Consider the following 103386-nt stretch of genomic DNA (forward strand, 5'->3'; position numbering starts at 1 on the left):
GCTAATCATGGTGGAATTTAATTAAAGTACATTAAAGGGAAAATTCCCTACCTTATTTCTTGGCAGAAGAAAACGACTCCAACTGAATTCATTTTGTGATGAAGTTCACTTGTTCAGGTAGTATATGCAGACTTAAATGAGAGAAAGAAAAAGGGAAAAAAAGGATAAGCTTAAGCATTTTAAACTCTTTCTTTCCTCAATCCCTATAGATGGAGAAGGTACATCTTTAGTCATTCGAGCCCTGTAGTTTCTGGTGCCAAAATTCCACTCCTCCTTCCTCCTACTCTTCTTGACATATATTTAAAACAGCCAAATGCAAAAGGAACTCACCATATCTTCACGAGGGGAGGAAGCTGTGCATTCCCTTTACTGTATCCTGGGATATTTTTAGCACCTTTAAAGAACAGATTTTGACAATAGCAAAATAGGGCTGTTTGAGAACTAGTTATTTAAACCCCTGCTGAATGTATCCTGACAAAAATTAGAGAGTTTTATTAATTAGATAGCCTGAGGAGAGAATTAAAATCTTGAATCACCACCCCGTGTGCCAAAATAAGTTGAAATCTTCAAACTTAGCCTTGTAATTAGAAGGTCCCAGCGAGAGAGCCAGAGTATTCACTATTCATATTGGAGAACCTGACTGGCAGCAGGCGTTAGTGAGAGAAACTGCAGCAGCCAGTTCAGAAGGACAAAGAAAAAAAAAATGGGTGTCATTGAAAATCTGTGTGCCTGACTTCAATCTCCAAGAAACCAGAACAGGGAGTTGGAATTTACGGCTTTGAAAAACAGGAGACTGTGACATTGTCTTCCCAATTTACACTGAAGCCTTGGTGCCATTATCTACACGAAGGGTAAAAAAGGCAAAGTTTAACTGCCCCACTGCTTTCTTAAGGATAAAAAGGTGGGGATGAGAAATCAATGAAATTCTTTCCCAAGCCCCAGCAGGCAAGATTTTTGTCTAATAATTTGTACTGGAGCTCTAGTGATTTTCATGCAACTTCAAATATTCTCAAGAATAATGTACCATGTTGTAGCTCCCATAAATGAGAATACTTACTTTTCAAAAATATGACACTTTTCAAATCATTTGCATTTTAAAGGTCTAAGGAATTTTAATCACTGATCAGTTTTAACCCACGTTTCCTGAATGCGAACATGAGAATACACCCTCGGCTTTGCCATCCTCATAAAAATTCTCTCTTAAGCTCTTGCTTTCATGTGTTTTTAAAATGGCTCAGCTCCCCTGCAGTTCTCATTGGCCTGCTTTCCCAAGTGGTCCCTCTGCTTGGAAGATAAAAGACCCTGTTCACCTCAGCCAGGGCTCCGGCTTCCGGCTTCCACTTACACACTAGTGGAAAATAACTTAAAGATGGAACAGGAATGGCGTATCCAGGCTGACCTTGAGCTGGTGCAATGCATTTCCTCACAGGGGCTTTTCAGTTCTCCTGTGGTCTTTATTCCCATTGGGAAAAGCCACCTGATACACAAATTTCTTTAATTAAAATAAATTCTACAGCTTCATATCTACCCAGTCGTTATAGAATATAAGAAGCCCACTTATTTCATGGCATAATAGTTTTGGATTCTGGAGTCAGGCTGCCTACATTCAAATCCCACCTCTCTCTCTTATTAGCTGTGCAATCTTGAGGAAGTTACTTAACCATTCTGTGTCCTATTTCCTTATGAAAAATATGGCTTCTATAAAATGGGAATATTATCTATTTCAAAGGTTGTCGTAAATATTAAGTAAGTAAATATGCATAAAATATTCTATAAGCATAAGCTATGATTATTTTATATATCCCTTTTACTAACATAGTAAGATAAGTAAGATTAAGATATACAGTTAGGGCTGTTAATGACATTTAATTCCTCTAGGATTAAAACCACATAAAAGTTCTGTGATATCTACTGGCTCATTGGTATTGACCAATTGCTATGGTCTGAATATTTTTGTCCCTCCAGTCCCAATTTATATATTGAAATCTTAATCCCCAAAGTTGATGGTATTAGGAAGGTAGTGCCTTTGGGAGGTGAGTAGTAGTTCATAGGGTTAGAGCCCTCATAAAGACAGTTAATGCATTATAAAAGAGACCCCACAAAGATCCCTAGACTCTCCTGCCATGTGAAGACCCAGCAAAAGGTCAGCAGTCAGAAACCTGAAAGGGGGCTCTCATCTGACCATGCTGACATTCTGATCTTGGATTTCCAGCCTCCAAAACTGTGAGAAATACATTTCTGTGGTTTATAAGCCATCCAGTCTGTGGTATTTTATTATAGAAGCCTGAAAGAATTAAGGCAACCATTTTGACAGTTACTAAACACTTGTCATGTCCACAGCAAATGTTCAATAGACTCCATTTCTGGCCATCCATTAGCTGGTGTTCAGGGCTGCAAGGCTAGTTTCCTTATGAATGAAGATCTGATGTTCTTGCCAAATAAGAGCCAGACAATACATCTCTCAAGTAATATGCAGTCAATAATATTTAAGTGATTCTCAAGGAATTATGTGCCATTACCACTAATAAGCTTTTATTGGGTGATGATTGTGTGCTGGGCATGGAGCCAGATGCTGAGGACACAAAGAGCCACGACATGGTCCTTTACAATAGGTTTAAGATTTGGTTGGAAAGATAGGATATAGTCATCAAGAGATAAATAAAAACAAATGGCAGCATAAGGTCAGTACAAAGTAAGTGGAGCAGATAATCATCCTCTAGCAATTCTAAAGCAGCAAGAGGTTATTATGGGTTTGGGGAGCTGAAAAAAAATCTCCCTACATAAAAAAATCAGAATTCAGGCAAAATCTTGAAGCTGAAGCAGAACTTTAAACAAGTAGGAAAAAGAGGGGAGAAGGCATTTCAGCAGCCAAAGAATTAGAAATGTTTATGGCACAACTGGGAAATGAACTGGCTAGTTTAGGTGAATCAGGGTGTCATAACCCTTCACCAATGGTGATTCCCCAATTTCATGGAATATATATTTTTAAATGCAATTTGAATTTAAATTCACTGAAAAATTCCATATTTCCTCATGCAGGGCACTGTCTCTCACATCTACATAGTTAACCAGTGTAAAGGAGCAGTTTCCTAGCATGCTATATTTAACCTCTGCAACTATTTTTTCATTTGTCAGTACATCCAATCAGATGAATGTTTGGGAAAGTTGGAAGAGAGAATTAATTCAGTAATAGGACTACCTTAAAAGTTTTCTTGAAAGGGGCTAAGAAAGTAAAAAAGATGAAAGGAAAATTAATAGAATATACATTTCTTTTGCCCATGCTACTCTGTACCTGATCAGAAAAGTAGAACATTTAGAAGTAAAGAAAGTATAGCGACTATTTGTATATCCCTCTTTACAATGAAGAGACAGTGATATATTCATGAGGGAATAAGTGTGCATAGTAATTATGGGCAAAATCAGGACTAGAACTCCAGACTGGAAGTCAGAACCTGATCTCCTGGCTATCTGGCACACCAGGCTGGTGGGGAGAACCTGGCGGATGAAGATTGGCCATAGGAACCCGGAGGAAGTCAATGGGCAGGTGACTGTGAGATGGCCTCTGGTGTTAAAAGAGAAGTTGAGAGAGTAGGAGATTCTGGAAGAGTGAACAAGCCATGATATTGGGGCCAGACAAAAAAAAGAGCACCAAGATCAGAATCTTTGAGAAGTGGTACTCTCTGAGTCTGAGGTCCCTTGATGTGACTTAGGGATCTGAGACTAGAATGGAGGTGCATGGCACCCCCTATGAATTCTAATTCAAACTGTGAAATGAATTATACTTTTGGTGATCAGAAATGGACCTCAAGGAGTATTTCCTTGAATATCAAAGACACTAATAAATTTTTTGATACTTTATTTAAGGTTCTTGTTTTTCTTGTCAACTGATTCTACAATTATCACTATTAGGATCTCTAACCAATAGGATATAGGAAGATTCCAGCATGCAAAATGCAATAGTAGATTACACAAAAACATGATTGATATGATAGTCATTGAGATTCATCCTGATAATCAGGAAATCAATGTTTATTGTAATGGTTATTTTTAGTTGGTAGATGACTTCTGCAAACTTTATTTTACTTTCCAGCTTAATTGTAGCATTTAAAAAACTTTTTTCTTCAGGTCTATTTCTCCCTTCAGAGAAAATCTGAATGCTCAACTCAGCAAAACTGACACACAAATAATATTGGTGTCGAGAGCTGTCTTATTAAATATTTTATAAATGGTAATGATGAGGGAATGGGAGCACAGTGCCATTTGTAAGCCTAAAGATAAAAGTCATGTTGTAGATAATTGAATTCTATGCAGATATAAATTCCAATGAGATATATAAAGGTAAAGAAACAAAATAGTTTTGATATGGAAAAAATGTTAAGAATATTAATGAAGTAACAAATAAAACTTCAAGTTGTAAGGTTTATAAATTATGATTTGCAAGGTCAGTTTGATTAATGTCTTATGAGAAAAATTATTCAAAGTGAATTGAAGGCTATTGATTGTAATCATACAAGTTGACAACCAACAAGGCCAAGATATGGGTATAGTAAGGATAAATAGTGGACATAAAATGTTATCAATCCCTTGTACGCAAAATGTTATAGCCTCGCCTGAATTGCTTCATGCACTTCTTGTCATTGTACCTCCAGAAGAAGAGAGTCAATTTGGAAAAGGCTTGCAATCTTACTCATCATTGTTCCCCCAAAGTTCTTGGCACATAATAGGTTTTAAAAAGTATTTTGTAAAATGAACCATTAGGAGACCTGGTATGATCATTTAGAACAATGGGATGGTGTAAGCAAAGGTGTAGTTGCAGATTTGAAAAAGATAAGTCTAAAAGTTAGAGGCTGAAGAGCATTTAGAATAAAACTAACAAAATGGATGGAACCCCTCCCAACTCGATAAAAAATTCAGTATATAATAAATATGAGGCATCTTGTGACATTTAAGAGATAAATATAAGTCAAATAAAAAGGGATTTGCAAAGCACACAGTAAATGTACATATCTCATTACTTCACAAGGTACACATGCTGAAAATGTGTACGAGCTTTTTAAAAAGGGTTTAACATAAAAATATATATTCAAGGAAGCAGGAATGTTTAAGTGTCCTAAATTTTTGAGACTGATACAATGGGAAGAAACTATGCTCTAACCCCCTCAAGGCATAAATTGTGTATAGTGTGAAAAACACTAACTTTGAAATCAGAATAGCTGTACTCAATTTTATTCTGCTACCTACTAGCTCTATGACCTTGCACAAGTCACAATTCCTCTAAATCTCATTTTGTCATCTGTGAAATGGGGATAGTAAGATCTCCCCTGAATAATAAATACAATGATTTAGTTGAATGTACATTCAGCACAAATGGATATATCATATACAAGGTATGAAATAATTCCTTGGAATCACTAAGATATAGACTATTAGGATGACCCAAGGTGACACTGATAGTTTGAGAATTCAATATCCAAAGTTTCCGTTTATCAAATTTTCAATTGACATTCTGCTGGGAATATACTAATTTTATGACAGTAGTTACCTCTGCCATGGGTACTTAGTACAAACACCTACCATTTATTCTTAGAATGCAGGGCTAGATGGGAAGGTAGGTACAGAAAGGAGGGGATTCTAATGGCCTTTTATTCTTCTTTGAAAGTTTATTTATTTATTTTGAGAGAGAGAGAGAGAGAGAGAGAATCCCAATCAGGCTCTGTGCCAGGCCCAACGTGGGGTTCGAACCCACAAATCAAACTGTGAGATCATGACCTGAATCAGAATCAAGAGTCAGAGGCTTAACCAACTGAGACACCCAGGCGCCCCCTGATGGCCTTTTAAAAAATGCCTGAGGAGATTACAAGTTCTAAAACCTGGCAACCTTCACCATTTCCCTGGCATGAGCAAATACAAGGGATGGTATAAAGATTACCGAGTAAGGGACGCCTGGGTGGCTCAGTCGATTAAGCCTCTCTGACTCTTGATTTCCACCCAGGTCATGATCTTGCGTTTCATGTGTTCGACCCCCGCACTGGGTTCTGCATTAACAGCGCAGAGCCTGCTTCAGATCCTGTGTCTCCCTCTGCCCCTCCCCTGTGTGTGTGCTCTCTCTCAAAAATAAATAAACATTAAAAAAAAAAATAGGGGTGTCTGGGTGGCTCAGTTGGTTGGGCGTCCCTTCGGCTCAGGTCACGATCTCACAGTGTATGAGTTCAAGCCCCACGTCAGGCTCTGCGCTGACAGCTCAGAGCCTGGAGCCTACTTCAGATTCTGTCTCCCCATCTCTCTACCCGCCCCCCCACTCCCCCACTCACACACTGTCTCTTTCTCTCAAAAATAAAATAAAAACAGTAAAAAAAAAAAAAGATTACTGAATAAGAACTTCATTTTCAAAGCTAAGGCAGATCTATCAGGATCTCAGTGCCTGAGTGGCAGCTCCTCAGAAATCCTGGCTTCTGGAGAGAGGTAACACAGCAGTAGGTTTTTCTCCCTTGAAGATTACATTAAAACTATAATATTAAATGATAAAAAGGAGTAGCCCAGATTTTAATGAAGTCAGAATTACTGGCCTCCATGGCACCCCAAATAGCCACAACGGTCTCCAGGAGTCTGGCTCAGTAAAACACAAACAAACAAATAAAAACTGACCTGCTGTACTACTCACCGGTTCCCAGAGAGAGCATGCAAACTGATTTCTGATAATATCTTGTCTCTTCAAACGCCTTTAGTGTACTAGTTTACCACGTTGGCTAACAAAAGAATCACCTGGGAAGCTTTCAAAAGTCCTGAAGCTTAGGCTGTATTCTAGAACAACTAAATTAGAATCTTAGGGGGTGGGATCCAGGCATTGGTATTTTTAAGGCTCCCCAGATGATTCCAATGGTGGCTCAGGTTGAGAACCACAACTATAATAGGTTTGCATTGCCAGCTGAATCAAATCCATTCTCCTTAGCTTGGTGCTGAATTCCTGCCACACCTTGGGTCCCATTTATGTTTCAGGCTTATTTCTTGTACTCCCAATGCACTAGCTTTATCAGTCTGTTATGTTCTTGCATGGTTTACCTGCAGATAAAGATCCCTGTGTTTACTTCCACTTATATTACCTTCGCTTATTCAAATTACATTCATCTTTCAATACCCAGCTCCAATGGTAGTATTTCCACGAAGTGTTCCCTGATTCTCCAGTGTGGTTTTTAACATTTATTTATTTTTGAGAGTGCAAGCGGGTAAGGGACAGAGAGAGAGGGGGGCAGAAGAGCTCAAGTGGGCTCTGTGCTGACAGCAGCAAGCCCAATGCGGGGCTCAAACTCAAACTGTGAGATCAAAGTCGGACACTCAACCGACTGAGACACCTAGGTGCCCTTCCAGTGTGGTGTTTTTAGAACATGCCCACAAATTGTTGGACTCTTTTCCCACAAAAGGTAGAGTATAATTCCTTTCCCTTTAAATACAGGCTAGCCCTAGTGAATTGATTCCAACAAACAATGTGGTAGAAGTGACTTTTAAGTAAGACTGGGTTAGAAAAAGCCATACAGCCACCTGCTGCTCTCTTTCAACATGCAGCCCAAGATAGAGAGACCAGGTAGAGGGACCACAAAAAGACAGAGTGAGATGCCTGAGAAGCTCAACTATCCCAGCAGACCAGCTTTTTGAGTCTAGGTAGCATCAACTGCCAGACATGCAAACAAATGACCCTTCGGATGATTCCAACCCCTAAGCTTCAAGTCATCCAACTGAGGTCCCAGACATCATGAAGTAGAGACAATTTATCCCTGATATTCCCTGTCTTATTTCCCAAACCGTAGAATAAATGGGTATTTAACAACACTAAGTCTCAGGATAACTTGTTACACAGCCATAATAATGGAAACTCACTTCTCTCATTTTATCTCTATATGGTCACATATGGTACTTAACATATTCTTTCACTATTTTTATTACTAAACTTGCTGTGTCTCCCACCCTAGATTGCTAGGTACTTGATGGCAGAACTCCTAGTTTATTGATTTTTGTATCTTCTGCAATGACTTGTCTTAAAATGTATTCAAAATTGGTAACTTCCAGCACAGACAAGAAATAGCCTTCCTAAGGCATGTTTCTGCTTTTGCTTGGTTCCAAATTCCTGGCCCTAATTGTCATTTATCTTCACCTTGCTTAATGAAATTAAAGACCTTATATTCCATCGACAATACGAAGACAACAAAATGTTGAGAACTGAATGTACAAGAATGAATGTAGCAACATGTGGAATGTAACTAATAAAATACAATAATATATATGAATGTAATATAAATACAAACAATATGCATTATGGGTCTGGTGTTAACCTTTCTAATCTTCACTTTAGGGAACTGATGGATTCTTAGCTGTGTGGCTAAAGGGAATGTTTCTGACCTTGTCTGGTCTGTATGCTCTCCTCTTCTTGAACTGGTTATGTATTCCATGCAAGGTGTTTTATGTCCCACGTCACATGTGCTGGATGTTGGTTCCTTTAAAGGATTGTCAAATGTAAAGAGTTGTCTATTTTAAAAGACAGCACAGAATGGTAGGAAAAGCCTGGACATACAGGGTTGAAATCCTGGGTGGAAGTTGCGGTTGGCTGATCTGCCTCCAGCAAACACTTTCACATTGATGATACTCAATCTCCTTAACTGAAAGAAGAGGAGGGAGACACTTACCTTATAGGATTGTCAAAAACAAGTGACATTAAATACTAACAGTGAATAGGCAGTGATTGGTACATAGTTAGCATTCAAAATCATTAGGTATCTTATCAATTCCCTTAAATTTTCAAGGCAAATTTACTTAGGTTTAGAACTTTTGTGATCTTTATGTATAAAGAAGTTCACTTTTCTCCAACAGGCTCTACAACAGGCTGGAGCTGTGACTTGAAAAATTCTTCGGTCTTTCTGTCTCTGTCTCTCTGTTTCTCTCTTTTGAGCAAGCTCCTTTCCTTTCTCCCTTTCTGGTCTGCTAGACACATGCTAACCTAAACTAAGAGTGCTATTTCAGTCTCTGATATGTTGCCATAAAGAGAGAAGTTTTGAGGTATAATGTAATCAAAAAAGTGCTACCCTACTGAGCAGATATCTTTGATTCCATAATATTTTCTATGTTATAATTCTAAGCGTTCCCCTGGCTGTGGTTTTCAGAGCAGAGATTAGCTATATAACAATTTTATTACTTCTATGAATAGATTTCAAATCAATTTTTTTAAAGTACAGGCCCAAGAGATCAGTACCAGCTCTCTCTCCAACCCTTTTTCTTCACTTAGAGATACTACATCTGTTTATTATCCTTCCCTCTCATCCATTAGCTCACCAAATCTGGTTGATTGTTCCAGTGAAATACCTCTCAAATCTTCCCATTCTTCTTAACCCTGCTACCACTAACATAATTAAGTTTAGATAAGTGCATCTCAAACTTTAATATGTATTGGAATCACTGAGTGAACTTATTATAATGAAATGCAGTCTCTGACTCAATCTTGGTGTGCCCCAAGATTCTGCACTTATAACAAGCTCCTGAGTTATGTAGACGATGCTGTTGGTCCAGGACCACATTCTGGGTTACTAAGATCTATATTATAGCAACAGCTTCATTCCTGGGCTCCCTGCCCTCACTCTTGCCTGTGTCAATCTTGATGATAAGACCAAAGTGAGAAATTTAAAATACAGGTCTGATCATATCTATTCTGTACCCCTACTCTCAGCCCCATCATCCTAACATTCTTTTCAATGGTCTCCCATAATTGTCAAGGTGAAGTCCAAACTCCTTCGCATAACTTAAAAGGCTTCTTAAGGGGCACGTGGGTGGCTCTGTAGGTTGAGCATCAAACTCTTAATTTCACAGTCATAAGATCAAGCCCCACATTGGGCTCTGTGTTAAGTGTAGAGCCTGCTTGCGATTCTCTCTCTCCCTCTCTCAAAATAAATTTATAAATAAACATTAAAAAAAACTTCATCCCTCCTTGCTTCTACAGCATTATTTCTCTCTACTCTTTCATTCAGCATATATTTGATAAATGCTACTATGACACAGTTCCTGGCCATAGCCAAGAGCTTGCAATGCCCTTGGCACATCTTTCTTCCTTCTAAAACTTTTTAGATGCTGCTCCCTCTGCTGTGAACATAATAATCCCTCCTTGTTTCTCTGCCTCCAACTTCCCTGGTTAGAGCCTCTTCATCATTCAGGACCAAACTTGGGATCATCTCTTCTGGAAGACTTCCCCTTCCCCCATTAGGTATTCCTCCTATATGGCAATCTATTTGTAACATCTGCCTTGCACAGTGCTGGGACAGAGTAGGAACCCAGAGACTACCTGAATGAATAAATAGCATTATTTTGTTGTATTTTAATGGATTGTTTGACTATTTCCCCATAGTAAAGTTTTTGAGGGCAGGAACCATTATTCATCTTTTATCTCTAGTGATGCCAAGGCAACTCAGTAAATATTTGTTGAACACGTGAATGAACGAATGCATAAAAGAATAAATTAAAAGGTGGCCCAAGATCTCCAAGTCAGAGATATAAGCAAAGTTATGAATGGATTAAAATGTTACAGCTGAAGAAAGTAATAAATGTCAGACTCAGATATGGGCTGGGGACAAGCAGGAAAGATCAATGCTCAGGTTTCTAGGGTTCTGTGAGGAATAAGAGTACTACGGGTAAAATTCCCGAACAATCAGGTTTGACAGAAGTTGGATGCAAGTGTAATTGTATAGAAAAAAAAAAAAACAACAAAAAAACCAAACACTGGAAAAAAACGAAGAGAAGTTCAGCCAAAATCAGTTTTCACAGCTCCCAGATGTTCTGCTAAACTCTTAAAAATTCTCCAGTTTTTAAGTAGTAACTACCTAGTAGAGTGGCTAAGCAAATGTGTTACCAATTAGGGAGTATTTCAAAGGGAGGACCAAAGAGAGATAATTGGAGCACATCTTTTATTGAGCCACGATTATACCCATATGTTCACAAGAAGAAACACCATATAAGACAGTGAACATATATTTTGTACTTTCCTCTCACTCTTGACCTAGTATGTCTTGAGAATTCTCATGCTCAGGATTCTACATTGGAGAGAAGATTATTTTCCGGTGAACGCATGCCATTCAAACAAAACAGAGCCGTCCCTGACCTCCTGGTGGTTTAAATTAACAACAGACGTGGCAAACCAGACAACAAGCAGAGCCATTGTGCTGGGATCAGGGTAAAGACAAGCAGTGGTGAAGCACAGGGGAGGCCTTTGCATCAGATGGGGCCTTGGGAACGCTTCCTGAAGTCCTGGCAACAAAATAAAATAAAACAACTCTTTAAAAAAAAAAAAAATCAAACAAAACAAATCAACAAACACACAAAAATCCAAACTAACAAACCAATCAGACAAAAAACCCAAAGGCTGTTAACAAAAAAAAGTCCTCAAAGTTATCAAACAAGAGGCAGGCTCATCTGAAATCTGAGGAAGATATCTGGAAGCAGCGTGTTTCCAACTCCTCTCCTTTCTCCTCTGCTCTCCCTCCTTAGCTTTCTCATCCCCTTGCCCTTCTGTCTTCCCTCCTCCCGCCTCCTCCAGTCTAATTCCTATAGTATCTCCCATTGCTGGGGGTGTGGATGAAGGCAAGTTAGATCCTGCTTGGAGGGTGGGGTGGGTGAGAGGCAGATCCAAGAGCCAGAGCTGAAGTCCCAGCTCAGAGTCCCTGGGATCCTGATGGGAACAGGAATTCCAACCTGATCCCTGCAGGTGATCCCTGCCACCCCGGCTAGGTGGCATTCTTGCCCTCCTCAGCTCACATTCAGGGCCCCTGGTACTTGAAAGATAAACTGGTCCAGTTTTGACAGAAATCACACAGGGAATAGAAGGTGGGAAGATCTAGGAGAATCCCATCCCATGAATTACCAAAGACCCAGGCACCAAATGACTATCTTGGCCATCTGTGTAAGCAGATTGGAAAAGTCTAGCCCCACCCACCTCTAGGTTATCCACTGAGCTTCTACTATTTTTATACATTTATATTTTTACATGTTCTATAAAAGTTGTGTCAATTTTAGCACTTTAAGTGCGTTAAATCTTTAATTTCAATGATGAAAAAAATTAGATGAATTCTGAGTTTTAAAAATCACATTTTCACTTAAATTAAGACCAAAATGTCAATGCCATGTTGTTGTGCTACAGTACATCTCTGAGAGTAACTTGTTTACTCAGGTTGGCAGGTCATCCATCATGATGGAGAGAGTTCTTTATTCTCTCTGAACTCAGTCACAGCAGAGTCAAACAAGGGTAAGTAAAATGATTTCTGGGAAAATATAAATAAGACTACTGTAGAATTTTCATATCATAGAATACCATAAAGAGGGCTATTTCATTTCCAGTTTCTCTTATAACCATGGGCTGTTAGTGTAAGGACTATTCTTTGGAAAACTTTTTTTCTTTTCTTTTCATATAGCATTCTTATAGAATATGGGTAATAGTTGAATCCATGAAGTAAACCAAACTCCGAAGACAGAGTATTTAGAGGGAGAAGGCAAAGAGGTGCCAAGACTAAAACCATGGGGAATGCACTGATGTGGGTTCTGACAAGGAAAAAGTAGACATAGCTAACAGGAGTGGTCAGGCAGGTAGGAAAGAACCAGAAACTAATTGTGTAGATCAGGGAGAAGAGACTTTTTTTTGTTTTTTGTCTTTTTAATATGAAATTTATTGTCAAATTGGTTTCCGTACAACACCCAGTGCTCATCCCAACAGGTGCCCTCCTCAGTGCCCATCATCCACTTTCCCCTCCCTCCCACCCCCCATCAACGCTCAGTTTATTCACAGTTTTTAAGAGCCTCTTATGGTTTGGCTCCTTCCCTCTCTAACTTTTTTTTTTATTCCCTTCCCCTCCTCCGTGGTCTTCTGTCAAGTTTCTCAGGATCCACATAAAAGTGAAAACATATGGTATCTCTCTTTCTCTACATGACTTATTTCACTCCGCATAACACTCTCCAGTTCCATCAATGTTGCTACAAAAGGCCATATTTCATTCTTTCTCATTGCCAAGTAGTATTCCATTGTGTATATAAACCACAATTTCTTTATCCCAGGGAGAAGAGAGTTTTAAGAAAGGTGAACATAATGGCCTCTAATTCTGCATTTTCAAAATGTTAGTCCTTGAAATTACCTTATAAAATTCACTGCTTGGAATTCAAGGATTGTTTACACAAGAGTGACTCTCTAAAATTTAAAAATGTTTTAAGTCTAGGCTTTTATTTTTAAAGTTGTAATAGTTAAATAGAAATAAAGGAAACAGGGCAAATTGTTTAATTAATGGGAGTTTCTCTCTTATTAATACAACTCAGCTGTGGCATATAACCCAGTCCTTCTCCTTGTCAAGGTTTTATGTTAAATCACCAGCCACTTTCTCCTTAAAGTTTCTTTGAATCTCCTCCAAATAAAGGAGCTCCTCAGAGCCTCCTGAGCCCGGTGTCTAGAAAGCAGGCCAGAGGACCCCTCAACTGGCTGCACAGGCTAGAGGAGAGCGACAGCAGGCAAAAAGAACCAATGGTGCCACATGCCTTTTCCCTTTGGATCTGGTCCCTTTTCTTCACCCACAATTACTCTCCCTTGAGACTTCGATGCTGATGGGTTTTTACCATACTACCTTATACTAAGAAAGATTTTTTTTTAAGCTTTGCTTTTGGTCAATTTTATTTTTAAATCTCTCAGTCTGTTTCTTTTTGAGCAGCTAATTTAATCAATTTCATGAACCTGACTCGGTCAATTCTGAGAAAAGTTCACTGAAACCAACTGGGTGACTGGTTAGAAAAGAAAAAGAAAGAAAAGTGCCCACCTTTGTGACTAAATTGATTGTCATCTTTCTATTGATAATACAGGTGGAAGAGTTATAATCGATCACCTGTGGGCCAGAATGTGTCTGTACCCCACCCCCATCCACATCACCCAGCCATATTCAACAAATTGATCTTGTTTGATTCTTCTTATTTTTAATGTTTATTTATTTTTGAGAGAGAGAGAGAGAGAGCAGGGGAGGGGCAGAGAGAGAGGGAGACACAGCATCTAAAGCAGACTCCAGGCTCTGAGCTGTCAGCACAGAGCCTGACACGGGGCTCGAACCCACAAGCCATGAGATCATGACCTAAGCCAACGTCAGATGTTTAACTGACTGAGCCACCAGGCACCCCGATCTTGTTTGATTCTTGATCCCAAAGTCCTTTTCGGGGATCATCATACTGCTACTGCTACTGCAACTGAGATATTGCTTTATTTTTCTCTCAATGAAGCTCAGGTATTAGATTAGGGGGAAGTGAAGAATTTATCCTAATGGCTTATTATCTCTGCAGGCAACATTAACCTGAACACAATTCTGCTAGCTATGCAACACTGCTCAATCATTGGGTAACTCGTTTACATATATTGATGTAAGTCTCTGTACACATTTAGTTTCCATTATCACCATCAAGGGAATTAGCTAAGCTTTTATCACAGCATGTGCTGGCCAGTGTTGAAACTACTTGTGATATGGAATTATATTTTTTAAATTTTGGACACGTAAAACAATAACCTTTTAATTTTTTCATTTCAGGTTCACTCATACCATATATCATTACTCCAAATGAGCAAAGTCTGTATTTTGTCTCATGGAACCTTTGAACACCCTGCATTTATTTCCATGTGACAGCTCCTGCAATTATTAAAACCAGACACTGCCCAGGATCCTCATGGAGATAAGTCCTTATGGATAGCTAAATTTTCCAGTTAGAGGAAGCTTTATTATTTTAAGCAAAGAACTTTATTCTTAGTTGGAAGCTTTGGAAAATAAGATTCATATTCTGTTTTCCTAAACAAAAGGTCATATGATCATTTAGGAACAACATTATAACCAGTAAAATCCTGGTGACATACCTGGGTCCACTTGCCCCGGTACTAACTGGGCCTAGACTGACATGTTTTAATATTATTAAACGTGATTAGCACTGCTTTTCTGTACTTTACTTGTTATCATCAGCCCTTTTCTCCCTTTTCTATTTTGCTACCCCAAATCAATCATGAGTTTGGAAATAAGTTTACAAATCTTAATAGAATTGTGTATATTAAATGTAAATAGATATTGTATAAAAAAGATTTTGAAAAAAATTTTAATGTTGTTTATTTTTAAGACAGAGAGAGAGAGAGAGACAGAGACAGAGCACAAATAGGGAGAGGCAGAAAGAGAGGGAGACACAGAATCCAAAGCAGGCTCCAGGCTCTGAGCTGTCAGCACAGAGCCCGATGTGGGGCTCAAACTCATGAACCACAAGATCATGACCTGAGCTGAAGTGGGATGCTTAGCTGACTGAGCCACCCAGGTGCCCCCAAAAGCTGATTTTTTAAATAAACATGGCATACCTTTCCTTTTATTTAGTTCTATTCCTTTTTTTCTTTTTCATTTTTATTTAAATGCCAGTTAGTTACCATACAGTATAATATTAGTTTCAGTGTACAATTTAGTGATTCAATACTTACATTCAACAGCTGGAAAAACTGATTTTTTTTTAAAAAAATACACAAGCTTTGCTGCAGTGTAGAATTCAGGCTGGTTACTCAGAGGCCTTTTTGCTTTCCTCCTGTGCCCTTTGCAGGTGTTTTCAGCTCGCTTCCCTGGTCGGGGTGGGGAGACAGAGGAGTGACTTTGAGGATAAATAGCATCTGAATGAATCAGTTATCACTGAAGGCAGAGCTCTAAGGATCTGATATGTGACATTCCTTGGAACATTTCAGAGTCTCAAATGCCACTAAGAAGCATTGATGTAGAATAAGGTGGTCCAGATATGAGGGACAGGGCAGAATTAACAGGGTATTAAAGAAAAATCACTCCAGTTTTATGTAAGTTTAGTTACTACTATGCTAGAGTGGCTCAAAGATTGTCACATCTGTGATATCCTATTGTATTTAGATGCTCCCTGGAAACTGTATGTCTGAAGGAAACAGAGACAGAGGAGACAAGACAGAGACAAAATCATGCCATCAGTGAAAATTATAAAACATACATTCTCAATAGAGGTGAAAACTGGCTTTCAGGAGGAGAAAATCCTATTTTTATATAAAAAGTGCAGATAAGCATATACAGTAGATAAACACATACACAGCATACCTGTGGTATTAAAGTTTCATAGGGAGTGGTGTCAGAAAAAAAATGTTTAAGTAGACTTGGGTGGAGTGACAATATGAAAAAAAGGTTGAGAAACACTGCTCTAAGACATGAAATCTGAGACCAGCCCCTCTGAATGAAGGAGGAAGGATGGGGTGTTGGCAGATGCAGTGGGCCTACAGGCACCACTGTTAGTATGTCAACAGATGGCCCTGTCTTCCTCTAGCTCCTTTCTCTCATTCACCCATGCTGCACTTTTTACCCCAATGGAACCACCTGCATTTCTCCAAGGTGGCATTCTATTTCTTGATGCTGAGCCTTTGCACATGCTGTTCCTTTGGCCTGGGATTCTCTTCTCCCTCTTTCTTACCTGCTATCTCATCCTTCAACATACAACTCAAGCATCACCTTGTCCAGGAAGGTTTCCAGATATGTGCAAAACAACAACAAAACTGACTATACAAACTATAGAAAGCAGGATAAACTGACAACAGGGATGTTGTGCCATTGAAGAATGCTGACTCTGGACGAAAACCTGAATGCAGTAAGAGAGAGTGCCATATGACTATTTGTAGGAAAAGTGTTCTGGGTAGAAACAAATACCCTGAAGTGAAAGCAGGTCGTCAGACTCACGGAAGGTCTCCCACAACAGAGAAGGGAAGTCACAGGAAATTAGGTGGGAGATGTGATGGGGAGTCATATCGTATGGGGCATTGTAGTGTTAGGGCTTTGAATTTTCTACCAAGTATTATGGCAAATTACTAGATCATTGACAGCAGGGTGTACCATGAGTTGACTGATGGATTTAAGGCCTCTCCGTAGGCTGTTGTGTGGATAATTAATGGTCGAGGTACAAAGAGCAAAGGCAAGGAGTCCAGGTAGAAGGCTAGCAGGAGAGTGTAGGGGAAATGGAAGTTGCTTGGCCTAGTGTGTTAGCGACTAAGTAGGTGAGAAATGGCCCAGAGTCCTGTGCCCCTTCCATTTTTCTAGACACGTGGAAAACTCCTCCCCACACTGCAAACCTCAGGCCAAGCACCCAAACATCTGGAAACCTTCCCCAGCCACCCCAGGTTCATGGGAGTCTCCCTTGTCAGGACTCTCACAGCTCTTTGTATATTCTTCTAATTCTACACTTCATTTATTTCTTTGTAATACTTACTTATATATCAGTCTTTTGTACCTCACTGCAAACTCTAATGGTTAATTTTATGTGTCAACATGAGTGGGCCATAGAGTATCCAGATATTGGGTTAAACATTATTCCTGGGTATGCCCGTGAGGGTGTTTCTGGATGAGATCAACATTTGAATCTGTAGACAAAGTAAAGCAGATCACCCTCCCCAGGGAAGGTGGGCCTAATCCAATTCATTGAAGGCCTGAGTAGAATAAAGGGCTGAATAAGAAAGAATCCCTTCTCTCTACCTGACTGACTCCGAGCTGGGCCTTTGGTCTTCTTATCTTTTGCCTCAGCTTCAGATCAGAACTTATGCCATTGTATCTCCTGGGTCTCCAGCTTGCTGATGACTGTAGGTCTTAAACTTCTCGGCTTCCTTCTCAGATTTTTTTTTATAGTAAATCTCTCTATATCTAGAGTAAATCTCTTTCTATCTATACCAGTTTCTTACAGTAAATCTGAATCTATATTTATATCTAGGTACTCTAGTGAGTCACCACTTAGAGGAGCTTTACTCCTTAACAGATTTCATTGGCATAGTTTTGGTGCGAGCATCCAGTTTTTAAAAAAAATGTGCTCAGACAGGAAGGCCAAGTCTATGTGGCGGTGGCAAAGTTATACTGTGGTTTCATGTTAGTCACCTTATAATTACTGCCACTGTAATTAGTGCCACTTAATGTATGCTACCGAAACTAAAGATATTTATCCCAGACTGGAAAAAGTGTCTTAGCTTTTAAAAAATGTCTGATGGAAAAAAAAAAAAAAAAGAATCTTTACCTCCATATGCTATTGGTTCCGTTTCTCTGGAGATCCCAGACTAATACAAGCTCCTTGAGGGCAGATTATTTAATCATCTTGTGCTATAGACTAAATATTTGTATCTCCCTCCCTCCCCCCAGTTCATATGTTAAATCTTAATCCCTAATGTGATAGTATTTGGAGGTAAGACCTCTGGGAGGTGATTAGGTCATGATCATGGAAGCCTCATAAATGGGATAAGTGACCTTTTATTTTATTTTTTTAAATTTTTTTAATGTTTATTTATTTCTGAGACAGAGAGAGACAGAGCACGAGTGGGGGAGAGGCAGAGAGAGAGGGAGACACAGAATCTGAAGCAGGCTCCAGGTTCTGAGCTGTCAGCACAGAGCCCGACACGGAGGTCAAACTCACAAACCATGAGATCATGACCTGAGCCGAAGTCAGTTACTCAACCGACTGAGCCCCCAGGCACCCCTATAAGTGACCTTTTAAAGGGACCTCATAGAGTTCCTCACTCCTCTGCTGTGTGAGGACACAGTGCCTATGAATCAGGAAGCAGTTTCTCACCAGACATCGAATCTGCTGGCACTGTGATCTTAAGAGTTCTCAGCCTCCAGAACTGAGAGAAATAAATTTCTGTTGTTTATAATCCGCTCAGTTGATGGCCTTTTGTTATAGCAGTCCAAATGGACTAAGATATCTTCGCATCTGAAAGGCCTAAGTTGCCAACATCAACAAACTTTCACATTGTGCCTAAGCATTTTACAAGTGTTATTTCATTTGATACAACAAGATGATGAGGTAGGTGTTATTATTACCCCATTTTCAAATATGGAAACTAAGGCACTGACAGTTTAAGGGACTTGTCCAAACCCATAGCACTGGCTACAGAACTAGCTAGAAAGTGGTTGCAGTAATCCTCAAACCCATCTCTCTAAACACAGAGATTTCACTTTTAGCCATTTTGCAACTCTGCCATAATAAATGTTTTGTTCTTGAACCTTGGAGAGAAACCAAATTGGTTTGAGATTAAAATGAGATGGAATGAAATGATCAGTAATTATGTAAACATCTTGTTCAATCTCTAGTGACATCTCAGCACTTCTATGCTATAGTTTATCTGATAAAAGAAGCATTGGTTTGGGCCAAACTTCTCTGAGACTGAGGATCACAGGAATGCACTTCTGGGTCTACCAGAGGCATGGCAGTTGAGTTTGTCAGCCTCAATGGGCCTTCATGATCCTTTGGGGCATATATGCTGTTGATCATTTTTATCTAAAATTGTCCTACCATCATCTACCGCTGAAATGGCTGCAGACCTATTGTTAGTTTAACGATTAAAAAAAACAAACATTCTGGCATGTTTTCCTAGTTATGGTAATAAATCTGTACTCTTCTATTCATACAGGTACCCTTTGAAATGATCACTTGTGCTTTTACTAACTGACTAAATATGATCAATGCACAAAGCACAATGAGCTATTGGACACTGTCACCTCAAAGCATTTTTAGAACAAAGCCAAGTATAAATGAATACACAAACATGTAACTAACTAAACCCACAACTTTAGCTTAACAATCACAATGTGCTTAGTTTAGCAAACACAAATGTGAAAACATTTTCCTGAGAGACACACATGGGAAGAACCTGATGATTCGCTAAACAGGTAGCCTCATGTAGTTAAAATTATTTAGCAGAATTTCCACCTTCACTCTTTTCTCCTGCAAAAGACATGATGTTTTTTGTCTTCATCCCTTTGTTCTTTTCCTTTGCTGACACTGGGTGTTGAGCTGCTATAGAAAACTAGAGGCTTCCGCTGTGTTACATGGACAGCCTTGCTCTCATCACCTCCTACCTCCCACCCGCTCCTCACCTGTGATTGCAGAAAGCCTACTGTCTTTATGTAAATCTAATGGCGCCTTAGTGAATTATTCCCAAGTACCATGACAAACATTAAGAATACAAAATATTAGCAGAGAGGCTGTGACTTTTAGACTGTGGTTTTTCTCAGAATCAGTGGGCTTGTTTTTCCAGTCTTTGTTGTCCTTTCAGCACACACCAAAGAAGTCTCTGGCCCTAAAGAGAATGCTGTGTTTACAGATCAGAGGTAGAGAGGTTCATAGAGTTCTTCTTAAAATGAAGGAAAGCTCCCTTTCCAAGGCTGTTGCACCACAGATGTTTATAGTGTTCCTTGACAAGTGGGATCTTGTGGGATCTCATAACCTGTAACTTTTTTCTAATGGTCAGGGTATTTTTTGGCCAGGGACACACAAAAGGTGGCATAGGGGAGGACAGAAGAAAGTACAGAATCTGAGCTGGAGATGTACCTACTCATGGAGGGCTGGCCCTGGCCAATGTTGGGAAGTTAGCAGAAGAATGGGCCCTCAGCTCTATTAGCCTCTCCTAAAAGATGCCCTCCCTCATCCTCACCATTTGAGACATGTCTCCTTCCCATTCCTCAGGTTTTCTCCAGCCTCCCTACAAAAGCCTCTTTATGGAGTCAATAGAAAATGTGACAATGTGAAATACTAGAAACAGTACCCAATATATCCTCAGCTAAGTCCTGGTCCCAACATCACCATATACTACTGGTTTGATTTAGGGCAAATGGTTCAACTCTGATCCCCTGTTTCTTCATCTATGAAATGGGGATCTCTTCCCAGTTCACCTCACAAACCTATTTTTAGGATCAAGTAAGAAAAAACATGTAGGCATGCTCTACAAAATCTAAGTACTGTGCAAATATAAGACACAATCGATTTCTACTTGATTATCTTGCACATGGTGCTCGGTGGATACTCTGAGTGATTGCTAAATGAATACACTGTCTCATTTGACAAATGTTATCATTCTGAGAGATATTTGCAATTCCACAGGGGTAAATCTGGCATAATTGGGAAGGGAAACTTAACCACTAAAGTCATTCGTTTTCAATCAAATTGAATAATCAAGTTGAATAATTAAATTGCATTGTTAAAATCACTTATTAGGTACCATGGGGCTGGTACACTGTTAGTAACCTCAAACTGTAGACCAATCTGGTCATCCTAACAGGGATGATGCTGTAGCCACTTATGGTTCCATTATCAAATAGTTTCAACCCTATATAAGTTCCATTATATATCAGAGAAGCTGGGAAGTAAAACAAAACAACAAATGACATTTCTAACATTGCCTTGAAACCATGAGAAGCATGTAACTTATCTGCCAATCAGTTGAACCCACAGTGAGGTTTGGACACAGAGCTGACTATATAAAGTAATGCACAGGGGTACCTGGGTGGCTCAGTCAGTTGAGCATCCGGCTCTTGATTTTGGCTGAGGTCATGATCTCATGATTATGAGATTGAACCCCACAGCTGGCTCCATGCTGACAACGTAGAGCCTGCTTGGGATTCTCTCTCTCTCATTCTGCCTCTCTCTGCCTCTCCTGCTCTCTCTCTCAAAAATAAATAAATATTAAAAAAAATTAAAAAATAAAGTAATGCGCATGTGCCTTGTGGCAAGCACAGTAGTGAAGGCATCTGGTGTTGCAGGGTCAACAGTATGGTAGAATTCCAGCATCCAACATCTCGATTTGCTTGACTGAGAAATCACTGCCTTTGACAGAGTCTACTTAGAAATGACTAAATTATTTCTTCTTCTATCAGGGATGATGGGGAATAAGAGTCAGATATTACAGCCATTAAGGACAAAACTGTTCACCAGAAGCCTTACAGATAACATACAGTCAATTAACACATATTTTTGTATATTATATGTATTATACACTATATTTTGACAACAAAATAAGGTAAAGAAAAGAAAATGTTATTAAGAAAATCATAAGAAAGAAAATGCATTTACTGGACTGTGTTTTTGGAAAAAAATGTGCATAAATGGACCCATGTGGGGTCAAAGCTATGCTGCTCAAGGGTCAACTGTATTTTTGTAAAACAAAGCTTGTGACAATGAAAAATCCTACTTGCTATGTCATCTGTCTTGAAAATGGCTCCATATCAATACATGCAGATTGATCACAATTTTTTACCTTGCTTTTAAGATATACTGTTTTTTTCCTACTTAGGTACCTCCATATATCATTGAAAACTTGGAAAGAAGTGTTTTTAGTAGCTGCATAAGGTTTCATTGTATGTGTACACCACGATTTATAGATCCACGGATTCATTTTTACACATTTCTGTAACACATTTTGCTATGCTAAAAACTCCATGCTAAAAATTCTTTTGACATTTTGAATTATTTCCTACAAAATATCCATAATCAAGTTTTATGTTAATACTCTTGGTCATTTCCATATTCTATAAACTTAAATTTAAAAAAAGAAAAGCATTCCAAAGAATATTCCTTACACTAACAGTCCTCATTTTTAAGAGACACTGGAAATGAAGTATTCCTCTTTTATAGCATCCTACAATATGGAAATTCTATTATTGTTTTTATTTATATTTGTCAAGAAAACATTTTGTTTGCCTTTTGTTGGACTCTGCTATAGATGAGTTGAGAGAAAAGAGAAAACCAATAAATTTTCTCCACGCCTGCTGCCAGGAGTCAGGAGTCCTCTCCCTATGGGCCTCCGAGGCTCATGGAGTCTGAGCTTAAGCTCCTGCTTCTGAGGCTGCCTCTTTCCCACCCCACCCTCCCTCCATAACCCAACCTATCCTCACCCTCACACTTCCGCCCCTTGGGAGCCTGGCCCCACAGGAACATATCATACCTGGAAGGCCAATGATGTCACAGGCCAGGGTGCCAAGTCATTGTGTGAACTTCTGGAGAAACTCTATACTGACAAAGTCATCGAAATGGACAATCTGACCATCAAGCTGGTTATCAACGTCCTTCTGGAAGTGGTTTGGTCATGTGGCAAAAACACTGGACTGGCTGTCATGAGGTAAGATCATCTCCTCAAGATTTAAAATCCCTGAGACATGGAGAAATCCATTCTTGAAACTGAAACTGAAAATAAAGAAAATGAAAAGAGGAAACAAAAGAAAGCATCATGGTGAATAAAATCCTGCTTGTAGCAATTTTAGAATTCACATCATAGATGATTCTCAAAATGACTGCCAGCATTTCCATTCCATTTACCCATACTGTCCAAGTGTCCTACAATAAACTTCAATGTTTTTTAATTTAAAAAAAAAATTAGAATTAGAGAGTGGAGGGTGGGAGCATTCTGCAGGGGAGAGAGGACAAAATAGGGAGAATGAGGAGACAGGAGAGAAAATAATGATAGGAGGGTAAATGGGGAGGAGAAAGGACAAAAGGGGAGGAGTTAAGCAACTCTTAGTACCCAGGTGTCCTCCCCCGACTTCTTTAAATAACCTTTTTTTGTTTGATAATTTCGAGGAGTTTTGAAAACAACAACAACAACAACAACAACAACAACAACTTTTGGAGTTTCTTGACTGTTTATTTGGTTGATTGGCTTCATTTTGTTGTTTGGGTTTTTTTTTTTTAATTTTAAGGGTTATTCTCTTATTTCCTTTTGTTGCAAAGGCTACAAGCTTTCTATGGAGAACAGACTATAGTTTTTCTTTCAGATAAAGCATGTCTACTCCTCTTCATCTTCTTTTGTTTCCCCATGGCAGGTGCGGGGATCACAGCGCTGGTGGTATTGATGTCAAGGCAGAATCCACTCGTTAGGCAAGCGTCTGACTGGACAGAGAAGCATTCTGGCACACAGCTCCACCCCACCATAGTGCAGAGGCTACCTAGCTCCCAGGGAAGATTTCAAATGTAGAGTATTATTGGAAGGTCCTTCTGTCTTCTACCTTCCTACTTGGAGCCTTCCTCTGACTCTATCTTCTGTCAAAGTTTCCATATTGATGGCAAATAAATCTACAACTTCTGTCCTGACCTCTGTTCCTGGCTTCAGTCACTCTCCCCTGCTGTCTAGATGTTATGCGTCTATAAAGTCATGGGACTCTTCTAAGTCTTTGTGTACCCGAGACCAACGGACATAAAACTAGGCAAATTATATCTATTCTTCATAAATCAAACCTCTTTCTTGACTCCATCTTCGTAGTAGCAGCTGTGGTGGTGCAGTTTGGTCGCGGACATGCAGCCCTCTGTCCATGCCCAGGAGCTACACATCCTTCAAGTGACCAGCCAGGACATGGTCGCCCAGATCTAGGCTCATGTAGCCTTGCTGGAGGGCATCGCTCCAGAAGATCAAGTTGTACTCCCAGCAGGCAGTGCTAGAGGATGAGGCTACCCTAAGTCAGTGTGGAGAGGAGGCTCTGAGCACCCTGGAAGTAGCTAGGAGTATGCTTGGAGGTAAAGTCAATGGTTCACTGGCCCCTGCTGGGAAAGTAAGAGGGCAGACTCCCAAGGTGGTGAAACAGGAGAAAAAGAAGACAGACAGGCGGAGCCAAGTGGCAGATGCAGTACAACTGGTGCTTTGTCAGTGTTGTGCCCACTTTTGCAAGAAGAAGGGCCTCAATGCCAACTCTTAAGTCCGCTGTAATCCTGGCTTTCCCCAATAAAGCCACTTAGTCGAGTCAAAACAAAAACAAAAACACCTCAAATTTAGCCTATCAAATTTGACCATTTCCCCCCAAACCTGCACTTCTTTCCAAATTTTCCCATTTTTCATAAATGCCAGCAGAAGCCTGGAGCCACCTGAGAATCCAAGTCATCATTGTTCCTTTCTTTCCATTTTCTGTATTCCGTTTGGAAGCAAGTATTTTTGATTCTTCATTTTTTTTTTTTTTTTGTCTCTTTTGCATCTCCCTTTATGCTCCCTACCACCATCCTGGTTTGGACTTTTTACTACTTTTCATCGGTACTATTATGATAGTCTCTTGGTTTATTTCCCCAGCCCACATTAAGCCTTCCTTAATCCATCTTGTATATTGCTGCCAGATTCCTTTTCTGAAGAGACTGTAAAACAGGAGCCTGAGAGTGAGAGCCTATCCAAATTCATATTTGTCTGAGTTTGCCTGGTAGTTGCATAAGGAACTCAAGATTTTAAAAGGGTATGGTCACCAGATAAGTAGGGAAATTCTCCATAGTTGTGGTAGGCAGCTTCTAACATGGTCCCAATGATCTTTCCTCTGTGGTATTCATGCTCTTGTGTAATTCTCTCCCCTTGAATGTGGGCTAGACCAGCTGACTTGCTTCTAACAAATAGAATATTACTAAAATGGTAAAACAATGAGATGGCACTTCAGAGATTTATTTACAAAAAAACTTTAACTCATCTTGCTGGCTCTCACTCACTCTCTCCCTCAGGGGCTCTGAGAGAAGCCAACTGTCATGCTGTGAACTGCCCTATGACAGGCAAATGTGACAAGGAACTAGTGTCTCGGCAAGAGATTGGAGTCCTGCCAATAGCTACGTGAGTGAGCCTGGAAATGGATCCTCCCCCAGTTGAGTCTTGAGATGAGACCACAGCCCTTGCTGACACCTTTATTGCACCTTGATGAGGAACTCTGGGCCAAAGGACCCAGCTAAGCCTCAATTTTTAACTGACAGAAACCATGAAATAATAAATGCATACTGTTTTAAGCTGTTAAGTTTTGGGACACTTTATTATGTAGCAATAGATAACTAATACAACAGTTTATGTGTATATAAATCCAGATTGTTTCTTAGCTTCCTCCTCTCCCTCTATAACTTATGGTCGGAACCAAGGGGGTAATAGGCTGTGATAATAATTTTTGGCAAAGCCCTGATAAGAAGTAGCTTGCTGCTTCCTGGAGCAAATAACAGAGTGTAATATATGATGGGAGTAGCAAAGGAAATGGGAGGAGTTAAGTGTAATGGATATCAGAGGCATAACAAAATCAGGAGACATGACTATGACTTCGGTACTAAGCCACATTATCTACATCAGAAACGACAGGCGATGTCATGGCAACAATGCAGAATACATGCAGCCATTGTTAGAGTCCATCACAGGGAATTGGAGAGAACACCAGCAGAAAAAAAAAAAATTAGAATTCAGTAATTCTAATCTAAAGGGAGCTGGTACCTAAAGCCAGAAAGCACCTTGTTTCTTTTGTACTGTTAGGTCCCAATTTATCTTCCACGTAGGTGGAAAATGGAAAATATAGACCTAACCTGCTTCCATCATGTCACATCACTACTTTTGTTGCTTGCTTTTGAGCATTCCAACATTTGGCTTCTCCTTCTATTATGGATGTGTTCATGCTCTCATAATGCATTGTATTCACTCTCAGTAGCCTTCCCACTGACTATAACCTCCTTTTCTCTCCGAATGTAATGCCCATCCATTTGCAAAGTTCAAGGGAAATCCTAAATTCTATATATCATGCAAAATGATTTAAACAATTTCTCTGTATCTACCATGAAGTTATGGAACATCAATCAACTAATTGAGTATAATATACCAATTTATTTAGAACATACCCAATATTTGTTAGGTATTCTCAGGGATACACAATACGTGTATTGCATGGCCACTCCTCTTAAAGACTCTATCTTATTATAAAGGTACAATCTTCCCCTGTGAAGAAATCAGAGAACAGACAAGATACGTATATTCTTAATCTTTTGAAAACAAGTGAAGTTGCTACTTACAAGTGCTTACCTTTTGAAAGTAAGGGAGAGACTAAAATAGGTTTTGCTGTTTCAAAGTAAATTTTGCTTTTCACCCTTGAAATTGAATATAAATGGGAACTTCCAGGTTCTAGTAATGGCATAGATGGTTGCCTGGAAGTTAGTCCTTACTTAAAGCTGATTAATCAGAGTTATTCCTAGTGAATAACTCAATCCTACTGCTCTCAGCTGTCTGTCACCAAATACAGATGTTTGCATCTCAGAGAAGGTCTTGAGAGAGTAGGGGTAATGTTAGTAAACTAACCTGGCCAACATATAAATTTAACATCATAACTTGTTATGTGATGCCTGCTATACATTAATCCAACCTATTTCCTAGTCCCTCTCTTCACCTAGGCCCATATGAATTAAAATGCAGAAAGTCTATGTTGTTCAAACTTGTTTCATAGCATGATTTCACTCTATCACTGAATACTACTTTCTTTTTAAAAATGTTTTCATTATTTATTTTTGAGAGAAACAACATGTGCAAGGGAGAGGCAGAGAAAGTGGAGGACAGATGACCCGAAGTGGGCTCAGGGCTGACAGCAGAGTCCGATGCAGGAATCGAATTCACGAACCATGAGATCATGACCTGAGTCAAAGTCAGATGCTTAATTGACTGAGCCACCCAGGCACCCCTACTTCACTTCTTATAACTTGTCTATCATGCTTGTCCCTGAAGAAGAATATAATTATACTTGGGAATAATTGCAAGTTGTTAATAATTTCATAATAGGATATTTTGAAATATTATCTGACATAATCTTTACTTCTGATAACTGTTATTGTCTAACACTTTACCCAACAAGAATGAAGCCACGATTACTTCAGAGCATAAGCAGAACCAGCCAAGAGCAAAGAAGAAAGTATTCATCTTTAGGTCTCAAAATAAACTGTTAAAAGTTAGGTACAAAAATCATGGAAGCATAGGCTTCCTGTAACAATAGCCTTGCACTGGAGAAAGAAAAGGATTTTCTAAATTCCTAAAGCTTCCTCTTAAAGGTCTAGAATCATAAAGCATAGAGATTTACTATAAGCTATAGGGGAGAAAGGGTGTACATTATGATCTTTTTAGAGACAATGTCTAGTTGCACCAGAGAATGAGGAAAGGAGACAAAAATGAGGTGAGTGTGGTGCCTCTGATAGTGTTTTGGCCCTTCCCCTCTTCCAAGGTGGAAATCCTGACTGGGAGCTGGGGTGGAGGTTGGAGGAAAGGAAAGGTGGAGAGATCTGAGAGCAAAGAGGACTTACACTTCTCTTCCCAACTGGCACCAAACTGATCTGCATTGATTGACATGGGGTGAGACAGCAATTATCTGTGTTTATGTCAGTAGGGAATCTCAAGGGAGCATTTGCTCCTGGTTCTCTAGGATTTATGCAAGCCAAGGAAAGGTCCAGAACCCTCCCCTCCACCCCCATCACCACCCCCACCAGGGGCTAAAACTGTTGAGAGAGTACATGGACTTGTGGGTTCTCCAGGTGGGGATGAGGCATGTAGATGTCACTTCCAGAGGCTATGACAGGGACCACAAACATCAATAGTAACAGCTGTTGACTTGACCCAAATACAGATGGAACCCATTGCTTTAGAATATCATAATGACCACAGGGAATGAAGCACCCAGAGCTATCAGGGACCATCCCAGGTCAGCATGTGGATCAGATAACTATCCCTCTGAGGTCACAAGGTTTCACAAGTATTCTGGTACCTACACACCATCTGGTTAGAAGCAAAGGAGGAAGGGGAGGGAATTATGTAAAACTAACTATCATCTCCAACAAGATGAGTTAATGTGGAAGAGACAAATTTTCAAGAATAAATTTATCTTTAATTAGAAAAATTAAGGTTTTCATACCCACCCCCAATATTGCTAGTCCTTTTCATCCCTTCTTCCCATCTATGAAAGGAAGCAAGGTCATCAGAGAAAGTTGAGTTCAGTCTCAGAACTCTCATTACCATTCTTCCTTCTGAATCATAATGTCTCTAGATCTGACACTGCCTATAATACTTCCTTTCCAAGTATACTTGAAGGAACATGAGGAATATGTAGGGTCCTAAGAGTTACTGATTGGTTTTGAAACAGTTTTCACCACAAAGTAAAAATCCATCATACACTAGATCAAACTCCAGATGCATGGATTGTGGGGGTAACAATTTGCTAGGTAAATGAAATGCGAGGCTGGCCAATCACTGACCACACTGTGACCAAATTTGTATCATCCCTAAATTCACAATGTTGCAGGGTGCTTCATCTGGAGGTGGTTAGAGTATTTGAAAAACATATTGTCGTCAATATTTAAAATGGCTAAGATAAATACTGCACCCTTTTTTATGAAACAGTTCTATTTCTTCCTTTTTTAAAATCAGAGTGGTAAAAAAACTGGCAATCCTTTAGGTGGTGGTCATCTATTTTTTTTTAAGTGTTTATGATACAATAGTATCCATTGCTTCTCATCTGAACAGATTAAGATCCTAAAATACTCCATACAAAGCACACAGTATCCGGGCACCTGGGTGGCTCAGTTGGTTGAGCATCAAACTCTTGATTTGGGCCCAGGTCATGATTTCAGGTTCCTGAGTCTGAGCCCCACATTGGGCTCTGCGCTGACACTGTGAAGCCTGCTTGGTATTCTCTTGTCTTCCTCTCTCTCTGCTCTTCCCCCACCCCCCGCTCCCCATTCCACACCACCACCCCCCACCTTCACCCCTCCCACCCATGCTCATGCACTTTCCTCCATCATCCCACATCTCTCTCTCTCTTTCTCTCTCAAAAATAAATAAATAAACATTAAACACACACACACACACACACACACACACACACACACAGTATCTCCTAAAAGTTTTGTGAAAAGCTGAGCCATTCTTTCCATCTGTGCTAGTGAGGCTATATTTTATGGTGACGAATGTGAATGGCTAAGGATATACCTAGCACGAGTCCTTTTCTACTTGGCCAACACATGTAAAATTTGCTACAAAACCTTAGGTTTAAACCTTTCTCCTCAGATGCCCAAAATAACATCCTATTTTGAAATAAGCAGATATTTCAAACTCTTGATCAAAATGCAACCTGTCCCATTTTATAGATGCTAGATGTAGAAAATGGAGTATCTTCTCTTTTGTGAGCATTTGAACCCACCTCCACTGCAGTGGTTTGCCCAGTGTCCTTTGCTTTGAATGGCAGCAAGTCTGCTTTGCCAACAACTGTGTAACAACTTCAACAAAATCACCTTCATTTGAGTTGTCACAGCTATACCCACTTCTCTCAAGCAAATGAGACCATTTAATGGAGCTGATAGCCTTCACTCTTCTCTCATGCCTGATACAGGATGAATGAACACACTGGCTGATGGAAACTGACTTTTTTTTTTCTTTCCAATTTCTCTTCCAAATCTCCTAAATCAGTATCCAAGCCATGTCTCAATATTTAATCCTTATGCAAACCCAACACTTCAGAGGAGCCCTTCAAGACATCCCATGGCGCTCTCCAGACCCATTAACTTGTATTACCTCTGGTTTTAAACAATCAGATGCTCTCTGATTATGGAAGAAGAAAAAGTGTGGCACTCGCCAGCAGAAACTCTCAGTAGGAGTCATGACAATCTCTTGCTCAGCCAGACAACAGAAGCAGTGCAGAGACACCTAAGTGCGACTATGCTACTCTTAAAAGAAAAATCACATATGCCCAGGAGGCATTATGCATTTTATAGATTATTGCAAAGGGGATATTCGATTACTTAAAAAAAGCGAATGAGCAAGCAGAGCCACAGAAATAGCAAGTCTTCTCAGAAATGAATACTGATCAAAAAAATTGAAGTCCTAGTGCTGAATTGTCTAATACCTCTCAACCATAAAGTCAGAGCCAAGGAGGAAAGATTATTGGCAAGGAAGTTCCCACAAGATAACTAGGTGACAAGCAAGCATATTGTCAAATGGGTCATATAACTTCTGAGGCAGCTCTTTTACTGTGTTTGTGGTCATTATGTTCCAATGTGAGACAGGACACATTTAAGACATTCACGTTGTTTTCTGTAAATATAGTACCCCCCCATCCATGGGGACACTTCTAAGGCCTCCAGTGGATGCCTGAAGGCAAAGTTAGTACTGAACCTATATATACTATGTTTCTTCCATTACATTCACAGTTATGATAAAGTTTAATTTATAAATTAGACACAGCAAGGGATGAACAACAACCAATAGTAAAATAGAACAATTATAATAAACTGTAATAAAAGTTATATGAATGTGGTCACCCTCTCTCAAAATATATTGCTATGCTGTACTCACCCTTCTTGTCATGATGGGATGTGACAAAATGCCCACGTGATAAGAGGAAATGAGGTAAATGACTTAGGCACTGTGCCATAGTGTTAGGCTACTGCTACTAATCTCAGAAGACTGAGGCTGACTTTGGGTAACTGAAACCTCAGAAAACAAAACCAAAACCATGGCTAAGTGAGGACCACTATAGTGCATGTATTACAACCACTGATCAAGCTGATTAGTACTTTACCTTTTTGCTGGAGATGAATATATAGGAACAGTCCTTCCACTAGAACATTAGCCAAGAAGCTTGGGCCCATCTGAGAAGCAGAATCAGGGCCAGCTCTTGTGTGGGTACAGGGGGCACTTGGAGACCGGCTGCTCCTTTGTTCTCTTCTGTACTTTTACCAGCCTTTTAAAAATTGCATTTTAAGGAAAACAGAGTGCACATGTTTCTAACTCATTTACACTTAAATGTTGATAATATTCTGTAAGAGTTAGTTGATATCCAAAATGGGTTTTTTTTTTAATTAATGTTTTAGAACAAGGGACTTGAATTTGGTCCATTATACATTATTCTGAGCACTCTCGCCCACTCTTCTCCCTGCAAAGTACAGGGATTGAGTCACTTTAAAAACGTCTTCATAACCCTAATTTGACTTTTTAATATATTAATCTGGTGTCAAAGTTTTAAAAATCTAGATTGCTAGGGGGAAGATGGTGGAGGAGGAGGTTCCCAAACTCACCTCGTCCTACAGATACACCTAGATAATACCCACATCAATGTAAATAACCCAGAGAATGACCTGGAAACTGGCAGAACAGACTTTCCACAGCTCAACATAGAGAAGAGGCCACATCAAAAACCACAGGAAGAATGGACAAGTGGTTGGAATCAAGCTGACCTCAAGATTGTTCAGGAGAGGGAGGGCCACCACAAGCACAGAGAAGGGAGAAGAGTAGATACATAGGCACCCCAGGCACAGGGGACCTGTATTGGGAAGACAAATCCCCACAACATTTGGCTTTGAAAACCAGAGGGGCTTAACATCGTGAGATTTTATAATTAGCGGGGCTGAGTTTCTAGAACTTTTAAAAATCATCTTGCCATTTGCAACAACACCTAGAAGGTATAATGGTAAGTGAAATGTCAGTCAGAGAAAGACAAACACCATCATTTCGCTCATATGTGGAATTTAAGAAACAAAACAAACAAAGGTAAAAAGAGACAGACTCTCAGAGAACAAATTGGTGGTTGCTATAGGGGAAGTGGGTGGGGGGAAAGGGTGTAAGAGGTGGTGGGGGTGTACACTTACTGTGATGAGCACAAAGTAATGTTTAGAAAAGTTGAATAAATATATTGTACACCCGAAACTAATATAACACTGTATCTTAATTATAATAGATTTTTTTAAAATCTAGATAACCATAATTCAATTTGTTTAGCCTTTCTTTTTTTTATATGCCCAACCAAAATGGACTGAATTTAGACCTTTATTTTATTTTATTTTATTTTATTTTATTTTATTTTGAGAGAGAGAGAGAGGCAGAGAGAGAGAGAAAAAAAACATGCAAGCAGGAAAGGGGCAGGGGCAGAGGGAGAGGGAGAGAGAATCCTAAGCAGGCTCCATGCTCAGCATGGACCACCATCCTGGGGCTTAATCCCAGGACAGTGAGATCATGACCTAAGCCAAAATCAAGGAGTCAGATGCTTAACCAAATGAGCCACCCAGGTGCCCCCAGACTATCATTTTAGAAGCCAAATAGCAACCATAATGTGGAAAAACAACATTTAATAAAAAGAGTATTTTTTTTTATTTCAAGTTTTAAATTGACACCTAAACCTTACATTAGTGCAACAGCCAGTTACTTAATTATCTTTTCTTGCAATTGGTATGCAAGATGATGGCTGAGAATAATGCTTAATGGTTTTAATTGATTGTTGTATCAATGAAAGCCATATTTTTTCATGAAAGATTGGACATGTTGCCACTTAAAGAAGCAGATGACTCAACAATCATTCATCAGTTAAAGACTTTCTATCCACTCAGCTACTAGAGTTCCTAGCTGTTTCACTTTTCCTGGAACTAACAGAAAATGCCATTAGTAGCTTTCATTTCATCACTCAAAACAATGTAGCAGTTTAGGACGAGTCTTTATTTATGCATTGATAACTTGAGTGTCATCAGTTATATTGATGTTTTCCCAGGAATCCTATGTGGGAATTCAAATGACTAAATCCTTCCGGTGTCTTTACGCTGCTATTCTCTGAAGAAACGACATGCAAAATATAGTAACATTTACAGTCATATAAAGATGATTATGCAACTCATAACTAGCATGGTAGACCCGTGAAAATTCTAAAAACAATAAATAAAACATATACAAAAGTGAAATTGAAAAGAAAATTTGTTCAGACGCTAGACAGAAATAAAATACATTCTTTTCCAGCAAGGATTTTCACCTGGCACTTTACATTCAAATGCCCAATTTCAAACATTCCAGTGTTGGGAGAGTTAAATATGAACCTCTGGAGGTGGGTCCCGGCCTTCATTATTTTTCAAAGCATTTCAGATGATTTTCATGTGAAGGCAGATTTGAAAAAAACACTGGTTTACAGGAGTGGAAATTAGAAACTAAACACAGGCTGGAGTCAGTTTATAGAAAATATGAGCTACGGCATGATTCAGGGCAAGGCTCTGACCACAGTCTCAGAGACCTGGGTGGAAGCAAATCAAAATTAGTTTTAATCCCTACAGTGCTAAATGCTAAGACTTTTCTTTGAAGCAGATAACTTGAATAATAGTTTCTCCATGTACTTATAGGCCTGATTATATCTAGGGTTGACAAAGCTACTACTTATTTCACAAATATTGGTTGAGTTCCATGCATCCTGCTAGGCACAAAATGACCTGGAGCAGAGAAAGCCTAGTCAGAGGCCCATAAACCAGATGTACCAACTATCATACTTTACAGAACATACTGACAATAATAACCACATGGAACTTTTTTCCTGTCGAATTAACCTTTGCTGCAGTAACACTGCTACCACTCACTATTCTTACAATGCCAACTTCTGTGATTTACATATATATTAGCACTGATGTAATTTTTAAAGGACAGCCAGGAATCTATTCCCGGGAGGAAAAGCCTCTGTTTGTAAGTGTAGTAACGACATCATAAGAAACTTCACTCAACCAGTCACACAAGTAAACACCTTGGAATAGTCAGAGACGAAGCTAACTATGGCAGGACCAAACAGGGAGAATAAACTAAAAGAGCCCTTTTTGCTCTTTAGGGTGGTGCATTGAGTTCTGTCTTCTGGACTGCTGGTTTGGTTCAGGAATGGCTTAGTTTACCAGAAAGTGTTCTCTGGCTGTTAGGATTGGTGCAAAGTTTTTTCCTTTTCAGAGCTCATAGTAAAAAGAACAAAATCTCATTGTTGGAGGTGGGAGATGAGGGTAGGAAAGTCTTGTCAGAAGAAGTGCTACTTGAGCTGAGTCTTAATGGAAGAATAGCAATCAGATGAGTAAAAAAGAATGCATGGGAAAAAAAAAATTTAAAAAAGGGGGGGTGCCTGCGTGGCTCAGTTGGTTAAGCGTCCGACTTTGGCTCAGGTCATGATCTCACGGTTCGTGAGTGAACCCCGCATTGGGCTCTATGCTGACAGCTCAGAGTCTGGAGCCTGCTTCAGATTCTGTCTCCCTCGCTCTCTGCCCCTCCCCAGCTTGCACTCTCTGTCTCTCTCTCTCTCTCAGAAAATAAACAAACATTTAAAAAAAATTTTTTAAAAAGAATGTGTAGTTGGGGAGGGAGGAACATATTTAAGGCTAAGGGAGTGATATATGTGAAGGCTCTAAGGCATAAACCAGCACAGTTGTTTGGAAGTTTCCAAGTAGTTCAATATGACTGCAGCTTGGGAGGAACAGAGGGAGAGCTGGGCATTAAAGCCAGAGAGGCAGACTCTGGTGCACTAAAAAGGCATCTGTAATTTCTCCCACAAACTCTGTGTAATCCTTTAAGTATCTTTACTAATAGGGAAACACTGAAAAATTTATGTTTCTTTAAAATTTTATTTATTTATTTGGAGAAAGCGAGAGTGAGAGAGAGAGAGAGAGAGAGAGCAGGGAAGGGGCGAGAGAGAGAGAGAGAGAGAGAGAGAGAGAGAGAGAGAGATCTCAAGCAGGCTCCCTGCTGTCAGTGCAGAGCCTGACTCAGCACTCTAACTTACCAACTGTGAGATCATGACCTGAGCCGAAATCAAGAGTTGGATGCTCAACCACTGATTCCTGGTTTAGATGTAAAGAATTGCTTTGGGAGTGTTAGGGAGGAAGGACTAATCATGGGGAGGGGAAGATGTGGAAAGGTGGACACAGTAGAGACCAGATGGAGGCTACTGGAAGTGAGAAGACAGGAGGGCTGGAACTCAGGGGTAGTGGTGAGGGGAGAAGAGAGCAGAACTACAAAAATCTCTTTATAGCACTTCTGTCAGGGAAGCTGAATGAGAAGGAGGAGGGCAATGCTTAGGTTTCTGGATTAAAAAGCTGGTAAAATGATGACCCCTTTTTACAGATATAGGATATGGAGGAGAATTAGGTCTGTGGAGGGGAAATGAATGCAATATTAGATGCAGTTTTAAGTTAGTCTGAGAAACAGGAAGGCTATTTCCCCTAAAATATTAAAACAAAAAATTTGAGAACCTAAGTTTAAGATCACTGAACAAAAACAGCTGAGCTATACTTATGAAAAATGTCCAGGTCATGACAGGTAAGGACAGCCAAAAAGTCTTCCAGATTAAAGCAGACTGAGGAGACCTGACCACTAAATGCATTCAGGTATCATACTTGAGTCCTTTCCCTACAGAGGACATTATTGAGACAGATGGAGAAAACTTGAATACAGTCTATTGATTAGCAACTAGTGTTGTATCAATACAATGCTAATATATCAATTTTCTAATATTGAAAATTGTACTGTTAGGTAAGAAATGTCCTTGAAGTATTTAAGGGTAAAAGGATATCATATGTGCAAGTTACTCTCAAATGTTCAGGAAAAAAACAAACAGCATGTACACGTAGAAAGACTGAATTGTAAAGGGAGTGTAGTAAAATGTTAATTTTTGAGAATATGAACAAAGGGTATGTAGGAATTCTTTGTACTATTCTTGCATTATTTTGGTAAATTGGAAATTATGTCAAAATAAAAAGGATTTCAGTAAAAATTCTTTTGAAATACTTGAAATTTTTAGAAAAGCATAAAGAATAACATAACAATGTTCCCTGTGACTAGAATAAACAATAGCTAATACTGTCTTATGTACTTTCAGTCACTTTTTAAGCAAAATACTACCTTGTAACATTTAGAAACAAAATTATTGTGGGGGGGGGGACTATAGAAAAGGAGGAGAATGGCAAAGGTTGTAGACTATAAAGCAGGTTTAATCATTCCTTAAATTAAGAAATAATCAACCCCAGAATAAAGATTATGTTCTATGTATCCTTAGAGACTATGAAACCTGTGGTAAAGCTTAGAACATAATTTAGTTATTCTGCAAAAGGCTTAAGGGGTTAAATTTCTATTTTACTTTCTATGGAAAAGCAAAAATATCTTTTTTTCCCCCATCTATCAAAAAATGAAAAGGAAGTACTTTATTTGTTGTCTTAATTTTGTTGGAATCCACATAGAAAAACCACTCCAAAGGTGCCATTTAACTGAAACTATAGTATAAAGAAGGACTGACTACTCAAAAAAACCTTTCAACAGTCTCTTTTAAACAGCAGTAAGAAAAATACAGATGGGTAAATATTGACAGAACATGTGATACCAAATGCTAAAACTAGTGACAGAAGTTATATTCTAGGTTTGCAACCAAGATTGCTACCTTGTTTTCTAGGAGGGGTCAGAGTCACTGCCTGGGGCTCATTTGGTTTGAGGTAGATGTCGGGAGACTTGTTCTGAAAGGAAAAGAGGTGGACACATGATGCTCCCCTGGCCATTCAGGATGTCTCCTCTCCTTCAGGTGTCTTTTATCCAGATACTCACTGGTAAGAGCTTTAACCTTGCTTTCCTAGGTAGGCAGAAGAAAGGCCAAAAGAAACATAGGAATCCAAGACTGGTCAGCAAATCCAAACAGCATAAGCACAAGAACAAATGGAATAAATCATGCGGGCCCAGGTGAAGGAGCAACTGTCTGCAAGGGCAGAAACCAGAGCTCGGTGCTTGGCCGCTCTGGGTGGAGAAAGGAACAAGGGTTCGTGGGCATTGGAGGTACTGGCTCACCCACATCCACCACCTGCTTCGATTTTCTCTTTCTGACTCTATTTATTTCTCCCTGTGCTCTCTGTTATTTTCCTTTCCCCTTTTAAACTCTCCCACCAAAACAGGTTAGCTCTCTTTGAAACAACTGCAGCAAACAGGATGCTTTGAGCTCTCTCTAGGAATTTATGAGCACTGTCCCACCTTTTTCATATGCCTTCTTTGGGTTCCTCCTTTTGTCAGAGAATAAATTCTAGTTGACATGGCCATGATCTTTTCTCCTACATTCTCTTCAATATGAAAAAAGAAAAAAAAAAGATTCCCTTTCTTGAAATGAAAAAAAGATTCATTCTTTTTTTTTTAATATGAAATTTATTGTCAAATTGGTTTCCATACAACACCCAGTGCTCATCCCAACAGTTGCCCTCCTCAAAGCCCATCACCCACTTCCCCCTCCCTCCCACTCCCCCATCAACCTTCAGTTTATTCTCAGTTTTTAAGAGCCTCTCAAGGTTTGTCTCCTTCCCTCTCTGTAATTTTTTCCCCCTTCCCCTCCCCCAAGGTCTTCTAAGTTTCATTCTGAGTTAAGTCTCCTCACAGCATGTCTTCAAGTTGTTACTAAGACTTCTCAGCCTAATGGAATAAAATATTCTCTTAGTAATTTGTAAATCCATGCATGGAAAAAAAACTACCATGAGCAAGTACTGTGCTTTTGCCTCATTTTATGGAGGAAAACCACAGCTAGTAGGAAAAGAAAGGCATCATAAAGATTTATATGAAAAGAACAGTGAAAAATCACTTACAGACACAAAAGAACTTCTGAACTGGTCTCCTAATTGAAAACTGCCTACTAAAGTGAAGAAACAAAATATCTTGGGGTGCCTGGGTGGCTCAGTTGGTTAAGTGTCTGACTTCGGCTCAGGTCATGATCTCAGGGTTTCTGAGTTTGAGCCCCCCATTGGGCTCTGTGCTGACAACTCAAAGCCAGGAGCCTGCTTTGGGTTTTGTGTCTCCTTCTCTCTCTGCCCCTCCCCACTCATGCTCTGTCTCTCAAAAATAAATAAAATGTTAAAAAAAATTAAAAAAAAATATCTTTACAGGCCAAATGTATGTTTATCCTTGTTGCAGTATAGGCCAAAACACAAAAGATGTTTAGAAGCCAGAGGATCCAAGCCCTGGAAATTAAATTCTGAAATGTTTTATGACATCAATCAAAAAGTAAAGAATTATTTAGTAAAATTGACAAGAGTATGTGTATTGGTGCTTTTATAGGGCTATATCTGAGGAGATATTTTCCTAAATATGAACAATATTTATCTCTAGGTGGTGGTATGTTATATGATTTTTTTAAAACTTTCTTCTTTTTGTGTTCATATATTTTAATATTTTAGAGTATGCATTATTTTTATAATAAAGAAAATAAAATTATTTCCTTCTCAAATTAAAAAGTAGTTCATGAAATATTTCAAACACCAATTATTTTTCAGAGTTGAAAGTTATATTATAAAAAGTACATTTTTTTGTTCTACTTTTAAAAAATTTTTATTTTAACTCCAGTATAGTTAACATATAGCGTTAAATTAGTTTCAGGTGTACAAAGCAATTCAGCAATTCTAGACATCATCCAGGGCTCATCACAACAACTGCCCTCCTTAATCTCCACCACCTATTTTATCCATCTCCCCACAGAAGTGAAATTTAAGAAACAAAACGAACAAAGGAAAAAAAAAAAAAAAAGACCAACCAAGAAAGTAGACTCAACCACAGAAAAACTACACATTTTTAATGCAAATCCATTTTTCAATAAAGTAACATTGAAATTAATTTTTTATTACTCTCTAATATGTATTTTAGAAATACTGAGCATTTATGACATTCCCATTAAATACAGCTTCCATTGTGCAAGCAGTGTTGCTAGGGTGTCATCACTTTGTATTGGCATCTATATTACAGATGAAAGCTTCTGTATTATAGGTTTTATAACTTCATATTTTCTTATTCCAGTTGAACTTTTAAAATGCTTTTGATTATCTGCTATGAGGTCTAAAGGATTCTTGCTTCACTCTCATCACAGATCAACCACCAATCCAAAACAGTGAACATAAATCCTCAGTGCAGGCACGAGCAGAATCCAGACTGATCTTAGTGCCCATTCCCTCCCACCTACCATCTGGACCTCCCTGCAGCGAGGGGAGCCTCAGCAGAAAGCAGAAAGGAGCACTTCTCTCCCTCCATTAACCGCTCCAACCACTAGAAGCAGGATCCAGAAAAAGAGGCCGCGAAGTCATGATTTTCCTCCATTTTCAGCAACTTCACTGACCCGATAAAATTTTAGGGGATCTTCTAATTCCCTTTCAGATAAAAAAAAAAAAAAAAAATCTATGACTCTGTGAATAGTTAATAATAAAAGTTATTCTTTCAAACGGAGGGTTTTACCCCTTCCTAACAGGATTAGGGATTCAATTAGATCAATTTCTTTGTGGCAGATGTATGAATAAATTACCAGCTCAAACCCTACGCCTCTTCCATTTTAAATATTTTTTAAGCTCTAAGGTTCTTCTCATAAAAACATCTTTCAGCCAATACAGTGGTATCCCACTGCTTGGGGACTTCTTCAGAATTTCATCCATCAGTATCCTCCCTGCCTCTCCCTTTCTTATTCAATTTTTTACTGTCTGTAGTTTATAAACAAGTTCAGCTCCACCCGTACTAAAAAAAAGCTTAGCACTATCTTCCACTTCAGCTACAATCCCATCCTTTTCCTTCCTCCATGACTACCCTCACCATATATTCCTATCCTCTTCACCATAGGTTGGTTCCTCCTTGCTGTCACTCTGAAGCTGCTGTCATAATGGCCAGCAATGGCCTTCAAAGGAAAACCAACATTCATCTTGCACACCATTTTATTTTGCTCATTTTTTCTATCCTTCTTCAAATTTACTTCCACCAGGATCATGGACACTACATTCTCCATGCTTTTTCCCATTCCGCTAGACATTTTGCTTGTTTCTTGTCTCTTACCTACCCCTAAATATTGGTGTTTTTGGAGCCCTACCCTATGTTTTCTTCCTTTTCCTGGGCACCTCACCCAAATGATACTCCAGGCCACCCGTATATACCTTCATCTCACTTCTCAGTTCCACATCGATAGTTTAAATTTACAAGTGGAAATTTATTCTTTCCTTAAACATTCACTGAGTCTGTACATTGCATCAAACAAGAAACAAAAATAAGTGGCCTGATTATTGGTCCCTTTTGATCCATTTTCTCCTCTTTGCAGTCTACTTTTGTTCAAAGGAATAAATTTAATCATGTTAATCCTCAGTGTTAAAAAATTCAGGTTCTCCCTAGGGCCCAAATGAGAAATCCAAACACCATTCCTAGCTCGCTGAGTCCTCTTCTACAGACTACCCCTCCAACTTCATCTTCTTCCCCTCTCTCTCTCCTTGTGTCCCCAAACTTACCAACCATTCATACATATGGTGTGCTCCCAACCACATCATCTTTGTGTATATCACTTGGTTTTACCCCTGGGCTGGAATACTCTTCTCTCTTTCTTCTTCACCAGCTCAAATGTTTCTTCCTAAGTTAAACCTTTCTGCTTACCTCTTTTTTCCACTTCCTACACATTTGTGGAGCTTAACATTTTTACTTCATTGCAAATCTTAGGGCAACTGGGTCTCACCACTGCCTGTGTCTACCGCAATTCTGATATACATCAAGACTCTTCAAATGTATGAATGAGTTAACTATAAATACACCCATGTGGGTGTGGACAGAAAAATGAGGAAATCTGTAGCTCAAGTGAATAAACAGAACTTTCCTAGACTTATTGTGGTGACCATTTTGTAACATATATAAATATTGAATAACTGTGTTGTACATCTGAAATACAATATTGTATGCAATTATTATTCAATAAAATTTTAAAACATAAAATAAGTGAAAATAAAAACAAATAAACAATGCCTTATTTACATCTGGGTACCTCATATTGCCATATTCATAACAACTATTGTTATTATTTGCCATTACATGACTCCCTATTCTCTCCCAACTCAAAAATATTTAGCGGGTGAAGCGTGCCTTTGGCACCTCAGTCCCCAAACTTGAGGAGAACAAGAACCTATAAGGTATTAAAAGTCAGGAAGTTCTTAATTTTTGCACTGATAGTCCAGTAGTAAAATGGCAGCCCATTTACTGCTTTTTAATTGTCAAAATCATATAATTTCAGTGGAATGTGGCTATCAGTGGACTCTATTTTAAGAGCAATTATTTCTCATCAGATTAGGGAAACTGATACCCCAGCGGTCATGAACTGATTAGGTAATTGCTAAATGCCAATAAATACACTTTAGAAAATTAATTATAAACTGAGCGTCACCTGAGAGGGGAAAAAAAAGTAGTTCAAACCTCCATAAATGAATAAAGCCAAGTGTTTCACATCTTTAATGTAATTTTAAAAGAACAGTTACAAAATACTGGAATCACTTCTAATAATTTGCCCATGTTTCCAATAAATGGGTCCAAAACAGATAGTTTTGGTTTTGCTTAATTCAACTACATTCTTAAGGACAATATATAGGAGATGTTAATGAACAGCTATGCTATGTATCCATGAATGCTTTTCTTGCCTCAGCTGTCAAAAAAGAAAAAAGTGGATATTGTAAGTTTGGACCAATTTGATTAATATGAAATTTGGGCAGCATTCAGAACAGATAATTGAGCTGATAACTTGTGAGTACTTAGAATAGAATGTGGTGTCCAACAGAAGCCATAAAATACAAGCTGAGGGAGAGCCCTAGCAACCTAGGAAAACATGGCATCATGCTATATGTCCATGTCAGAAAACTGGGCTAAATACCCTCCATGCTATAAACCTGTAAGAGTAACATTCTGAAGCTATGCCTCAAGGGTGCTAATATAGGACATGCTAAATACTCAACACTACCATTCACCTTTGTATATGGTGAAAACAGGTTTAAAGTGCAGGTATGAAGAAAACTTCCTTACGGAAGGATGACAGAAAAATCTCATCCCTCAGTGATAGTGGATGGCTATCAAAGATTGCTTAAATGCATATGAAATTTGGGTCTTTTTGACTCCAGCTGGTGGAATCACCTCTCTCTCTCTCCTATTACCTACTGAACCACTGCTCACTCATCAGCAGAAAGAATAGAAAAATGACCTCATTTCATAGAGGGAGGGATACCTCTCTACTCAAATAGCTAGAGTCTTGCTGGTAGAATGGCACTTAGATATTATCCATTACCTTTTCATCGCTGTTGAGAAAAATGTGCCTACTTAACCTACGTATGACATAAAAAGCTCAACATTCATTTCTCCTCTTATACATTTTTTTCCATACCATTAGGAGAAGGTAAATGGGACAAATAATGCATAATTGTAGCAGTTCAAAATATCATATTTTCTAAATACAACAAGATTTTCCTCCTAAATGGCAGCTGCTCTAAATATGGGATAGCTACTGTGTACTTGTTTTTATTATCCTTACTGAAAAATCTCTGAGAAATAAATAATTCACATAGTTGAATTTATAAGGACAACTTTGTTACAGTTGCTTTGGAAACTAGTTCTGTGTATGTCTATGGACACACGTGATGCCAAGCCATCATTTTTCAAATATCAAAAATAATTCTGAGTTTTCCAGAGATTTTGTTCCTTGTATTGATTGAATTAGAGCTATCTGAATTGCATAGAAAAAGGATCTGATCAATAGTAACAACTAACCTGAACTTTCTAGCTCTAAGAACTAGAGAAATGATACAGAACTAAGACTTTGTGTTTAGTCAAGGAAAGTTGGGGTTAAATCTTGAGTTCCTTTCTGGCATTATGAATCTGACTCTTATCTCAATTAATGTAGTAGCAGCTGCTTTGTGATTCTCTGAGGAATTCATTTAGGAAAATTCAATTAAATATTTACATGAGTAGCTGCTATTAATAGATATTCATGCTCTGTTTAAAATATTTAACAAGCTAAGATGCAATTACCTCTTCTCTGTTCCACCATAATTATACAATTAAAAATGACTATTCTTATTTGAGAAAATACAAATACAAATACAAATTTGAGAAAATTACAAATAAATAAATGTCAACATTATGCATTCAGGACATCCTACTCGACATATAGAGTATCTACAATTAATTGGTTTTGTGCAATTAATTGCACAAAACAAAAATGATAGAATCTTGATGTTGGAACAAACTTTGGATATCTTCTAAAGATAAAGGTGTAGGGACCACAGTTTGATGAGGATAAAATGAATGAAAATGTCATGGTTCTATAATTGTGGGCTGTTCAGTCAGGTAAAAGGTGTGGAAGTGTTGCCAAAGGCAAATCACAAGGCTTTCCCAGAAACAAAAGATACACATAATGGGAAGTCTAAATTGTCCAGACATTTTCTAAAGCTATATTCTGCTAAAAATCAGTGCATCCATAAATATTTACCTTATCTTCTAGACAGTATCATTTTTTCAGACTTTAGAGAAAGTGATAAAGAAAACCGCTAGTCTAAACTTGGTTGTGAAAACTGCAGGGGGTTGATGAAGAGACACTGATGAAAACCTTGGAACCAAGCCATTTAAGAATTTATAATAGCCAAGGAATTAGGTACCAGGCATTGGCAAGAAGGTCATCAATCTTTGAAAGAGTAAATAGTCCCACTACTCACGTATTCCTGAATACTGACAATATGAAATGCTGGTGAGGATGTGAAACAACATTAAGTCTCATTCATTGCTGGTGGAAATGCAAAATGGGACAGCCACTTTGGAAGACTGGTGCTTTCTTACAAAACTAAGCATGTCCTTACCATACAATGCAGAAATCATGTTCCTTGGTATGTACCCAAATGAACTGAAAACATGTATACACAATAACCTGCCCACAAAGTTCATAGCAGCTTTATTTATAATTACCAAAAGTTGGAAGCAACCAAGATGTCCATCAGTAGATGAATGGATAAACTGCAGTACATCCAGACAATGAATGTCATTTCAGCACAAAAAAAAAATGAGCCATCAAGCCAAAAAGATACAGAGGAACTTTAAATGCATATTACTAGGTAAAAGAAGCCAATCTGAAAAGGCTACATACTGTATGATTCCAACTATCTGACATTCTGGAAAAGGTGAAATATGGAAACAGTAAAAAGATCAGTTGTTGCAAAGAATTTAGGGTTGGGGGGTGAACAGACAGGATTTTTCAGGAGGTAAACGTACACTCTGTATGGTACCATAATGATGGATAAATGTCATGGATACATGTCATTTATACCTTTGTACAAACCCACCGATTATATGACACAAAGACTGAAGTCCATTGTAAACTATGGACTTTGGGTGATTATGATATGTTAGTGTAGGTTCATCAACTGTTACAAATGTATATGCATTCTGGTGCAGGATGTTGATTACGAGAGAAGCTATGCATTTGTGGGGACAAAGACATATGGGAAATATCTGTACCGCCTACTCAATTTTGCTGCGAATCCAAAACTGCTTTAACAAATTCAGTATTTTTTAAAAAGTAAATAATCAAAAACTAGCCTAACCCTATTGTCTCCCATGATGGACTGAGGAGAGTAGGAAAAAGTAGGAATAAGATTACAAAAGCATTCCTGGAAAGAGAAAGGAGGGAGAGGTAACTAAAGTGATCTGTGTGTCTCACAGAAAGTTCTGTGGTGAATCTATCCTTTGTTTCTAATTTTACAGGTCTGTAAATAGAGTGTAGACATAGCAGAAATCCTTCAGAATGTGTTGAGGATGGGGCAAATACTGAAAAAAAGAACTTCCTAGTTATACGTAAATACAAAGAATTTGAAATAAAAGCAAGACAGGCTCTATGGTCAGAAGATCAAGCTTGGGATCCTGATTTTAATCCTCACTGAGCTGGGGGCCTTGTTACCCAACCAATTTGAACCTTTGTTTCCTCATCTATAAAACGACTGTCTCATTCTAAAATTTTTGGTGAGGATTAAATATAATTGGTAAAATTTAGCACCATGGCTGATACATAACAGCTCTCTTTTCAAAGCATTAACTTCCATCAATATCGTTACTATCAATGATGTAGACACAAATCCTGGGGCTTATGACATGAAAATGGGAGCAGAATTAAATTCTAGTTTTTATCATCTGTGATACCACCAACAATTCTGTCTTAACTGCACATCTACACATTTGATAAGAATTACTTCTTTCAATAGTAAAGACCATTATGAATATATTGACTACGAATAGGCCCGAAAATAGAAATTTTAGCATCCTTTTAGGTTGATACCAAATCAGTAATCCACATTCTTTAGGCATGATTTGATAGATTGGGAATTGATCTGGCATATCATATTATCCCTAAATTTATATTTCACCCTCTTCTTCACATGGATATCTGGAAAGTCAAATGAACTATTAAAAATTCAAATATTCTATATGAAATACAAAGAAGATGTTCAACAAATGTTTGGTGAATAAATGAATTAAAGAACTGGAGGGATTTTGGAAGAATAAAGAGAGACGATCATTAGATGACCAGATGGGGTTAATGTTTGTTTCTCTCACTGCTATTAGAGTATAATTTCTATATTACATAAAGAACACTATTCAATAACTAAAAAAAGAAAACAAGATATCCTTGGTACATAATGCTTCCTGATTTTCCATTATGATAAACCTGTCAAAAGAAGGTAGCAAATCTAATTTGTTGTAATTTGTATTTTATGGCTTCTGATGGACACCACATTCTATTATAAATACTCATACATTACCAGTTCAATTATCTGTTCTGAGTGCTGCCCAAATTTAAGGTTAATCAAATTGCTCCAAATTTATGGTACCCACTTTTTGCTGTTTTAAAAACTGTTGAGAAAATATTTGCCTGTAAGTTTAAACTATCATCCTGAATGAATGGTATGATTAATAAAGATACACCACCACTTAGGAGAACAAAATATGTGGGGTTTGTAATGTGTTTTTGTTGCTATTGTTTTTCTTGCAAAAAAAATGTTACACTGAAACTGAGTTAGCTTATGAATTGTTCATTTGGTCCCAAGGAGTAATGCCATTCACTTACTATTAACTGGTACTAGATTTAAACTAGATGTAAAATATTAGAGCCCAAGTTTGCTTCATCTCTCATGAGGTTATTTCCAAGGAGCCCTGACTCATAAAGTCAAAACATTATGTTATTCATTCATTCAATAAACACTTATTGTATATACCTTATCTTCAAAGTCTTATGGGGTGAATTAAAATTAAATAAAATGTATTTGGGGGCACCTGGGTGGCTCACTCAGTTAAGTCTCTGACTCTTGATTTCAGCTCAGGTCATGATCTCATGGTTTCTGAGTTCAAGCCATACATCGGGCTCTGTGCTGACAGTGTGAAGCCTGCTTGTGATTCTTTCTCTCCCTCTCTGCCCCTCCCCTGCTCTATCTCTTTCTCAAAAAAATAAACTAAAAAAGAGTAAAATTAAATAAAATTTATTTAATAAAATGTATGATGAGATAAGAGATGCATAAATTCCTTAAAATTTGACCTGTAGTAATGTTAAAAAAATATATCAGTGCCAGGGCTTCATGGAGAGGTGGCATTTCATACGTCCTTGAAGAATGATAAAATATATAGAAGAAGAAGAGATGTAGGGGAGAAAAGGTGCAGGGGAGGTATGGGGAGGTACTTAATTCAAAACTTCAGAAGCAAAGTTAGAGAGGAGCAAAAGTGCCAGGCATTTATGGGGATATAGGGAGTATTTCCACTAAGGATGAATGTTACAAAGGATATAGTGAAAGACAAACCTAAAGATTACGGTTTGTATAATATTGGGGGAAGTGGTAAATTCTAGGCTAAAAACTTTGGATTTATTCTACAGGAAATGGGGATTTATTAAGGTGTTTACATGGGGAAGTGACATTATCATAGCTATACTCCAGGGAAATTATTTCAGCAGTGAAATTTTCAACAGATTTAGGAGGAAGAGTTTGTGGGGTCCCTGAGTGGCTCAGTCGGTTAAGCGCCCGACTTCAGCTCAGGTCATGATCGTGCAGTTCATGGGTTTGAGCCCTGTGTCCAGCTCTGTCAGCTCAGAGCCTGGAGCCTGCTTTGGATTCTGTCTCCCTCTCTCTCCGCCCCTCCCCCGCTTGTGCTCTGTCTCTTTCTCTCTCTCAAAAATAAATAAACATTAAAAAAATAATTTAAAAAAAAGAGGAAGAGTTTGAGACTGATTATTATTAAGAGTCCAAATGAGTAACAAGGAGGGACTGGTCTAACTGGTGGCATAATATACTTTATTTTATTAATCAATATATCTGAGTATTCAATACCATGATTTGTATGATAAACAAGTCAAAGAAAATGTTTATGCAGGACCTTCTTAATTAAAACCCAAGCAAGATGTCACGTTAAAGATTAATTAGGGCAAAGATAAAATTTAAAAATAATTTTACCATTACTGACATTTATGGTACTCAGTTCACAGGTACAAAATAAGAGACCTAAAAATCTCACAGCATTCCAGAAATAAGTGGATACAAATAAAAAGATAATCTAAAGAAAACAGACCTCTGCCAATAAAATGCAAAGCTGTGGTAGGCATTGCTAGCTATCACCTCAATATCCTCTCTCCTTTTCTTCCTCAGTAATAGAACCTACAAATTTATCAAAGCTTGTGACCACATATAATAAAGCTTATACTTTCTAGCCTCCCTTGAAACTAACTAGGGTCATGTCATTAAATTCTGACCAACGGAATTTAGCAAAAGTGTCCTGTATGATTTCTAGGAAATGTCCTTAAAGGGGAAAAATGTATTGTTAGCTGGACTGTGGACCTCATGACAGGAACTTGAGTAGTCATCTTGAAAAGCCAAGTATTGAGGATAGCAAAGAAATTATCCAATTCTGTCTTGTTTAAACCACTATTTTTTGTTTTGTTTTGTTTTCCTATCACTTGCAACCAAACCTAATCTTTAGAATTAATATTGTTCTAATTCTTAAAAGTTCTCATCACAAGAAAAAAAATGTTTTGTAACTATGTTTGGTGAAGAATACTAACCAGACTGATGGTAGTTATCGATATACACAAATATGGAATTGTCATGTTGTACACTTGAAACATATATAGTATGTCAATTATACCTCAATTAAAAGAATAGAATAGAAGTCATAAGGATAAGGGCTGGCATAATGGAAAGAATGCTGGGCTGGGAGTTGGGAGGACAGGGGCTTACCCAATTTACCAACTAAGTTTGGTCAAATTTCTTAACTTTTTGGTGTCACTCATACCCTTATAAAATGGCACTATTTGGTCCCTGTGCCCACTTTAAATTTGAGTGTAAACTGTAAGAATTAAATGAAATTATAGCAATTAAAAAAGGATAAAAATATTTAAAAAATTAATATTGTTCTAGCACTTTTTATTAAAAAGACATCATAGGGACGGGTGTGGGATATGATGCAAGGGTAGACTTCACCATGCAACTGCCACAAAGGTGGTACTGAATGGGAATCTGGGTGGATCAGAAAGAGGGGACAAAGAAAGAAAGGGAGTTTGCTTTATATACGTGCATAAATCCAAGCCTACATTCTTGGCAACATCCTCAGCGTTACAGCTGTATTGCTTTTCCTGCTGATCAAGCTGGTGTAGGTTATAAATCATGAATACGGGTTTCCACAAATGAAAGTACACAGTAAAACCTAGATATCTTGATATACCTGTTCTACAAGGTGGCATTGCTGCCTGATGTGCTCATGGCTTTGGAAGAGGCTTACTATCCTGGTGGCCTGGTAAATTGACTTGGGATTACAAAAGGCACCTTCCCTGCTAGAACTGTCATTCAGGAGGGTTGGGTGAGAAAGGAATACAAAAGTGTAAGAGCAATTAATAAAGAAGTGGATTTTTAAAAATACATTAAGCTTTCTTTTCATCAGTTTAAGCATTGTATAAATGGGTCTTCCTCACATGAGGGTACTCAGGGATATGTTTCTTTGTTACTCTAAAACACCCAGACTAGACAATTAAATAAACATTTTTAAATTGAGGAATATGCTCTCCATGGTCTTAACCAAAGTCTAGAAGACTGAAAGGGCTTAGGCCTGATCTGTAAGGAGTTCTTGGGACAGGAAATGAGGTAGGCCCATTGGCATGGGACAGTAACTGAGGTTTTTCTCAGTAGTAAGGAAAGAGTATCAGGAGGCTCAACATAGGCAAAAGGAGTCTGTTTTAGCAATGATATGAAACAAAGAGCCAGAGGCAGGGAAAAGTCTGGGTAGGAATTCTGCTTCAGGGAGCTCTGTGAATGAGTGAGTAGGATAGCCCAGTAGGTAAACTCTGCAAAGCCTAAGTGTCTGGAAACAAGGAGGGCTGGCTGGCAGGTGGACTGTCAATGTGTGGTGGTACTCCAATCAGGGGACTGGAGCTCAGGCCACAGGAGGAACAGCTGGAGGATGTCAGGTGCAAATCAAAAACTGAACTCAGAGTTGGAAGAGAAGATGGAAGCTTGGTCCCAAGGAAGGATACAAAATGATGGCTATTAAAACAAGGTTCAAAGTATAAGGTTAGAGGGGTGAGCAATGAGGTAAAAGGATCCTGAACTACTGAGGTATGTTGGGATGAAGGGGCCCTTTTATTTTGGGGCTAGGATGAAGTTAACAATGGGAGCCAAATGGCCTCAGTCTGGAACCTAGAAGGCTTTGGGGAGAGGTAAACAACTAATCACATTGTTCAGTAACAAGAACAAATCAAATGCGCAACCAGGAAATAGCTGTCCATCCAAACCCATTCTGCAGGCTTGGTTCTTCCCTCGCTTTAAAAGATGAACTTTAGGGGGGCGCCTGGGTAGCTTGGTCGGTTGGGCGTCCGACTTCGGCTCAGGTCATGATCTCACGGTCTGTGAGTTCAAGCCCCGCGTCGGGCTCTGTGCTGACAGCTCAGAGCCTGGAGCCTGCTTCCGATTCTGTGTCTCCCTCTCTCTCTGCGCCTCCCCAGTTCATGCTCTGTCTCTCTCTGTCTCAAAAATAAATAAACGTTAAAAAAATTAAAAAAAAAAAAAAAAAAAAGATGAACTTTAGGGCAGGCACCGTTGCCTTTTTTGGTCACCTTCAGAGTAACCTCTGGTCATATTAGCCCCCTAAATCACAGTTCTAATAATAAAATGACCAGTCCCGTGGACTTGTAAAAACTTCCAGCTATACTTATACCAAATCTTCTGCTCCCTAGATCAAACCTGCTCAAAGGAATATCAGCTTTATTTCTGTTTGTTTTATGCTTCTACCTCTCTTCCTCCAGCTTGCAAATCCGTGGCTTCTGACTTCTCCCAAGGTGGAGCTGGTGGGTTTGGGAAGATGAGGTAGCAGGAAAGATTTTATTCATCATACACTGTCATAAAGAACGGGAGATGACATTCTCCAGGCTTGGCAGGTGTTTAAAGCTCTAGTTCTGTTTTTGGAATGCTTTTCAAGGTTCTTTGGAGAGAAGCCTATTGCTGGGGAACGCTTCTCCAAAGTTCCTGTGGTGTAGAGCAAAGTACCGCTTCTGGTTGACAGCATACCTCAGTCCCTGGACATCCAGGGTTCACCTCCAGCTTCTCTCCTCTGAAAGAATATTGTTGGAGAAAAAATCGAGCTACCCCACCTGCTCTGCTCTGTCTCTCTTTTCCCTCATGTAGTCTGTGAGAAACCATCACACATTCTTTGCCGCTAAGAAATTCGGGGAGAAAAGAACAGACTGCCCCAATGTATTGGTTTCTCTCAGTTCTACCATCAAGGCAGCCAGCCAACCACAGCCAGCTTCCTACCCTTTAATTTGTTTGGCCTGAGACACTGTCCACTATGCCTTCCAAGTAGCAAGGGACATGCGCCAAGCTTTCTGAGTGGTTATTTTGATGCCTATTTTTCCTGAGCATAATAAAGAGGCAGGCAGAGGGTAGAGCACTCAGTTTTCTGACAGCTGTTCCCATAATAAACACTCTTCTGATCTCCATGCCTGCCCTTTTATGCCTTCAACGTGGGTGAAGACCTACACAAACCTAGCTTTTGACCATCTCCTTTGCAAGTCCCATATGTATAGTACTCTCATACCTCATTTTAAAACACAGGAGTAGTTTGCACACTTGTAAGTCCTCAAGTAAAGCTAAGGCTTTCATTGAATATTTTCATTTTAGTATCCAATTATAATCACAAACATCTATGTTCTTGTTAAAATTTAGATTTCATCAAGTTTAGGTATATTTTGTTGAGTTTCTTATTATTGCTTCTGAAATAATCATTTGTTTACCTAAAAAATTCAGTATCAGAATCGATGCTGCCCACTGAACACAATAGCACAGCACACTGAGGTGTTTACCAAAAGACACATCCCCACCCGCATATACTAACATACTAACCCTTATAGTCACAGATGATATTAAACATCCAGGAGCCAACTTTTGCTACGGAATACTTAAATATTCCCACAGTATGTTTTTCCCCACTACTTTGTCATACCAGGACTCTTTTTTTTCTTTAATTCAAATTCTTCTTGATCATGTATTTCAGTTCAAGATCACTTTAACAGTATCCAATACAGTACATTTTACCTCAGACTTAGACAACTAGACAGTGTTCCAAATTTCCACTGGATAACTTTCAGGAAATTTGCTTAAACTATTCAGGGTGTGTATGCTATTATCCCACCTTTTTTTTTTTATGTCACGGTTAACCATTGTTGGTTTTTTTTTTTTTTCCTATTTAAGTTGGTACATCTGCAAAGGTTCTTACACAGCATTCCAAGCTAACAATAATGCCATTAAAGATACTCTGCATGGCTGGAGACAATTTAAGGGATATAACAAGTAGGAAACATTTACTCTCCTCCCCCCCCCCATTTTTGGTTTAATGGAAGTATGGCAATGGTTCAGCTCTATTGTAAAACCAGCTTTAAGGAAACCATAGATATTAAAAGTTTCCAAATAAATTATTCTCTTGCATTTGGGTAAAATATTGGGAAGATTTTAGAACTTGTACTAATTAACAGGTCCCCGATTGAGAGTTTGGATGTCTCCTAATTTTGATCTTTGGGCATCACTTCATTTCAGAGACGAAATGAAAAAGAGACATGCTGATACACTGTTGGAGAGAGAGGGAGAGAGAGAGAGAGAGAGAGGTTTGCAGCATTACTACCAAATACAATTGATTGCTGATACTAGCAATTAATCACCTTATTCACCAAAATTTGTATACTGAGTTAATAAAGTGATTCCAGTATTTTGTGTGTGTTTGGAGGTATTGTGTGTGTTGTAGTAGGAGAGTATAAAAAAGAGAAAATGATAAAGCCTGTGTTTTCAAGGTATTATATACATGGAAGCAGAATTTTAAAGATGCAAAAGGAAACTGAATAAAGTCCATTTAGTAACTGCCATAGATAAATTGAAGTATGTTCACAGGAGAACTATCAAAAAATAATAAAACTGAACTATGCTATGTGAGAAAAGAAAGTGGACATATTAGTTTGCAGAAGACAATCTCAAGGGAAATATGTTAGCTATTTCATGTGTTGGAAGGATTGTCATTTGTGGAGAGAATATTCTTATGGTTCCTTAAAGAAAAAAACCCATGTATCTCAGTTGGCATACAAAACCCTGCACAATCGGATTCCAAACTACCTTTCCTACTTTATGTCTTTCTAATTGCAATCACACCAGCTCCAGGCAGCTTCCTTCTTACTTCTACATTTTCTATGAATAATTTTCTTATTTAGAATGTCTTACTCCTCTTTTCTGCCTAAACAGACATTTACTCATCCTTTAAAGATCATGATGGATTTCTAGAAAACCTCTAACTTCCTATTCTATGCCCACATCCTCATTGAAATGGCCCAAGAATACAAAAACAGAAATACCTTATACAAGCTAGAAGATCTTGATGTCTATTAGATATAGGGCAGGTAGGTCTGGGTAGAGAAGACACCAAAAACAACTTGCCACTTTCCTCCTTCAAGGTAGCTGGTATCACAAGTAGTAAGTAGAGGAGATACAAGATGTTTCTCATGGGAACAGACCTCCAAGGATCTCCTTTGTTGAGGTCCTAACAATACTCAAAAATAGGTTTGATTGTATCCTCAGAGTTCTTAAGCTACTATTCCAACTAGAAAGAGAGTACTGAGCAAAAACATCAGTAATGAAGACGAGGCTTAACTGTGTATGGAGAATACACAAAGCAGAAACCTTTATTTATTTATTTATTTATTATCTATCTATCTATTTATTTATTTATATTGTTATTTTTTAAAATATAACTTATTGTCAAATTGTCTAACATACAATGTGTAGTGTGCTCTTGGTTTTGGGGGTAGATACCTATGATTCATCGCTTACATGCAACACTCAGTGCTCATCCCAAAAAGTGCCCTCCTCAATGCCCATGACCCCCTTTGCCCTCTCCCCCATGCTCCCATCAACCCTGTTTGTTCTCTGTATTTAAGAGTCTCTTATGGTTTGCCTCCCTCCCTCTCTGTTTGTAACTATTTTTTCCCCTTCCTTTCCCCCATGGTCTTCTGTCAAGTTTCTCAAGTTCCACATATGAGTGAAAACATATGATATCTGTCTTTCTCTGACTGACTTATTTCACTTAGCATAATACCCTGCAGTTCCATCCATGTTGCTGCAAATGGCAGGATTTCATTCTTTCTCATTGCCAAGTAGTATTCCATTGTATACATAAACTACATCTTCTTTACCCATTCATCAGTTGATGGACATTTAGGCTCTTTCCACAATTTGGCTATTGTTAAAAGTGCTTCTCTAAGCATTGGGGTACATGTGCCCCTATGAATCAGCACACCTGTATCCTTTGGATAAATTACTAGTAGTGCTAGTGCTGGGTCGTAGGGCAGTTCTATTTTTAATTTTTTGAGGAACTTCCACACTGTTTTCCAGAGCAGCTGCACCAGTTTGCATTCCCACTACCAGTGCAAGAGGGTTCCCATTTCTCCACATCCATGCCAGCATCTGTTGTTTCCTGAGTTGTTAATCTTAGCCACCCTGACTGGTGTGAGGTGGTATCTGAGTGTGGTTTTGATTTGTATTTCCCTGATGATGAGTGAGGTTCAGCATCTTTTCATGTGTCTGTTGACCATCTGGATGTCTTCTTTGGAAAAGTGTCTATTCATGTCTTCTGCCCATTTCTTCGCTGGATTATTTGTTTTTAGGGTGTTGAGTTTGGTAAGTTCTTTATAGATTTTGGATACTAACCCTTAATCTGATATGTCATTTGCAAATATCTTTTCATGTTCCGTTGGTTGCCTTTTAGTTTTGTTGATTGTTTCCTTTGCAGTGCAGAAGCTTTTTATCTTGGTGAGGTCCCAGTAGTTCATTTTTGTGTTTTAATTCCCTTGCCTTTGGAGACGTATCAAGCAAGAAATTGCTGCGGCTGAGATCAAAGAGGTTGTTACCTGTTTTCTCCTCTAGGGTTTTGATGGTTTCCTGTCTCACATTTAGGTCTTTCATCCATTTTGAGTTTATTTTTGTGTATGGTGTAAGAAAGTGGTCTAGTTTTGGGGTGCCTGGGTGGCTCAGTCGGTTAAGCGTCTGATCAGGTCATGATCCTGTGGTTCATGAGTTCGAGCCCTGCATTGGGCTCTGTGTTGACAGCTCAGAGCCTGGAGCCTGCTTCAGATTCTGTGTCCCCCTCTCTCTCCATCCCACCCCTGCTTGTGCTCTTTCTCTGTTGTTCAGAAATGAATAAACATTAAAAAAAAATTTTAAGAAAGCGGTCTAGTTTCATTCTTCTGTATGTTTTCTGTCCAGTTCTCCCAGCACCATTTGCTAAAGAGTCTGTCTTTTTTCCATTGGATACTCTTTCCTGCTTTGTCAAAGATTAGTTGGCCATACATTTGTGGGTCCAATTCTGGGTTCTCTATTCTATTCCATTTGTCTATGTGTCTACTTTTGTGCAAATACCATACTATCATGATGATTACAACTTTGTAACTTTGTAGTAGAGGCAATAGTCTGGAATTGTGATGCCTCCTGCTTTGGTTTTCTTAGAAACCTCTATTTAGAAGGCTGGTCCATTATTCTACCTGATGTGCTAAATAAATAAAGCTAAATAATAAATGCAGTATGTTTTGACGTAACAATAATCAGAAAGCACTGTTTCAGAAACAAACTCAAATATAAGTTTTACTAACTTCTCTTAGCCTCAATTTCCTCAGCTGTAAAGCAGAGATGGTAATAGGATAATAGAGCTGACTTTTTAAGATAACACATATCAAATGCTTAACCGTAATTCTTGGCTCTAGAATTACTACAGTTGTTATAATTTTCCATTATCTTTTTAAAAAATGTTTATTTTTGAGAGAGAGAGCATGTGTGTGTGCTGAGTGAATGGGGCAGGGCAGAGAGAGAGAGAGGAGAGAGGGGAGGGGGGAGAGAGAGAGAGAGAGAGAGAGAGAGAGAGAAAGAGAGAGAGAGAGAGAGGATCCACGTAGGCTCTGGGCTGATAGTACACAGCCCGAAATGGGGCCTGAACCCACAAACTGTGAAACCATGACCTGAGTCGAAATCAAGAGCTGATGTTTAACCCGCTCAGCCACCCAGGAGCTCCTCCATTATTGTTTTAATATAATAAAAATTGGGATTTCAAAACACTTTGAAAATAATTCCACAACAATGTTGCAACAACGATTAAAAGTTTCAGAGAAAATAGAGCTTGACCATTACTTCCTGAATTGCTTCTTATAACTAGTGATGAATAGTTAGTTACATAATATTTGCATGCAAAAAGGCTTATTTAGCAAGCACCAAAGACACAATGCATGAGGAAAATGTTACTTGATTTGCTACACAAAAATGGAAACAATTTTAATTAAAAAAAAATTAAGTGGCAAATAATGTGGGGAAAATAGTCCTGATATAAGTGGGAAGTTAAATATATTTAAAATATACAAAGCACTAACTACTCAGTAAGCAAAATATAAATACAATGATAAAAACATGGGGAAAAATTAAGTAATGCATGAATGCATTCAATAAATATTTAATGTATTCACTACTGCACTGGGAACTAGAACCTAGTAATAAAATGAGAGATACAGCATTTACCTGCATGTAGCTTATCTTTAGGAAAATTCACAAAAGCAAAGCAGAAAAAAAAATATATATATATAAAATTTTTCCTCACTAAAAACCAAAGACATGAAAATTAAATCAACATATACATTTTCACCCATCAAGTGGCCAAGTTTTAAAATATACAGGGGCGCCTGGGTGGCTCAGTCAGTTAAGTGTCCGACTTCGGCTCAGGTCATGATCTCACAATCCGTGAGTTCAAACCCCGCGTCAGGCTCTGTGCTGACAGCTCAGAGCCTGGAGCCCGTTTCAGATTCTGTGTCTCCCTCTCTCTCTGCCCCTCCCCTCTTCATGCTCTGTCTCCCTCTGTCTCAAAAATAAATAAACGTTAAAAAAAAATAAAATATACAATGTTGGTGACAAGATGTAGAAGTAGGTTCTCTGCTGGTGAGAATGTAAATTAAAGATACTTTTCTGGAGGGCATGGGAAATTTTTCTTATGTGTTTAGAAAACCACATCATTAGTTTAAGAAATTTAAAAATATATTTATGGTTCTGTAAACACAGTTTAAATAAGTTGTAATAGTTGAAAATCAACTATTATAGAACTAAAAAAATACTCTAGGGTATCTTGTGAAGTGAAAAAATATTTGAAATCGCATTAAACAGAATAAATTGTTTATAGAACATTATAGCAAGTATTGTAGCAATTTCATTTTCCTATGAAAGTTTTTATACATGCATAAATACTGAAAAATGTTCACTAAAGTAGTAACTATTGTTATCCTTGAGTGAACATTTAATGTAACATTTTTGTTTTATGCTTTCCATATTTTCCAATGATCTATACTGAATATGAATTTATAATCAAGCAGAAAATCAGTGGGAAGAAAACATGAAGTGACTTCCTCTGTGAAGCCTTGTTCTACCTGCCTAATCAGAGTGGGCTGCTGCTTCCATTCTCAGCATTTTTGTTCTCGCTCACTTTAAACATGTACGAATTTTTTTATTTTTTAAGTTTATTTATTATTTCAGTAATCTCTGCACCCAACATGGGGTTCAAACACGTGACCCTGAGATCAAGAATCTATGCCCCTCCAACTGAGCCAGCCAGATGCCCCTAAACATGTACTAATTCTTTATGGGCCTTTTTCTGATGAGGCTGAGCTCCTTCAGAGTGTAGTTATTTCATCTTTTTACTTTATCTTTTTCTTCCCCTTTATGTTCTTCAGTTACTAATTCAAACCCTGAGACAGAGTAGATGCTCTGTGTTATGAGTTGAATTATGCCCCCTAAAAGATATGGTGAAGTCCTAACCCACGGTATCACTGAAATAGTGATATTATGTAGAAACAGGGTCTTTGTAGATGTTAACTGTTAGGGTGGTATCAGGATGAGCCCTAGTCCAATAGGAGTGGTGTCCTTATAAGAAAAGGAGACGCAGGCACAGATTCACAGAGAAATACTCTACAATGATGGAGGCAAATAAGGAAGTGATGCATCTATAAGCTAAGAAATGCCAAAAGTTGCTGGCAACACCAGAAGCTAAGAGAAGGACATAGAACAGATTTTCTCCTAGAGTGTTCAGAGAGGGTAGCCCTTCCAACACTTTGATTTGGGACTTCTAGCCTCCAGAAATAGAAGAGAACAAATATCTGTTGTTATAACCAATCCAGTTTGTGGTGCTTTGTTACAGCAACCCTACCTAGGAAACTAATATGCTCAGTAAATAATTACTGGATTGCTTCTTCATAACCCCAGGGAGTTAATTCAGAACTGGTGGATGGATTTTACAAGGAGAAGATTCCTGCTCTATATTAGAAGGAATTTTCTTAGAGCCATAGTAGTTCATAGGTGGGATGACTACCTCAGGAGGTACTGAGTTAGCCCTTGTGCCAAGGAATATAAACCTCTGCCCAATAATACTTAATAAAACTGTACAAAGAAAATTCAAGCCATGGATAGTTATTTCAATACTGCTCTAAAATCCACGATTCTCAAATATGACATTAACAAAATAGCTAGCATCTAATTGGAAGTCTAGTCTTTGCAATCCAAGATCCACTGAAATGAATAAGATAAAGCAAGTTCTTGTGGTTTTAATAGGAGCTGGTAATACTAGCACCAACTACTGGAATGTGGACAATGCTACAACTCTATAATCAGTTCCCTGGGACAGCACATAATAGGTGTTCAATAAAAAATGATTTTCTTTACTTTAGCTTTTCCAGAAAGAAAAAAAACCCAAAAAACTATGAATCCCCTGAAATTTCCAAACTCAATACATTTAAAATAAATCTCTATATGAGATAAATTCATGCAATGCACAAAGTTCATTCTAAACACTTAGACTTAGTGGATCTGAGTAGAAAGGAATGCAATTTGTGCACAATTGTGACAAAATACAAGATTGTAACTCAAATAAACCAATATATAGTCTTTATAATGAGTCAAAAATACTGCAAGGTGGAAAAGTGACATGAATTTTTTTAAATAAAAAAATTTATTGAAGTGTAATTAACATACAATGTTATATTAATTTCAGGAGTACAAAATAATGTTTCAATGAGTCTATACATCACTCGGTACTCACCAAGATAAATGTGCTCTTTTTAAAAAAAATATTTATTTATTTATTTTGAGAGAGAGAGAGAATCCCAAGCAGTCTCTGCACTGTGAATGCAGAGCCCAATGCAGGGCTCAAACTCACAAATTGTGAGATGACCTGAGCCAAGATCAAGAGTTGGATGCTTCACCCACTGAGCCATGCAGGCACCCCCAAGATAAATGTACTGTTGATCTCCTTTATCTATTTCACCTATCCTCCACCCACCTCCCTTCTGATAATCACCAGTTTGTTCTCTATATTGAAGAGTCTGTTTTTTGGTTGGTCTCTTTTTTTCTTTGTTCATTTGTTCTGTTTCTTACATTCCAAATATGAGTGAAATCATATGGTATTTGTCATTCTCTGACTTATTTCACTTAGCAGTATACCCTCTAGGTCTATGTTGTTGCAAATGTCAAGATTTCATTTTTTATGGCTGTATAATATTCCATATTGTATACATGTATATGTATTATAACATATATATATATATATATATATATATATATATATATATATATATATATCTATCTCACCTCTTTATCCATTCATTTGGCTTGCTTCCATATATTGGCTACTGTAAATAATGCTGCAATAGACACTGGGAGCATATATCTTTTCAAATTTGTGTTTTCATTTTCTTTAGGTAAATACTCAGTAGTGGAATTACTGGATCCTATGGTAATTCTATTTTTAACTTTTTGAGGAACCTCCATACTCTTCCACAGTGGCTGTACCAATCTGCATTGCCACCAACAGTACACAAATGCTCCCTTTTCACCACATTCCCACCAACACTGGTTATTTCTTTTCTTTTTGATTTTAGCCATTCTGACATGCATAAGGTAATACCTCATTGTGGTTTTGATTTGCATTTCCCTGATGATTAGTGACATTGAGGATCTTTTCATGCATCTGTTGACCATCTGTATGTCTTCTTTGGAAAAATGTCTGTTCAGATCCTCTGCCCATTTTTTAATCAGATTATTTGTTTTTTTGGTGTTGAGTTGAATAGGTTCTTTCTATTTTTGGATATTAACTCCTTATCAGATATATCATTTGAACTATCTTCTGCCATTCAATAGGTTGCCTTTTGTTTTGTTGAGTTTCCTTAATTGTGTGAAAGCTTTTTATTTTGATGTAGTACCAAGTTTACTTTTGCTTTTGTTTCCTTTGTTTGAGGAGATGTATCTAGAAAAATGTTTCTACAGCCAATGTCATATAATACAGAAATTATAAACGATGTCACATAATAAATTATAAACAAATATATGCTGAATATAATGAGTCAAAAGTACTGCAAGATGGGAATACTGCAAGATGAATTTTTTTTAATGTTTTTATTTTTGAGAGAGAGGGAGACAGAGCATGGGGGTGGGGGAGTAGGGGCAGAGAGAGAGGGAGATACAGAATCTGAAGCAGGCTCTAGGTTCTGAACTGTTAGCACAGAGCCCGACGTAGGGCTTGAACTCACAAACTGAGATCATGACCTGAGCCAAAGCCGGATGCTTAACTGACTGAGCCACCCAGGCACCCCAAGATGAGTTATTTTTAACAACACATTTAAATTATTGGAATAAAGAATATTCTTTCTTTATTGTGCTTGTGGAGAAGAAAACATTGAATCAAAATATATTTAACTGTAAATGTCTGGTGACATAGAGGTTAAAACATCCTTCGAATAGGTAAGACGGCTGTAGCTCACTTTCAGTGCTTTCTGTGGACTATTATTTTCTGAAAATAAACCAAATAAAAACTCATCAATTCTATATGTATATGTGAACAAGTACATATATCTGTGTATGTATGTATATATCTAGATTTGTAAAGATTTATAAACTGTTGCAGTTTAGGGTATAGATTAAACACACATCCACACATGTATTTTTTCTCATTTATGATCCATCTCTGTTAGAACTGATTTTTAATAAAATGTTCCTATCTACCGAAATGTTACCATTTTCCTCCTTACTGCCCCCTCCAGGTAAAATTTAGAAGCAATGTCATATTATATAACATTTTTTGTGTTTTTTTTTTTACCCTGAATTGATAGTAATAGACAGTGAAATTATATCTAATCCCAGCCCAAATAACTCCTGGGAAAGATTATATATATGTCCTGTGCAAAGATTAGTTTGTTGTTTCAACATTTTAAGAAACTACAGTCATAGTTATTAGAAAAGAGTAGCGTATGATAAATGTTTATTTAAAATATGCCTCCAAACTGGGCTGGAACCCTGAAACATTAGGTCTCCTTCTAAAATGTATACCTGAATTCACAAATCTTTCAGACTATGCCTGTACAGAGTTGATGACTCACGCAATTTGTTCAAATAGGCTTCTGTGGTACCTTTCCATGCTGCTCCAACAAAAATATTTTTAAGTGCAAGGGACCTTTTACTTGAGAACCTTTCTACACACTGAAAAGTTTATTTCAATAAGTCTGCCTTTTAGAACTAAATAAGCTGTGAAACCAAAAATGCAAAATAGATATTAAACACCTGTACAGTTTTTAGTTACATATTATTAATTACTGTTTTGAGAAGTTTCCTTAATGGAGTCTCCATACTATCTGCTCTCAAAAAAAAAAAAAAAAAAAAAAAAAAAAATCTGACAGCAGCACAGTACATGAAAATCCAGGTAAGGGAAAAAAAGATGGTTAAAGCAATCTGAGATCTCTATTAGAGTGTGTGAATTGCAGAATGCACTTACTGCACTGAGATGTTGGGGATATAGCAGGCAGATTTCGATATTCATTAGCTACCTGCCCTTGGGCAGTTTGCTTCATTTCCAGTAGTCTGTACAGATTAGATAAGTAGTACCGACATGCTAGCCCTGTTGCAAAGTTAAAATTAGATACTACCCATAAGATGTCTGTCACCTGGGAACACTTAACAAATATTGACATTCTTTCCTTTTTTGCCGAATAATTGGGATAGGAGATACAGGAGGAATCAAAAAAGCCTTAGAAATACTCATCATAGGATTTTGGCTTTTTCTTTCTTCAACATAATATGGGACAATTTATAGAGATGGTTTCAGGGAAGGCAGGGTACTGTCAGTGCCTTTCTTTCACTTATTTCATTTTTGGTAGAAATTATGTGACTACAAAATAGCATTTTCAGAGACAGGGATCTGAACTGAAGGATGAGTGAATGTGGTTGCGCTGAAATATTTCTTATTTCACAAATTTCAAGAGCACGTTCACACACAATCCCACTCACATCATTATGTATCTGCAGTAACACATGGCTGTTTGAGGTGGAGCCAGGTGTATGGCCAGGCTTGGCATAAGTACACATGGCAAACACAGCTTGGGTGATTTAAACCTCCATGTTTCCCAGTCATCTGACAGGCTCCCCGACAGAATGCTGTGGGTGGATGGTGTTGATGCCAGAAGAGGTAAGAGAAATAAAGACAAACTTCAGGGTATTATCATGGTTGGTTTCTCTCCAGTGCATGGGGGTCTCCACAAGTTTGATATTCATTCATTTATTCTTTCAACAAATATTAACTACCAAACTTATGCCCGACTTTGTATGGTTACTGACCAAAATATAGCAGTAAACAAAATGGATACTGCTCTTGCCATTAACAACATGGAGGCCACTCAGTCTAGCATTGGAAAGAAGATGAATCTTATAAGTACTTGTGAAGATGATTAGAATATTGCTAAAAAGGAAGAATGGATAGCCCCATGAGCACAACATGAAAGATTTACAGACATCACTAGAAGATAGCTAAAATATCTGAGACGATTGTGTTTTTGCAATAAGATGATACATAAATGTGTGGCCACAGCTATCACTTAGAATAAATAGGTAAAATAAACGGAAAGAACCATTGAAAGATTTTCTGAATATAAAGCATTTTACATAATGAGTCTCATTTGGATAATTCACAAAAGCCTGATGATTACCATTTATTTAGATGGAAATATAACTTCAAGAATTCCTTCCAGAGGATTCTAAGCACACGAGTATCTTTAAGTTGGCCTTTTAGTGATAAAATATCCATATAATTTATCAAGGTATGATATATCTGATGTCTCTGTTTTCTGGTTTTAGGAATTAAATTGTCAAGCCTGTTAACTGACCTTAAAAGACATGACCTCAGACTCAAAATAATGAAATGCAGCCGGTAAAATTAAGAAAGATAACACAGGGGCGCCTGGGTGGCTCAGTTGGTTAAGTGTCTGACTTCACCTCAGGTCATGATCTCACAGTTTGTGAGTTCGAGCCCCTCATCGGGTTCTGTGCTGACAGCTCAGAGTCTGGAGCCTCCTTTGGATTCTGTGTCTCCCTCTCTCTCTGCCCCTCCCCCGCTCACACTCTGTCTCTATCTCAAAAGTAAATAAACATTTAAAAAACAAGATAACATAAAGAATGTTTAGGTATATTAACAACTAGTAGAGTGTCTTTCTGGGCAGAATAGGGATCAAGACATATTGAGTCTTTCTGTGGCTGTAATTCACAGGCTTGCTCTGCTGCTTTCTGCTAATCACTGAAAGGGCCTTAATTGGCTTTTGAGAAATTCCAGTCATTTCTTAGAGTTATAAAATGTTTCTTTTTCCTTCCATGTTGCCCAAGAAGAAAAAATATATTTGCATAAATTCATTCCTGTGTTGTCAGCATAAAGTCTTTACACAGCGTTTTTCCAATCAGAATGAAGCAATTTTCTGTATTATTTCCAAAATCAAGGACTCTTATCTTCCTAAGATTTTTATTTCCAAAGTACTGCGGGGGCGGGGGAGCTAATACAGTTATCTAAAAACTTAATTTCATTTATTTCTCTCTTTCCACCTCCAGCCCCTCACACACCCATTTTGGATCATGTATTTTTCATATGTAACTTCTGAGAAAAACTATAACATAGTTTCTAAGTCCTGTTTTCAGACTCAGCATGTAAATCCTCTTACTTTCATCATTGCCTTCACCAAGCTTTCCAGATAATGAATATTTTATATTAAAAGTACAGATCATTGGACCTTAGTATATATTCAACTTCAGTTTTTTAAAGTTTCTTTTTTGTCAACTCAGGGCTCCTTTTTTTTTTCCTAACTTTTTAGTGAACTTTCTAATTTTGACATCTATGTAGAAAATGTATCTATTTTTGCCTTCTGTCTGTCTCACATTGTATTATTAGGAAAGAACTTTTCAGTATGAATTTTATGAGATCAAGTGGATGACTAATTCCTGTCACACTGTTGCAGGTAGGTTTCTTAACTCTTCCTCTTCTGACTTCTGAAGATATCCCCTACTCTGTGGTCTGCTGCTCAGCATCATCTGCTATGCAGAAAAGGCCTAACCAAGTCAAATACAGAGTTATTTTTAAAAATAATTACTTCAGGCAGGGGGTTTCCTTGAGTGCAGGTAATAATTCTCTTTCTTGATCTAGGTTCTGGTTACATGGATGTGTTTTGTTCACTTTGTGAAAATGCATCTAGCTATACACTTCTGATTTGTGCACTTATCTTTGATAAAAGGTTTGCTAAACAAAATATACTGCTTTAAAAATTACTTTTTGTTTAAGTTCAATTACACTGTGGCCTATTTTTCCATTGAGGTGTTCATCATTATTCAATCGGTCAACACGGGTTCTTCAGTAACTCAGGCCAAAATCCTCAGGGTCATTCTTGACTCCTTTCTTTCCCATGCCCATGTCCATCCAATCTGTAGGCAAATGCTGCCAACTGTATCATCAAAATAATCCGTAGTCCTACCACTTCTTCCCACTCCACTGCTACCCCACTAGCCAAGCCAACATCTTTTGCACAGCTTACTATAAATGGTCTCCCTGCTCCCACACTGCCCCTCACCCCACATATAGGAGCCACAGATCCTATCCAATGTAAAATAAATTTTATCATTCTTCTGTTTCCAACCCTTCATTAGCTTCATGTTTTGCCCCCAAGTAACAGCCAAATCATTACTGTGGCTCACAGTGTCCTATACCATTGTCCTGAGGTGACTGCTCTGATGTCATCTTCTACCATTCACTCCTTCACTCACTCTTCACTCTGCCTCACCCCAGTGGCCTCCTTGCTGCTTCTCCAACAGACTAGACAAGCTCCAGCATCAGGTTCCTTGCCATTTCAGTTCCCTTGGTCTGAAGAGTTTTTTCTTAATTAATGTGTCTTGCTCTCCAAACCTTTGATCTTAACACAAATGTCACCTTCTGAGACCCTCCCTGATGATCTTATTTAAAATTGCAATTGTCTCAGGGTGCCTGGGTGGCTCAGTTGGTTAAGCGTCCAACTTCGGCTCAGGTCATGATCTCGTGGTTTGTGAGTTTGAGCTCTGCGTCAGGCTCTGTGCTGACAGCTTGCTCAGAGCCCGGAGCCTGCTCCAAATTCTGTCTCCCTTTCTCTCTGCCCCTGCCCCGCTCATACTCTGTCTCTGTTTCTCTCAAAAATAAATAAACATTAAAAAAATGTTAATTGCAACTGTCTCCATCCAGCATTTCTAGTCCCCTTCCCCTGTTTTCCTTTTAGATTTCCAATCACTTAATATGCCAGATAGATAGATGTAGATAGATTAGATAGATAGGGATATGTATAGACAGGGTTGGCAAAAGATTGCTTTATATCTCTTGATAACCATGAGATTTACATTCCTGGAAAAAAAATATGATTATTTAAAAACACTGTTAGCAAAAACAAGGCATCAAAAAAAGATAAATGATACAGAATCAAAATAGTTTTAAAGAGAATCAAAATAATGTTCATGTGTAGATTTGAAACCTGGTAAATAGAAGTTATAGAAGGCATTTACTTCTGAAACAACCTAGATTAATCAGCAATAAAATTCCACCTTCAGGCACTCCTTCTGATTTCCCTCAATTGTTCCCAAAATATTGCTGAGGCTTTGTCTTCCAGTAGGTTTTCATTCCTAGGACAATTGTACTTGTTTATATTTTTTACTCAGCCCTTATTGAAATAAAGATTTTACATGCTTACATATGAATTATTTCCTGTTTCCCAATTAAAGGCAGGACTCTCTTGGTGTATCAGGAAGCCAATTTAGTGGGTTGTGGCAATGCTTTGATAATATAGAATAAAAAATAAAAACATTAGTGTGAATTCTAAATATCAAAGATAAATAATACTTTACAAAACTTCTGTTTCAGGAGAGTGTGTGTGTGTGTGTGTGTGTGTGTGTGTGTGTGTGTGTGTGTGTGTCATGATGCTCAATAAATTTCCGAGTGAGGTTTGCAGTGAAAAAAGTTTGGAATACACTGTTGTACGCATACCTGCTGCCTCAAGCCACCCAGAAACTTGCACGACTTGTATCCGATGTTTGCTTTAACCTAGAAAATATTCCTACGTTTGTTTATTTGGGGATGAGAGATGATGAGGATCGAACATTTCTAGGAATCAAAAGGTTGTCAGTCACAAAATATATTATTCCCAGAAAGAAGATTTCAGTGGAACAAAGAGGTTACCCAGCAGCACCAAAGTGGTCACTGGCCAAAATGGTTATCAATGATTCAGTGCTTCCTTTTCTTGGATGACATCTCTCATTATAAATAGGGTTAAATTGGGGCGCCTGGGTGGCTCAGTCGGTTGAGAGTCCGACTTTGGCTCGTGTCATGATCTCACGGTTGGTGAGTTCGAGCCCTGCGTCGGGCTCTGTGCTGACAGCTCAGAGCCTGGAGCCTTCGTCAAATTCTGTGTGTGTGTCTGTCTCTCTCTCTTTCTGCCCCTCCCCCGCTCACACTCTGTCTCTCCCTCTCTGAAAACTAAAAAAAATTTAAAAAAGTAAATAGGGTTAAATAATATATTTTAAAATCCCAAGCACAATATGAAATATTGTGCATCCATTTGCTTCAGTTTTTAGAGAGGACTATATAATTCTACAGCATTCTGTATTTGTTTCTAACCTCTGATCCAAATTCACACTCTTTTCCCTTCAGTCCATGATTAACAGGAGTGGTCAGGAACAAAATATAAACAAAACACCTCGTAGGTCTCTAACATATCATAGTACCTTATCTCCACCCCAAATCCAACCCCTTTACAGCAATACAGAAGCACAATGAGGTTGTTTCATTTGAGGGATCAGCTACCTGTTTTCTTTGCCCTATCTTACCTGAATTAGATTATATATAACAAAAAAATAACATTGACCTAGGTCTATTCAGGATAAATCACATGGAATAGCCATTATCTGACAATTCTACAAAAAAAAAAAAGGAGTTTTAGGGAGTTCAAATGAATAGACTAGACATATTCAGTTATGATGGAAGTCTATTGAGAAATTTTGTTCAGGAATTTCAAAGTCTGAATAGTGATGTTCAAATGATCTAGTAAGAAGATAACTCCTTAAGGATGTTTTATGACTTCATGAAATTAGCACTTAATAAATTTCTGTTATTATTCATCTCATTAATACTGTAAACACTTAATGAGCACCTCTGGTGTGCTCAGACTCTTTTTTAGTTATTCAGGATAGAAAGGTGAATAAGACATAACTCCTGAATTTAAGGAACTTTCAGTCTGATGGCTTGTATTCCATTTGAATTTGAGCGGAAGCATTCAAATTCTAAGGCTGCCAAATAATTATTATATTGAAAAAAATCTATTTTCCATTTTTGTAATTAAGTGTAATTTTTTGTTTGAAAAAAGTAGCATCTGCTCATTACTAAAGAAATATTACAGACATGTGTTAAGTTAGAATAGAAAGTAGACATCCTGTATTGGTGTTGCCTACTATTCAGAATTATGAGGCATTTCAATGTGACCATATTCTAGACAGTGCTAAGGAATCATTAAGTGGCTATTTTGTAATAAGAATTTGGAGGTCTTGTCTGGATAAAATGCAAATAAGAAAGGAAACAAAGACAACTTAGAGGCCCCATGCCGTCAAAATGCAAATATGGCCAAGGAGTCCTGCGATATATATCCCACACATGTAAATATATATTGTATAAATATACATAACAAAGAAAGTCCAAAGACTTCTGTCAGACAAACCTGAAAGAAAGGATGATTTCCTGAATAAACATGAAGAACAAAGAAATCCCAAATGAAAAAAACAAACAAATTGTTCAGAGGATTTCTAATAAAAGAAGTGAAAATTTAACTAATGGCATATGTCAGTCTGACGCTTTTAGGCCTGACTCTTGCCATCCTGACATCAAGTAGCAAAGGATTAAAAACCCAAAAGCTCCTCAGCAAATTCAGCCAGCAGGGCCTTCGACGGAATGTCTCCACTCTCTCAGAGCCATCTGGGTCCAGAAGCCACCTACTTCTTCTAGCCTTCTCTGGGACAGACAGAGCAGTGGGGACCAGCAGTGGTGAGGTACCAAGGGAACACTTAAAAGAGTTTATTCCAGGGGCGCCTGGGTGGTTCAGTCAGTTGGGCGTCCGACTCTTGATTTTGGCCCAGGTCATGATCTCATGGGTTCAATGATCTCATGATATCGTGGGTTCAAGCCCCATGTCCAGCTCTGCATGATAGAGTACAGCCTGCTTAGGATTCTCTCTCTCCCTCTCCTCTGCCCCTCCCCTACTCACGCATGTGTGATCTTGCTCTCTCTCAAAAGTAAATAAATTAATGAAAAAAAAGAGCTTGTTCCAGAGCATGCACTGTATAAACCCATCGGCATTCCTTGGCAGCAATAAATAAATTGTCTCTAGGACTAGGGTAAAAGAATAGAGGGACAATAATAGTGAGAAGTCAAACTACCTGCAATAGTAGTTTTCAAGCTTTTGGTCTCAGGACATCTCCATAGTCTTAAAAAAAATTATTAAGGATGCCAAAGAGCACATTTTAAAAGGGTTATAACTATTGATGTTTACTAATTACAAATTAAAATGGAGACAAGTTTATATACTATTTAACTTGTTAAAAAATAGCAATATATGTATATGTTGACAAATATTTTTATGAAAAATAACTGTTGAGTGACATGCCTCCACAGATGTCTCATGCTCCAAGACAACTTGTTATGTATATCAAGAAGCCAATGCTCTGACAGCTCATTATTTAGGTTTTCTCATGGTTTAATGGGCAGCAAGTAGCCTTGTGGGGTAAACTAGGGTCTCTCTCCAGGACAAAAAGCAGGCTTGCTGACTGCCAGCTACGAACAGCAGGTTCCCCAAACTCAGCCTCTCTCTCCTGTCTGCAACCCACTGTGTGTACAGGCATCCATCCAGGCCTGTCTGTGCTGCCCCTGAGGAACTGGTACTCACTGGGGGAAAGTGATGTAAACATACCGACACTCTGGCTACTGGTTTTGCTGAGAATAATAAAATCTTTTGATTCTGACACAGGAGCCTCTTGTCTCCTGTCAGCCTCCATTAAACTGTGGTAAGCTAATTTGTTAGCTTTCAAGTAGAGTAAAACCTTAGACCCTTTATAGTTCTTGATAATCACAACCAAAAAAGGCAATGAAAACAGCAGTATTAACATTTTCGTAAATCTCTAATGTCTGACTTAATAGAAGAAAGATTTCTCATCTGATTCAATCCTTGCAATATATCATCTTGGCTAAAATTTATCCAGAAAAACTGGCCTCACACAGACATGCAGCTGGAAAAGAGACAACTCTGTTGACCTCCTAAAAGGATCTCAGGATCCCAGTGGTCCTTGGACCACACTTAGAGAACCAATGAGCCATGACTGTGCAGCTGACTACACTACAATAATTTTACCACAGAATAGTCTGTGTTTACATGACTCACCCATTCCACAAAATTCTTGCTTTAGAAGATGAAGCTGTAAATACGTTAGAATTATTTGTTTCGCTACTGTTATTGTTGCTTTTACTATTTGTTGTTCATTATTTGCTACAAGAACTTTCTGAAAATCCATTTATCCAAGTAATCAGCCATTAAACTTGCCCTCATCTGAGTAATAGATCATTCATCAGTCTCATCAAAGACTGTTTATTCTTCAAGGCTAACTTCAAAATCCGTGTTGCTGGGTCCATCAATCCTAAACTATTATTTCATAAACCTTGCCCAATCCCAACAGCCCTCCTGCCACATTGAAAGACCTGTCTTAAACAAGACTCTTCAACTCCAACAAATACCTGCCTTTGACTTCCCCTTCCTGAGATGCTTCTGAAGCACACTGTCAATATAATGATGTCCCTTAATACAATAAGCGATAACTTGCTCTTCCTTCATAAATAGGTTAGTTTGGTAGTTTTTATAAGGTATTGTTAATTGACAATCTATTTCTTATATAGATCATTGCTTCTCCAATAAATGAATCTCTGTTCTGAAAAAGTAAGCATCAGATGTGCTTAACACAATCTTTTCTGCACACATTAGGAAAAGAAAGTTCTGGGGTCTTTCATCACATGGAGAAATGTTGGTATTCAATCTACCATTAAATCATATAAAATTAGGGTTGTCAGATCTAGCAAATAAAATATAGGAAACTCAGTTAAATTCTAATTTCAGTAAAATAACGAACAGTTTTTTAGTACAGGCATGTTCCAGATATTGCACTGGGCATCCTGTGTTTTATCTGGCAACTCTACCTAACACGTATGTGGCAGGACTTGTGGTTCTACTTTAACAATACACATCCTCCAATTGCTTATTACTCGTGATCCTGAAAGATCTTAATGACTTTACAAAACTGAATTCAATAATTATTTCAGGTTAGTTACTTTAGGTTGGTAGACAAATTACAGATGAAGTATGGAGAGAACAAAATTCTAATGCAGTCAAAAAAAAAAAAACAAACCCTCTCACTCTCAAAGAATCTTGAAACCTTTGTTTTGTTTAAATCATTGAGCACCAAATTTTAAGGTTTCAGCTACAACTGCAGGCTAAAAAGGTATTTGTCACCCTAGTATAAAAGCTGGATTCAGTCATGGGCTTGCAGACACTACACATAGTATATAAGAAAGTAAGCGGAGAAACAGGCAAGCACAGGTGATGCCAAAGATGACATTATTATAATAACAAGTGCCAAAGTTTTTAGTTTTTAATAGACCCCATATATTTGAAATGGTACAATCCTTAGTCTTTGGATTTCAGAGCATAAATGTTTTACATTTAATGCTCAACCCCACACTGATATCCAAAATTTGTTGTTTGTTTTTATTTTTTATTTTAAGGAGAGTGAGGGAGGAGGAGAGGGGGCAGAGAGGGAGAGAGAAAGAATTCTTAAGCAGACTCCACACTCAACATGAAGACCGACACAGGGCTCGATCCCACAACCCTGGGATCATGACCTGAACCCAAACCAAGAGTCAGACGCATAACCCACTGAGCCACACAGGTGTCCCCATCCAACATTTGTTAAGAGCATCTAATGTTCAAGGTGAATGAAGAACGAGAACAATCTTCAAACTACTCTGCTATGGTCCTATAATTTTGCATAACTAAAGCTTTTTAATAATTAATTTTTTGTGTATTAATAGCATCATGACATAAAGGAAAATATACCAAACTGAGAGGCAGAAGTCTTGGATACTTTAGTCTCAGGCATACAGCTATTGTTCTTCAATTTTGGGCAATTTAGTTCCTGTGTTAGTTTGCTAGGGTTGCCATAACAAAGTGGCTTAAGCAACAGCAATTTATTTTCTCACAGTTCTGGAAGATACAAGTCCCACATCGAGGTGTCTGCAGAGGTAGTCACCTCTGAGTCCATTCTCCTTCACTTGCAGATGGCTGTGTTCTCCCTGTGTCTTCACATCATCTTCCCTCCATATATGCCTGTTATAGACTGAATGTGCACCCCCAAAATTCATATGGTGAAATCCTAATCCTCAATGTGATGATTTAGAAGGAGGGGCCCTGGGGAGGTGATTAGGTGATGATGGTGTTGCCTTCATGAATGGGGTTAGTGCCCTTATAAAAGAGACCCCAGAGAGCCTTTGCCCCTTCCACCATTGAGGACAGGGCCAAAAGATAGGCTGTTTATGAACCAGAAAGCTGGTCCTCACCAGACACCAAATCTGTTGGCACCCTGATCTTGGAGTTCCCAGCCTCCAGAACTGTGAGAAATAAACTCTGTTGTTTATAAGCACCCAGTCTATGATACTTTCTTATAGCAGCCCAAACGCACAGGACAATGCCTATGTCCAAACTGCCTCCTAGAAGGACATATTTCATATGGAATTACCCTATTAACCTTATTTTTTTAATGTTTATTTTTTGAGAGAGAGAACATGAACAGGGGAGGGGCAGGGAGAGAGGGTAGAGAGGATCTGAGGCAGGCTCTGCACTGACACTCTAACAGCAGTGAGCTCAATGCCAGACTCGAACTCACGAACCAAAAGAACATGACCTGAGCCAAAGCCAGCTGCTTAACCAAACGAGCCACCCAGGCCCTCCACTAATGACCTCATTTTAAGTTAATTACCTCTTTAAAGATCGTGTCTGAGTTAGGACTTCAATATATTAATTTGCAGGGACACAATTCACCCCATAACTGTTCCCATTTCTGATAAGGATATCGGAACTGATCATTTCTAAAGTCTGTAATTCATACCATATATTCTAAATCAGATTACCTGTTACATTTTATGGACTACTAGATTAAAACTAGTGGGTATAAAGCTCAAGAAAACTAATATTCATCAATGGAAATGTCTGAAATCATGCCATTATAATGTTAATGAATACCACAGATGGTAAATGTTCATTTGAATTTCAAATAGTTGTAGCTTTTCAAGTGTACTGAAATGATTCAGCAAAATCTGCATGGTAGAAAAAATGTAAATAATTGTCTTTCTCTTATTCCAGTAGAACCTAGGAGGACATTCTGCAAATATCTATTGAAATTTCCATGGATTGATACTATCAACAAAAGGCTTTTTACTGAGGCTATGAAAATTAGTTCAGTGTATACCATGGTCTATGGTTTGAGGATATAGGCAGAGCCTTGTAGTTGCACCTCTTGCTGTTTTCTTTTTCTTTTCTTTTTTTTTTTTTCCTGTAGTGATTTTACAGCTAAATTGATAGCATAATATGTTTTCTAAGGATCTCTATTCCCATATTCACCTGGAGAAACTCAAAGGGAAAGGCATCTATAACATCTCTATGGTAGATTCAAAGGCTCCCAAAATTCTTAAGATGCATTTTGGTCATGGCCACAGAACCATGAATGCCTTCAATGAGAAGTGATCTATACCAGTGCATAATAAAATTGGTCACATAGAATGATCTGAGGAGTACCTTTAAATAAGATTATTCAGGCCTCATTGTAATACACGTAGATTCAGTATGTCTAGGATAGAGCCCATGAGTAAAATTTTTGACAAAGACATTGCACCCTGATACACACACTCCCCCACCAAGAAGATTTTTATGTAGCTGATCCACCTACGTTTGGCAATTGTGGACAAACAGAACCCTGGATCTCACAGACCTTGGAATCTACTATACGACCCCTTCAATCCCTGTAGCATTGAAATGGTTTGGTTTCACTCTCTATGGTTTATACTCTCTAATGTGTTTATGAAATCCTATTCCTTAACAATCAAGGAACATTAAGTCCCCAGTTAAGTGTCATAACTGCTTACATGAATTTGAAGAGAAAAGAGCTAAGTTTATCCTCTTGCCTGGCCTTTCTTTGGGGTGAATTTTCTCTGTCTTGTACCACTGGTTTGTAAGAAACAATTCTGGCAGATTTTGAAACTTAGTGAACACACCATCTAGTTCACTAATACAGGTTTTTTCTGCCTTTGCCTTTGACTATATTATTTTACAACACAGTAAAGATACAAGTTAATTGTAGAAAACTATTAGTAATGAGAATAATTTCTGTCCATAGGAACACAAATTTTGTCCAGTGGAATGCCATTGATTATTGTCCTGTGAATACTGACCAGTTTTGCCAGTTTGCACCCATTTGTAAAAATCGTCTCAGCATTCCTTATCTGATAATAAATATATGAGCTCTCATTTCTCATTAATTAATGAGTTAAACAAAAATTTGACAGATACTAACTTGTACAAGAATTATGACCACAACCACTTTTAAAATGTATCCTTTAACCTGTTCATTAAACAAATATTTATTGACTACATATGAGTACACATTTGCTAGAATAGTAAACAAAAGAGACACAGCCCTTATTTTTATAGAATATACAGGTTAAAGAAAGGAACAAAGAAGGAAACAAGTTTTAAATGAGCAGGCAATTATAGTAAAGTGTCTTTGTGGTGGGCGCCTCTGTTATAGCTTCCAAGGATCCCAGTATACTGCTAATCTGCTCTTATGTCGTCCCCTCCCTTTGAGTATGGGTTGGATTTATTGACCTGTCTTCAAGAAATAGAACCAAACAGAATAGAATAGAGTGGATGGCATGTAATTTAATTTCCAAGACTGAATTCTAAAATATTATAAACTCTGTGTTGAGGACCCCTTCTGGTTCTCCTGCTTGCTTGTTCTTAGGGAACTGGCTGCCATGCTGTGAGCTACACTATGAAGTGTCTCATGTGGCTGAGAACCGAGGTCTCCAACCAACAGCCACATGAATGAGTGTGGAAGCACATCTTCCCACAGAAACACCTGGAGAGGACTGCAGCCCCAGCCAACCCCTTAACTGCAAACCTGTGAAAGACCCTGAACCAGAGGCCCCTGGATTCCTTTACTCACAATAACTGTACCATAATGAGTGTTGTTGTTTTAAACCATCACATTTAGGATAAATAGTTACACAACCAGAGATAACTATTATAGTCTTTTTCTTGGAAAACCATTAGAATAGTCTATCACAAATGCCCCAAAAGGAACCACAAAGCTTAGGGGTCAGCTTGGGGATCTTACATCTAACATTGTTACCCTTAAGCCTAATTGTCCAGGAATTAGTTTCAGAGTATCCAGGTCCAGGTGAACCAACACTGGTAACTGTAGACACAACAGCACACATATCCAGAAAGAAAGAAAAAAAAAAAAAAAGGGTGATCCTATGGCAACTTCCAATGTATTTTATTAAAAATCCCTTTGACAAGTTGTATGTAATAGCAAAAGACATTCCAGATTCTACCCATATGTCTATCCCAAGATCTAGAAAATTCTATTTCAGAGGAAACATTGGTCCTTCTGTGCTAATGCAGAGGAAAGGTTGTTTGTTGGCATTTGCCAAGTATAGGCTAATGCCCAGGAAATTTGTCATAAGGCTATCCATAATGTAGCCCCTTTCCCAATATAAAATTAAATATAAAATAATCGATCAACAACTCAAAACATTTAAATATCATTGAACTAGGGGCACCTGACTGGCTCAGTTGGAAGAGCATGCAACCCTTGATCTTGGGGTGGTGAGTTTGAGCCTCATGTTGGGTGTAGAGATTACACACATACACACATACATACATACATTTTAAAAAAGTATTTAAAAAGTATTTTAAAAAATCGTAAAAAAAATCTTTGAACAAAATTTAGTAATATATATTTGGTTGCCTCCTGAGTGGAAAAACCCAGAGGACCAGAGAATAGGAGCGAGAGGAAAAATTCATCTCAACAGTGTATTTGTTGGTAGTTTTAAATTCTTTATACTCTATATAGATACTATCTAATCGAAGTGTTACTCATTAACTAAAATGTATACACTCTGAATCATATTAATATTGCACAATTTATCTTTCCCTTTCAGTTTTATGATTCTCAACATTTCTTTTTTCTACCTTAGAAGGGAATACTAATTCTAAACATTTTTTTTTCCAAAAGTAGTACAAGTACCAGTTTTACACTCCAAAGATATGGCTGCCCTCAATTGCAGTTTTACCTCTAATTTGACTGAGTGTTTCACCCAGCTTCGATCATCTGTGCTCAGGAAAGACTTCACCTCTCTTTGGTCTCCTAGAGAGGAGAGCAAACAATGAAACTTCCCACCAGCTTTCAAGCAACTACTTTTTATTAGCTATAGCTTTAGGCAGGTCATCTTAGGTCTGCACCCAGGACACATCTGGATGCCTCCTCAGTCAGTCACTCCAAGACTGGTGGATTGCTGGGATGTGAGCTGCCCTGATATTCTGTCCTTGTTCTTGGAACTTCATAATAGCTCCTCTTCATTGAAGAATCACAGTAAGAAAGGAGAAGGGGGAAAAACACGTAACAAAACTTAAAATACAAAAAGCCATTTAGGAATGCCTGGGTGGCTCAGACGACTTCTGCTCAGGTCATGATCTCCCGGTTTGTGGGTTCGAGCCCTGTGGTGGGCTCTGTGCTGCCAGCTCAGAGCCTAGAGCCTGCTTCGGATTCTGTGTCCCCCTCTCTCTCTGCCCCTCCCCCACTCTGTCTCTCAAAAATAATTTAAAAAAAAAGCCATTTAAATTGTCCTTAAACCCAGATAGTAGTAGCAGTTATTTCAATGAGCTTAGGGTTCTTACCTCTGCTGAATGATTAATGGAAATTCTGTGTCTTCAGAAATACTGAAGCCATCATATCCTAGATTCAGACAAAACAAAATTTTCAACTGATATACAGCAAATTAACTCCCATTTAACCAGGACATACCAAAGGTTTTCTACTTTTACTAAAAAAGAACCAAATGAGGTCCTGGCCCTGTAACAGATATGGTATTTGTACTGTAGGGATATCTGTTGGTCTGAGATGATCTGCTTCTAGCTTCGGTGGAGAGGGGAGAGGTCCTGAGAGGGGGTAAAATGAAAGGGAAGCGATGAAGGTGGGCCAGGCTCTCCACCCGCTTCTTCACAGAAGAGCCCTCTGCCTTGATGCCCTGATGCTGGGAAAGCACTCACCTCCACACTCCATCAAAGACCTTGTTTGTCTTTGCTTCTTGTTTCCCACCTTCTCCTACTTCTTGACCTTTCATTTTAAACTCATAGGCTTTATTTTTATTTCTAATCTAGGCTCTCTTAATAGGTATGTTCTTCATTGCTCTCCTAGCTGGATTTCTGCTCTTCACTTTACCTACCAAGCTGTGTGACTCTGGACAAAGTACCTACTCTTTCTGTGCCTTCCTTTCCTTGCTATAAAATGGAAATAGTAATGGTCCTGTCTCATGACATTATTGAGAGAATTAAATGAGTTAGAAGAGTAACCTTTCTTAGAATAGTGTCTGGTATGATATGAAGGATATATAGGGTAGATGTTATTTTTATAGAAAGTTTTACTTATTTCCCCCTTATTCTATTTTTAACCTTCAGTTTATTTTATTGCATTTTAATTTTAGCATTATCTTAGTTCTTTTTCTTAATTTTAGGTTTCTCTATAAATTTAAATCATTATGCTTAATTTTGTCAACTGTCAGCATTCTATAATTGTACACTTCAAGGACTAGTTTAAGCCTGTCTTTCACTTGGGTTTGGATGACCCTCTTTGTTCTCCCATTTCTTCTTTTTGGTTGAATTGAATGGTGGTAATGATTTTTAATGACCCGTCTTCATTACAGGAAACAAGAATTGAGTCTAGAGAAGTGGCTACCAAACTTCAGTGTGTCTTAGAATCAACTAGAGGGCTTATAAAACACAGATTGATGGCACCAGCCCCTAAGGTTTTGATTCATTGGGTCTGGGGTGGGGCCTGGGTGATGCTGATGCTGTGAGTTGGGGACCACATTCTGAGAACCACCGGTCTGGAAAAGTGTGAATAGGGATAGAGTCCTTATTATAACTAGTAAAAACCCTTCCCATGCATCCTAACCCACTTTCACTATGCGCCCACATGCTTTATTGGATTTTCCCCAACACATTCTACTCCCTGCTCAATATAAACTTTTCCCAAGGCCATTATTATCCTCCCTCCCCTGTATATGGGTCATTAATTGGCCAACAAGGTGACTTATTAAAATATTACACTAAATATATATATATATATATATATATATATATACACATATATATATACATATATATGTGTGTGTGTATATGTATATATATATACACACACACATACATACCACACCATTCTCCTTAAGAGAAAATATATGTCAGAATCCATGGTTTCTAAAATATACAATAATTGGGTTTTAGGCACATCTTGGCAATTCCAGGAGGGAAGAGCAAGGTGAGACAACCTTACACCCAAGATCCTTCTGAGAAGCCAAGAGTAATGGAGCTCTCAGAGGCCGCACCGGGGTCCTGGGACCTGGAAATCAGAGTCTTGTCACTGCTTTCAAAATATTCACTTCCAATATAATTTGGGGAGAATAAGGGCAAAGTCCTGCCATAGCTCATCTCTGTCCTCTCCCCTTTCCCCCAGGATAATGGTTTTCCTGTAGTGCATGTAAACAATCCCATACATGTTTGTATAATTTTATTTTCTGTGCATCTAACAATATATAACATTAATATTCATTATATATTTACATACTTTGTATCTTTTTTCAAACTTTCTGATCATGATCTTTGTCTCCCATCTATGATTATTACCTTGTCCCCAACCCCTTCAGTCCTCCAAATTCTTAAAGTAAAGCGTTATGGCTGGGCTGGGCTTTTCCAGGCTTTTTTCTTTGTTCATAGAGGGTACAGGATGCTATCCTATGAAAACTAGAGTCCCTCAAAGGGTATTTTATCAAATTTGGATCTAAGCCACTGATAACTCTGATAATGACAATTGCCCTCTTCGCCCCAAATCGCCTGACTGCTTTATGTCTTGCACTGAAAGATGTTCCCATTGAAAGGATTCTTCCCCAATACTAAATAATCTGTCTTCTTCCTGCCTTTCATATCCTGCCATCTTTAACACACTGCAAAGTTTCAGAAAGTGGGAGGGGACTTAGCTGTCTCCAGATAGATCTAACCCACCGCCTGACTCCAGCCATTTTACCACCAACCCCTAATCCAGTGGGGATTAATGGTCAGTCAGAAATTCCGCAGACTCATCCACCATTCTTGACTCAGATGGGATCAGCTGGCTGGAGGTAGAGTATACTGCTCTACAAGAAATGGCACTCTAGCAACCCATGAGCCATGAGCTCCACAGCACGACCAATGAGTGGTGGGAGTCCTGGAGCACAGTCTGCATCCTCCAAGAATCCTCTCCTGCATTTTGGCTGGTTGGGACCCCAAGAGTAAGGTCTACAAAATGTTGGGGGCTTTTAATGTTAGTTGCCTGTTAGAATTCTGGATTGTTCATTAATTTTTCTATATTTGGCCCTTTGGGTCTCTTAATTCTCTAACCATTACTTTTTTTTTTTTTTAAGTTTATTTATTTATTTTCAGAGAGCTAGTGAGCAGGGAAGGGACAGAAGGAGATAGAGAGGATCCCAAGTAGGCTCCCTGCTGCCAGGGAGGGGTCAGATGCAGGGCTTGAACTCATGAACCGTGAGATCATGACCTGAGCAGAAACCAAGAGTTGGACACTTAACCAACTAAGCCCCTAATTCTCTATTCATTTCTTATGAAGCTACAGATAGATCCATCATCTTGATCTGTATCAGTTTTATGGCTTCCATTGCAAAATTGTCTAAAGCATTAGGAAAGAAATCTTTTTATGTGATTTTAGAACTTGTTTCTTGGCAAGCTGATGTGTCTTCATGTTGAAGTAAGCATATAATTTATCACCTAAACTGGAACAGTTTTGAGAGTGACAAATGCTACATCACTTGGGATGCTAGTACAACAGAACACCGGACAGTCTAGACAAACCAGACACACGATCATGGACACCCTACTGAGTGTGCACATTCCCTCCCCCAAAATAAGGTTCCAGAGGAAGCGTTCAGCAAACAGGCTATGGTGTCACCCCTGCCAGGACCATCTGCTTGTGTTTGACGAACCGGGAGGCCTTGGGACTGGCTAAGTCACACAAAATATATTTGGACACATGTGGGATCTGTAGTCCAACTGCCTGTGTTCTTCCAGTGGAGAAATCTACATGAATCCATGCTATAAATAGAAACTTCATTATCTGCACTGTGTGTTTCTGCCTTGGCTCAAAATGTAGGAACTTCCATCAACATTTCCTTTCTCTAAGCAAAGTGTTGGAGACTTAGACAAACATTTCTGCCTTCTCAGAAATGCCAAGGGAAAAAATCTTCCATTCTTAGCAAATCTCAATTACTAGCAACTTCTTCTGCAAAGAGGCATGACTGAATGACTTGACAGACCTGGGAGAAACCGGTACCTGGTAGGCTGCGTTTCTCTGTTGAGCAGGTGATATTCATTGAATGCTTGCTATATGCTGGGAACTTGACATGGTTTTGTATGGTGCATCAGCTTCAGGCCGGCAGCTCAGCACAGCCAGAGGATGCCACAGAGGATATCAAAGATGTATGAACAACAATAACAAAAAACCCAGCAGAGTGAAAATTCTCAACACATGGTTTTTCTGCTCTGTATGTATGTGTTTTAACTAATTCCATGAATCCCTAGTGGAGCTGATCGTCTGTGTGTGCCCACACCTGCCCGTGGTTGGCAGGCCTGCAGGATCCCACTCGAGGTCCCAGAGGCCTGCTTCCACTTGCCCTGCACCAGCCAGAGTAACTGACATTCAGATGGAACCTTAAAATGAAAAAGCAAACATGAGTCACAACTTCATAGGACAGTTCTGCCACATATATTTCAGCAGTGTGATTTAGCTCACACACAGTAAATAGGGAAGTAGTATCAGGGTAACACGGAAGTCAAATCAGTTCACACCCAATTTTTCCTTAGCCAAAGGAGAGAACTATAGTTGTTGGCAGGATAGAAAAAGCCCAGCTTCTATGGTGGCAACAGGCTTTAATTTTTAAAATGTGAAGCAAACATCTACACTCTCAGGCACCCAGACCTCGCACAGTTCTTGGCTTGTGGCAGGCCATGCTGTCTCGAATGCCCCAACCCCTGCTACAGACAGCCCCAGAGGCTCGGAGGTCTGCTTCTATCCACACACTGTCCCTGCGCCATCCAGCACTATGGTCTTCTTCTTTTTTTTTCATGTTTATTTATTTTTGAGAGACAGAGCACAAACAGGGGAGGGGCAGAGAGAGAGGCAGAAACGGAATCTGAAGCATGCTCTAGGCTCCCTGCTTTTGGCACAGAGCCTGACACAGGGCTCGAACTCACAAACTGCAAGGTCATGACCTGAAGTCAGATGCTTAACCAACTGACCTTCAGCACTACTGTCTTATGTCTGTTCTTAACTGGGTCAGAATCTTGAAGGAGGCAGAAATGAGGGATTAGATCCCCCTCACCTTTAACTGGGTGGGCACAGACTCTGGTTCGAGTACAGCTCAGCTCAAACCTTCACTTATGAACGCTCCAACAGAATCGAGTCAGCGAGCACCACAGTAACAGCAACATGCATTCAGAGAGTGTTTGCTATTTGTCAGGAATGTTCTAAGAGCATTACATGGTCTTACATATTGAAGGGGATCAGAATATGCCATCCCCAAATATGCCACTTTGACAGGATTATTTTGAGAGGAAAGCATTTGAGTTCTTGAAAATCCCTTATCTGCCTAAAAGCAGGGCCTCCCAAAAGAACTCAAGTGCCACAAATCCTCTCCCGGCATCCACTCTAATAGCTTCTGCGAGACAAGAAGTCAGCACCACACCCAGACACACACTGTCACAAACCATCATATCTTCCATACAGCCCTCCAAGGATCCATTTACCCTTCCAAAAAGCCATTTGCTCTTCCCCAAGTGCCCTTTGCCATCCCCTCCCCTTCTAAGTTAGGTATATAGACCCCAAATTCTAACCACTCCTTTGAGTGCCTCGTTGCCGAGTGCTCTCGGATATGCAACGTACATGCAAATGTACATGCGAATGTTTTCAACTTAATCTGTCTTTTTGTCAGCCAATTTACAGGGCCCCAGCCAGAGAACCTACGGGGGTTAGAAGAAAAAAAATAATATTTTCATCCCCCACAGTTTGTATGTATTAACTCATTTAATCACAACCCATGAGGTAAGTGTTTTCAGCTGAGGAATCTGAGACATGGGAAGGTTAAGTGATTTAGCTAAAGACTGTTAATACAATAGCATAGCCTGGAGAAAAAGCAAAGTTCTAAAGTTGGAATGATTGTTTTGGGGAGTTAGCAGCAGTGCTGAGAAGACAAAAGGAAAAACAAAAAAGAACCAATATCAACATTCTTGGGTTGGCATCAAAGGGAAATTGTGGGTTCAACCTAGATAAACTAAACTGAGATTTTGGAAAGTCCTATTGGTTTGTGAATGTCATCCTGGGTCGCCCAGATAATTAATAATAAATAATTAATAATATTAATAATTAATATTTAATAATTAAATCATGTAACAATAAAATGAATTAAAGTTATTCAACTAGAAAAGCAGCCTACAATAATCCTTAAATTTATCAAAAATAGATATCTGATACAAGAGCCGAAATTTTCCACAAGGGTAAAGCAAAGTTATTACCCCCCACCGCTCTTTATAACTTGATTCTTAATGATCAGATGCCGCTTTCAGATGAGTTGGACACAGTCCCGTAGAGAACACAAAGATGAACAATGTTTTATAAGCTAATGATGCAGTTATATTATTATCTCAAATCGTGAGTAGCCTGCACAAACAACAGGTTCTGCAAACTCATTATTGTCAGAAAAGAGTTACAGACTAACTTTTTAAATGTGAAAATAGTTGCTTTTGGAGGGTGTCCCAGAACTTTCAACTAATTTATAAACAACAAGCCAATACAAGGAGTGATCTCAGTTATTTTGGTGAACATTGAACAAACAGAACATCTTGGAGGATGTGGGAGGAAATGGCTCTCCTCAAAGTCAGGTATTCTATAGGTGCTGGTGGGGGGGCGGTGGTGGTGGTGGTTAAGAATTCTGTTTTTGTGGTTTTTCACCTGAAGCAAGTATCTGATTATAGCTGTTTTAAAGTATTTTCAAACTAAATTAATAGTTGCCATGCTACACTTTTGGATTCCATTTTATGTTCAACTGTATGCTAGAACAGATCCAAGTTATATTTTGGAGAGAAAGTCAGCCTTCCACAGGTATTCTTCTATATTCATCTCAAGCGGAGCAGACATGACAAAGGCCGGCACAGAAGCACATATATTTGAATGCATATCTGCTTTGTGCCCCACCTTGTTACTCTTTCTTCTGTTTTAATTCTAATACTTCCTACCTGGTCATATTTATGTATCATTGAAAGCCAGTTGTAAATCATTTTTCTGAAGATGAGAAATAAATTGTGAAAGAAGTATAATTTAAGTACATTACTTCAAATATACATCTTCAAATATAAATTCAACTAGTAAATACATACATATACAACATATACATATTAAGACTCTTCCAAAGTTTGCATAAAAGCTTCTTTCATTTCAACTGAATTATTTACTGAATGAAGGTGCCAGATCTTAGCTTATAAACCACATTTAAAGGCTTTGTACTGAATATTTTCTTTTCCTAAAACAGGAAAATTTTGCAATTGTCACCTTTCCTAAGGAGACAGAATTATCCTTCCAATAAGGCTTAATCTATATTAAAAAAAGGAAAGTTGCATGCACATTTACATGCATTATTTCTAAATCTGGAGACATCCAACTTCTTTGCAGGAACAGCCAAGACAGAATGAGTCATCCTCTCCAATTGGTCCTCCATTTGACAAAGGATTAAACCTCTTCCCTATCACCTCAATTAGCTTTATACACTGAAACACATCTCCAGCCCTCAGACTATAAACCCTTTTACAGAAATGGAAAGACTGGAATTTATAGTCACAAGTTCAACCATTTTCAGAAGTCCTAATTTTGTTCTTTAAATGAAAGATGCAAGGATTTTTCTCATTATTACCTAAAATACCCAAGTGTGTTTTCCCAAAAAAGAGTCAGGTAGTTTATTTGGGTGGTGATCCTAGGACATAGGACAAAGGACCCAGGGAAAGTGAGTTCAAAAAATAGAAAAATCCATGCATCTGGGTGGCTCAGTTGGTTGAGCATCCAACTTTGGCTCACATCATGATCTTGCAGTTTGAGTTCAAGCCCCACATCAGGTTCTATGCGGACAGCGCAGAGCCTGCTTGGATCCTCTGTCTCCTCCTCTCTTTGTGCCTCCCACCCCCAATCCCACTCTGTCTCTCTCAAAAGTAAATAAACATTAAACAAAAAACCTGAAAAATCCAATATAAGTGTCCATAACCAAATTCCCACTGTGGACAAAAGGGGCTCAATTCACCTGAGTGTCCTGATGCATACATTATGCTTCCCAAGGGACAAGAAGCTGGAGCTTCCATCTCCTGTTGATATAAGGTTGTCCTAGAAGTTAACTCACCTGTATTTTCAGGCTCCCTGGTATAACAGAAAGATTTGGGGCAGAAAGCTGAAAAATCTGCCTCTCACTTGAAGTGAGAAGTGCAAAGGCAGCCTGAGCTTGCACAGAAGTACACACTTTAGCTTCAGCTAAAATCAAAGGTGGGCACAAGGAATGAGATTCAGTGTTTCAGAGGTGTCTAGTGAAAGTACCCAAATGTGGTAGATAGTTAATGAATCTTGTGCAGTCCCCCTTCCACAGTCTCTGGGCTGGGCTTATGATGGCTCTAATAGGATGAAACAGAACTTATTCTGTGCCTATTCTGGGTCTAGCCTTCAACTGACCCCACAGCTTCTGCTTCTTACTTCTCGGAATGCTTGCTCTTGGAATCTGGTCACAGTAACTTAAAGCTCAATGTAGAGGACGATGTGAAAAGAACTGAGATCTGAGGAATCTACTCCTGAAATCATTGTTTCACTATATGTTAACTAATTTGGATGTAAATTTTAAAAAATAAAAAATAAAATTAAAAAAAAAAAAGAACTGAGATCTGACTGAGAGGTCTGGCTGAGCTCCCGGTCAAGCCTTCAGATGACTGATGCTGTCCCAAGGCCGTTGGACAATACCATGCTGGGAAGAATTGCCATCAGTTATGGCTCTGAAGGATTCTGAGTAATTTTAGTGATTCTGAGAGGAAGTGTTTTTGATATTTTTTGCCAAATTACATTGTTGAATATTACTGTGTAAAAATTTTTCATGCCTACTCTAACCTTCCTCCCCAGTGTGGATGTTATAGGGTTATCAGAGTCATTTGATGTTCACTCAACAGTCATTTGAAATTCACTGAACAAATATTTATTGAGTACTTACTATGTGGCAGGCCCTATTCTAGGCACTATTATAGTAATGAACAAAATAGATAAGAAACCCTGTCCCCTTGGAGAGGGGAGAGTGACAATGAGCAGAACAAATTCATAGAATGTAAATATATAGTATCTAGAGAGTGTTAAGAGTTGAGAAAAACTAAAGCATAAAAGGAGAATAGAGAAAATGTTTACAAACAGGTGTCAAATTTTAGATTAAGTAACCAAAGATGACCTCATTGAGAAGACAGCATTTGAGTAAAGTCCCTTAGGAAAAGATGGAACCACAAGGGAATCTAAAAGAAAAGCAGAAAGAACAGCAAGTATACAAAACTTGAGGCAAGGCTGTTACTGAAGCATTCAAGAAACAGTGATGAGGCCATTGTGGCTACAGCTGGGTGAGCAAGGGAATAATAGTAAAGGTGTAAGTTAATAGGGGACTAGATCACACAGATTCTTTTGGAAGTGAGTGGAGAATTTTAGCAGAGGGGTGATATGATCTGACTACATCTTAGAGTATGATTCCGGCTTCTGTATTAAAAACAGATTGGGAAAAGAGGACCAAAGAATACTCAGGAAAAGCAACCAATCACTCCACTGCAATACCAGGTGACAGAAGAAGGACTTGTACCAGAACGGTAACAGTATGGGGGGCAGGGAGGGTGAGGGTGCAGGGAGAAATGGACCAATTGGACAGATTTGAGGTATAAGTGAAAATAGAGTCAGACAATGGAATCTGCTGACACTTCAGATGTGAGATGTTTTTAATAAAAGAGAAAGGTGTTAGGCATTACTCCAAAGTTTTGGCCTCAGCAAATGAAGAATTACATTTCTATTAACTGAGATGAGGACGTTTGGGAGTTTGTATGTAGAGTTCAGTGTTAGACACATTAACTTTGAGATGGATATTAAACCTGCAACTCAAGACGCTGAGGAAGAAGTCTGAGCAATAAGCCTGAATTCAGGATAGAGGTTCAAGCCAGAGATATAAATATGGGAGTCATCAGCATATGGTATTTAAAGCTATGACACTGAATAAAATTATGAAGAGACTGAACATAGATAGACAAGGGAGAGGTCTCAAGACTAACTACAGGGCATTCCAAGATATAGAAGTTGGGAAAGAGAGCATGTAGAAGGAAAACAAGAGACTGAGAAGCAACAAGCAAAGCAGAAAGAAAGCCAGCAAGGTGTGGAAGCTAGAAAACCAAGAAAATGTTTTAAGGAGGAAAATATAACTGACCATATCAAATGCTAAGAGTTCAGGGGAGATGAGGTGTGAGAGCTCATGATCAAATTTAGCAACACAAATTGTCCTGGTGAAAAACAGTTTTTGTGAAGCAGTGATAAAAGCCTAATGGATTGTAATTCTCAGTATAGAGAATTCCAAAGTTTTTTTTATATATAAGAAGCAAAATGAAGTTGGCATAGCAAAAAAAAAAAAAAAAAAAAAAATTAATGGGAGATATAACAGCAGTTAGTATGGTGATGTAACAACCCAAAAGAGAGGGAATAATTATGATCCAAAAGAATGGGTAAGAATTGCTGGAATCATGCCTTTAGTGGTGAAAAGGGATGGAATATAGTACAACAGTGAGAAACTGACCTTATTTAAGAATACAGACAATTTAAGTGCATGCTTAGTAACAGAAAAGGAAGGCAGAGCGAATGCACACAGATGCAGGAGGTAAGTAGATGAGGTGTGAGAGTTCATGAAAGTTCTCCTATGAAGGTTTCTATTTTGCCAGTGAAATAGGAACCAGGGTCATCAGCTAAGAGTGATTTCGGTGGAGAAGGCCTTGGAGGTTTGAGGAGAGGTGCAGAAAGTATGAAGTAATCAACAAGGAAGAGTATGGATTGGGGATATATGGTATCGGCATCGCTGCAGGGCAATGTCACCTACTTTAGGAACAGTGGTAGTGACAGCAAGCGACAGTAGTCAGCACTGTTGTGGGCTTCATTCCACTCAGATGTGTAGGTGCAGGAACAGCACAGTTGGATTTAGCCAGGCTGTGTTTGGCTAATCACAGCCTCATCTCCCTCCACCCCCCATCCCTGAACCCCCTCTCCTCCTCATGGAAATATTAGCTATTTCTTTCCTAACAGATAACAATACTGTTCAGAGAGCTTGGTGATTCTGACTCAGCTTTCAGTACTTCTCCCAATGATGTCTTGCAAAAGTTTCGTGTTTTGTCATTTACTTTTCTTCTTCCCATCCCACAATTCATATGTTTTTCTATTTTCGAAGTTATGAAATATAGTTGTATCCTGAGTAATTTTCCAGAAGGGGCGAAGACAACTGTGGAATGAGAGAGAACTGGTACGGTATCTCAGTAATGTTAAATACCATTTATGCAGCACCTTTATGCCGTAGGTACTTAACATACATTTCTAATCCTTTCAATAAGTTTCCCCATTTTAAAGGAATGGAACCTTAGAAGTTAGATGAGTCACCCAGCTAATAAATGCCAAAGCCTAGATCTGAACCCTGTTGTGCATGTTCCACGGAGCTGACTCTGGCCACTCCACCCCCTGGCCCTTATTTGCCAGGGCAAAATCAAGCCTGTGTTGTCCTAGCTCCAACTGTGGTTGAGAAGTCTTGCCCAAATATCTTTAATCCAAGGTGCTGTTTCCAGCCTCCCCCCTGCCAAACACCAGATCTCATCTGCTCTTGTTCTTGAAATAAAAATTCTAGTTTTCATGTTCCAAACTGAACTTGTTCCTAAATACTGAATTTCACCTGTGTTCTACTGTCCAATTTTAAACCTCTGGATTTATTTACCTATATTTACAATACCTTGGCACTGTTACTGTTTTGGGCCAGGTAGTATTTTTCTTGTGGAGCCTGTCCTGTGCAGAGTAGGCTGCTCAGCAGCATCCCTGACCTTTATACACTTGATTCCAGTAGCACCCCCTCCCCAATTGTGACAATCAACAATATCTACAAACACTGCTAAATGTGCTATGGGAGGCAAATTGTCCCTGGTTGTGATCACTGGATCAGAAGTAAAGATTACATAGGAATTAGTTTTTTTGGGTTTTTTCATCTTATTTTAAATTTTATTTTGCCACTTTATTCATAAAAGATGTTATTTTTATACTTTTTGTTTTAGATTATGTTTTTTGTTTTGTTTTTTAGAAGACATGCTCCTCTTTGACTTTTACATTCTCTATACCTTTCCAAGAACTCCTTGTCTCAACATCACCATTACAGGTAGAATTAATTCTAACAGTCCCCATGTTCCCATTATACTTTGACATAAAAAAATCTGTAATGGTATTTATCACATTCTATTACAGTGCTTTAAAAAACATAAAAACCTCACACCTATCTTGAACTATCAACTCTTTGATGACCTAGATCATATAATATTCATTTATAAAAATCTTACCAGTATTTGCTTAACTTGTGCATTTAAACTGTATTTTAAGGAATTCCATGTGCTGGCTCTTTAAATTATCTAAGCCTACAGAATTCCCCTTTATTTTATTTTATTTTATTTTATTTTATTTTATTTTATTTTTTATTTTATTTTCAGAATGCCCCTTTAGGTCTTCTGACCTACTTGCACATCACAGTTCTGCCATCTAGTGGCCAATTACCCAAACTGTAGGTGCAATACCTAGTATGAAATAAGCAAATATGCCCTATTTCTCAGATACAAACATTTAAATTACATTCAATATTATAAGAAACTTCTATACCAATTTTATACATATACACTTTTAAACTAGTGAAATATTCCAGTTCTTAACATTTTGCCTCTATTTGAAATTAATTCACATTATAAGATTTATAGCTCAAATATATATCATTTTTATTTGCAAATAAGGAATATGTAATGTCCATATTACCTGCCTTTGATTTTATGCAATGTCCTTTCCCAACCAAGCTCAAACTTTGCTGGTTTTTCTCTTAGAGACCTCTCTCTTTGAAGAGTCTAAGCCATTCAACAAAACACATACCAGGACACCAAACTCAGCTAAATATCAAGACAGCAGGACAAAGTCCTCACCTGATAAGATCCGTCATCTAATTGGATCCAAAGCTGTTCTCCAATATGGACTGAAATACAATGTTTAACCAGTAGGCTTATTAGCATGGTTACAGGGTTGACTGAATTGATCCAACAATTCCACTAAGTAGGTTAGTAGGAAATTAGTCTAAATATTAAAAACTTGTGAAGAAGCATTTTCATTCTTGATTGAATAAACCTCCTCACTAACTCATTGCCTTCACCAATTATGATTCAACGGTCTCATTCATGCATCATGCTATTATAACAATAATATGATCAACTAATAACACAAATTGAATAAGGAGGGGAATAAAAATGGGAAGAGGATGAGATAAGGGCTGGCGATTCAGTTCCAACTTTAATTACTACCTACGATTTGAGATATCATAAATCTATCACTATTTCATATTTATGAGTTAACAAAGTGTATTTGCTTTAGCAGGAAGGCATTACCAAATAGCTCTAAAATATACATTCTGAACTGTTCTGTCACTTATCTCTAGTTTGTTGAAATCATTAACTTACTGTGAAGCCAAATGTAGCAGATGCATAAACTCTCCGGTATTTCTTTCTTCCTAATATTCACTCTTGATACATCACTGATTTGCAGAATAAATATTTATTTCTAATACTGCAAACTCATGAGTGCCATGACCCTATTTCTTTGCTTTCAGATATTTAAAATGCTTTAAGTTTGGGACACCTGGGTAGCTCAGTCAGTCAAGCATTCGACTCTTGATTTTGGCTCAGGATATGATCTCAGGGTCCTGAGATTTAACCTGGTGTCTAAACACAGAGCATGGTTGGGGCACCTGAGTGGCTCAGTCGGTTAAGCGTCTGACTTCGGCTCAGGTCATGACCTCACGGTTCATGGGTTCAAGCACCAGGTCCAGCTCTGTCCTGACAGCTCGGAGCCTGCAGCCTGCTTCTGATTCTGCGTCTCCCTCTCTCTCTGCCCCTCCCCTGCTCACACCGTCTCTCTCTGTCTCTCAAAAATAAATAAATGCAAAAAAACAAACAAACAAACACAGAGCATGGAGCCTGCTTGCTTGGGATTTTCTCTCTCTCTCTCTCTCTCTCTCTCTCTCTCTCTCTCTCTCTCCCTCCCTCCCTTGCTTGTTCCCTCTCCCGTCTCCCCCAACCCAAATAAATTAATTAAATACCTGAAGTTCAAGAGATTATTTAGACCAACTCCTCACTGCATAGAGGGAAAATTGCGGTTTTGAATGGTTTAGAGCCTTGCCCAAGCTAAGTGAGCTAATTGTAGCAGATGAATCTAGAACTTTCAATTACTGAGAATAACCACTAGTCCTGAGCCAACACACTATCAAGAGTATTACAAGGTGAACCTCTCAGGACTAATGCCATCATGCTTCACTAATTAGCAGGAGTCTCAGCCTAAGTTATTCTTTCTCAAAAATTCTTAACCCACAAGCTATATATCCTCTCCACTTCCCTCTCTTACCAAACAAATTCTTCCAGTGTCTCCTTCGACCCCAATCTGAAGCAGCCGTTCCTATTCTTCAAATATGTGTTCCCTTCACCTCCTTGCCTTACTTGAAACCTACCTGGGTCCTGAGCAAACATCAGGGCCAGAAGCTGATTATATGGAGTTGATTGAGGTAGGTGTATTTCTTGCTCCCCCTTGCTACTTCCAAATGATGTCACCCTTTTCCTCCTGCAAGAATCACTGTTCTTTTAATGCTGTCATTTGGATGTATCACTGTTTCCTGCACCTTCTTACACTCTTCTCAACCTCCTAGTCACACCTCATCTTTCACCAGCCTCTGGTTCCTGGCAATGTTCCAATTTTGGTTTCCTTTCCTTATATTTGGTGATTTCAATACGTAAGTGGGGGGGACCCATCAAAAAGCTCCAACTTCTCAGTTTCCTGATTTCTATATTCCACTGACATTTTTCTTTTCCACTTCAGTCACTCACTTTATGCAGTCATACCCTGGATCTTTACATCTCTTAAAAAATACAAACCTTTTCAAAACATTCCTATCCAAACACCGAACTTTCCTAGGGCAGCTTCCAATGTATTCAGTGGGCACAAGTACTTCCATACAATTACACAGTTCTTCAATGATGTGGGGACATCTGATCCTCTCATCCCCCCTTTCTTATTATCCATCAGCCCCCTCCTGTCATCACTTCCCATCTTGTTTAGCACAGATTCCATTATCAACATAATGACCCTTTGTAAATACTGCCAACTCTTAGTTCCTTCTTTCCGTCAACTGAGCTCACCCTACAAAACCCTAATCCATGTATGAACTCTTGTGGCTTCAGACTTTCTCCTTGTTTGCACAGAAATGTTAGTGACCACAGATTACATAATCGTGTAACTAGTTTCACTTTAAATTCGTAATCTCAGGCCACAGTTTGAATCTTGACTATGACCCAGAAATCTTGCTAGATTTCTCTAATAATTTTATTTTTCTGTTCCCCAGGATGAACATATTGATCTGGATTCTCTTTCATTTATCTTCTACTCTCCCTCTTCCACCTTTATCTCTTAGCAGGTATCCTTGCCCATAATTTATTGAGAATACAGAACTGTCAGACAGAAGCATTCTCATCCTCCCACAACCAAATCCCCAGGCCTACTGCCTCCGAACCATTTTTCCCATTGCCATGAGATCAGGATACCAAGGAACATACCAGAATATAGCTGGAAACTTCAGAGTTTGAGGCAACTGATCATAAGTGGTTAAGTTAGTAATGCCAGATTCAGAAGGATAGTGAATATTATGTTCTGTAGGAAATGGAAAGGCTTTGGTGGGGAGATGCATGATCCAAGTTATGTTGTAGGATAGAGGTCAGCAGACTACAGCCCTGGGCCAAATCTAGCTTATTGACTGCTTCTGTAAGTTTTATTGGAGTAGTCATTTATGTATTCCTATCTGTGACTAGTATGCTACAATGGTAGGATTAATAGTTGACACAGAGACCATATAACCCACAATGACTAAAATATTTACTATCCCTTTCCAGAAAAATATACCAGCTTCTTTTTAGAAAGATAACTCTGGCAGCATGATGAAGGATAAATAAGAATGGGGGAAATTAGACACATGGGAAATATTTGGAAAGAAATTGTGTTAGTGCAGTAAGAGTAATAAAGGCTTGGTCTAAACCAATGGAGGTAGACACAGAAAAGAAAAAAAAAAAAGGAGACATATTGTGTAAAGAGTCAGGATTAGACAGACAATGAGAAAAAACATGACAGAAATAGGTTAAAACATGTTTTCTATTTTTGGTGACTGGGAGAGTACTGGTTTTCTCAACTGTGGTAGGAGAAAAAGGATGAGAGAAGTAAAAGCTTTCAGGAATAGTAACAATGGTCATTTTTGGACAAGTTGAATACCTACAAGAAATATACACATGGAGCTTGTTGAAATTATCCCCAAAATCATCTCTGAGGCTAATGGAGTTATGGAAGTCATTGGTCTATAACTGGTAGCTGGTACAATGGGAATAGATGAAATCACTTAAAAATATGTAAAATAATACCAAGTCTCTTAGAAGTTTGAATTCAGGAGTTGAAAACTTATGTCCACACAAAAATTTGCACACAGATATTTACAGCAGCTTTATTTTTTTTTTTAATTTTTTTTTAACATTTATTTATTTTTGAGACAGAGAAAGACAGAGCATGAGCAGGAGAGGGTCAGAGAGAGAGGGAGACACAGAATCCGAAACAGGCTCTAGGCTCTGAGCTGTCAGCCCAGAGCCCGATGAGGGGCTCGAACTCACGGACTGCGAGATCATGACCTAAGCCGAAGTCGGACGCCCAACCGACTGAGCCACCCAGGCGCCCCAGCAGCAGCTTTATTTTTAACTGTCAAAAGTTGGAAGCTAGATGTCCTTCAGTAGGTGAATGGATAAACAAATTCTAGCACACTCCGGAAATGGGAGTATTATTCAGCACTAAATCAGAAGGAGATATTAAACCAACAAAGACATGGAGGAAACTTAGATATATATTACTAAGTGAAAGAAGCCAATCTGAAAAGGCTACATTCTGTATGATTCCAACTATGTAACTTTCTGGCAAAGATAAAACTATGGAGACAATGAAAAGGTCAGTACTGGGTTGACAGGGGTTGGTCGGGGAGGAAGGGATGAATAGACAGAACACAGAGTATTTTTAGGGCAGTGAAACTATTCTACATGATACTGTATGGTAGATACATGTCAATATACAACTGTCTAAACTCACAGAACATATAACACCAAAAGTGAACAGTAATGTAAACTATGGAATTTGGTTGATTACGATGTGTCAATGTTGGTTCATCAATTGTAACAAATGTACACTCTGTGGGGACGTTGATAGGAGGGAGGTTATGGAAGTGTAGGAATAAAGGGTATATGGGAAATCTCTGCACATTCCCCTCAATTTTGCTGTGAACCTAAAACTGCCCTGAACAATAAAGTCTTAATTTTAAAAGTCTGTGTTTAAAGGGTCATTAAAACTGTCATTAATTCATACACAAAAGATCACAGAGAAATTAAAGTGAATTAACTGATCTAGATATATCAAAGCAGGTGAATCTCAAATAATGTTCAGTGAAAGCAAGCTACAAAGGATGCTATGATTCTGTGTATGTGAAAGTTTAAAACATAAAGTTAACACATACTGTATGTGGACACACAAATGTAGGAAAGCATGTTAATAATAATACAACTTCAGAATAGGAGAATAGAGTGGAGGAGAAGAATAGGAAAAAGATGAGCTTCATTTGCCAGGTATTATTTCTTTTTCAAAAAAAGCTTACAGTGAAACACACCAAAAGAAGGAAAGGAGTATTCGCTGTCAGGGGGAAAATTAAGAGGAGACAGTAGGTCTTGGACATCAGAAAGGAAAGGAGGTATGTTTCAAAGCATAAAATAAAACAGACCATCCAACTCTGCAGAGAAGTCAAGTGACATGAGGATTAAGCAGCTCTATCAGTCAGAAATCTTGCAGAGTTTCAGCAGAATAATGGAGGTGGGAACCAGATGGTGGGGGGTGGAGAGAGGAAACTTGGCACTAAACAAGTGGAGGCAGTGAGAGCAAATGGCTCATTCAAAAGAGTTGGCAATGAAGAAAGAGAAAGATATACAGCAGTTTGAATGAGAAATATTTAATGTGTCTGATGCTTCAATTTCAGGCAGGTGGATACTCAAATAACTCAACATTTTTTGCAAAACATTGAGTCCTTACATTTTCAAAAATGAGAAACAGAAATAAATCTTTTTTCCTTAAGAGAATATCTGCAAATTATCTCATATGTTAATATGGTATAAAATAACATTAAGAACTTGGTTCGAATGACAAATAACATGAACAGCAGAAGTGAAAAAGTTAAAAACAGGTAAGCCTTGTTGAGACGTAGGGATTTTCCAGATGTGGAGCTCACCCAGATCCTCACAAAGTGAGCGCACATGTTCATGCAATCACCCAGTCCAGTTCAAGGTTGGCCTTGAACCTTTCAGATTTAGAAACTTAATCTCATCAATGGGAATATAATTAGCTTCTCAAGAAGCTGATCCATACTAACAAAGCTCATCATAGAACGCTGTTTGAGCCACTTCCCTTATTTATAAGCAGTGTAACTGCTAAGCAGTCTAGATAGATCAGCCTGAACAAGGACTTAGATTACTGGAATGGGTCATGAAATCTAGCTTCCACGTGACAATAGCAATATCCTTGTCAAGTGGCTTCTTACATCAGCCTCATAGAACATTCTTTCTCTAGGTGAAGTCGGCTCTGGCAAATTTCCTTTTCCTGCACCTTTACTTCTAAACATCCTGCTTCTAAGGTGCTTATCCATTCCTTACAATGTTGATACCTTTCTGCCGAGGAGCAGATACATCTCTATAAACTGATTCTGCTTTTCTTTGCACTGAATGCACTACACTTGTTATTGTTTAAACTTTCAGAGTTCTCTGAGGAGTCTAGGATCACCTCCATTTAGAAGATAACCTTTCATTTGCATTTACAAGTCCATTAGCATATGCTGAAGGGCAAAGTCGACATTCCTTAAATTTCAGTCATACTTATACCACCTTCAATGATTGTTATTACAGGTGAGAACATACCTATATATATTATATATATATATATATATATTATTACATATATATACAACCTATATATATATATAATATATATATGATAACATCTAAAGACATATAAATAACTTCATTATTTTATTTTTTTTCAAATAAACTCATGTTGTTACCTAATTTGTAAAAGATATTTTATATCACTACCACTAATTAGCAACCCAAGCTATACTCAACATAAGTAAAAGTGACCAGTAATAAAAGAATAAAAAATAATATTCTTCAATAATTTGCTTCACTAGTACATCTATATATACCCCCACTTACTGTCACAGCTGTTAAAATATGACATAGTTTTGTACCTTATGTAAGGTCTAATATAGCCCACGCATAACATCAGCACTGCTCTCATTCAGCAGACCCTGATATGAATGCTAGCTCAACTTAAAAAAAAAAAAAGTTTTTTTTCAAAAAATTGTAGTAAATATGAATTGTTTACATTGTTAAAAAGAAACAACAAGCCCAAAGTGGAGTCACTTGCTATGCCCCACAACTTAATATGTAACCTACCTACAGTTACAGCCTCTTCCAGGAGTGGAATTTTAATAGTCTGGAATTTCCTGGTCAGCACTAGTGAAGTAATCTGCCTGATGAGACCCACTGGCCTGCACCTAAGGGAAGGTAACCACCTGAAATAATCCATTCTTTTGCCTTTCTGGTCCTACCCTCCTGCCTGTAAAAACTTAACCATTTCATACAACTCAGAGCTCTCTTCTGTTCGCTAGATGGGATGCTGCCTGATTCAGGAATCATCGAATAATGCCAATCAGATCTTCAAACTTACTCATTTGATTTTTTTTTTTTTTTTTTAAACAACATGGAATGCTCCTTAGGATAATATCTCTAAAATTAGACCAATTGCCATGGAAATAACCTGGCAGGTCTTTCATGAAATTCTAGACGAGTTCTAATGGTACACTTAAAGGGTTATCATTAAATGATTTATTGCTGTGTAGGTGGTAAGTTTTGAAATATTTTCTCAGACATAAAAAAGTCTAGTTCTTTTGGACCTAAAACAAAATATTTATTTTGCACAGCTCATTCTCAATGTGTGTATCACGGTAAGCATGGAAATGTTTGAAAGTAATTATTAAGGAAAACAAAAGAATAAGGAATTATGGGAAAGATACAACCTGTATATCTTCAGAGACTATTTGAAAATGTATAGGGGAGCTGATTATGTGCAGACAACACAGAAAGAAAAGCCTCAGAAAAATGTCTCTGTCCTGAGTTAGCAGAAGCCCTATGTTATGCTTTCTGTTCAGAAATTTTGTGGCCAGGGGTCCCTAGAAAAAACAAATGTATTCTGAGCCATCAGATTTTTAGGACTTCTCACTAAAGGGACAGCAATTGCAAATGCTTATGTTTAAATCTTTATTTCCAAACTTAGGTTCATGGTTATATTAAAAACTTCAAGCAAATGCAAAAGGAAAAAAAAAATGTTTAGTAACATTTTAGATACTATAGGTATTATATATAGGGAATATGATTCAACTTGATATAACTGAATTTATGAGCTGCTTAGAGCTTTGGAGCTTTGTTGCATTAGCTTCAAATAGCTCTTAGGGAAAAGTGGGTATTTGTTGGCTGCTTCCTCAGGATTCATTTCTCCTTTTGTCCAAACATTTTCTATCACAGAACTCACCCATCCCAGTACAAAGCAGCCATGTGGTTTGAGCATAGATCCCATCCCCAGGTTGGTTAAGTTCAGCAGAGTATCCTGCACCTAACCACACTGATTGGTTCAGGGAGGCACATGTATCAATCACATTTTGACCAATGAAATGTGACTTAATAAGGAGTCCTATGAATAAAGTTCCCTTGCTCTTCTGTGGGAGCTTTACGGACTTGACCTGGATTGCTTTTATACTTACTTGGGCACCTCTCTCCTGACTTCAAAACCATTTATTCCAGAGGTCAGGACCTGTACTCTTTTCCAGAATACTGCCTACCCTTAGGCTAGTTGGGTTTTGCCTTCACTTACAGTGAGCTAGAAGTCTGCTGCCCCCACTCAAGGCAGCCCTTCCTAAGGACCAGACAGGGAGTTGGAGAAGCCCAGGTCCCTTGCCTCGGATGAGGATAAAACTGCACAGTGCCAACTCACACATCAACATTTTCCAGTGGGCCAGACTCAAACCATCTTTGGTGAGACCTAGCCTGCAAATGTACCTGTGCTTGGGTCCACTTCTTCTCCTGCTTTCCTCGCTTCCTTACGGATTCCTGTTAGGAACACTTCCTTAGTAAACCATTGACATATAAATAAATCCTTCCTTCAAGTTGTGCTTGTGGAGACTCTGTCCTAAGACATTCCTCTAAACGGAAAGGTCTATAAAGAGATCTCAGAACTCAGAGGGGGAATATAACAAGGCCAGTCTCATCACTGTCACCATCCCAACAAAAACCTGAGAAGCCTTTTGCAAACTCAACATCTCACACCCAGTTATTTCAGGAAAGAGGCACAGGTGGCTCAAACCTTCATCTCTACCACCTAAATCACCAAACAGCCAGTTTGGCTCAGGCTTCTCAATGTCATAACTAGTTGACTGTGGTGTTGAAGAGGAAGGTGAGCTTAGATTTGTCAAATGTTTACCTGAAGAGCCCAATGTTTGGGAGATACCCAGGCTTACTGGTAGCACTCTACCTATGGCCAGACTGCACGCTGGCCAGAGTTTGGGGATGGGTCAGAATGGCCACTCGGATTCACTTAATGGTGCTTTCACTGTTTTTGGTTTTTTACTATCTTATTTTTATTTTATTTTTTTATTTATGAGAGAGAGAGAGAGAGAGAGAGAGAGAGAGAGAGAGAGAGAGAAAGGGGCAGAGAGAGAGAGAATCTTAAGCAGGCTCCTTGCTCAGCATGGAGTCCGACAAGGGACTCAATCTTCTGACCCTGTGACCATGACCTGAGCCAAAATCAAGAGTTGGATGCTCAACTGACTGGCCACCTGGGCTCTCTTCAATGGTACTTTCACTTTGGTTTGCCTTTGAACCAGTAAGCAAGAGAAGTAAAAGGTATACATGAGATTAGGACAGAGACTAGTCACTGGCAATCAGGAGGCATATCCAGGCTTTGGGAATATCACTCTCCCCAAGGAAGGAATGAGCAAGAGAACAGCTCTGAACTGTGGACTCACTCTCTGCCTCTTTTTTTTTTTTTTCTTTTTCCATTTCAGGCTTGATGAGGGATATCCCTTCATCAAGAGTCAAGAGTCTAATACCATAAATTTTTCCTAAGCCATTGTCAGATAATTGAGTAATTACTGCACTTATTTCTTTTTTAATTTTTTAATGTTTTTATGTTTTTTAATGTTTTTAACGTTTTGAGAGAGAGACAGAGACACAGCACGAGTCGGGGAGGGGCAGAGAGAGAGGGAGACACAGAATATGAAGCAGGCTCCAGGCTCCAAGCTGTCAGCACAGAGCCCGACATGCGACTTGAACTCGTGAACCGCAAGAGCATGACCTGAACTGAAGTTGGACGCTTAACCGAATGAGCCACCCAGGCACCCCATCTGTACTCATTTCTTAATACAGCACTGAGCCTGAGGTTTCAATGCAGCTACCCAGTTAAGGTACCATACACAGATATTTCATTTTTGAGTAAACTTCCCACTTCAGACCAACTTTGGCGACAGTAGTGATGGTTTACCTAGGGATATTTAAAGATGCCTGAATAGAAGACCATCCTGTCCTTTGCATCATCTAAAAGACGATCAGGTGGAATCAGATGATGACAAGCACTATGGTTAGGCTACAGCTATTCTCAAGCTCAAGGAAGATATAGACCCCTTTGAAAGGAAGAAGTATTCATGATTTCAGTTTGGGTTCTCCCAAATGCAGACCCTGAGGCATGAATTCAAGTGCAAGTAGTTTATTTAGGGAATAAACTACTTCTATCCCCAATAAGGGGATAGAAAAGCATTACAAGGAAAGGAAGACAGCCAATGAAAGGTGCGCTATTAATCCGGCTACTGTATTGAATGACAGGAGATATACCAACTGAATTATCCCAACTTGATGAAGGGGCTGAGGTATTAGAAACCCACTTTGTCAGTCATGGACTGAAGACTGGTTCCTGGGGTTGCTAAGTTCTTAGCATTTCCAACCTATCACCATACAGACAGCGTTCCAGAAAAAGCCCTCAAACACAGAAATGCACATATCAACAACTGAAAGTGACTGGAGCACACTGAAATAGTTTTGAGAGAACTGGAAAATGGTTATTATATACCTATGTATCCAGAAATTGAGCTAGAAGGACATAAAGTTGGCCCAGGTGGAGTGACCAGGACTTTAGATCCACAACATATCCATACTGCAGGGATGTTCAGTTCTCACAGAATTCATGGTAACATATTTATTTAAATTGAAAAGAAAGTCAGCTGATGGGTCTGGTAATGGGCTTTGCTGTAAACTTATAAGTCAAATCTGCAGCACCAAGGTTTTAATGAAAATATATTTAGGGGCACTGGGTGGCTCAGTTGGTTGAGCGACTGATTCTTGGTTTTGGCTCAGGTCATGATCTCACGTTTCATGGGCTCAAGCCCCACATCAGGCTTTGTGCTGACAGTATGGAGCCTGCTTAGGATTCTCTCTCTGCCCCTCCCCCACCCTCTCTCTCTCAAAATAAACTTAAAAAGTTATACCATGTGGCAGAAATAACATTGTAATTAATAAACTTATGATACGAAAATTTAGAGTTTTAAAGTAAGCTCCTATAAACAGGTTTTAAATTTTTTTAGTTTAAAAAAATGTAGAAAAGGGGCACCTGGCTGGCTCAGTTGGTGGAGTATGTGACTCTTAATCTTGGGGTCATGGGTTCGAGCCCCATGTTGGGTGTAAAGATTAGTAAAATAAATAAATAAACAACCTTAAAAGAAAGGTAGAAATAAGCAAAAGAATATTTCAAGGTCTCGGTAGCTCACTGCTAACACTACACTTCCAGAACATTTCAACAGTCAGAATTCTTGTCAGCTTGAAACCAGAAATCAACATAAGCTGGTTTAAGCAGCAAAGGGTTATTAAAGGATATTCAGTAGCAACATAATTGTGAGACAGGCTGGAGAAAGAGTCGGAAATTCCACAGCCTTGCAGCATGTCCTAAGGACACAGCAAAGCTGGGTCAGTTAGAATCCTGACATCACTGCCAAACATTACAGACGGAAGCTGATGTTACCAGTAGCATCAATGGTATAGCTCCTTTATGAACTTGCTCCTGCTGCAACTGATGTGATCTCAAGAGTGCATTCTCTGTAGGTCCCAATTCAAAGTGTGAGGTGGTTATAAGCAGAGACTCAGGCTCCCTTGCTGAATCAAAGACCAGGAAAAAAAAAAAAAAAAGTACCTGATATACTGAGCTCTATCTAACACCTTCTGATGTTGAATAGCAAAAAAGCAAAACAAAACAAAATCACAAAGATTAATATCCCTAATGCAGAGTTGTGTTTAATTTGAATTACCACTTTTTGTTTCCAAAAAAAAAAAACAAAAAACCTCTCTGCTGATAATTTCCTTTAATCCACTGTATTATGATGTGTGTGTGGTTTTTAATTCAGTTTCTAATACATATGTTAAAATAAAAATAAAGGTCATTCTTTATTATTTTCTATTTCTTATGCATGAAAAATCCCATTACATGCTTTGTCATCACACGGGGTAATGACTTGGAAAATGTTTTACAATTCTGGCCTGAAACTCCAACAATAGGAAGGAAGGGAGAAATGGAAGAAAAAACGCACACATACCTCTGAAGTCTAACCTGAGTTTTGTTTGTTTCTTGTTATTCATGGTACAAATTATTAAATTCAGAAAAATGGAGGAACCATATCTTAAAGTTGGTCAAAATGGGCATCATGGTGATACCTAAGACTGGGTAGGATGATGAATCATCTCATATTCCTGCTGGGAAGTGTGCGAATTTTGTAAAAGGACAATTTGGTAATATTGACATAAAAATTTTTAAAATCTCATTTGTTGACATTGGAGAACAGAGATCTGCAAACTTTCTGCAAAAGAGACAGACAGCAAATATTTTAGGGCTCTGTGGGCCATATGGTCTCTTTCACAACTACTCAACTTTGTCATTGTCCCTGAAGAACAGCCATAGACATATAAATCAGTAGGTGTGGCTGTTCCATAAAACTTCATTAACAAAAATATTTGGTCTGAGAGCTATAGTTTGCCAGCCACTGTTAGAAAAGTTTAATAGTAATAATACAGATGAATTGAATAGAAAGAGATGAATATAGAAAAATATATATAATTAATGCAGCAGAGGAACTTACTGTTGAATAATTTTTTTAAAGTGTCCTAACCAGAAATTTGAAGGAAGAGTCACAAGTGCCCACATCTGGGCCATTAACCTTAAATGACCTTTTGTTTATATCATATTTCTTCATTCTATTGGGCATTTCCTTTAGACAACATTAAAACTGCAGTGTAGTACAGTGGAGCTTGACTGCCTAGGTTCCAAAACTGGCTCTGTGATTTACTAACAAAATGACTTTGGGCAAGACAAAACCCAAAGAAACTAAAACCACGGAACATGTTCACAGGAGAGATGGAAAGCTGAGAAGACTGTGACTGCCTGATCGAGAAGTAAAGGTTGAGTATGTACCACTCCTCGCCCTCCACCTTATGATAATGACAGTATGATGAGTCAGAAATACGCACATGAGTAAATAGTAATTTGGGTTGAAGAAACCCATGTTTTACTTAATTCCACTATGGAGGAAATTCTGGGGAGAAGTTTAGAATTTAAATGGACTTTGAAAGACAGAGAAAGATGGCCATGAACAACAGTACCTAAGTTGTTTATAAGTGCTCCAAAATCAAATATGCTCTAAATCTCTAAGGTGTAGTACAGCTGATTTTTCCTAATAACTTTGTTTAGTCAAAATCCAGGAAGATAATAAATTAAGACACTGCATATCTCCCTTAGTTTCTATTGCTGATATAACAATTATCACAAACTTAGTGACTTAAACAACAGAACTATCGTCTCACAGACCTATAGGTCAGAAGTCTGGTATGGAGATATCTGACTGGACTGAATCAAGGTGTTGGCAGAATGTGTTCCCTGCTGGAGGCTCTGAGGGAGAATCCATTTCCTTCCCACCAGGCCTGCTGGCAGATTTCAGTTTCTTGCCTTTGTGGGACCAAGGTCCCTGTTTTCCTGTTGGTTGTAAATTAAGGGCTGTGCCCAGCTAAAGATGACCATATTCCTTGGTTCATGGCCCCCTTTCTCCAACTTCAAAACCATGAGCAGTGGAACCAGTCCTTGCATACATCTCTCAGATCCACTCCCTTCCCTCCATCTTCCACTTTTAAGGACTCAAGTGATTAGAGTGGGCCCACCTGGATAATCCAGGATATTCTCCTCATCTCAAGGTCCTTAACCTTACTCACATCTGAAAAGACTCTTTTGTCATACAAGGTAACATTATCACATGTTCCAGAAATTAGGAGGTGGACATCTTTGGGGTAGAGTGGGGTTATTTTCTGCCTAACACAACATCCTATTTGTTTTTCCTAGCCTTCCCAGTGGTATTGATATCTCAAATATGTCAGACTGCCTTTGAGTACTCTTGGATATCTGTTCCTTCTGATCTTTAAAAAAGTCTACATACAAAGGCAGGCAATGACATATTTATGGATATATGCTGATCATTTATATGTACAGATTCAAATCTTGTCTTGCGAGTAGAACAACTTATTACTAATTATTGTCAAGTTACTGATCTAGAATCTAGAAAGCACTCTGTAAGCCTTGCTATGTAACCCGAGAGAGTCACTGAGCTTCTTTGGGACAATTTCCTTATCCATTAAGATGAGAACCATGGACTTGGAAATTACTAAATTTCTTTCCAGCTCTAAAAATCTAGATCCATGCTCTGAAAAAAAGGTGGGGGGGGGGGGGTGGTGGGAGAGTAATATAGCTTAGATATAAAAATAATGAGAACTTTTCAAAAACAGTAAGAAAGCATTGATTTCTTTTTTCATTTTTTTTACACAATACGTATTTTTTGTATTAAATTTTTTTACTGTTTATTTATTTTTGAGAGAGAGAGACAAAGCCTGAGTGGGAGAGGGGCAGAGAGAAAGGGAGATAGAGAATCCAAAGCAGGTTCCAGGCCTGCACTGTCAGCACAGAGCCTGACATGGGGTTTGAACTCACAAATCAATCATGACCTGAAGTCAGATGCTTAACCAATGGAACTACCAAGGTGCCCCAGCAATACATATTTTTTAAAACAAATTTTTAATGTTTATTTATTTTTGAAAGAGAGAGAGAGAGAGAGAGACAGAATGCAAATGGGGGAGGGCAGAGAGAGAGAGGGAGACACAGAATCTGAAGTAGGCTCCAGGCTCTGAGCTGTCTGCACAGAGCCTGACGCAGGGCTTGAACCAACAAACCACAAGATCATGCCCTGACCCAAAGATGGACGCTTAATCAACTGAACAACCCAGGCACCCCTCTACCCAATAC

The 103386-nt window shown here is 38.5% G+C and overlaps 1 long non-coding RNA gene and 1 pseudogene across 2 annotated transcripts; one reads left to right on the forward strand and one right to left on the reverse strand.

The window, feature by feature from the left end:
- Positions 1-10920: 10920 nt before the first annotated feature.
- Positions 10921-98187, reverse strand: LOC109248376 (uncharacterized). 2 transcript variants are annotated; one of them, XR_002072020.2, is made up of 6 exons: positions 97068-98187; positions 76113-76170; positions 75509-75789; positions 22769-23007; positions 15494-15628; positions 10921-11277 (listed from the first exon to the last, which is right to left on the reverse strand). It is a non-coding gene; the product is annotated as an uncharacterized LOC109248376 (long non-coding RNA). The 2 variants fall into 2 exon arrangements; XR_002072019.2 differs by lacking the exon at positions 15494-15628.
- Positions 24110-24509, forward strand: LOC109248374 (FAU ubiquitin-like and ribosomal protein S30; annotated as a pseudogene).
- Positions 98188-103386: the final 5199 nt, after the last annotated feature.

Source organism: Panthera pardus, unplaced genomic scaffold (genome assembly GCF_024362965.1).
Source record: "Panthera pardus isolate Hobbes unplaced genomic scaffold, ASM2436296v1 HiC_scaffold_8, whole genome shotgun sequence".
Taxonomy (NCBI): Eukaryota; Metazoa; Chordata; class Mammalia; order Carnivora; family Felidae; genus Panthera; species Panthera pardus.